This window comes from Rhinolophus ferrumequinum, chromosome X, assembly GCF_004115265.2.
Source record: "Rhinolophus ferrumequinum isolate MPI-CBG mRhiFer1 chromosome X, mRhiFer1_v1.p, whole genome shotgun sequence".
Lineage (NCBI taxonomy): Eukaryota > Metazoa > Chordata > Mammalia > Chiroptera > Rhinolophidae > Rhinolophus > Rhinolophus ferrumequinum.
This window is the reverse complement of record NC_046284.1, coordinates 40,617,042-40,761,220: the sequence shown is the minus strand read 5'-3', so window position 1 is coordinate 40,761,220 and position 144,179 is coordinate 40,617,042. Positions and strand designations below refer to the sequence as shown.

The following is a 144,179-nucleotide window of genomic DNA, read 5'->3' as shown; positions in this document are numbered from 1 at the left end:
TCTTTGTGTCCTCTTCAATTTTTTTAAATGTCTTATAGTTTTTAGTGTATAGGTCTTTCACGTCCTTGGTTAAGTTTATTCCTAGGCATTTTATTCTTTTCATTGCAATTGCAAAAATAATTGTTTTTTATTATTATTATTCCTTTTTCTGAGATTTCATTGTTAACATATAGTAAATTGTTGTACACTGATTTTATACCAGGCCACTTTACTGTAATCGTTTATTGTTTCTAATAGCTTTTTGATGGAGTCTTTCGAGTTTTCTATATATAGCATCATGACATCTGCAAAAAGTGATAATTTAACTTCTTCATTCCCAATTTGGATGCTTATTATTTCTTTCTCTTGCCTGATTGCTCGGGCTAACACTTCCAATACTATGTTGAAAAGCAGAGGTGATAGGGGACAGCCCGGTCGTGTTCCTAAACATAGAGCAAAGGGCTTCAGTTTTTCACTGATAATTATGATATTAGCTGAGGGTTTGTCATATGTGGCCTTGATTGCTTTGAGGTATTTTCCTTCCATACCTATTTTATTAAGTGTTTTAATCATAAATAGATGTTGCACCTTGTCAAATGCATCAATTGATAAAATCATGTGATTTTCGTCCTTTATTTTGTTTATGTGGTGTATCACGTTGATGGATTTTCATATGTTGAACCACCCTTGTGTCCCTGGCATGAACCCCACTTGGTCATGATGTTTAATCTTTTTAATGCATTGTTGCATTCGATTTGCTAGAATTCTGTTTAGAATTTTTGCATCTGTATTCATCAGAGATTTGGTCTGTAATTTGTTTGGTGTGTGTTATCCTTACCAGGTTTTGGTATCAGGATAATGTTTCCCTCATAAAATGAGTTAGGGAGTATCATCTCTTCTTCAATTTTTTGGAAGAGCTTGAGTATGACAGGTATTAGATCCTCTTTGAAGGTTTGGTAGAATTCACTAGTGAAGCCATCTGGTCCTGGACTTTTGCTTTTGGGAAGATTTCAAATGACTGACTCAATTTTCTTACTGGTGATCGGTCTATTTAGATTTTCCACTTGTTCGTGATTCATCCTAGGAAGGCTATATGTTTCTAAGAACATGTTCATTTCTTCTAGGTTATTGAATTTGGTGGCACATAGTCCTTCATAGTTTTCTTGGATAATTCTTTCTATTTCTGTGCACCCGTGGTAACTTCAACTCTTTCGTTTCTGATTTTGCTTATTTGTGCCTTCTTTCTTTTTATCTTAGTCTTGCCAAGGGTTTATCAATTTTATTAATCTTTTCAAAGAACCAGTTCTTCGTCACATTAGTTTTTCTATTGTCTTTTTGTTTTCTATCTCATTTAGTTTCTGCTCTGATTTTTATTATTTCCTTCCTTCTGCTAACTTTGCATTTCGTTTGTTCTTCTTTTTCTAGTTATTTAAGGTGTGACATGAAGTTGTTTATCTGATATTTTTCTTGTTTCTTGACATAGGCCTCTAATGATATAATTTTCCCTCTTAAAACTGCTTTCGCTATATCCCAAAAATTTTGCTGGGATGTATTTTCATTCTCATTGTTTCAATGTATCTTTTGATCTCTCATCTTATTTCTTCTTTGACCCAGATTTTCTTTAAAAGTATGTTGTTTAGTCACCACATATTTGTGGGTTTTCCTTTCTTTTTGCAGTTGATATCTTATTTCAAAGCCTTCTGATCAGAGAATATGCTTGGGATGATTTAAATCTTCTTAAATTTGCTGAGGCTAGTCTTTTTTTCCCAATATGTAGTCTATCCTTGAGAATGTTCCATGTACACTAAAATAAAAATGTATAGTCTGATGTTCTGGGATGAAACGCTGTATAAATGTCAATTATGTCCAATTCATCTAAAGTGTCATTTAGTGCTGATATTTCTTTAATTTCTGTTTGGATGATCTATCTATAGCTGTAATTGATGTATTTAGGTCCCCTACTATAATTGTGTTTTGGTCAATTTCTCCCTTTATTTCTGTTGGTAGTTGCTTGGTGTATTTCGGTGCTCCCTGATTGGGGGCATAAATATTGATGACTGTTATGTCCTCTTGTTGTATAGTCTCCTTTATCATTACGAAATGTCCATCTTTGTTTCTTTTTACATTTTTATCCTGAAGTCTGTCTCATCTGATATCATTATGGCTACACCTGATTTTATCTTGATACCATTTGCTTGGCGTGTCAATTGCCACCATTTCACTTTGAGTCTATATTTGTCCCTCGTACTGAGATGTGTCGGTTGAAGGTAATGTGGTTGGGATTAGTTTTTTCATCCAATGAGGCTGACCAGCAGCCACAAATCAACGAAAAGCCCGAAAGGGGGAGTGGGAATGAACAAAGACACTCACACAAATGTTGATGATGCGATCGATCGGTCTCCAGTGATGCTGAAGCACTGAGTTTACTCTCCTTCACCAATTTATACCATCAGAGTACATGCAGCTTAGCAGTTACAGAAATGCATTACATCATTGAACGTAAATTTTTAACTTTAACATAGACACTACAAATCACTAAAAGCTCCCCAAAGCAATTATCCCATAACAGAGCCTATCAATTATCCTGATAGCCATCAGTGATCTGTGTCCGAGAAACTGGCCATTCCCACCACATTCCTCAGCAACTTGTAAACACCCTTCAGTCGCAGGCAAAGATAACAACTGAGCCAGTCTGCAAGGCTTCAGAATAACAAGAAATTATGGCTCCCCACATCTCCCCCTTTTTTATTTTATTGAAGCAAAATCCATATTACAGGAGATATAAGGTGACGGTGCCTGTCTTAGGCACCCCGGGACCGTCTCATCAATTAACCCGTCTTTGGAACTTGTATTTTTTAATACAAGCCCTGTCTTAGGTGTTGAAGGACCTCCCAGGATTTACCCGTCATTGGCTAACCCGTCCCAATACATACAAGGGGGAGAGAGAGACTTAAGGCCTTGTCTTAAGTTTAAGCTGATGGATGTCAGCTCGCAAGTCTAACATCCTGCTGATGAAACATTTAATGAAGATGGGGAGTAGGCACAGAACCAAACAGACACAGATGTCCAATATAAGAAAAATCATAACAGAATGGGTAATATGAGGCATAGATGGCATAGCATTTCTAAGAGCATCAATAAACTCAGAAGCAGCCTGAGCTGCATCAAATTTTAAGGGTTCAGCTTCTCTCATATTTTGAATTTCATTATGAAGTCGAAACATATCTAAAGACACATTAGCATCATGCCAAATTTCTTTTAGTATACCAAGGTCCAGAGATATTAACAGGAAGCATAACAAAAGATGGTTGTTTAAGTATCATAACATTAGTTCCTAACGGCACCCAAGAAATATAATTTGTTAAAGAACAATTATTACAGGAAGCATTAAATTGATTTTCTACAAAGTGTACATTAATATTTCCAATCAAAAGTGTATATGGGGAAGGAACACAAGCAGATACATTAACAGATTTTTTAGACCAGTCTCTAGTCCCATCTTGTAAATCAGTCACCTGACTGCAGGGAGTGCCTGATTTACAAAACTTTCCAAATGTTGTTTTATGTGTCCATCAGAAGGCAATCCTAGGGCGTGAGTGTCATTGACATAGACTGGAATCTCAGGACCATCCCATACAGCAGGGTGGAGGATTGGTGGATCAGGTACATAGGCCCAATACGTCTGGTCTTCTTCTGTATTGCTGAGGGTCATCAATGTCATCAGCAGGTAGAGGGTCCACATGTCGCACCAATCGTTCTGGCAGCCACCGAGGGCCTTCTGTATTCTGTGGAAAAACACAAACATGCCCTCGGCCCCATATGAGGACTGGATCTGGGCCTTGCCAAGAGCCTGTAAGTGGGTCTTTCCATTTGACCAAAGCCTGAGTAGCAGCAGAAGGATGCCAAAAGCGCTCCGCAGCACTCTTACCATGGGCATCCAAGGTCAAAAAATTTTGAATAAAGAGAGAATGAGACAGGTAATTATGGGGCGTCAGGGGATATAACTCCCCCTTTTTTATTTTTTGTAAATTGACTTTTAATGTGTCATGAGTGCGTTAAACAATCCCTTGCCCCTGTGGATTGTAAGGAATGCCAGTAACATGATTGATAGAGAATTGCTGGCAAAATAAAGAGAATTTTTTGCTGAATGGCTTTCTCAACCTTAGAGAGAGCCTTTCGTGCAGGCTCAGTAAGAGATCTGGGGGAGGTCGGATCAGAATCTCCTTTTAAAATTTCAAACAGTGGTTTAAGATCTCCAGTAGTTAATCCCAAAGAAGGGCGCAGCCAATTAATATCTCTCAACAACTTTTGAAAATCATTAAGAGATTTAAGATGATCTTTTTTAAGCTCTATTTTTTGTGGAGTGAAATACTGAGCAAACAACTGAAATCCCAAGTAAGAATAAGGCTCACTTCTCTGTACTTTTTCGGGTGCAATAATAAGATCTGAGGCCAGAAGGTTCTCTTTCATATTCACAAAGCAAGCTAACAACACCCCTTCCTTTTTACAGGCCAACAAAATGTTATCCATATAATGAATGATGTAAACAGAAGGAAACTGTTTTCTGGTGTTATCAATTGCTTTACTAACAAACTTCTGACACAAGTTGGGGCTATTTGCCATGTCTTGGGGGCTCTTAGAAATTTGAACTAAGAACACTAAAAGCAATTTTTTTACAATCTTTTTGATTTTTTTTTTTTAATTACAAAAATGGGCGAATTTTAAGGTGAAGTAGATTTAATTATATGGCCTTTATCAAGCTGTTTCTGTATTAAAAGGTTAACAGGGAGGCTGGGAATTAAACCCGGGCCTCCTGTATGGCAGGCGAGAATTTTACCACTGAGCCACCAATGCTTTACTAGACAAAACATCTAAAATTGCCATTGTAAAAGGGGCGATAGGACCGTACTGTGTGCAAGCTTCTTTTAATTTTTTTTTTGTTTGTTTTTATTGAAAAGGCCTCCATTTTCTAAACACATTTTTTGTCTGGTCAAGCCTGTTAAAGACAGGATATACTCTAAATTGTTTTAAAGACTCTCCCTGCTTATGAGTCTCTTTGCAAGCCAATTGAAGAGGGGAGCGCACAACAGAATCTGATCCTGGTTTAACATATCCTGGCGGGGGGGGTCTTTACCCCGAGGATCCCACTGATCTCTTAAAGAAATCTGGGGACCCAGAGGACAATTTTCTTTACCCACAGCAACTTTGAGTTCTACTAATTGTCTCTGAATCATCTTTATCTGTTCTGTAAGTGTAACTATAGGATTTACAAGCCGTCTGTTTTCTTGAGCTGCAGCCACCACTAAATCTTTCTGATCTTGAGGGTCTAAATCTTCCCAGTGTTTATCTGGAGGTTTTTGGCTAACAGGCTCTTTATTATGTTTAGCAAGTCCCTCTGCATATCTGACTCCTTCCCCCTCCTCTTTCTCCTCCGGAGAGGCGGCAGATGGAAAAGTTTTCTCAGCATAATCAGCCCCCTCCCTTTCTCCCAGCTCTTCCAGTGAAGCGGCAAACGGAAGGGTTTCTTCATTCCCTGCCTGTTTTACTCTTTCTAACTTACAGCCTTCCCTTTTAAGATCTAAGCAATCTCTGATTAGAGTCCACAATCCAAAAGTCTCTACCGGGACCCGTTGAGGTCTGTGGACAGTGTAACAATCTTGTAGTCTTTCCCCAACCTTTTCCCAGGTTTCCAGGCTGACGGTACCTTCATCTGGAAACCACGGGCAAACTTCCTTTACAAATTCTAAAAATTTATCTAATTGCTCTTGCTCACCCTGCTGCCACGGGCAGCAAGAACTTTTTTGAGGCCTCTAACATACAGGTCCTTGCTGCTGGCATGACCCATTTTCTCTAACGGTCCTAGCTGATAGCGAGACCTACTTCTCCTTAAATGGTCCTTGCTGATAGCGTGACCTAATTCTCCTTTTCCCTAACTCGGCCCTTCTGTCATACAAATAAAACACACAGATGCTTGGCTGGCCGTGCCCCTCGCGGGACCAAGACTGTCGTGGCAGTAGGCGTGACGGAATAAACCCCCGACCAGGCAAAACCGAAGTTTTGATCCCCGTTTAGCCGTAAGACAGTGCCGGAAACGCAGTTACAAGCCCATTCAAGCTCCGTAACACGAAGTCGTGAAGCTATCACTCACTCACACACTCATTGACCGAGGGGATAGTGTCCTACTCACCGTACTGTCAGCACTCTTTAACCGAGCTGGGCCCAAGCTGTACGGTGTTCCTCACTGAATCCCCCGTTTTCGAGCCCCACGTTGGGCGCCAAATGAGGCTGACCAGCAGCCACAAATCAACGAAAAGCCCGAAAGGGGGAGTGGGAATGAACAAAGACACTCACACAAATGTTGATGATGCGATCGATCGGTCTCCAGTGATGCTGAAGCACTGAGTTTACTCTCCTTCACCAAATTATACCATCAGAGTACATGCAGCTTAGCAGTTACAGAAATGCATTACATCATTGAACGTAAATTTTTAACTTTAACATAGACACTACAAATCACTAAAAGCTCCCCAAAGCAATTATCCCATAACAGAGCCTATCAATTATCCTGATAGCCATCAGTGATCTGTGTCCGAGAAACTGGCCATTCCCACCACATTCCTCAGCAACTTGTAAACACCCTTCAGTCGCAGGCAAAGATAACAACTGAGCCAGTCTGCAAGGCTTCAGAATAACAAGAAATTATGGCTCCCCACAATCCAATCTGTTATTCTGTGCCTTTTTATTGGTGAATTCAGTCCATTTACATTTAGGGTGATTATTGATATCTGAGGATTCTTATCATACTATCTTTGGTTTTTTGGTAGGACTGTGTCAACATTTTTTCTATGCCCTTTTGTTCCTGTCTATTACTTCAGTGTGGTGGTATTTTATTATTTACCCCCTGTTTCTTCTTTTAGTATGTTATATAGTTCAGTGCTGGATTTTTTTTGCATGGTTACCATTAAGTTTATGTAAAAGAAAGTTTCATGTTTAGAGTACTCCATTTTCTTCACCATGCTTACTTTCTCCATTTCCTTATGCCAGTTCAGACCTTTACTCTTCCCACTTTTATGTTTTGTTTTCACAGATTGTCCCTATTTCTGCTGTGAGTTGATTTCTGTGCTGCAGTAGCAAGTGGTCCTTTTCCTCTTTTTCTTTAAGTGTTGTTTTTTTCTTTACCCTATATATTATGTTTAAGTGTAACGTGTCTTATTTGGCGTAGGCGTTGCCATTTCCTGCTCTTGTCAATGAACAATACTACTCATTGTTTCTATCCTTTTGCTTTTTTGTTTCAGGATGAATAGCATCCTTTAGTATTTCATTTTTTTTCTTTTGTTAATTTTTTTTTAACTAAAGTTTAGGTGTGACAATTGTTAGTAAAGTTACATAGCTTTCAGGTGTACAATTATGTATTACATAATCCATAAACCACAATGGGTGTTCACCACCCAGAGTCAGTTCTCCTTCCATCACCATATCTTTGATCTCCTTTACCCTCATCTACAACTCCCCATGCCCCTTACCCTCTGGCAACCACTAAACTATTGTTTGTGTCTATGAGTTTTTGTTTCTCATTTGTTTGTCTTATTCTTTTGTTGTTTTTGGTTTATATACCAATATCAGTGAAATCATATGGTTCTCTGCTTATTCTGTCTGACTTACTTCGCTTAGCATTATAATCTCAAGATCCATCCATGTTGTCACAAATGGTCCTATTTGACCTTTTCTTACCACAAAATAGTATTCGATTGCTTATATATACCACAACTGCTTTATCCATTCATCTATCGAAGGACATTTTGGTTGTTTCTATGTCTTGGCCACCGTAAATAAAGCTGCAATGAACATTGGAGCACACATGTCTTTACGTATAAATGTTTTCAGATATTTTGGGTAGATATCCAGGAGAGGGATTGCTGGGTCATATGGTAAGGCTATTCGTAATTTTTTGAGGAGCCTCCACACTGCCTTCCATAGCAGCTGCACCAATCTGCATTCCCACCAACAGTGTATAAGGGTTCCTTTGCCTCCACAGCCTCTCCAACACTTCTTACTATTTGTCTTTTTGATGATGACCTTTCTAACTGGGGTGAGGTGATATCTCATTGTGGTTTTTATTTGCATTTCTCTGATGATTAGTGATGTTGAGCATTTTTTCATATGTCTCTTTGCCATTTGTGTGTCCTCTTTGGAGAAATGTCTCTTCAGGTCTTCTGCCCATTTTTCAATTAGGTTGTTTGTTTTTTTGTTGTTGAGTTGCATGAGTTCCTTGTATATTTTGGATATTAGCCCCTTAGAAGACACACTGTTTGCAAAAATCTTCTCCCATTTATTTGGTTGCCTCTTTATTTTGTCGATGGTTTCTTTTGCTGTGCAGAAGCTTTTAAGATTGGTATAGTCCCATTCATTTATTTTAGCTTTTACTTCCCTTGCCTTTGAAGTCAAATTCATGAAATGCTCTTAGAGCCCAAGGTCCATAAGTTTATTACCTATGTTTTCTTCTATGCACTTTATTGTTTCAGGTTTTATGCTTAAGTCTTTGATCCATTTGAAATAATTTTGGTACATGGTGACAGAGAGAAGTCCAGTTTCATTCTTTTACACGTGGCTTTCCAATTCTCCTAACACCATTTATTGAAGAGGCTGTGTTTTCCCCATTGTATGTTTTTTAATTCTTTGAAAAAAATTACCTGTGCATATTTATGGGGTAATTTCTGGGTTCTCAATTCCATCCCATTGGTCTATGTGTCTGTTTTCGGCAATAGCATGCTAGTTTGATCATTGTTGCCCTGTAGTATAAGCTAAAGTCAAGGAGTGTGATACCTCCAGCATTGTTATTTTTTCTTAAGATTGCTTTGGCTATTCAGGGTCTTTGGTGGTTCCAAACAAATCAGATGATTTTTTGTTCTATTTCTTTAAAAAATGCCATTGGTAAGGGGGGTGGGAGGTGGGAGATGAGGGTTAGGGGGATCAAATATATGGTGATGGAAGGAGAACTGACTCTGGGTGGTGAACACACAATGTAATTTATAGATGATGTGATACAGAATTGTACACCTGAAATCTATGTAATTTTACTAACAATTGTCACCCCAATAAATTAAAAATAAATAAATAAATAAATACATACATACATACATACATACATACATAAATAAATACATAAATAAATTTTTTTTAAAAAAATGCCATTGGTAGAATTCATTAATGAAGCAATCTGATCCCGGACTTTTGCTTTTGGGAAGGTTTTGGATGACTGATTCAATTTCCTTACTGGTGATCGGTCTGTTTAGATTTTGCAGATCTTCATGGTTCAGAGTAGGAAGGCTGTATGTTTCTAAGAACTTGCCCATTTCTTCTAGGTTATTGAATTTGGTGGCATATCGTCCTTCATCATATTTTTGGATGATCCTTTGTATTTCTGTAGCATCCATGATAACTTCCCCTTTTTTATTTCTGATTTTGTTTACTAGTGTCTTCGCTCTTTTTATCTTAGTGAGCCTAGCCAAGGGTTTGTCAATTTTGTTAATCTTTTCAAAGAACCAGCTCTTTATCATTTTAATTTTTTCTATTGTCTTTTTGTTGTCTATTTCATTTAGTTCTGCTCTGATTTTTATTATTTCCTTTCTTCTGCTGACCTTAGTTTTCATTTGTTCTTCTTTTCCTACTTCTTTAAAGTGTAATGTGAGTTTATTTATTTGGGATTTTTCTTGTTTCTTGAGATAGGCTTGTAAAGAAATAAATTTCCCCCTTAAAACTGCTTTTGCTGCATCCCAAAAATTTTGGTAGGATGTACTTTCATTCTCATTTGTTTCTATGTACCTTTTGATCTCTCCTCTAATTTCTTCTTTGACCCGGTCATTCTTTAAAAGTATGTTGTTTAATCTCCATGTATTTGTGCTTTTTCCTGATTTCTTTTTGCCGTTGATATCCAATTTCAAAGCCTTGTGATCACAGAAAATGCTTGGTATGATTTCAATCTTCTTAAATTTGCTGAGGTTAATTTTCTGCCCCAATATTGGTTTATCGTTGAGAATCTTCCATGTCACTAGAGAAAAATATATAGTCTGATGTTTAGGACGAAGTGCTCTATAAATGTCAATGTTGTCCATTTCATCTAATGTGTCATTTAGGCCTGCTATTTCGCTATTTATGTACTTTTTGGATGATCTATCCATAACTGTCTATGATGTATTTAGGTCCCCTAATATAATTGTGTTTTGGTCAATTTCTCCCTTTAGTTCTGTTAGCAGTTGCTTGGTATATTTTCGTGCTCCGTGACTCGGGGCATATATATTGATGACTGTTATGTCTTCTTGGTGTTATGTCTTCTTGATGTTATGTCTTCTTTCTTTACCATTATGAAATGTCCATCTTTGTTTCTTGTTATCTTTTTCACCATGAAGTCTGTTTCATCTGATATCTTTATGGCTACATCTGATTTTCTTTGGATACCATTTGCTTGGAGTGTCAATTTCCACCCTTTCACTTTGAGTCTATGCTTGTCCTTGTAGCTGAAATGTGTCTCTTGGAGACAGCGTATGGTTGGGTTTAGTTTTTTGATCCAATCTGCTACTCTGTGCCTTTTTATTGGTGAGTTCAGTCCATTTACATTTAGGGTGATTATTAATATGTGAGGATTTCCTATCATTCTATGTTTAGTATTCTGTTAAGACAGTGTCTCCATTGTTTCTTTGCCTTTTTGTTGTTGTCTATTATTTCTGTGTGGTGGTATTCTATGATGTTTCCCTCTGTTTCTTCTTTTATTACAGTATATATTTCAGTTCTGGATTTTTTTTGAGTGGTAACCATTAAGTTTATGTAAAAGAAAGTTTGATATTTAGAGTATTCCATTTTCTTCAGCATGCTTACTTTCTCCATTCCCATATTCTGGTTCAGGCCTTTACTCTCCCCTTTTTTATGTTTTGTTTGCTACAAATTGTCCCTGTTGATGGTGGTCGAATAGCCTGCTTTAATATTTCTTGTAGTGCAGGTCGTGTATTAGAAAATTCCCTCAGCTTCTGTATATCTGGAAAGGTCTTTATTCCTCCTTAATATCTATGGGTATCTTTGTTGGGTATATTATTCTTGGCTCATAATTTCTCTCTTTCAATAGTTTGAATATTTGGTTCCACTCCCTCCTGGCTTGTAGCATTTATGCTAAGAAATCTGATGATAATCTAATGGGCTTTCCTTTGTAGGTTACCGTCTTCTTTTCCCTGGCTGCCTTGAGGATTCTTTTTTGTCATTGACTTTTTACAGCTTCAATACGATGTGCCTTGGAGAAGGCCTGTTGAGGTTTAGGTAATTAGGTGTTCTATTTGCTTCTTGGATCGGAGCATCCAGTTCTTTCCACAAGTTTGGAAAGTTTCCATCGTCTCTTTGTTTGAATATACTCTGTGTTCCCTTCTCTCTTTGTTCTCCTTCTGGTAAGCCCATTATTCTTATTTTGCTCTTTCTGATGGAGTCAGAAAGTTCTTGTAGAGTTCTTTCAGTTCTTTGAAGTCTCAAGTCTCTTTATTTTTCCATTGTGTCATTTCCAGGTTTCTGTCTTCGATGTCACTGATTCTTTCCTCTATCTGGTCAACTCTATTTCATAAACTCGCTATTTCATTCTTAATTTCTTCTATTGAGTTCTTAATCTCCAGAAATTTTACTTGGTTCTTTTTTAAAATTTCAGTCTCTTTGGTAAAATGCTCATGTTGTTCTTTGATTGTGTTTCTGAGTTCCTTAAACTGTCTTTCTGTATTTTCTTGCACCTGTTCAGTTTTTTCAGAACTGCAATCTTGAATTCTCTGTCATTTAAGTCACATATTTCCATATCTTTAAGTTCCTTTTCTGGATATTTTTCACTTTCTCTCTGTGCTGCCTTGTTGCCTTGGTTATTCATGGCAATTAATGATTTATTATTTCTCTTCCTAGACATCTGCAGGAGTGGGATCTGCAACAGGTTGATAGGAAGAGGTCTTTCTTTTGTTTTCCAGTACATGTTGGTAGAATATTTTATTTTCTCTCCGACTGCAGCACTTTATTCTCTCTCACACTGTAGTGCTATGTTTTCTCTGCACTATTCCAACTTCTCACACAATGGGGGAATTCCCTGGGAGATGGGCTTCTCCTCTGTTAATAGTTCGCTTGGGTCACAGGGTGCAGTGTCCCTGTGGATATGCAGAGAAGTTTTGAAGTTCAAAGCTCTTCCTGCACCAGATTCAGAGCCTGTATGTTTCAACAGTTCTGTTTACTCCTGCAGGGATCTGCTCAGATAGGTGGGGACAGGGGCAGGGTGAGTTGTGAGAAGTGGCCCAGAGCAATGGCAGCAACCACCACCACAGCCATTCCTGCTTCCAGAGCTCCCTTCCCTTTGCCGGAACTAGTTGGGCTGCGAACCTGTGTCTGTGGACCGCAATTCTGAGAACTGTAAATATTCTGTTCTTTTGATATGACACCCCTACTGTTCCACTTCTATCACTGGGCAGGAGAGGGTGGGTCGAGCTCTGGGAGGGTAAGTATGGGTAGTCTCAGTTCCTACAGCTTCCGTTCTCTGCGGCAGTGAGGGATTAAACCACCGTTTTCAGCCTTCTTCTCTCAGTCTTTGTTCTGAGGTCTCTGCTGTGAGCGTTGGGTTCAGCCGTGTTATATGCTGTCCCCTCAGCCCTGTGGGCCATAAATGGAATCCTAGCAGTCCGAGTTCTCACCTCTCCCACAGCTGCAGTAGTTCCAGGATGCAGCGAGCTTGGAACATTGAGCTAGGTCTGCATCCTGCCCCCATGAGGCTCCGTCTCCGCACTTCTCCCTTCCCTCCTCCCCTGCTTGCGCAATTTTCCCAACTTTAGGTGAATTCAGTAGTGATCTTCTTTGTCTTGCCTGTCTACATTGCAGGGAGTCCTTTGTGGAGTTGTAGCTGTTTAATTTGTTGTAAATTCCAGGGGAGATTTCCTGAGGCTCACCTAACGCTGCCATTTTGATGACGTCTCCTAATAGAGTTTATTTTTACACACATGAAAAATTACAAAAGAAAATAAAACTAAGCAATAAAATTCTGATATTAAATGCTGTTTAATCAGCAATGAAGCATTCACTGTAAATGAGTAAAAATGTATCTTGAAAGAGAAAAAGAATAATTATATCTGTTCATCAAAGACAAAATTAAGAGTTTAAAAAGACAAAGCCACAATTTGGGAGATAATAGCTGCAAAACATAACCAGCAGGGTAACCTAACAAAATATTCTCCCCTCCATAAAAGCAATAAGAAAAGTGGTATAAATGGTTAGAATCGATATTTTTAGAAATCTCCAAAGTAACCAAAGGACTGTAGCAATCCAGGGAGAATTTATTCATGAAATATACCTGAATCTTCATAAGAAGAGTGAGCTTTTAGGTGTGTTGCCTTCAACTACTCTTATCCCACTCTTTCAAGTTCTGTGATATACTTGAAAATTAACCTCTAGGTATCATGATGAAAGTCAGCACTGCAGCAGCCACCATAGGGGCAGAACAAGATTGGAGGTCCTTTATACCCTCATTCTCACAGGTGTTTTATCACTTCACATAACTTGTAGTTCCCCAGAATACACCAATTTCAGACTTTCTTCATTTGACCTGATTCAGAGCTCATGTAATACAAAAACAAACAAACAAACAAACAAACAAAAAATTCTCCAAGGAAATTTGGTGAAATTATTTAGAGGCAGTTGTTTGAATATGAGGCTATCTGAAGAGTTATAAGAGTTGGGGCAAACCAAAAACCTGAAAATGAAAAGCTGGGTAATGAGATATCCATAGAAAATTTGAAAAGCTCTGACATATTCCTGGGAATCCAGAATGCCAAAAGCATATGTAGTACTATGCACATGCCCAGAGATCTACATATGCCCAGGAAAGACCTGAGAAAGTTCCAAGCTGTCATGTCTGTCTGACCTTGAAGCTCCACAAAACAACAAGCAAAAGCTAAGGCAGAATTGTCAATTACATGGCTGAGTGTTGTAGGTATGCCCCAGCAAGCACACAAATCCCTTCAGCAATATTGAGAGACTGTATTATCTGTTTAAGGAAATTTCCATTGATTCATCAGCCTATGAGTTAGCTAAATAAACAGACTTCAATTACTACACATGAACAAAGAAGACAGACTTCACAGAATTCAGTAAATTAACTAAGAAATAATCAGCAATAATATTAAAACAAAACAAAACAAAAACACTGGGGAGCAGCAAGAATCTGATTTCCAGAGTTAACACATTATATTAAAGTATCTAGTTTTGGGGGAAAAATGAGATATTTAAAGAAACAAGTATGGCACATATACAGGAAGAAAAGAAATCATAGAAACTATCCCTGAGGAAGGCAAACATTGGACTTACTAGGCAAAAACTTTAAATCAGTTATTTTAAGTATGGTCAAAGAACTAAAGGAAACCATGTTTTAAAAATTAAAAGAGATTGGATTTCTTGTCAAGATGACAGAGTAGGTAAATGCTGTGCTTGCCTCCTCTCATGACCACATCAAAATTACAACTAAACTACAGAACAACCATCCTGAGAGTCACCTAAGGTCGATGTAAACCAAAACCTTACAATTAAGAACATACAGAAGAAGCCACCTCAAGACTAGTAGGAGGGACAGATATGTGGAAAGGGCTGGACCCACACCAATCGAGAGGGATATCTTGGCTGTGGAGGGACCCCCCTGAGGAATGAGGGGTCCCAGCCCCTCCCTAGCCCAGGGTTCCATTGCCAGGAGGAGAAGTCCCTATAAATTCTGGCTGTGAAAATCAGTGGAGATTTTGGCTAAGTGAGACAGAGGGCAGCTGTGCTCCGAGGTGCTCTCTTAAAGGGACCACACACTGATTTACTCACTGATAGACACTGGCTCTGAGCTCCAGCACTGGGACACCAGCTCAAAAGGCAGCAGCAACATAACCGGAGGAAGTGAATTGTTTAGCTCCAGGATGAGGACTGGAAAGGCAGCTTTCTCCCGGGCGCCCAAGTGGGGAGAAGCCATTGTTTTTTGTTGAGCCCTCCCCCTCCCTGTGTGCAGATGTAGGCAGACACCATATCTGAGTCTCCATCAAACTGGTTATCACCTTTCATGTGTGCTGCCTTAGTTATTCCCTCAGACCCTGCCCCACTTAATTTTCGGGCACACTTAAGCTGCTTCCAGTGGCGTTCTTGTATAAACAGCCTGCCTTTGCTCATGCTGCAGAATTTTCTAAAATCTCTCAAAGGTTCACAAAACCCAAACAAGCAGAATCTGGCTTTGGTGTGTCCTGTACATCTGTCTGAGCAGCCCTAAGCTCAGCACTAGCAACAGCCATCCTTTTTTCACAGCTTGACTTCTCAAGGCACTTCCAAGCACAGTGCAGGTGGCAGCCATCTCAGGATTGAAACACAGAGGGCAGACTGGGCAGGCACCAGAGCCCCACTAAAGCGAATCCGACTCTATAGGGTCAGCCCCTGTACAACAGCTTTTCCACTGTAGTCAGAGCCAGTCCTCACAACCAATCAGCCTAAGGGTCAATCGCTCTCACTGACATGCAAACAACAATCAAGTCTTAACTACCACAGGAGGGCACACACAACACACACAAGGGACACACCTGGAGTACCTGGCTCTGGTGACCAGGGAGAATGAATGGATAACTGGGTCCCACAGGATACCTACTACATAAGGTCACTCTACAAAGACCAAGAGGCATAGCAACCCTACATAGAAATAAACACAGGGAGGCAGCCAAAATGGGAAGACAAAGAAACATGTCCCAAATAAATGTACAGAACAAAGCTCCATAAAAAGAACTAAACAAAAGGGAGACGAGCAATCTACCAGATGAAGAGTTCCAGACACTGGTTATAAGGATACTCAATGATCTCAGGGAGAACTTCAAAAAAAGTGATAGGAGACATAAAAATGGAGCTAGAAAACATGAAAAAGAACCAGTCAGAAATAAAGGCTACAATAACTGAAATGAAGAATATATTACAGAGAATCAACAGTAGATGAGAAGAAGCAGAGGATAGAACCAGCAATGTAGAAGACAAGATAGCAGAAAACACCCAACCTGAACTGAAAATAGGAATAAGAATCCAAAGAAAAAGAGGAGAGTTTAGGAGGTCTCTGGGACAACATCAAGTGTACCAATATTTGCATCATAGGGGAACCAGAAGGAGAAGAGAGAGAACAAGGAATTGAAAACCTATTTGAAGAAATAATGACTGAAAACTTCCCTAACCTGGTAAAAGAAAGAGATATACAAGCCTGGAGAGTCCCAAACAAGATGAACCCAAATAGGCCCACACCAAGGCACAGCATAATTAAAATGCCAAGGTTTAAAGACAAAGAGAGAATCTTAAAAGCAGCAAGAGAAAAACAGTTAGTTACCTACAAAGGACCTCCCATAAGACTGTCAGCTGATTTCCCAACAGAAACTTTGCTAGCCAGAAGAGATTGGCACAAATATTCAAAGTGATGAAAATCAAGGACCTCCAACCAAGATTACTCTACCCAGCAAAGCTATCATTCAGAATCAAAGGACAGATAAAGAGCTTCCCGTACATGAAAAAGCTAAAGGACTCCCTTACCACCAAACCAGTATTACAAAGAATATTAGAGGAACCTTTTTAAGGCAAAAAAATCAAAATTATAAATAATAAAATGGTAATAACTACATACTTATCAACAATTACTTTCAATGTAAATTAATTAAATGCTCCAATCAAAAGAATTAAGTGCTCCAATCAAAAGATAGGGTGGCTCAATGGGTAAGAGAACAAGACCTTTACATATGCTGTGTACAAGAGACTTCAGATGAAAGACACACAGAGACTGAAAGTAAAGGGATGGGAAAAAGATATTTCATGAAAATAGAAAAAAAATAGCTGAGGTAGCAATATTTATACCAGACAAAATAGATTTTAAAAAAAGGGTATAACAAGTGACAAAGAAGGACCCATTAATCCCACTTCTGAGTAATTATCCGAAGAAACCCAAAACGCTACTTCGAGGGGACGTGTGCATCCGTATGCCCATTACAGCATTGTTTACAATGGCCAAGATGTGGAGATAGCCTGGGTGTCCATTGATGGATAAATAGATAAAGATTAGGTTGTATATATATATATGCAATGGAATATTGCTAAGCCATGGTAGGGAATGGGTTCTCATCATCTGCTGTGGCATGAATGGACCTGAAGGGCGTTGTGCTGAGTGGAGTATGTCAAACAGCGAAGGACAGCTTCAATGTGATTTCACTTGTATGCGGACTATAAATAACAAAATAAACAAACAGACAAAACAGAAACAAACTCATAAATATAGAAAACATTTTGATGTTTGCCAGACGGAAGGAGGATTGAGAATGGGTAAAAAGGGGGAAGGGATTAAGAAATACAAATTGGTTGTTACAAAGTAGTTATGGGAATGTGGAGTACAACATAAGGAATATACTCAATAATATTGTAATAATTACGAATAGTGTCAGCTCGGTACTAGATTTATCGGGGTGGTAGATGGGAGGGAGTTTGGGGGCAGATTGAAAAAGGTGAAGCGATTAAGAAGTACAAATTGGTAGTTACAAAATAGTCATGTGGATGTAAGTAAAGCATAGGAAATATAGTTAATGATATGGTAATAACTATACATAGTGCCAGGTGGGTATTAGACTAGTCAGAGGGATCACTTCTTAAAGTATATAAATGTCTAACCACTATGCTATACACCTATAATTAATATAAAATAATATTGAATGTCAAAAAAAGACATATTAACATTCCTTGTACATTAAAAAATGTAAACACTAGCCTTAGATGGCTTATGGGTATGCAATACCACATGTTCAAGAACACAATTATTCAAATATCATCAAAGCAGTCCAGAGACCAGAAGAAAAGGGAACACAGTATTTTTTTTAAAGATTGTATTGGGGAAAGGGAACCAGACTTTATTGGGGAACAGTGTATACTTCCAGGCGTTTTTTCCAAGTCAAGTTGTTGTCCTTTCAATCTTAGTTGTGGAGGGTGCCATTCAGCTTCACATTATTGTCCTTTCAGTCTTAGTTGTGGAGGGCGCAGCTCAGCTCCAGGTCCAGTTGCCATTTTCTAGTTGCAGGGGGCACAGCCCACCATCCCTTGCAGGAGTCAAACCGGCAACCTTGTGGTTGAGAGGATGCGCTCCAACCAACTAAGCCATCCGGGAGCTCAGCGGCAGCTCAGCTCAAGGTGCCATGTTCAATCTTAGTTGCAGGAGGCGGAGCCTACCATCCCTTAGGGACTTGAGTTGTTGAACCGGCAACATTGTGGTTGAGAGCCCACTGGCCCATGTGGGAATCGAACTGGCAGCCTTCTGAGTTACGAGCACGGAGCTCCAATCGCCTGAGCCACAGGGCCGGCCCCAGTATTACTTTATTTTAGATTTATGTAAAACTAATAGTACATTATTAAAGTTGACTCCCAGAACGCAAGGCTGGTTTAACGTTATCAAACCCATAAATGTAATTCAAACATTTAATAGATTAAAAGAGCAAATATGCATAACATCTCAATAGATACAAAAATTTTTGATAAAATTCAATACACATTCAAAATTTTTAAAAATTAAAAAATCCTACCAATGAGGTATAATATGGAAGTTTGCTCACCTGATAAATGGTATCAACTGAAATTACAGTAAATATCATTTTAATGGTTAAAATAAAAAGAAAACAATGACATCCATTATTACTGCTTCCATTCAAAAATGTACTGCATTAACTAACCAGAGCAGAAAGACAAGAGGAAAACAACAAAAGACATGAGGTTAAGAAAGAGAAAAATATAATACTTCTGGTACCCACTATGCAAAGCACCAAGAGGAAGGTTGTCTGTGTCTTTGAGTCATCAATTGAAAGGTTAACCTCCAAAATGCACATTGGAGAGATACCACCTCACCCCAGTCAGAATGGCTATCATCAATAAATCAACAAACAACAAGTGCTGGCGCGGATGTGGAGAAAAGGGAACGCTTGTGCACTGTTGGTGGGATTGCAGACTGGTGCAGCCGCTATGGAAAACAGTATGGAGGTATCTCAAAATTCTGAAAATGGAACTACCTTATGATCCAGTAATTCCACTCCTAGGTATCTATCCGGAGAAATCCAGAACTTCAATTCAAAAATCTCTATGCACTCCTATGTTTATTGCAGCACTATACACAATAGCTAAGACATGGAAACAACCAAAATGCCCATCGGTAGATGACTGGATTAAGAAACTGTGGTACATTTATACAATGGAGTATTATGCAGCCATAAAGAAGAAAGAAATCTTACCATTTGCAACAACATGGATGGATCTAGAGAACATTATGTTAAGTGAAATAAGTCAGACAGAGAAAGATAAGTACCATATGATCTCACTTATTTGCGGATTCTAAAGAAAAGAATAAGTGAATGAACTAATCAGAAAGAGTTTGGGAGACAATGAGGAAAAACTGAGGGTTGCTAGATGGGCGGGAGGGGTGGGGGGTGGGGGGGAGGGTGAGGGGATTGGAGGGCAGTCGGTGACCACAGGATGGCCACGGGGTTTGAAAATTAATCTGGGGAACGTAATTTGGTGGTTACCAGAGCGTAAGGGGGTTGGGGGGTGGGGGATGAGGGTGAGGGGGATCAAATGTATGGTGATGGAAGGGGAGCTGACTCTGGGTGGTGAACACACAGTGTGATTTATGGATGATGTGATACAGAATTGCACAACTGAAATCTATGTAATTCTACTAACAATTGTCACCCCAATAAATTAAAAAAATAAAAATAAAAATAAAAAAAAAAAAAAAAGAAGATATGGGAAAAAAAATGCACATTGGAATTTATGTGAATGACAAACAATTATACTATTTTTTAAGACACTGAGATTTATGGGTGTATTTTTCAGAAGGGAAACTCTTACCTTAACAAATACAATCATAGAAGATATGATATTTTATAGAGAATATGGAAATAATTTACAAGCTAATAGAAATGATAATAAAGTATGTGAATGGAAGCATTATATACAAAAATCAGTTTTATACAACAGCAACAAATAGAAAATATAAATTTTAAGACTCTTTTCAATAGCAACAAAATAAAGTAAACAGGAATAAAGCTAATAAAGTTGTATAAGATCTTTCAAAAATCATAAGCTTTGATTATTGTTGCCTTGTAGTACAAGTTTAAGTCAGGAAGTGTGGTACCTCCAGCATTGTTCTTTTTTCTTAAGATTGCTTTGGCTATTCAGGGTCTTTTGTGGTTCCACACAAATCTGATGATTTTCTGTTCTATTTCTTTAAAAAATGCCATTGGGATTTTGATGGGAATTGCATTAAATCTGTATATCGCTTTGGGTAATATGGCCATTTTAACTATGTTGATTCTTGCAATCCATGAACACGGAATGTCTTTCCATTTCTTTGTGTCTTTTGTAATTTCTTGTAAAAATGTCTTATAGTTTTCAGCGTATATGTCTTTCACATCCTTAGTTAAGTTTATTCCCAGGTATTTTATTCTTTTTGTTGCAATTGCAAAAAGAATTTTTTTTTAATTTCTTTTTCTGAGGTTTCATTTTTAGTATATAGGAATGCGATGGATTTTTGTACACTGATTTTGTAGCCAGCAGCTTTACTATATTCATTTATTGTTTCTAATAGCTTTGTGGTGGAGTCTTTAGGGTATCCAGTATGGTATTGGCAGAAAAACAGACACACAGACTAATGGAATAGAATTGAGAACGCAAAAATAAACTCACATAAATATGGACAGAACATTTTCAACAAAGAAAACAAAAACATACAATGGAGAAAAGACAGCCTCTTCAGTAAATGGTGCTGGGAGAATTGGAAAGCCACGTGCAAAACAATGAAACTAGACTGCTATCTGTCACCATGTACCAAAATTAATTCAAAATGGATTAAAGACCTAAACATAAGACCTGAAACAATAAACTGCATAGAAGAAAACATAGGTACTAAACTTATGGACCTTGGGTTCAAAGAGCATTTTATGAATTTGACTTCAAAGGCAAGGGAAGTAAAAGCTAAAATAAATGAATGGGACAATATCAAACGAAACAGCTTCTGCACAGCAAAAGAAACCATTGACAAAGTAAAAAGGCAACCAACAAAATGAGAGAAGATTTTTTTTTTTGAAGGGTATCATAAAAAGAAATGTTTATGGAAGGACACATATATAAGTGGTCAACATTCATTTGTCCAATAAAATTATATACAAACAAGAATATCCATCACTCCAGTTCCACTTCAGCAGTTGTGACCGTCCAGCAGCCACGGGTTCGCGAGGTACCTGAAAGGGGGAGTGGGAATGAATAAAGACACTCACAATTAATTAAGATGCGATATCGGTCTCCAGTGATCCTGAAGCACTGAGTTTACTTTCTTTCACCAATTTATACCATCTGTGTACATGCAGCTTAACAATCATAAGTATGCATTATCTCATTAAGAGTAAATTTATGACTTTTACATACAAACTACAAAATCCTTGAAACTTTTTTAAAGTCATTATCTCATGACAAAGCCCACCAATTATCCTGCTAGTCTTTAGTCCTCAGTGTCCGAGAACCGGTCACTCCCACCTACTTTCTCAGCAGCTTGCAAGCACCCTCCAGGTGCAGGCAGAGATAATGCCTTAGAAGCTGAAACAAGTTAATCATAAACTGAGCCAGTCTGCAAGGCTTTAAAATAACAAGAAATCATGGCTCCCCACATCTCCCCCTTTTTTATTTTATAGAAGCAAAATCCATATTACAGGAGATATAAGGTGACGGTGCCTGTCTTAGGCATCCCGGGACCGTCTCATCAATTAACCCGTCTTTGGAACTTGTATTTTTTAATACAAGCCCTGTCTTAGGTGTTGAAGGACCTCCCAGGATTTACCCGTCATTGGCTAACCCGTCCCAATACATACAAGGGGGAGAGAGAGACTTAAGGCCTTGTCTTAAGCTCAAGCTGATGGATGTCAGCTCGCAAGTCTAACATCCTGCTGATGAAACATTTAATGAAGATGGGGAGTAGGCACAGAACCAAACAGACACAGATGCCCAATATAAGAAAAATCATAACAGAATGGGTAATATGAGGCATAGATGGCATAGCATTTCTAAGAGCATCAATAAACTCAGAAGCAGCCTGAGCTGCATCAAATTTTAAGGGTTCAGCCTCTCTCATATTTTGAATTTCATCATGAAGCCGAAACATATCTAAAGACACATTAGCATCATGCCAAATTCCTTGAAGATGTGAATGAACCCGATTCCAATCATATTGACTATTATTATATCTTTTAGGAGTAACACATATCCAATGATATTCTGAATGACACTCTAAATAAGATTTAACCTTTATACTCTGAATCACATCTCCCATATACTGAACTCCTACAAAATGTACGTTAATATTTCCAATCAAAAGTGTATAAGGGGAAGAAACACAAGCAGATATATTAACAGTTTTAACAACAGTGGTCCAATCTCTAGTCCCATCTGGTAAATCAGCCACCTGACTGCAGGGAGTGCCTGATTTACAAAACTTTCCAAATGTTTCATGTGTCCATCAGAAGGCAATCCTAGGGCGTGAGTGTCATTGACATAGACTGGAATTTCAGGACCATCCCATACAGTAGGGTGGAGGATTGGTGGATCAGGTACATAGGCCCAATACGTCTGGTCTTCTTCTGCATTGTTGAGGGTCATCAATGTCATCAGCAGGTAGAGGGTCCACATGTCGCACCAATCGTTCTGGCAGCCACCGAGGGCCTTCTGTATCCTGTGGAAAAACACAAACATGCCCTCGGCCCCATATGAGGACTGGATCTGGGCCTTGCCAAAAGCCTGTAAGTGGGTCTTTCCATTTGACCAAAGCCTGAGTGGCAGTAGAAGGATGCCAAAAGCGCTCTGCAGCACTCTTACCATGGGCATCCAAGGTCAAAAAATTTTGAATAGAGAGAATGAGACAGGTAATTATGGGGCGTCAGGGGATATAACTCCCCCTTTTTTATTTTTTGTAAATTGACTTTTAATGTGCCATGAGTGCGTTTAACAATCCCTTGTCCCTGGGGATTGTAAGGAATGCCAGTAACATGATTGATAGAGAATTGCTGGCAAAATAAAGAGAATTTTTTGCTGAATGGCTTTTTTAACCTTAGAGAGAGCCTTCCGTGTAGGCTCAGTAAGAGACCTGGGGGAGGTCGGATTGGAATCTCCTTTTAAAATTGTAAACAGTGGTTTAAGATCTCCAGTAGTTAATCCCAAAGAAGGGTGCAGCCAATTAATATCTCCCAACAACTTTTGAAAATCATTAAGAGATTTAAGATGATTTTTTTTAAGTTTTATCTTTTGTGGAGCAAAATACTGAGCAAACAACTGAAATCTCAAGTAAGAATAAGGCTCACTTTTCTGTACTTTTTTGGGTGCAATAATAAGACCTGAGGCCAGAAGGTTGTTTTTTTTTAAACACATTTTTTGTCTGGTCAAGCCTTTTAAAAACAGGATATACTCCAAATTGTTTTAAAGACTCTCCCTGCTTATGAGTCTCTTTGTAAGCCAATAGAAGAGGGGAGCGCACAACAGAATCTGACCCTGGTTTAACATATCCTGGCGGGGGGGTCTTTACCTCGAGGATTTTACTGATCTCTTAAAGAAATCTGGGCACCCAGAGGACAATTTTTTTTACCCACAGCAACTTTGAGCTCGACTAATTGTCCTTGAATCATCTTTATATGTTTTGTAAGTGTAACTATAGGATTTACAAGCCGTCTGCTTTTTTGAGCTGCAGCCACTACTAAATCTTTCTGATCTTGAGGGCCTAAATCTTTTCAGTGTTTATCTGGAGGTTTTTGGCTAACAGGCTCTTTATTATGTTTAGCAAGTCCCTCTGCATATCTGACTCCTTCCCCCTCCTCTTTTTCCTCCGGAGAGGCGGCAGATGGAAAAGTTTTCTCAGCATAATCAGCCCCCTCCCTTTTTTCCAGCTCTTTCAGTGAAGCGGCAAACGGAAGGGTTTTTTTTATTTTCTGCCTGTTTTACTCTTTTTAACTTACAGCCTTTTCTTTTAAGGTCTAAGCAATCTCTGATTAAAGTCCACAATCCAAATGTTTCTACAGGGACCCGCAGAGGTCCTTGGACACTATAATAGCCTTGTAATTGTTTTCCAACCTTTTTCCAAGTCTCCAAGCTGACGGTACCTTTATCTGGAAACCATGGGCAAACTTCTCTCACAAAGTCTAGGAATTTATCTAATTGATCTCTGCTCACCCTGCTGCCACGGGCGGCGAGTAACTTTTTTAAACCTCTAACATACAGGTCCTTGCTGCTGGCGTGACCCATTTTTTCAAATCTTTTAACGGTCCTTGCTGATAGCGTGACCTATTTTTTTAAACCTTTTAACGGTCCTTGCTGATAGCGTGACCTATTTTTCTTTTTTCTAACTCGGCCCTTCTTTCACACAAATAGATCAATCAGATGCCCGTCTGGCCGTGCCCCTCTCGGGACCAAATCTGTCGTAGCTAGAGGCGTGTCGGTATAACCCCCCGACCAGGCAGAACAGAGTTCTGATCGCCGTTATGCCGTAAGGCAGAACCGGAAACGCAGTTTCGAGCCCAAACAAGCTCCGTAACACGAGGTCGTGGAGCTATCACTCACTCACACACTCATTCGACCGAGGGGACAGTGTCCTACTCACCGTACCTTTAACACTCTATAACCGAGCTGGGCCCAAGCTGTACGGTGTTTCTCACTGATTTCCCCGTGTTTAGGCCCCACGTTGGGCGCCAATTGTGACCGTCCAGCAGGCACGGGTTCGCGAGGTACCTGAAAGGGGGAGTGGGAATGAATAAAGACACTCACAATTAATTAAGATGCGATATCGGTCTCCAGTGATCCTGAAGCACTGAGTTTACTTTCTTTCACCAATTTATACCATCTGTGTACATGCAGCTTAACAATCATAAGTATACATTATCTCATTAAGAGTAAATTTATGACTTTTACATACAAACTACAAAATCCTTAAAACTTTTTTAAAGTCATTATCTCATGACAAAGCCCACCAATTATCCTGCTAGTCTTTAGTCCTCAGTGTCCGAGAACCGGTCACTCCCACCTACTTTCTCAGCAGCTTGCAAGCACCCTCCAGGTGCAGGCAGAGATAATGCCTTAGAAGCTGAAACAAGTTAATCATAAACTGAGCCAGTCTGCAAGGCTTTAAAATAACAAGAAATCATGGCTCCCCACAAGCAGTAGACCAGATATCCTAGCCAGCACCATGAGAAGTAGGTGTAAGTTTTATAAAGGAAGAAAAAATAACATATTGTTCAGAGTTGAAACAATTGCATTTTTAGAACCTCAAAAACTACATATGGGCAACCACAGACAAAAGGTTATTGACAGCTTTTCATGTAAAGTGTAAATTTCATTACCTTAAAACTTCATGGCCTTTCACATTAAAAAATTATATAGGGACGTGTGTTTTATCAGGAGCTTTCCGGTTCCAGGACTTGAACATGGCTCTTCTGAGAATCCCCACCCCACGAGCAGGTTGTCCTGGGTAACCCAAGAGTGACAGAAACAGGGACAAATCCTCACGAACTCCACATTTGGCAATGATTTCTTAAAAATGACACTAAAAGCACAAGCAATACAAGAAAGTATAGATAAATTGGACTTCATCAAAATTGAAATCTTTTGTGCATCAAAGGACACTATGGAGAGTGAAAAGACACCTCACAGAATGAACATATTTGTAAATCGTGTAGGTGATAAGGTTTTATTACCCAGAAAATCTAAAGAACCTTTCCGTCTTGATAACAAAAATGTAAAGAACCCAGTTAAAAAAAAATGGGCAAAGGACTTGAATAGATATTTCTCCAAAGATGAAATACAAATGGCAATAAACAGGAGAAGATTCTCAACATGACTAATCACCAGGGAAGTGCAAATCAAACCCAAAACATGATACCACTAATACCCATTAGGATGGCTAGAATGAAACAATTCAGAAAAGAGTGTTGATGTGGAGAAATTGGAATCTGTGTATGTTTCAGGGAATGTGAAACAGTGCTACCGCTGTGGAAAAGAACTTGGTTGTTCCTCAAAAAATTAACCTATTACAGTATGACCCTTCTATTTCCCTCCTACCTATGATGAATCATACTCAAATATGTTACGTGAACGTTCCCTGTAGCACTATTCAAAATAGCCAAAAGGTGGACATGTCCTAAATGTCCATCAATGGATCAATGTTACCAAACAGAATTTGTCCACCAGTGCTAGCAGAGCCAAACACTAAACACCGACAATCCCAGTGGAGAAAGATTGGCAGTTTTATTAGGAATGGTGCCACCAAGGAGGACTGGAGAAGCGAATGCTCAAAAGCCCAAACTGCTGGATGGTTTACAGACAAGGGTTTTTATAGAGCAATATCATGAGACATCATGAATAAGGGGGTTGGGGTTGTGGGTCTTGCTGATTGGTTAAGAGTGAGGTAAGGGCAGTAAATCATAATTTCAGGTCTTGAGGTCAGCTTTGGAGTCCCTCAGTCTGGTTTCATGAGGATGTGTTCAGGGGTTGTTCTGCTTTAGGGCTCAGGAGCTGAAACACATTTGGGCTGTGATGTTATCTTTAGCTTAACAGAAACCTGTACTCAAGACCCTTAGTCAAGACCCTTAGCCAAGACCCTGTTTCTGGCTGCCTCAGGGTTAATGACTAGTAAGGGAAAGGGCTAAGGCTTAAAGGGAATTATGTGAAGAAACTGAATAGAGGGCTGGGTCTACATATCAAATCAAAGTCATACATTAAATCAGGACCCTTGGTTTCCGTCGGTCGTTAGTTTTGTGGGCTGTAAAACAGCAATGCATGTCACTAGGTTATGTTGATGTACAGGGGTAGAAGCTGTACATCTTGTGACTCTTACTTATTATATACTATTATTTCTGCTCTCTTGGTTATTTTTTCTGTAGTTTACAGGTCCTAGACCAAGCAATTTCTATAATGGTTAATAGGGTGCTATGATAAAAGCGAACTGGCACTTTAAGTTGACCAGGGAGTGGGGAGGTCTATGGCAGGAGCTGGGCTTCCTGTTACTCTCTAGTCCTGATTTCCTGTTAAACTTTATGGTTCTAACTTCCTGTGGGGAGGGCTTATAGGGGAGCCATCTTGAGAGATTGCCCTCTTTTGCATGTGCTTGGCCAGCTGGAAGGTGCATGTTTCCACACTGCTGGGGTGGTTTTGTTTTCTTTTCCAAAATGGGAGAAGATTTTTGCAAATAGCACCTCTGATAAGGGCTGATATCCCAAATATATAAGGAACTCATACAACTCAACAACAAAAAACAAACAATCCAATTAAAAAATGGGCAAAGGACCTGAATAGACATTTCTCCGAAGAGGACATAAAAATGGCCAACAGACATATGAAGAAATGCTCAACATCGCTAATCATCAGAGAAATGCAAATGAAAACCACAATGAGATATCACCTCACACTAGTTAGAATGGCTATCATCAACAAGACAAATAGTAACAAGTGTTGGAGAGACTGTGGAGGAAAAGGAACCCTCATACACTGTTGGTGGGAATGCAGATTGGTGCAGCTGCTATGGAAGGCAATGTGGAGATTCCTCAAAAAATTAAAAATAGAATTACTATATGACTCAGCAATCCCTCTGTTGGGTACCTACCCAAAAAATCTGAAAACATTTATCCGTAAAAATATATGTGTTCTGATGTTCATTGCAGCGTTATTTAGGGTAACCAAAACATGGAAACAATCAAAGTGTCCTTCGATAGATGAATGGATAAAGAAGTTGTGGTATGTATACACAATGGAATACTATTCTGCCATAAGAAAAGATGAAATAGTACCATTTGTGACAACATGGATGGATCTTGAGATTATAATGCTAAGCAAAATAAATCAGACAGAAAAAGTCGAGAACCATATGATTTCACTGATATGTGGTATGTAAATCTGAAAACAACAAAAGAACAAGGCAAAGAAATGAAGAAACAAAACTCATACACAGACAATAGTTTATTGGTTACCAAAGGGTAAGGGGAGAGGGGGGTGGTAGATGAGGCTAAAAGGGATCAAATATATGGTGATGGAAGGAGAATATACTTGAAACCTATGTAACTTTGCTAACAATTATCACTCCAACGAACTTTAATTTTAAAAAATCATAAGCTTTATTGAAAAGTAATCAAGAAGATCCAAGTAAATGGAGAAATACATGCTTGTGGATCGAAGTCTTGACATAAATATATCAATTCTATCAAAATTCAAATATAAGTTTAATGATATTCAAATAAAGCCCTCCAACAGAGTTTTTCAAAGAGCTCGACAAGCTGATTCTAAAAATAAAATATATTGTAACAGCAAAGCGCTAAAAATATCTAAGATATCCCTAAATAAAAATAAAGAGGAAGTGAAGGAGGAGGAGGAGGGGGAGAAGGAGGAAAAAGAGGAGGGACAAGACAAGGGAGATATAGAGGAGTGTGGGGTATATGGTATGAAACCTTGCCCTAGCAGATCTCAAGACTGATTATAAAGCTATAGAAATGAAGGCAGTGTGGTTTTCCCAGAGAAATGGCCAAATTAATCAAAAGAACAGAAAAGGGAGTCCAGATATACTCATTCACGTGCAGAAACAATATGTGTCTGAGCACACTGTAAATCAGTGGGGACAGAAGGGATGGTTCAATAAGATTCACTGAAATAAATTGGTTACACACTTAGAAAAAATGAAGTTGATGTGAACACTATTCACAAAATTTAATCCAAGATGGATTAAATACTTAAATGTGAAAGAGAAAACTTCAAAACTTCTCAAAGGAAATACAAAAAGAATATGTATTGTGACCTTCGAATGGGAATGACTTCTTAAACAAGAAAACAAGGAGACATCCCCATAGCACCCGGTCCTTATTTCCAAAATTCTATTGTATCTAATTTTACATAAGATTGTAACTGCTTACTTGATTGTCTACTCAACTGAACTTAACAATTACTTGAGGATAGGGACTATATCCTATTAATTTTACCTTCCCCCTCACCCTGGCATGTGTTAGTTGTGTCCCTGACACAAGAGAAAAGAAAGTTTCAAGGAGAGTAGGCTTTACTTTTCTCTTGATTTGGTACTCCAGTGCTTTTCTTTTCTTTTTTTTTAATTAAAATTTATTGGGGTGACAATTGTTAGTAAAGTTACATAAATTTCAGGTATACAATCCAGTTCTTTTCTTTCCCTGACAATTACCCAAGTTTTTCTTTCCCTGTTAGACATACGAAGTGACACTCACACATCTATAACATCATCCTCCTCATCTAAACCATGTTTTTCATTGTCCACTCTGGATCATCTACCCCATTTGTAAATTTTTGGTCCAATATTCCATTTTTCATGGCCTGAATTTATGGACCTTCAAAGGGAACAATTAAGTGAAGAATAAAGTTCTATTAAAGATTAAAGGAAACAAATCCATAGGAGACCATTATGAGGTATAATTTGTTCAGTTCTAAATTGCATCTCTGGAGGCTAACCTGAAAAAAAGAGATTCTTAAGGTACAATTACAATTCAGAATGAGAGGGCTACAGCACTGCAGACCAGTCCTACATCTGGAAGAAACCTTCCCAAGGTAATCTGGTCTAATTCCGCTTCCAATGTGAGAATTTCTTCTTTCACATTTCTGACATTTCATGAACTTGCTCAGCTATAATCCTTCAAACAGAACACTTCTGGTGACAAGAAGCTCACTGTTTCAGAGGGAAATCTGTTCCATTTTGTTTTTTCCTAGCTTATCATTCTAAATCTAGAAAAAGGAACATACAGCTCTCAGGCAATAAGAGCTCATATGCGTTGTCACAATTTCCATATTTCAACAGGTGGTTTCCTGAGATATTTTCTCCAGAGAGTTTTTCAACATGACCCTCTAGATTGCATAACAAATAACAAACACAGAATGCCCCAAAGCCTCTTGTGTGTAGAAAAGCAACTAGTTGAAGCTAGTCACCATCCTCTAAATTCTGCATTCCAGAAATGTCAAGTCATTCAAAAATGCGCAAGACATTGAATCATGAAAACCATACACCAGCAGCTTCATAGGGTGTGTCAATAATCAGATTACCAACGAATCAGAGCTGAATGGTTAAAGCTTCTTTGGAAAAGAGTCTAAACAAGACAAAGAGGCCGAGTATCTATCAATTTTATTAAAAGAATCAAAATGTGCCAGAATAGGAAAGGCTCCAAGAGATCATTTAGTCCAGTTGTATTGTGAAAAATATAAGTTCTACAAAAGATTCTGAATCAGAAGGATTTCGTGGTTAACACTTTCTAAAACAACAACAACAAGCACTTCATATAAGCATTCTCTCAAGATTAGCATGTTACAGAATCTTGATGATTGAAAGAATCCTATTTAACATTGCTTAACATAGTGTATCTCAAATACATCTAGCTGTAACCAATCTATTTTTACTAACACCTGGCAAAGTATTAGTGCACCTCAAATACACTTCAGGAAACACTAACCTAGTTGAATTTTTTTCATTTTAAAACTGAGGGAAGAAAGTCCCAGAAAAGTTTTCTAAATGCATCAATCAATGAAACTACTTATTTGTATAGCCAGGGCTACAATTCAGGTATATGCCTGAATTTATAAATGTGGGGCATTCTTCTCTTTTGCCTTCTCTTCAAATCCCCAGGGAAGGATGACATTCCAAACAAAACCACAAACTGGTTTCTTGGTCCTCTCCTCAATCCATTTTTAAGGAAAATTTTATACCTATAGCAATGATTTGCAGTCATAAGAGTGGGGTGTTAAGGGAGATCAGAAAGGATTATTGACAGAATCTGTAGAGCAAGGAGAGGTATATTTTTAAAACATATTAAATGATAAAGTATACGTTTTTATTTAGAAAAAAGAACTCCTAATAATGTTTAATACTTTAAATTACAAAAAATATGACATTATTGATTACCTAAAGTGCATATGGATGTTAAAAGTCTACAAGACACTGACAGTAAGAACATAAATGAAGGGAACATAACCTCACCTTACATAAGGCTTTCTGGAAGAAATGACATTTAATCTCACAAAGAACAAGTAGTGGTCAGCCAGCCAAGCCAAATCAAGAGTGGGTGAAGGATGTCCCAGACAGAAAGGGTAATACATTTTAAGGACTAGAGGCAAAAGAGATGGTGCCATGACTAAGGAACTGCAAATAGTTCAGTGTGGCTGAAAGAGAGAGTAGGCAGCTGGGGGAGGGAGGAGGAACCAAGGGAGTGGGGGTGGTGAGAAAAGGTATGCACTCAGATATAAGCAACATAGTAAAGAACTAATGAGGGCCAGATCATCAAGAGCCTTGTAAGCCATGCCATGGAATTGATCTTTATCATGACAGCAATACCAAAACATTGAATAGCAAAACAAGAGAGTTATATAATCAGATATGAATTATAGAAAAGTCATTCTGAAAAAGTCCACACTTTCTCACAGAAGGAAGTTTTTATCGTGCTCAAAATTTTCTGTAGCTTAATTTCCATTTTCTTAACTAGGTTGGGCTTTGTTATGAGTGCTGAATAATTACTTTACATGCCCTAAGGAGAAATTTTGACAATCTAAAACACTCAGAGATTGAGGTGCAAGAGTCAGCTCATCAAAAGGGCACTGCTACTGGTGCAGCCATTATGGAAGGTAGTGTGGAGGTTCCTCAAAAAATTATAAATAGAATTACCATATGACCCAGCAATCCCTCTCCTGGGTATCTACCCAAAAAATCTGACAACATCTACACATAAAGACATGTGTGCTCCAATGTTCATTGCAGCTTTGTTTACAGTGGCCAAGACATGAAAACAAACAAAATGTCCTTCGATAGATGAATGGATAAAGAAGTTGTGGTATATATACAAAATGGAAGACTATTAGGCGATAAGAAAAGATGATATAGGAACATTTGTGACAACATGGATGGATCTTGAGATTATAATGCTAAGCGAAATAAGTCAGACAGAAAAAGCAGAGAACCATATGATTTCACTGATATGTGGTATATAAACCAAAAACAACAAAAGAACAAGACAAACAAATGAGAAACAAAAACTGATAGACACAGACAATAGTTTAGTGGTTACCAGAGGGAGGTGGAAGGTGGGAGATGAGGGTAAGGTGGATCAAATATATGCTGATGGAAGGAGAACTGACTCTGGGTGGTGAACACACAACGGGATTTATAGATTATGTAATACAGAATTTTACACTGAAATCTATGTAATTTCACTAACAATTGTCGCCCCAATAAATTTTTTAAAAAAGGGTACTGCTGATTCATAAGCAGTAACAAATTGCCAAAGTCGGTAAGTATTATACTTGGAGTCACCAAGAGTATAGTTAGTTCACAAGGAAACTCACACCTGTTATTTCCCTAAGATAGTAGATTCAATGGGAACACTTTGTTTTTTATGCTGTGTCAAAGTTTATAATATTCTAATGGAAGAAACGAGATTTTTGAATTTTCTTTCATAATTTACTCTAACTTATCATTGTCTTGGAATCGATTGTCCATTAAGAAATTGTTTCAGAAGCAAATGAGAAACAAAAACTCATAGACACAGACAATAGTTTAGTGGTTACCAGAGAGTAAGGGGGAAGGAGGGTGGTAGATGAGAGTAAAGGAGATCAAATATATGGTGATGGAAGGAGAACTGACTCTAGGTGGTGAACACACAATGTGATTTATAGAGGATGTAATACAGAATTATATACCTGAAATTTATGTAACTTTACTAACAATTATCACCCCAATAAACTTTAATTAAATTGTCTCAACTACCCTCATTCCAGGACTTACACTGAAGAAGCTCGTAACCACATTTTTGAAGTTCCTACAGTAGCTACAATGAAGTGATCCTCATGACCAATTTACGTGAACTACATTCATTTCACAAGGAATTACATCAAGGAAGGTGGCCAACTATATTAGAGCCCCATCCCACTTAATTGTCATAAGACCTACATAATTCCAATGCTATCCAACAACTCTTTGTGCTTTAAATTCTTTGTCATCTCCAAGACCCTATAGAAGCACAAATAATAATTATACTAGAAGCATAAATAATAATCAAAACAAAAAATACTGATAATGCAGTACTTTCTATACACTACTCATCGCGCTAGACACCACGTGCACTGTCTCACACATGTACAAAATCCTTTACAAAATTCCATGAGTTAGATACTGTTAATATCCCAATTTGACAGGTGAGGAAACATCCTTAGAGAGATTAACTAAACTGCCCATGGTCATGCAGCTTGATCAAAATCAATAATTTTTTTTAAAAAAGATTTTATTGGGGAAGGGGGAACAGGACTTTATTGGAGAACAGTGTGTACTTCCAGGTCTTTTTATTTCAAGTCAAGTTGCTGTCCTTTCAATCTTAGTTGTGGAGGGTACTGTTCAGCTTCAAATTGTCCGTTCAGTCTTAGTTGTGCACAGCTCAGCTCCAGGTCCAGTTGACGTTGCTAGTTGCAGGGGGCACAGCCCACCATCCCTTGCAAGAGTTGAACCAGCAATCTTGAGGTTGAGAGGACGTGCTCCAACCAACTGAGCCATCTGGGAGCTCAACTGCAGCTCAGCTCAAGGTGCCATGTTCAATCTTAGTTGCAGGGGGTGGAGCCCACCATCACTTGCGGGACTTGAGTAGTTGAACCGGCAACCTTGTGGTTGAGAGCCCACCGGCCCATGTGGGACTCAAACCGGCAGCCTTTGGAGTTAGGAGCACGGAGCTCCAACCGCCTGAGCCACCAGGCCAGCCCCCAAAATCAAGAATTTAAATCAAGTTCTATATGACTGCAAAACCTAACTCTTAACTCTATACTTTCTTTCTATTATAGTATTTCTAGTTACTTGTTATATAGCACTCACTATATCCTTAGAACTGTTCCAGTCAATTCATAAGCTAGTGCTTCGTTTAACTTTCAAACTAACCTACCAAAAGGTAACATTATCTATATTATACAGATTAAGAAACTGAAGCTCAGAAATTTTATTTAAATCACCAATGGTCATATCGGTAGAAAGAAGTAAAGGCAGGATTCATACTGAGATTTGTCTGATTCTAAATCTGTGTGTTTCACCACAATGTATGCCATTAGAGTATGATAACTTAAACCAGTAGTTTCCAGCTATTTCCCCATAGAACTCTATGGCTCTGAGGGGAGGAGTTGGAAGAGGGGGCAGAAGAGAGGCTGAGTGGATATGCCCCATTCCCAATTCTCTTATAATTCAACTGGTGCAACTTCACTTTTTTCTGTTTTATATTTTAGGTTTCAAAATTTCAAAAGAAGAAAGCATTTCACTATTTTTAAAAGGTAGAATTCCATTGCTTCAAGTTTTTACCCACTAATAATTAAACAGAGATTGGTTGATGGTCATCTGAGAACTGAGGATATAGAACTCCAGAATGACACTGGGATGAGAACAGCTTTGAAAACCAGGTATAGAATGCAGCAAGGAGATCTAGGGAATGGGAGTCTTATGTGAAGCACAGGATCCCTTTTCTCCCTTCTCTCCTCCTGGGGTGCTTCCAGCCTCTCATTCCAAGAATATAGAAAGAAAAATGAGGCAACCTAAAGCAAACAGCTGCAACATCAATTTTCCTGCCTCCTAAAGTCTCAGTGGGCTTCAGACTCCGAACTATGAAAGCCTGCCCTGGACCAATCTTGTGGATTATAAAGTCACATTTCTTCTGTTCTGCCCAGAAGCATGGGGATGGGCCTCTTGAAAATAAATGCCGTTTATTCTGCCTCAAGATTCTTACAGATATACAGATCAAATAGAATCACATATAATGTTTCCTAAATATATTCCATGGAGCTCATAAGATACTCCTTGAAAAACAAAGTTCCCATGGACAAGTAAATGTTGGAAATGCTGCATAAATTCTGTCTCAAAGATAAGGTGACCTATAATTAGTTGTCCAAACTAGGCCACTTCTGAATGCCAAAGGGGATCTTATTAATAATTACATTGAGATAAGCACATACTGGAAATGTCCTGTACAAATTGGCACCTATGGTTAGTCTGCATCTTTACTCAGAACTTTCCAAATTTACTTGGCCACAGAACATTTCTTTTTTTACTTATAACACTTGCTAACCTCATGAGAGACAATTATTCCACAAAACATACTTTGGAGAATATACTACAGTTAGAGGTTTTACAAAAATTTTCATGAAGTGCAATAGAACAATGCTTCCCAATCATTTCTTGTCAATGTGTACCTAGGAAGGAATTACTAACTGTTACAAAAAGGTAAATGGATGAGGCTCCCTGTAGCCAGAAAGGACTGGTCAGCGGAATGGGTTGTTTGAGGGGATTACTATCTCAGCACTCCTGTAGTCCTCTGATACATATGGAGATCAGGCATATAAGTCAGGAAGCTATAAATAGACCAAAACCACTCAAAAATGACCTCCATGCTTTTCTCTTCCTTGAAGACCAATTGCAGAAAAGATTTTTACACTTTTAGCCTTCTCCTGGCCTCTTTTGTTGCTTAGGATTTGGGTCAATGTCAAAAATCTTGAGTATTATTGGAAATGCAACAAATCTGACTCAATCTATTCATCAAGACACTGAAAATAAAATCCCACTTACATAGAAAGACAGAAACTGTATTAGGGATTTCAATATAGAGTCTAATACAAAGAGTTGGTTAAATAGGCAGTAGACAATTGAAAAAGCAAAAATGGAACACTGAAGCAACACAGAGGCTTAGCTCAGGCCTTAGACCTTTGAGGAGGAGACACTGCCTAAGTGATTCTGGCACATCAGAGGGGCTCAGTGAGGCTGATTTTGGAGAGTAAAAGAAGTTGAAGACTTGGTTTATTCACAGCCTCCTGACCAATCAAACAATTGCAAATGATTCCTGTCACTCAATTGTGAAAGCATTTGGAAGGCAGAAGATTCTGCCTTTTCAGGAACTGGATTTAATACAGATGCTCCCTACCAGAGACTCATGCCATTGAATTGGGAACTGAGGTCTCAGGTAACTCTTGATAAGTATGGGTTTACTTAGCTCAATAACCTTGCAGAAAGCATCTTGGAGAGGAGTTCCATTTAAATGGGAATTTGAAGCATTGAAAGTTTATAAATTTGCTTTGAAATTTTCATTGAAGAAGTGGGAGGCAAACAGGGGAAGGAGGGAAGAGAGGGACTTGACAGAAAAAAGTGGGAAGTGTTCCCACATTTTTAACTTAGAAGGGAAAATAAACCATTTAAAAAGTGTTTTAAGCAAGGAAACAGCATTTGAAAGTTAGTCTCCTGCCATATGCTTTAAATTGTATTATTTATTTCATGATGATCATTTTGCCCAGTTCAGCTCTTCCACTGAAAATCAGAAGCTATACACTTGACAAGCAGCCCTCCAAAATGTATTCCAGAGAAGGTCAGACTCTGCTTACCTTCCTCAAAGCTGCTGTGGAAGGACGAAAGGCTAGGGGATTCCCTACACCCTCGTCAAGGAGAATGCATTGTAGTCCTCCAATGAGCCAGAAAAATATGATGGATCATAGATTAAAGATTATGGTCTGAGATTATAAACTGATAAAAACATTTAAAACTAACATATTCAGAGACACAGTCTATTTTAAAGGCTAAGATTGTAGGTACTCGTGTATTATAGAACAGGGATTAAATCTTGGCTCCTTCATTACATAGCTATTGATGTTAAACAAGTATCTTAACCTCACTAAGCCTCAATTTTTTTTGTGTGTGGAATGATATAATACATATGTTGGTAGTATCTACGTACATCTCTTTTGCCCCTGCACCAACTGTAAAACAGGATTCAGAATTTCTTTGCATTCTTCATAAAGAAGCCCTTTACATCAAGTATATATCATACTGAAGATTTCAAAGGCAAGTTGGAATATATTTATGAACAAAATAATTTTTTCCAAAAATCCCTATTTAGTATCTCTTTCCAACTCTTACTTCCCAAAGCCAGTATGTCTCCTTTTCTACCCTCTCTTCTATTACGCTTAGCCCTCCAAATTTTGGCCTCTCCTTTTCAGCATCATTATCCTCCTTCTTTCTAACGCTTTCTTACTCAAAGTGAGTTGTCTGTCTGCGGACTTCCAAACTCACATACCCATACTCAAACCTACTCAGGAAACAAAGGGGTTTTAGTACACCTGCCCTTCTTAAACGACACCAAAAGATTATAAATAAGATGAGATATAGGAATGGCAGCAGCGAGGCGGACTTTTTGAGTTCTCCTCCGGATCTTATCACAAATGGGACATCTATAACTCATCAAAGGACTCTGTGCAAATCACGCAGAACCGCTAAGAGACTTGTGCAAGGATTCCTTGAAGGTGGGCAAATTGGGCAAGCAGGGGAAGAGGGAAGGGAGCAGAGTGGAGACGCAGCCGCAGCCGGATTCGCGGCTGCAGAGACGCAGGGGATCCCAGGACGGAACAGAGAACACAGAAGCTAGGAGGTGGGCTCTTTCCCTGCGTCCCACAGCTGATCTGTCCCACCAAGGGGGCAGCATATCCAGCATATGGGGCAGTAACCTCAGCTGAGATCTCCAGCTGGGCCCTAGGTCAGACAAAGGACAGAAACTACATACCTGAGCCCCTGACCCCACTCTCCCAATCCTACCCCCACCCTTCCAGAGACTTAAAATGGCCCCTGAACTGAGGAGTATTGTCAGATTACAGAGGAGTTGTAGTGCTCAGGTTCTGGGAAGAACGGCGTTGAGCTCTGACCCAGGAAAGAGGCTAGGAAGAGTGTAATTTTTGCTGGGCTGGGAGAGAAGACACTCTTCTACCCCCAGTCACCACCTTTTCTGGGCTGCGGGAAGAGTGTGACACAGCTGGGCTGGGAGAGAGAAGACCCGTCCATCCCGAACCCCCACCCTTTCTGGCGTGCGTAGAGCAGGGCAATTACAACTGCGGAGACACACCCAGGGATCAGCAGTAAGCGGCAGACACAGCTCTGGGCGTTTAGCAGCTCAGAAATCTTCCACCCACCACACACACACACACACACACACACACACACACCACGGAAGAAGTGCCCTAAGACTCAGGAGAACTGGGCATAGTGCTGGCAAGAGCAGAAACTGCACTGACTTTGTAGAAGCTGCCATCCAGACCCCTCAGCCTGATGCCATCCAGAACCCTCATCTAAATCTGCAGTCCCAAGGTCACTCTGGGCACCAGCTGACCGGCTCTGCCTGCACAACACACACAGGACTCTTTGGAACAGCGAGGACAACCTGGAGGTTACTTGGTGGGCTTAAGCCAAGACTGGCACTGCTTTTTTTTTGTTTTGTTTTGTGTTTATATCTTTGATATCTTTGCCTGTTCAGTGTGGGCTATCGGTTGTTTTACATGTGAATGTATTTGGTTTTCTCTTTGTTGTTGTTGTTGTTGTTGTTGTTGTGCTTGGTGATTTGCTTTGTTCTGAAATTGCCCTACACCAGGGCCCAGCGTAAGAGGCACAAGATTCAACACACCCAATGGCCAACTCCAGACCAAACCAAAGTACTACTAGGTTTGACCTACAACTGACCCACACAGAGGGAATTCTCTATAGGCACAAGAAAGAGCCCATAGAGGCCAAACCACATTTAAGTGGTCAACCCTCATGCAGCAGAATATCCTGCTGTGGGCAGAGCCAAGTCTCACAACTAGTCAGGCTAGGAGTCAACGCCACCTACTCACAAGCTAAAAGCAATTAAAGATCTTCTTTAACAGGACAATATACACAACACAAGAGTCACCTTTGGAGCACAAACAGAGGAGAGGAATGAAGTAGTGCAAGAGACAGAGTTCAGAACACTGATGATAAGAATGGTTAAGGAGCTTAGTGACGTCATAAAGAAGGATAGAAAAATCATAACGAACAACCAGTTAGAACTAAAGAATACAATTACTGAAATAAATAACTCACTTGAAGGAATTACCAGCAGGTTAGATGAAGCAAAGGATTGAATTAGCGACTTAAAAGACAACTTAGCAGAGATCACCCAAATAGAACAACAACAAAAAAAAAGAATAAAAAACAATGAAGATGGTTTAAGAGACCTCTGGGATAACATCAAGTGCAACAACACACACATCATAGGAATACCAGAAGGTGAAGAGAGGAAGCAAGGGATTGAGAACATATTTGAAGTAATAATGTCTGAAAACTTCCCCAACCTGGTGAAGGAAACCGACATACAAGACTAGGAAGTGCAGAGAGTTCCAACCAGAATAAACCCAAACAGGTCCACACCAAGACACATTATAGTTAAAATGGCAAAAGTTAATGACAAAGAGAGAATCCTAAAAGCAGCAAGAGAAAGACAGAGGGTTGCATACAAGGGAACTCCCATAAGACTATCAAATGACTTTTCTACAGAAACATTGCAGGCCCAGAGGGAGTGGCAGGAGATACTGAAAGTGATGGAAAACAAAGGCCTAAAACCTAGATTGTTTTATCTAGCAAGGCTATCATTTAAAATTGAAGGAGAGATAAAGAGCTTCCCAGAAAAGAAAAAGGTAAAGGAATTTATTACCACCAAGCCAGCATTGCAGGAAATATTAAAAGGACTTCTGTAAACAGAAGAAAGATGAAAACAATCTAACTACAAATTTAAAAAATGGCAATAACTATGTACTTATCAATAATCACTTTAAATGTAAACGGATTAAATGCTCCAATCAAGAGACAAAGGGTGGCTGAGTGGATAACAAAGCAAGACCCTTGTATATGCAGCTTACAAGAGACTCACCTCAGATCAAAAGACACACACGGGCTGAAAGTGAAGGGTTGGAGTAAGATATTTCATGCAAAGGGAAATGAGAAAAAAGCTGGAGTTGCAATACTTATATCTGACAAAATAGACTTTAAAATGAAGAACATATTAAAAGACAAAGATGGGCATTATATAGTAATAAAGGGATCGATCCAACCAGAGGACATTACCATAGTGAACATCTATGCACCCAACATAGGAGCACCTAAATATATAAAACAGGTACTGACTGACATAAAGACAGAGATCAACAGTAACACTATCACAGAAGGGGACTTCAACACACCTCTGACAACAAGGGACAGGTCTTCCAGACAGAAAATCAATATGGAAACACCGGCCTTAAATGACACATTGGACCACTTGGATTTAATCGATATTTTCAGAACATTTCACCCCAATGCTGCAGAATACACGTTCTTCTCAAGCACACATGGAACATTTTACAAGATAGACCACATGTTAGGCCGCAAAACAAGTCTTGATAAATTTAAGAAAATTGAAATCATACCAATTGTTATCTCTGACCACAATGCTATGAAATTAGAAATGAACTACAGGAAAAAAACTGGAAGACACACCAATTCATGGAGGCTGAATAACATGCTATTAAATAATGAATGGGTCAACCAGGAGATCAAGGAAGAAATCAAAAGATATCTCGAGACAAACGAAAATGAAAACACGACGATCCAAAATCTATGGGATGCCACGAAAGCTGTCATAAGAGGGAAATTCATAGCATTGCAGGCCTACCTATAGAAACAAGAAACATCACTAATCAACAATGTATCGTCACACTTAAGGGATCTGGAAAAAGAACAGCAAAATAAGCTCAAAGGGAGTACAAGGAAGGAGATAATAAATATCAGAGCAGAAATAAATGAAGTAGAAACCAGAAAAACAATACAAAAGATCAATGAATCCAAGAGTTGGTTCTTAGAGAAGATAAACAAAATCGACAAACCTTTAGCCAGACTCATTTAAAAAAAGAGAGAGAAGACCTAAATTAATAAAATCAGAAATGAAAGAGGAGAAGTGACAACGGACACCACAGAAATACAAAAAAATTTAAGAAATTGCTATGAGCAACTATATGCCAACAAATTTGACAATCTGGAAGAAATGGACTATTTTCCTGAAGCATAAAACCTTCCAAGGCTAACTCAAGGAGAAACAGAAAACCTGAATAGACTCACTAACACCAAGGAAATTGAATCATTAATCAACAATCTCCCATCAAACAAAAGTTCTGGACCAGATGGCTTTACAGGTGAATTTTACAAAACATTCAAAAAAGAATTATCACCTATTCTCCTCAAGCTCTTCCAAAAAATCCAGAAGGAAGGAAGGCTCCCACACACTTTTTACGAGGCCACTATCACCCTGATCCCACAATCAAACAAAGACACCACAAAAAAAGAAAACTACAGGCCGATATCTCTAATGAACATAGATGCAAAAATCCTCAACAAATATCAGTGAACAGAATTCAGCAATACATTACAAAGACCATACACCATGATCAAGCGGGTTTCATCCCTGGTATGCAAGGATGGTTCAACATCGGCACATCAATTAATGTGATACACCACATTAACAAAATGAAAAATAAAAATCACATGATCATATCAATAGATGCAGAAAAAGCATTTGATAAAATCCAGCAGCCATTTATGATAAAAACACTTAAGAAAGTGGGAATAGAGGGACCATGTCTCAACATAAAAAAGGCCTGATGTGATAAACCCACAGTTAACATCATACTCAATGGGGAAAAGCAAAAACCCTTAAGATCAGGAACAAGGCAAGGTTGCTCACTTTCTCCACTTCTATTCAACATAGTGCTTGAAGTTCTATCCACAGCAATCGGACAAGAAAAAGAAATAAAATGGCATCCAAATTGGTAAGAAGGAAGTTTAATTGTCATTATATGCAGATGACATGATACTATATATAGAGAACCCAAGGACTCCACCAAAAAACTATTAAAACTGATAAATGAGTTTAGTAAAGTAGCAGGATACAAAATCAATATTCAGAAATCAGTTGCATTTGTATATATCAATAATAAAATATCAGAAGGAGAAATTAAGAAAACAATCCCATTTACAATTGCTACAAAGACTATAAAATACCTGGGAATAAATTTAACCAAAGAAGTTGTGGGGAGCCATGATTTCTTGTTATTTTAAAGCCTTGCAGACTGGCTCAGTTTGTGATTAACTTGTTTCAGCTTCTAAGGCATTATCTCTGCCTGCACCTGGAGGGTGCTTGCAAGCTGCTGAGGAATGAGGTGGGAGTGACCGGTTCTCGGACACTGAGGACTGAAGACTAGCAGGATAATTGGTGGGCTTTGTCATGAGATAATGACTTTGGGAAAGTTTCAAGGATTTTGTAGTTTGTATGTAAAAGTCATAAATTTACTCTTAATGAGATAATGCATACTCATGATTGTTAAGCTGCATGTACACAGATGGTATAAATTGGTAAAAAATAGTAAACTCAGTGCTTCAGCATCACTGTAGACCGATCGATCGCATCACCATCATCATTTGTGAGTGTCTTTATTTAATTCCCACTCCCCCTTTCAGGTTCTTCGTTGATTCGTGGCTGCTGGTCGGCCACAATTGGCGCCCAACGTGGGGCCTGAACACGGGGGAATCAGTGAGGAACACCGTACAGGTTGGGCCCAGCTCGGTTATAGAGTGTTGAAGGTACGGTGAGTAGGACACTGTCCCCTCGGTCGAATGAGTGTGTGAGTGAGTGATAGCTCCACGACCTCGTGTTACGGAGCTTGTTTGGGCTCGAAACTGCGTTTCCGGTTCTGTCTTACGGCATAACGGCGATCAGAACTTTGTTCTGCCTGGTCGGGGGGTTATACCGACACGCCTCTAGCTACGACAGATTTGGTCCCATAAGGGGCACGGCCAGACGGGCATCTGATTGAATTATTTGTGTGAAAGAAAGGCCGAGTCAGGGAAAAGAGAAATAGGTCACGCTATCAGCAAGGACCTGTATGTTAGAGGACTTAAGAAAATGGGTCACGCCAGCAGCAAGGACCTGTATGTTAGAGGACTTAAGAGATTACTTGCCGCCCGTGGCAGCAGGGTGAGCAAAGAGCAATTAGATAAATTTATAGAATTTGTAAAGGAAGTTTGCCCATGGTTTTCAGATGAAGGTACCGTCAGCTTGGAGACTTGGGAAAAGGTTGGAGAACAATTACAAGGCTATTATAGTGTTCAAGGACCTCTGCGGGTCCCTGTAGAAACATTTGGATTGTGGACTTTAATCAGAGATTGCTTAGATCTTAAAAGGGAAGGCTGTAAGTTAGAAAGAGTAAAACAGGCAGGGAATGAAGAAACCCTTCCGTTTGCCGCTTCACTGGAAGAGCTGGGAGAAAGGGAGGGGGCTGATTATGCTGAGAAAACTTTTCCATCTGCAGCCTCTCCGGAGGAGAAAGAGGAGGGGAAAGGAGTCAGATATGTAGAGGGACTTGCTAAACATAATAAAGAGCCTGTTAGCCAGAAACCTCCAGATAAATACTGGGAAGATTTAGACCCTCAAGATCAGGAAGATTTAGTGGTGGCTGCAGCTCATAAAAGCAGACGGCTTGTAAATCCTATAGTTACACTTACAAAACAGATAAAGATGATTCAAGGACAATTAGTCGAACTCAAAGTTGCTGTGAGTAAAAAAAATTGTCCTCTGGGTCCCCAGATTTCTTTAAGAGATCAGTGGGATCCTCGGGGTAAAGACCCCCCCGCCAAGTTATGTTAAGCCAGGATCAGATTCTGTTGTGCGCTCCCCTCTTCAATTGGCTTGCAAAGAGACTCATAAGCAGGGAGAGTCTTTAAAACAATTTGGAGTATATCCTGTTTTTGAAAGGCTTGACCAGACAAAAAATGTGTTTAGAAAATGGAGGCCTTTTCAATAAAAACAAATAAAAAAAATTAGAAGAAGCTTGCACACAGTACGGTCCTATCGCCCCTTTTACAATGGCAATTTTAGATGTTTTGTCTAGTAAAGCATTGGTGGCTCAGTGGTAAAATTCTCGCCTGCCATACAGGAGGCCCGGGTTTAATTCCCAGCCTCCCCATTAACCTTATAGTACAGGAGCAGCTTGATAAAGGCCATATAATTAAATCTACTTCACCCTGAAATTCGCCCATTTTTGTAATTAAAAAAAAAAAATCGGAAAAAATAGAGATTGTTACAAGATTTTAAAAAAGTAAATAAAACTAGCCTATAAAAAGATATCAGTGGCGAGTCTTTCCCCTAGACATGGCAAATAACCCCACCTTGTGTCAAAAGTTTGTTAGTAAAGCAATTGATAACACCAGAAAACAGTTTCCTTCTGTTTACATCATTCATTATATGGATGACATTTTGTTGGCCTGTAAGAAGGAAGGGGTGTTGTTAGCTTGCTTTGTGAATATGAAAGAGAACCTTCTGGCCTCAGGTCTTATTATTGCACCCGAGAAAGTACAGAGAAGTGAGCCTTATTCTTACTTGGGATTTCAGTTGTTTGCTCAGTATTTCACTCCACAAAAAATAGAGCTTAGGAAAGATCATCTTAAATCTCTTAATGATTTTCAAAAGCTGTTGGGAGATATTAATTGGCTGCGCCCTTCTTTGGGATTAACTACTGGAGATCTTAAACCACTGTTTGAAATTTTAAAAGGAGATTCTGATCCAACCTCCCCCAGATCTCTTACTGAGCCTGCACGGAAGGCTCTCTCTAAGGTTGAGAAAGCCATTCAGCAACAGCATGTTTCCTTTTTGGATTATTCTAAACCTCTGTATGTGTACATTTTGGAGACCAGACACACGCCCACGGCGGTGTTATGGCAAGAAGGGCCACTTAGATGGATACACCTCCATGTGGCTGCTCAAAAAAATCTTACTCCTTATTATAAATTTGTGGCCAGTTTAATTCAGGAGAAGCCACATCTCATGTTATTAGACATTGTCTTGCTGCTTTTGCTATGATTGGGACACCTAAAAAACTTAAAACAGATAATGGCTCAGGTTATACCAGCAAAAAATTCTCTTTATTTTGCCAGCAATTCTCTATCAATCATGTTACTGGCATTCCTTACAATCCCCAGGGACAAGGGATTGTTAAACGCACTCATGGCACATTAAAAGTCAATTTACAAAAAATAAAAAAGGGGGAGTTATATCCCCTGACGCCCCATAATTACCTGTCTCATTCTCTCTTTATTCAAAATTTTTTGACCTTGGATGCCCATGGTAAGAGTGCTGCAGAGCGCTTTTGGCATCCTTCTACTGCCACTCAGGCTTTGGTCAAATGGAAAGACCCACTTACAGGCTTTTGGCAAGGCCCAGATCCAGTCCTCATATGGGGCCGAGGGCATGTTTGTGTTTTTCCACAGGATGCAGAAGGCCCTCGGTGGCTGCCAGAACGATTGGTGCGACATGTGGACCCTCTACCTGCTGATGACATTGATGACCCTCAGCAATGCAGAAGAAGACCAGACGTATTGGGCCTATGTACCTGATCCACCAATCCTCCACCCTGCTGTATGGGATGGTCCTGAGATTCCAGTCTATGTCAATGACACTCACGCCCTAGGATTGCCTTCTGATGGACACATAAAACAACATTTGGAAAGTTTTGTAAATCAGGCACTCCCTGCAGTCAGGTGACTGATTTACAAGATGGGACTAGAGACTGGTCTAAAAAATCTGTTAATGTATCTGCTTGTGTTCCTTCCCCATATACACTTTTGATTGGAAATATTAATGTACACTTTGTAGAAAATCAATTTAATGTTTCCTGTAATAATTGTTCTTTAACAAATTATATTTCTTGGGTGCCGTTAGAAACTAATGTTATGATACTTAAACAACCATCTTTTGTTATGCTTCCTGTTTTAAATCTCTGGACCTTGGTATACTAAAAAAAATTTTGGCATGATGCTAATGTGTCTTTAGATATGTTTCGGCTTCATGATAAAATTCAAAATATGAGAGAGGCTGAACCCTTAAAATTTGATGCAGCTCAGGCTGCTTCTGAGTTTATTGATGCTCTTAGAAATGCTATGCCATCTATGCCTCATATTACCCATTCTGTTATGATTTTTCTTATATTGGGCATCTGTGTCTGTTTGGTTCTGTGCCTACTCCCCATCCTCATTAAATGTTTCATCAGCAGGATGTTAGACTTGTGAGCTGACATCCATCAGCTTGAGCTTAAGACAAGGCCTTAAGTCTCTCTCTCCCCATTGTATGTATTGGGACGGGTTAGCCAATGACGGGTAAATCCTGGGAGGTCCTTCAACACCTAAGACAGGGCTTGTATTAAAAAATACAAGTTCCAAAGACGGGTTAATTGATGAGACGGTCCCGGGGTGCCTAAGACAGGCACCGTCACCTTATATCTCCCGTAATATGGATTTTGCTTCTATAAAATAAAAAAGGGAGAGATGTGGGGAGCCATGATTTCTTGTTATTTTAAAGCCTTGCAGACTGGCTCAGTTTGTGATTAACTTGTTTCAGCTTCTAAGGCATTATCTCTGCCTGCACCTGGAGGGTGCTTGCAAGCTGCTGAGGAATGAGGTGGGAGTGACCGGTTCTCGGACACTGAGGACTGAAGACTAGCAGGATAATTGGTGGGCTTTGTCATGAGATAATGACTTTGGGAAAGTTTCAAGGATTTTGTAGTTTGTATGTAAAAGTCATAAATTTACTCTTAATGAGATAATGCATACTCATGATTGTTAAGCTGCATGTACACAGATGGTATAAATTGGTAAAAAATAGTAAACTCAGTGCTTTAGCATCACTGTAGACCGATCGATCGCATCACCATCATCATTTGTGAGTGTCTTTATTTAATTCCCACTCCCCCTTTCAGGTTCTTCTTTGATTCGTGGCTGCTGGTCGGCCACAAGAAGTAAAAAATCTGTACTCAGAAAATTATAAGACACTGAAGAGAGAAATTAAAGAAGATAGAAATAGATGAAAACACATACCATGCTATTGGATAGGAAGAATCAATATTGTTAAAATGTCAATACTGCCTAAGGCAATGTACATATTCAATGCAATTCCTATCAAACTACCAAGGGCATTTTTCACAGAAGTAGAACACAGAATCCTAAAATTTATATGAAACCCTAAAAGACCACAGATAGCCTCTGCAATCTGGAGAAATAAGAACAAAGTGGGAGGTATAACAATACCTGACGTCAAATTATACTACAAGCCTACAGTAATCAAAACAGCATAGTACTGGCATAAAAACAGACACATACATCAATGGAACAGAATAGAGAACCCAGAAATAAATCCATACCTATATGGTCATTTAACCTACGACAATGGAAACAAGAATTTACAGTGGGGTAAAGACAGTCTATTCAATAAATGGTGCTGGGAAAACTGGACAGACACATGCAAAAAAATGAAGCTGGACCACCTCCTTACACCATATACAAGAATAAATTCGAAACGGCTTAAAAACTTAATAAGATCTGAAACCATAAAATTCCTGGAAGTAAATGTAGGAAGAAAGTTTACAGACATTACCCAGAGTCAGATTTTTACTGATATATCCCCTCACGCGAGGGAAGTAAGAGAAAAAATAAACATATGGGATTACATCAAACTAAAAAGTTTTTTTACAGCAAAGGAAACCATCAATAAAACAAAAAGGGATCCTACTGAATGGGAGAAGATATTTGCCAATGATATATCTGATAAGGGGCTAATATCACAAATTTATGAAAAAAACTAGCTCAACTGAACTCCAAAAAAAACAAACAACCCAATTAAAAAATGGGCAGATCACATAAAGAGACATTTTTGAAAGAGGACATACAGACGGCAGACATATGAAAAAAAAATGCTCAACCTCACTAATCATTAGAGAAATACAAATAATAACCCCAGTGAGATACCACCTCACACCAATCAAAATGGCCATCATTAATAAATCAACAAACAACCAATACTGGCGAGGATGTGGAGAAAAGGGAACCCTTGTGCACTGTTGGTGGGATTGTAGATTGGTGCAGTCACTATGGAAAAATGTGTGGAGGTATCTCAAAAATCTGAAAATGGAACTACCTTATGACCCAGCAATTCCACTCCTAGGTATCTATCCGGAGAAATCTAAAACTCTAATTCAAAAAAATTTATTCACCCCTAGGTTTATTGCAGCACTATACACAATAGCCAAGACATGGAAACAACCGAAATGCCCATCGTTAGATGACTGGATTAAGAAACTGTGGTACATTTATACAATGGAGTATTACACAGCCATAAAGAAGAATGAGATCTTACCATATGCAACAATATGGATGGACCTAGAGAACACTATGCTATGTGAAATAAGTCAGACAGCGAAAGACAAATACCATATGAACTCACTTATATGTGGAATCTAAAGAAAAGAATAAATGAATGAACTAATCAGAAACAATCTCAGAGACATAGAGGAAAAAATGAGGGTTGCTAGATGGGAGGTGAATGGGAATAAGGGCAAAAGTGAGGGGATTAGAAAGCACAGTTTGTAACCACAAGATTGCCACAGTTATACGAAAGTCAATTTGGAGAATGTAATCAATAATGTCGTAAAGATTTTGTAGAGTATCTGCTGGACACTTGTCTCATTAAGGGAGACCACCTCAGGGATGATATAGATGCCTGATCACTGCACTGTACACCTGAAGCTAAAACTGAACAATAATGAATGTCAAGTATAATTTTATATAAATGTATATTTATAAGAAGTGTAGCATTAGGAATAGAGACAGTGGAAATGTAATGGCTGTGTGCGATGTCAGAGGGGTAGTAGATGGGGGGAGGGAGGTTATCACTGTGTGAGGGATATAAATGATAAATGTCTAACTATTACATTGTTTTGTACACCTGAAACTAAAAAAAAAAAAAAAAAAAAAAAAAAAAAAAAAAAATACTAGCATTTCCCCATTCCAGGTACTTTGTATTTGCTAGTCCCTCTGCATAGTACCTTTTCCCTACCATTCCTTCCATGGCTCAGTCCTTTTCATTTTTCATATTTTGTCAAAGAGACCTTTTCTGAGCAGTCTATTCAAAATACTACTAAACACAAACAACCACATATACATTGTCATATCACGCTACTTCACTCAAAATACTTTTCTGTATAATCTGTATCTTGTTTCTTTCATTATTTAAGTTTCGCTGTCTCACTAAATTGCAAACTCTGTGGAACAGGTCCTGTTTATTTTTGGTCACACTGGAACTCATTACGTGTTGAAAAAGAGAATGAATAAATGGTATGGTCCAACTTTGTTCAGGGGAAGCACAAAGCCTAATTTAGTAATATTCAGTTCTCCTTTACACAGAGTATCTTTTCTGCTCTCTTGAGAGGTTGCCATAACACCGGTGAGGCTAATTGGGAATACAAGATCCCAGACAGGGGTGTAATTTTCTTTTGTATTTTTATCTCATTATGATTAATCCTACATACCATATAGGTTGTTGTGAGAAACAATTAGGGGCAAGGTTATAAACATACTGTGAAATGCATAAGCATACACAACAGTGCCCAGCAGTACCACCATCATTGTTATCACAGTGTTGTTTTGCCAATACACAGAATAAACAGCCTGATGTAGTCAGATTTATGAGGGCTTTAAATCTTTATGCAAGAAATACAAAAATTCCAGTCAACAGTTACATATTATAAGGATCCTTGGCATATGGGGGACAAGTGCTTAGTGAACAAATAGACCTGGAATCTTTATTATCTGAAGCAAAGGAGATTTTATAATTGAACACTAAAATCATGGAAAGAAACCACATTATCTCAAGGCCACAGCCCAGAAAGAATAATGGGTATCATTTTCTTTCATTAGGAGGATTTCAGAGTGCCAGCCAAGCACATTCTTGTAGCAAGCCTATGATAGATAAGGTTACCCCAAGGATTGAGGCTTGATTTGCAATTCATTTATTTTTATTTTTTAATTAAATTTATTGGAGTGACAATAGTTAATAAAATTACATAAGTTTCAAGCGTACATTTCTATAATACATCGTCTATATATCACATTGTGTGCTCACCAGATTTGGAATTTACATGACATTCTATTTCTCATTTTTATGTCACCCCCACCTCCATCTACAATTCTCAGACACTCAATGTCCTCATGCTGCTTCCTGGCTGCCTAGGATCTCAATAGTTTCTCAGACTTTATCTTCTGGAAGAAATAAAATGTGTGAAGTAGTATAAATAATGGAGTAGGTCATGTGCCATGGGAGCAAGACGTCAGTGCTTCGAAACTGCTTTACAGACTCTTTCAAAGCCCTGAAGTGTACGGCTTGCAAGGAGAATGGTCTTCAGCGCTATAAGAGCTGTGCTGGTTAGGGGAGCTGCTACCCAGGGAAAGCCTCATTTTATTAACTGAAGGCAATAATTTGATTTATACTTTTTAAAGAAATTGTCATGTTTGTGGATTAATCAATAAACTTTGTTTATTATAAAATAATAATAATAATAATAATAATAATAATAATAATAATGGAGTAGGAATCCAGAGATTTGGATCTAGTTCCAAGTACTTTTATGGACTAGGTGAACTTGGACTGATTTATTTTCAATTTCAGAGTTTAAGTTTTTCCATCCATAATATAAAGGAATTGGGCTGAAATAGAATCACTGAAGTGTCTTTGAACTCTGATATTGGTGATTGTATGTGATTCTAGGAAACATGTGCTGGCCTGCTTTATTCCTCTTTTATCCTTCTCTCTGCTATGTGACAATATCTGATACCAGGTTATTTATCAGATAAATCAGTATCTATCCACATACTGCTAGCTACTGCATTACTCCTGCCAGAGAACAGAGAACAAAATGCATGTCTCATTAATGAGGCCTTTCTTTTGAGGAAAAGAACTAAGGGTAAAGTTTTCAAAGGTTTTGACGTTCTGATGGGAGACTTCATATTAGATGGCCTTACTTTTCACAAAGTAAATATGCACTTATGGATTGACTAGAAGGGACAGTAATGGTCTAAATCTAATCTGCGTGTAATGTCACCTCAAAATATGAGCATATAAAAACCAATAGTCTCTATTACTCTCAGATAATATAAGTGATTTAATGCCCAGCTTGTATTGTTATTATTGTAAGAAAAAAACAAAGATAGTTCCCCATTTCTTGACTTTCTGGCTCTAGATTTCCATAAGGACAAGAAATCCCTGTGGCCTGTTATGTAGTAGGTGCCCTGCCTACAGATCTGGGAAGATTTATGGATTGGAACTATTAATTTGTACTTTTGTGTAATTGGATGGAGTTGTTAGCAAATTTATCCTTTAAGCTGCCATCAGTCACCTGTATCTTTATATGCATTTATTTGTTAAGAAGTAAAGTGTTTTGTTTAAAGTCATTTTGTCCAAAATGTATAGTGAAGGTATCCTAATTCTTCTAAACATCACTCCCTCTATAAGCATAGGACCCACACACCACCTCCTAAATATCCAGAAACACCCAATCTGGTTCTCCACTATAGCCTACACTTACTATATATTTTTTTCAATCTTTTCACTTAAAACCTGATATCACTGAATCTAAAGTATGTCTCCTATAGACAACATATAGTTGGGTCTTAGTTTTTTTATCCACTCTCAAATTGTCTGCTTTTTTATTAGATTGTTTAATTCAGTCATGTTTTATTTCATTATTCATATGATTGGATTTATGACTGCCATTTTACTTTTTTTTCTATGACTCATGTCCTTTTGTCCTTCTTTTCCTCTTTACTCCCTTCATTTGTAAGTGAATATTTTTAGTGTCCCATTTGAATTACTTTAATAATGGTTCACTAACACACAATGTGATACATAATGTATTACAGAATTGCACACCTGAAATCTATGTAATTTTACTAACAATTGTCACCCAAATAAACTTTAAAAAAATTTATTTTCATAGTAGTTACACCAGACCTTTCAGCATACATATCTACTTCAGATTTATACTAACTAAAATGACAGTGAAATATAGAAATGTTACTCCTATATAGCTCTATTTTCTACCTTTTTGTATGATGTTTGCTCACTAGCAAAATATACATCTTTTTCACAGCATCCTTAGAATTGAACTTCCTCAGACTCTATTCCAAATAAAATCAGTCCGTTTAGGGAGAGCTACAGAGCTCTCTGTTCTTATGGCCTCTTTCCCAATGCAGAACCACTGTACTACTGCTTTAAAGATGGGGGTAAGAACTCTTATTCTTACAGTGCCACCCCTTACAAGTAAAACTCTAGCCTGGGGGGAACTAAAGGGGAAAAGCATCACTGGTCTGCTTGGTTTGTCCCTCCCAGCATGGAACCTCTGCCCTACAAAGAACCTGGGGTAGAGATTATTGTAGGCCAGTATTCTCAGCTTCCTGTTCCTGGGGTAGACTTTCTGTCCTATGAATGGGAACTAGGTGGAGGAAGGGAGCCTCAGATCTCTGTTTCTGGAATCACTGAACTGCGAAGGATGAGGAATGCTAGTGGCCAACCCCTCCTGGAGAGAAATCAGTCTTATTGCGATGTGGAAAAAGAGGACTCTTATGTTATTAGCTACACCCACGTGGAATAATTTCCATTGCACTAAACTGGGAAAGGTGGAAGAACATTTCATGGCTCAAATCCCACAGACTAGCTGATCTTACAAGATTTACTATATTTTCTAGGATAAATGTTACTTTATTTGCTGTAGGCTTTTAGGGCAATTTCCACATAGTTTAGATATTTATTTTTTAAAATAAATTTCACCAGTTATACTTGTTTTGCTGACCATGAGGGACAATGAAGCTCCTCATACCACCATACTTTTTTTTTTTTTAAATTTATTTTTAATTTATTGGGGTGACAATTGTTAGTAGAGTTACATAGATTTCAGTTGTGCAATTCTGTATCACATCATCCATAAATCACACTGTGTGTTCACCACCCAGAGTCAGCTCCCCTTCCATCACCATACATTTGATCCCCCTCACCCTCATCCCCCACCCCCCAACCCCCTTACGCTCTGGTAACCACCAAATTACGTTCCCCAGATTAATTTTCAAACCCCGTGGCCATCCTGTGGTCACCGACTGCCCTCCAATCCCCTCACCCTCCCCCCCACCCCCCACCCCTCCCGCCCATCTAGCAACCCTCAGTTTTTCCTCATTGTCTCCCAAACTCTTTCTGATTAGTTCATTCACTTATTCTTTTCTTTAGAATCCGCAAATAAGTGAGATCATATGGTACTTATCTTTCTCTGTCTGACTTATTTCACTTAACATAATGTTCTCTAGATCCATCCATGTTGTTGCAAATGGTAAGATTTCTTTCTTCTTTATGGCTGCATAATACTCCATTGTATAAATGTACCACAGTTTCTTAATCCAGTCATCTACCGATGGGCATTTTGGTTGTTTCCATGTCTTAGCTATTGTGTATAGTGCTGCAATAAACATAGGAGTGCATAAAGATTTTTGAATTGAAGTTCTGGATTTCTCCGGATAGATACCTAGGAGTGGAATTACTGGATCATAAGGTAGTTCCATTTTCAGAATTTTGAGATACCTCCATACTGTTTTCCATAGCGGCTGCACCAGTCTGCAATCCCACCAACAGTGCACAAGGGTTCCCTTTACTCCACATCCACGCCAGTATTTGTTGTTTGTTGATTTATTGATGATAGCCATTTTGAGTGGGGTGAGGTGGTATCTCATTGTGGTTTTTATTTGCATTTCTCTGATGGTTAGTGAGGTTGAGCATTTCTTCATATGTCTGTTTGCCATCTGTACGTCCTTTTCAGAAAAATGTCTCTTCAAGTCCTCTGCCCATTTTTTAATTGGATCGTTTGTTTTTTTGGAGTTGGGTTGAGTAAGTTTTCCATAGATTTGTGATATTAATCCCTTATCAGATATATCATTGGCAAATATCTTTTCCCATTCAGTAGGATCCCTTCTTGTTTTATTGATGGTTTCCTTTGCTGTGAAAAAACTTTTTAGTTTGATATAATCCCACATGTTTATTTTTTCTCTTAGTTCCCTCGAGCGAGGGTGTATATCAGTAAAAATCTTACTCCGGGTAATGTCTGAGAAGTTTCTTCCTATATTTTCTTCTAGGTATTTTATGGTTTCAGACCTTACATTTAAGCCTTTAAGTCATTTTGAATTTATTTTTGTATATGGTGTAAGGAGGTGGTCCAACTTCATTTTTTTGCATGTGTCTGTCCAGGTTTCCCAGCACCATTTATTGAATAGACTGTCATTACTCCATCGTACATTCTTGCTTCCATTGTCGTAGATTAAATGGCCATATAGGCGTGGATTTATTTCTGGACTCTCTATTCTGTTCCATTGATCTATGTGTCTGTTTTTATGCCAGTACCATGCTGTTTTGATTACTGTAGCCTTGTAGTATAATTTGAAGTCAGGTATTGTTATACCTGTCACTTTGTTCTTATTTCTCAAGATTGCCTTTGCTATTCGGGGTCTTTTATGGTCCCATATAAATTTTAGGATTATATGTTCTATTTCTCTGAAAAACGACTTTGGCAGTTTGATAGGAATTGCATTGAATATGTATATTGCCTTAGGCAGTATGGACATTTTAACTATATTAATTCTTCCTATCCATGAACATGATATGTGTTTCCATCTATTTATATCTTCCTTCATTCCTTTCTTCAGTGTCTTATAATTTTCTGAGTATAGATCTTTTACTTCTTTGGTTAAATTTATTCCCAGGTATTTTATAGTCTTTGGAGCGATTGTAAATGGGATTGTTTTTTTAATTTCTCCTTCTGATGTTTTATTATTGGTATATACAAATGCAACTGATTTCTGAATATTAATTTTGTATCCTGCCACTTTACTAAATTCATCTATCAGCTCTAGTAGCTTCTTGGTGGAGTCTTTAGGGTTCTCTATATATAGTATCATATCATCTGCATACAATGATAACTTTACTTCCTCCTTACCAATCTGGATGCCTTTTATTTCTTTTTCTTGTCTGATTGCTGTGGCAAGAACTTCCAGAACTATGTTTTATAGAAGCGGAGATAGTGGGCATCCTTGCCTTGTTCCTGATCTTAGGGGGAATGGTTTTAGCTTTTCCCCATTGAGTATGATGTTAGCTGTGGGTTTGTCATATATGGCCTTTATTATGTTGAGATAAGATCCCTCTATTCCCACTTTCTTAAGGGTTTTTATCATAAATGGCTGTTGGATTTTATCAAATGCTTTTTCTGTATCTATTGATATGATCATGTGATTTTTATTTTTCATTTTGTTAATGTGGTGCATCACATTAATAGATTTGCGGATGTTGAACCACCCCTGCATACCAGGGATGAATCCCACTTGATCGTGGTGAATGATCTTTTTAATGTAGTGCTGAAATCTGTTTGCTAATATTTTGTTGAGGATTTTTGCATCTATGTTCATTAAAGATATCGGCCTGTAGTTTTCTTTTTTTGTGGTGTCTTTGTCTGATTTTCCAATCAGGGTGATAGTGGCTTCGTAAAAAGTGTTTGGGAGTCTTCCCTCCTTCTGGATTTTTTGGAAGAGCTTGAGGAGAATTGGTGATAATTGTTTTTTGAACGCTTTGTAAAATTCACCTGTAAAGCCATCTAGTCCAGGGCTTTTGTTTGTTGGGAGACTGTTGATTACTGATTTAATTTCCGTGGTGGTAATCAGTCTATTCAGGTTTTCTGTTTCTTCTTGAGTTAGCCTTGGAAGGTTGTACGCCTCTAGAAAATTGTCCATTTCTTCCAAATTGTCAAATTTGTTGGCATATAGTTGCTCATAGTAACTTCTTAAAACTCTTTGTATTTCTGCAGTGTCCGTTGTCACTTCTCCTCTTTCGTTTCTGATTTTATTAATTTGGGTCCTCTCTCTCTTTTTTTTAATGAGTCTGGCTAAAGGTTTGTCGATTTTGTTTATCTTCTCTAAGAACCAACTCTTGGATTCACTGATCTTTTGTATTGTTTTTCTGGTTTCTATTTCATTTATTTCTGCTCTGATCTTTATTATCTCCTTCCTTGTGTTCCCTTTGGGCTTATTTTGCTGTTCTTTTACCAAATCCCTTAAATGTGAAGATAAACTGTTGATTAGTGATGTTTCTTGTTTCTTTAAGTAGGCCTGCAAAGCTATGAATTTCCCTCTTAGGACTGCTTTCGCGGCATCCCATAGATTTTGGGTCGTCGTGTTTTCATTTTCGTTTATCTCGAGATATCTTTTGATTTCTTCCTTGATCTCCTGCTTGACCCATTCATTATTTAGTAATAAGTTATTCAGCCTCCATGAATTGGTGTGTCTTCCAGTTTTTTTCCTGTAGTTCATTTCTAATTTCATAGCATTGTGATCAGAGAAAACAATTGGTATGATTTCAATTTTCTTAAATTTATCAAGACTTGTTTTGTGGCCTAACATATGATCTATCTTGGAAAATGTTCCATGTGCGCTTGAGAAAAAGGTGTATTTTGCAGCATTGGGGTGAAATGTTCTGAAAATATTGATTAAATCCAAGTGGTCCAATGTATCATTTAAGGCTGTTGTTTCCATATTGATTTTCTGTCTGGAAGACCTGTCCCTTGTGGTCAGAGGTGTGTTGAAGTCCCCGACTATAATAGTGTTACTGTTGATCTCTGCCTTTATGTCAGTCAGTACCTGTTTTATATATTTAGGTGCTCCTATGTTGGGTGCATAGATGTTTACTAGGGTTATGTCCTCTTGTCGGATCGATCCCTTTATTATTATATAGTGCCCATCTTTATCTTTTAGTATGTTCTTCATTTTAAAGTCTATTTTGTCAGAAATAAGTATTGCAACTCCAGCTTTTTTCTCGTTTCCATTTGCATGAAATATCTTACTCCAACCCTTCACTTTCAGCCTGTGTGTGTCTTTTGTTCTGAGGTGAGTCTCTTGTATACAGCATATACAAGGGTCTTGCTGTCTTATCCAGTCAGCCACCCTATGTCTTTTGATTGGAGCATTTAATCCATTTACATTTAAAGTGATTATTGATAGGTACATAGATATTGCCATTTTTAAATTTGTAGTTAGGTTGTTTTGATCTTTCTTCTATTTACAGAAGTCCTTTTAGTATTTCTTGCAATGCTGGCTTGGTGGTAATAAATTCCTTTAGCTTATTTTTTTCTGGAAAGCTCTTTATCTCTCCATCAACTTTAAATGATAGCCTTGCTGGATAAAGCAATCTAGGTTGTAGGCCTTTGTTTTCCATCACTTTAAGTATCTCCTGCCACTCCCTCCTGGCCTTCAATGTTTCTGTAGAAAAATCATTTGATAGTCTTATGGGAGTTCCCTTGTATGTAACCCTCTGTCTTTCTCTTGCTGCTTTTAGGATTCTCTCTTTGTCTTTAAGCTTTGCCATTTTAACTATAATGTGTCTTGGTGTGGACCTGTTTGGGTTAATCCTGGTTGGAACTCTCTGCACTTCCTGGACTTGTATGTTGGTTTCCTTCATCAGGTTGGGGAAGTTTTCAGACATTATTACTTCAAATATGTTCTCAATCCCTTGCTTGCTCTCTTCACCTTCTGGTATTCCTATGATGCGCATGTTGTTGTGCTTGATGTTATCCCAGAGGTCTCTTAGGCCATCCTCATTGTTTTTTATTCTTTTTTCTTTCTGTTGTTCCGTTTGGGTGATCTCTGCTACCTTGTCTTCTAAGTCGCTGATTCGATCCTCTGCTTCATCTAGCCTGCTGGTAATTCCTTCAAGTGAGTTCTTAATTTCGGTAATTGTGTTCTTTAGTTCCAACTGGTTTTTCGTTATGATTTCTACATCCTTCTTTATGTTTTCTCTAAGCTCGTTTGTTATGATTTCTACATCCTTCTTTATGTCTTCTCTAAGCTCCTTAAACATTCTTATCACCAGTGTTCTGAACTCTGTCTCTGAGAGGTTGGTTACGTCTGCTTCATTTGGTTCCAGTTGTGGAAGCTTCTTCTGTTCTTTTATTTGGGACGTGTATCTTTGTTTCCCCATTCTGGCTGACTGTGTTTATTTTGATATATTAGGTAGATCCCCTAGAGTTCTTAGTTCTTGCTAGGTTATCTTATGTAGTATGTGTCCTTTATATTTGACTCGCACCACGTCGTCCTCCTCTGCGTGTGCTCCAAATGTGAGTCTTGTGTTGTGTACACTGTCCCGTTCAAGAAGATCTTTAATTGCTTCCCGCTAATGAGCAGGTGGGTCAACTCCTGGGCTGACCTGCCGTGAGACTTGGCTCTGCCCCCCGCAGGGCACTCTGCTGCGTGAGGGTTGACCACCCCAATGTGATTTGGCCTCTATGGGCTCCAGAGCCTGCCGAGAACGCCCTCTAGGTGTGTGACCTGCAGGTCAAACCCGGCTGCACTCCGATTTGGTCTGGAGTTGGCCCCCGGATATGCCGAGTCCCGTGCCATCCAAGCTGGGCCCCGGCAGGGAAGTCCCAGAACAAGGCAAATCACCAAGCACAGCAGCAACGACAACAGCAAAGAAGAAGAAATAAAAAAAAAAGAAAAAAACAGCCGATAACCCCCGCTCGACACAGGCAAAGATATCCAAGATACAAGACAAAGCAAAACAAAACCAAGCAAAGCAAAACAAAGCAAAACAAAAAGCAGCGACCATCTCGGCCTGAGCCCACCAAGCAATGACCAGGTTGTCCTCTGCTGTACCAAAGAGCCCCCTGCTTATTGCGCAGGCAGAGCCGGTCACCTGGTGCTCAGAGTGACTTTGGGACTGCAGACTTAAAAGCGTGGGCCTGAGGGGTCTGGATGATAGTCTCCACAAAGTCAGTGCAGCTTCTGCCCTTGTCCGCACGTATGCACACCAGTCCTTTGTCCAGAGCTCCAGAGTCCTAGGGCACTCCTTCAGTGTGTGTGTATGGGTGCGGGCGGGAGATTTCTGATCTGCTGACCGTGCCTCACAAGCTGGGCCCCGGCAGGGCAGTTTCAGAACAAAGCAAATCACCAAGCACAACAGCAACAACAACAACAAAGAAAAATATCAAATACGTTCACATGCAAAACCACCTGATAACCCCACTCGACAGAGGCAAAGATATCAAAGATATAAAGACAAAGCAAAACAAGACAAAACAAAGCAATACAAAAAGCAGCGACAGTCTCAGCCTAAGCCCACCAAGCAATGTCCAGGTTGTTGTCTGCTGTACCAAGGAGCCCCCTGCTTATTGCGCAGGCAGAGCCGGTCACCTGGTGCCCAGAGAGACTTTGGGACTGCAGACTTAAAAGCGTGGGCCTGAGGGGTCTGGATGATAGTTTTTACAATGTCAGTGCAGTTTCTGCCCTTGCCTGCACAAATGCACACTGAGAGTGGCACCACCAGATACGTGACCAAAATTCTTGAGTCTTAAGGCACCTCTTCAGTGTGTGTGTGTGAGTGCGGGCGGGAGATTTCTGATCTGCTGAAAGCCCAGAGCTGCGCCTGCCTCACTGCTGATCTCCGGGTGTGTCTGGGCAGCTGCACCCACCCCACCCTAGGCAAGCCAGGAAGGGTAGGGGCTGGAGATGGAGGGGTCTTCACTCTCCCAGCCCAGCCGTGCGTCGCCCTCTTCCCGCAGGCCAGAAAAGGTGGTGGCTGAGGGTGGAGGCGTCTCTTCTCTCCTAGCGCAGCCAAAATCACGCACACTACCCAGTCTGCCTGGGTCAGAGCTGCCCGTCAGGCATCCCAAAGCCTGAGCCTCAGATACCAGTCCTCGGTTCAGGAGCGGGTTTAAGTCTCTGGAAGGGCGGAGTAAGATTGGAAGAGCTGGGCGGGGGAGGGGCCTAGGTATGGAGACTGTGCCCCCCGTCCGCCTTCCCGGCTGGAGAAATCAGCCGTGGGACGCAGGGAAAGAGCCCACCCCCGGTCTCTGCGCTCTCCGCTCCCGTGCGTGCCTGGCACAGCGGGGCTCCACCGCGGTTTCCAGTCCCAGTCTCTGGAAGGGCGGGGTAGGATTGGAAGAGCAGGGCGGGGGGGGGGCCCCAGGTATGGAGACTGCGCCCCCCGTCCGCCGCAGGGCGCGCCGCCTTCCCGGCGGGAGAAATCAGCCGTGGGACGCAGGGAAAGAGCCTACCCCTGGTCTCTGCGCTCTCCGCTCCGCCTGGGATCCCGTGTGTGCCCGGCTCAGCGGTTTTCGGTTTTCACCCCCGCCAGCTGAGGCTCCGTTGGGGGCTGGGCTCTCCCGCCGCTGCCGGCCAGGCGCTCTCACGCCGCTCCTCTTTTTCCTTTCCTTGCTCCGTCCAGTTAGCGTACCTTCAAGAATTTCTTAGCTTCAAGTAATCCACGAATCTCCCCACTATATTGTGTGGTGAGCGAAAATTTCTTTGATGGGTTATAGGTCCGGTTTGCAACAAGATCCGGAGGAGAACTCAGAAAGTGCGCCCTGCTGCCGCCATTCCTATGACGTCACTCCCACCATTCTTAAAGTGCATTTTCAAATAACTTTATTTTGGAGTGAATGAACCTGGAACTGTTGAGCATGGAAATAATAACGAATTCCTATTCTAGCTCTGACACTTTAGCTGTATTATTTAACCTAAGTTTTTCCCTTTTTTCATTTATAATATAGGCACTTTATATGTCTCTCAGATTGTGATGAGGATTGAAAGATTATTGAAATAGTGTTATATAAAGCACCTAGCATTGAAGTTGACTCATAGTAGACACTCAATAAACATTACCCTTCTCCTCTTCAAGACTGTCTCCCTTCAAGGCTGGATAGCTGTATCTTTAGTGATTATCACAGTGTCTGGAATATGGTATGTGTGCAATAAATATTGAACTGGATTGAAGGATGGATGAATGGATAGATGGGTGGATGGTGAATGATTTCTAAGGTTCTAATAATTGATTTACCAATGTAAAAAACCAAAGGGTAATGTTCAAAATGTTTTAATGGTACAGACTGAGCATATTAATCAGAACTGATGCTGGCTATCAGGAGTAACTACATAATTAACAGAGCACAGTGAGGAATGAAATATAAGGCTCCTTCCTCAAAAATTAAGAATTTCAAGATAGTTACAGGAGATGACTAAATGATGTTTGAGGCCCTTCCTCTTATCCAAAGATAAGGCACTGTGTAATTGCACAGGAAATACCCATGAAGGAATCTTCACTGTTTTTCTAGAGTAGAATCTTGGGGGATACCTGCTGTGAAAAGTATTATTCCTTAGTTGCTGGGAGGTCCTAGAGGAGTGGGTTCAAAGTGAAGGCCTAGAGCATCCCTAGGTAACAGAAGACAGATGGATAAGAGAGGCACTGTGACTTAGGGCACTGCCTGTGTACCAAGTATCTGAGAAATATTCAATACTTTAAAACTCTATCATAAGGCAAAAATAAAAAACGAGAGTTCAGAAAATTTAATTTCAGAAAATTTGAGGCCACATTATTGAAAGGTTAATAGACCTAAACAGCTAGCAAGCCAGTTCTATAGGTCCTTTTGCAAAGTTCAAATCTGTCCAGATTTGATACCACTTGGTTGTCATATCCTCTTATTGGGACAATTTTGTCAATGCAGAACCAGCTGAAACTGGTCCTATCCTGCTTCTAACAAGACCGGGAACCAAAGTTTAAACCTTGGGTATACCACTTACAAGTAGCACTTGCAAACACCACTCACAGATAACACTTATGAACCCTCAACTGTTTCCCCCACTTGAAACCAAAGGACCAGGAACATGACCAGAACCTGAATGCCGGAACCCTTTCAAAAGCAAAGGGTCCATTGTCTAGGACAGGGGTGTCAAAACTGCAGCCCACAGGCCAACTGCGGTCTGCAATTCATTGTTAATTGGCCCGCAGCAAATTCCAAAAATATATTTAGTTTACTTAAATAAACCAGGTGAGGCAATACGTACTTCACCTCGAGTGAGTAGCCTGGCTGTTTGTGTATTTTACCGCATATGGCCCTTGGTAAAAAACTTTGAATAAAGTTTGGACACCCCTGGTCTAGGAAGATATGGTGCTTAAGCTCCTTAAATATTGCCCCAAACCCTGGATCAGAGAGACAGATTTGAGCCTTACATCCTGCCTCCTCGCTGGTCAACTTCACAATAAAAACTTTTTGTTATTCTCAAAAGCCAATGCCATAACATTGGCTTCTATGCGCATCGGGCAATGAGTCCTTACTAGGTAACACTTCTGGTAGGGACTTCTAGGTTTATTGCAGTGATTCCAGAAGTCCATTAGTTAGTAGAGATTGTTATGCATGTTCTAAACAAGGGAATTGGAATACAAGGTCTCCAAGACCCATTCAGCCTCCGAGGATAGGGTTGCCTGTCATTTCCCTGCCTAGCCTTGACCTCTCCCTTCCACGTTACTCCTTCTTCCCCAACACCCTTCAATATACTAAGAACAACTTTAGCAAGCTCTGGCTTGAAAGCAATTGCCAATCTTTTGTATTTCAATTCATATTAATGTAGGAAATTTAATGTTTAACAAGGATAGATCTACTTAGGGAAATGATGGTGCATCCTAAGATTGATTACAAGTGATAGTAAAGGATTGTGGACCCCAAGAACGATTCATTTGATATTAACCACAAGAATGAATTTATCTGCTGAGTGTTAGGCACAGCCGGAGGAATGAGTCGCGAGAGACCAAAACTGGTCTATTAGAGTTTATTTGGCATATTTGAGCTGTGGGAGGTCAGGCTAGAAAAGACCATAACCTTTCTGAGCAAAAAGGGGTATAGTAGAGTTTTATAGGAGGGGATAAATGAGGTTGTTCCCCCTTCAATGCTTCAGGGGGTTTTAGTTGCATTGTCTCTAGCAACAAAGGGTTTTGGGGCATGACCAAGCCCTCCGGCTTCACACCCTGGCTCCCAGGCCTCCAGCTGGCCTACCCAGGCCCACCCAGGCCCACTGATCACAAGCCCCTAGGAGACAAAAAAAGGTCCAAAGCAAGATAGGATAAAATGGTTTCTACATTCCAGGCGGCTTCTCCAGGCCTAAGGCAAACACAAGCCAGTAGGTACAAGGTACAAAGCAAGACAAGATGGCTTTTAAGATAAGAAGGTTCCTGTTCCTGGCCTAAATATGGCCTAACACTGAGATGGTATTAGACAGAAAGAATAAGGCTGCGGGCAGAGAGGGAAACAAAGAGAAGGAGGAAGTGTGGAGAGACAAGGGAGGGAGGAGATAAAATAATCCTCAAGAAAAAGTGCAGCTATCAGACTGGTTAGAACTAGATTTTGGTGGCCAAGAGCAGATCCAGGGCACCATCTTGCCCTTCAACGTGAATTTTAGCTAATTATAATGGATTATAATATTATTAGCATTGTGATTAGAGAAAATGTCCACCCTGTGTTGCTACGACAGTTGCGACAGAGCCAAATAAGGACAAAAATCCCTCCTCCTGATGGGAAGGAGTGGTCAGCAAGGACCAACCTAGGAACGCCTATAACACCACCCCTAAGTCTTGAATATTTCATGCTTTCAATTTTAGTGAAATAAATTCCCAAGTCTCATTGTTCTTCGGAGCAGCTGCTCTTCTCTGGGCCTGCCTGCTTTCACCATTTTCAGAGTGTACTATCCTTTTAATAAATCTGCTGCTTGCTTGGTTTATTCGGTGTGTCTTTGAATTATTTTCTGTGGCAGACACAAAGAACCTATTTTCTGGCAATAATGGTATTCCCCATAGTCATCCAAGGGCCCAAATTTTATGAATAATCAGAGTCTAGAAGCCATTTGCTGACAGGGGCTCCTCACTTACTCTGTATATCAGGAAGAACCTCAGATTGAACCCAGCTTCCCACACTGTGCCCTCATTTATTATCACTGCAAGGAAGTCCTGTTTCCTCTTTCTACTAAGAGACTGAGACCTGCTCTATCCAATCAGAATTACACAAATTGTATCCTCATTTGCATCTATACCGACCAATCAGAACTACACAATTTGGAAACCCTATTTGCATAAAAATGGGAACTTGCTCTATAAAAATGGCTTCCCCCTTTGTCTCAGGGGAGCACAATTTAGGTTGCTACCTGAATCTGTGTCTCTCAGGCTACAGCTTTTTTTGCTCAAATGAATGTTTTATTCTTTATTACAATCTAAAATTAATTTTGGTTTACAATATTCTAGTTTGCACTGGAAGAGGAGCAGAATTTGCCACTTCAAAAGATGCTTCTTTAGCATAAGGCTGATTATTTTAAAGAATTAGCAGACATAGGAAAAGCTCTGAAATCTGAGTAGACAGTTGTCCTTTTGCAAGAGAAATTTACACTTATAAGGGAAACTTCCACTTGTAAGAGTGTCTCCCTCTCTGCACCATGAAGAGGAAGATGACTAAATCTCTAGACATTCTTATCAATGGAAAAGACACTGACTAAACTCTGAATAACAACCATACCCTTGTTTACTGTGCTTTTCCTGGTAACTTCCCATAATTGTCCTGCCACTATGCCCAACATCTCCTTTTGTCTTTAGCTGGAGATGGTATTTAAGCTGGTGGCTTGGGCCATTTTGGAGACTCACTCAGTTTTTCTGAGTCTCTCCCATGTATACAGGAGGTATACATATTATTCAACTTCTGTTTGCTTTTGTCCTGTTAATATGTCTTTTACTACAGGGAGGGTTTCTTGTCTCAGCCAAGAACCTAGAATAGTAGAGGAAAAATGATTTTTCCTCCCCTGCACACCAAAAGTTTTAGCTGTTTTTTCCCCTCTTAGTGACAATGACAGTCAAAGCTGAAGTTACCCACCCATGGACTTGCTTCTCCATTATATTATTATAGTCCTTTCCATTCTAAAATAGTGCTATACAGTAAGTTCTCACTTAATGTCATTAATAGGTTCTTTGAAAGTGTGATTTAAGTAAAATGACATAAGGAAACCAGTTTTACCATAGATTAATTGATATGAACAAGAGTTAAGTTCCACGGCATATTGCTGGTAACAAAAACATCACCAAATTTCTAAAGACCCACAACAGTTCTAATATTAAAAATTGAAATAAATGAGAACTATACATACTTTCATGAAAGATTAATTTAAAAAGCATTATTTTCCAACCTGGTTTTTCCAGTTCAAAGTTGTGGATGATCAGAGCCTGTACCAGCAGCTCAGAGCATAAGGAGGGAACCTGGTCTGGACAGGACACCCTTCCATTGCAGGGCCATTCACACACACACTTGCACTCGCTCAGACTGAGACAATTTAGACACATCAGTCAATTCACCTAACGTGCACATCTGTGGAATATGGAAGGAAACTAGAAAACATGGAGAAAACCCACACAGACATGGAGAGAACATGCAGACTCCACACAGACAGTAGCAAGAAGTGGAAAACAATTTTGTCATTAAGGTTATAATGAAAACACATTATTCTAGGACCTGCTGTATATCTGCTTCTAATTTAATTTGCAAATGAATCACCTGGGGACATTATTAAAATGCAGATTGTTAATTGAGTAGGTCTGGGTTGGGGGTCTGAGCTTCTCCATTTCTAATAGGCCCCAAATTAATGCCCACTCTATAGATGTGTAAACCAGAATAGAACCAGTCTGAATAATATTAAACAGAAATTGGTCCAAATTAAAACTTGGCTCTTGGTTTTAATCTGTATGTCATTCATTAGGTCCTAAATTTTAAAGCAACTGTTTACCCCTAGGTTGCCACAATGTCTCCTAGAAGTCAATTGTCAATTAGTCTGAAGGTTGGATATGCTTTAAAAAATCTTCTTACTGATTTCAGAGGCTTGTGTGTTTTGGTCTCTGAACTGAAAAAAACAAAATCACATCATCAAAATATAGGAAATGTTGCCTGCCAACTAGTATAGGAAACTCCCAAATTTTTATTGTGTGGTTTGTGACATCTGCAATTTTCAAATATGATTTCTAGTCATTTCATTATTTTCAGCCTTTTAGGCACTGCAGTCCTCCCATTTCTTTCATTAAATGTAAAGCACACTTTTTGACTATGAATGTATCTAAAACTTCCTATTAATCCTCTCTACAGGTTATTTTAAAAGTCAAACAACCTTATTCATGGTGAATACTTTCATCACAAATACATTTTTTTTTAGATTCTCACCTTCCAAGATTCAACAATATCTCTATGGTTTAGCGCAGTTGAGCAATCACATTGTTTTATTAATACATCACTGAATTAGAATCTGACCCATCCCTTGACTTCTGTATGTGCAGCATGCTCACCATAAATTAATGAGGAAGAAACCTGTTAATAGAATCCAGAAAATTTACTGCTAGTTGAGGGTTTGAGTACTCTAAAGCCTACTAAAATACAGCAATGTATTTTTTAAATAGGTTTTATTCAATATTTGGAGGGGGAAAAATCAGTTTAATAAGACCCATATTTAACATTTGGCCATAAGACAGAATTATTGAGTCAAAAGAGTGTCTCTTGATGAGAAAAGACTTCTTTTTTGGTATGAAAAACCTGAAATTAAGAAAAAGCTCCATTATCAACAAATAGTCATTAATAGCACAAACTACTTCACTTAGATAACTAACTCAGAGGAATAGAAAAAAAGCGTTCAAGAGAGAAATGAAGTGAAATGTTTCATACACTTTCATATTTCTCTTTATCTTTGAAAGACTTGGTATTAAGATATGTTCCTCCAAGTCACAATTCCTCCTTAAAGCCCACCAACCTGTAATAATCATACATCTTCTGAAATTCTATAACATTACTGTGTTTCCCCGAAAGTAAGACCTAGCTGGACAATCAGCTCTAATGTGTCTTTTGGAGTAAACTTTAATATAAGACCCGGTATTGTATTGTATTATATTATATTATGTTATATTATATTATATTATATTATATTATATTATATTATATTATATTATATTATATTATACCCAGTCTTAAATAAGACTGGGTCTTATATTAATGTTTGCTCCAAAAGACTCATTAGAGCTGATTGTCTGGCTTGGTCTTATTTTCAGGGAAACACGGTTTCTGTACAACTCAAATAACGATTATCTAAAATCAACTCATAATGTAGATTTTATTTTCTGTATGAATTTTATCTCCCCCAACTAGAGTGTGAGCTCTTGGAGAGTAGGGACCATGGTTTTTAATTTTTGTGATCTTTTGTCTGTGGCACACTAGTAATATATTTCAGTTTATATCCATTCTAAGTCACTCTATCCTTTTCCCCAATCCTGCTTTCTCCTGTAACTCTTTCCTTATATTTTTCCCTAATCTAAAGGTAGTGTTTCATGTCTAAAGCTTTATTCTTTTACTTCAACATAAGTAAATCCACCCCAAAATGTAGATTTTTAGGGTTAATTTTTAAACTGCTATATTTTTTTAAGACATCACTATCCATACAACATCAATTATATACCCACAGTGTGCAGGCAAAATTATAAAATGTAGGTCCATCAGTCCTAAATGCAGAACTTTTTTGTTATCTACTATCTTAAATTAAACATTATAATATTATACAGCTTACCATTTTCAGTAAAGCCTTTTGATTATACAAAAGCAGACAAGTTATTAACAAAACAAACAATGACACAAAAGCAAATGGTATCAAGAAAAATAACAAGGTTTCCTTCCGAATGTCACCTAGGTGAAAAAAAATATGAAAAGGGGAAGGATTAGATGTTTACAATTATTTTTTAAACTGAATTATTTTATAAATAATCTAGTAAATGGTGACGAACTGAGTTTAACTCAGAAACATCTGCCATTTTTTTGCCAATGCATAGATACCACAGTTATATTTGAGTATAGCATTTCTATCATTTGTGCACTGTTTATATAGAACTACCTTACTGAACTGTGACATCTCTTCATTTCACTGAGAAAAATAATGCCCCAAAGCCCAATTCTTATTTTCTGCTTTGATTAAAATTTGACCTTGTGAATTTCTCATAGGAACAAATGACAAAACATTAACCAAGTGATTAGATAAACATATCTTGTATATTTCTTAACTGTCAATAAGTCAAATGTTTATATTACATAATGCTGTAGTGAGCAAGAGATGGTCTTCAATAAAAGTCCCTGTGTAAATAATGGAATTAGTCTTTAAAGGTCATGTTTTTAAAGTTGTCTCATCTCACATTTTAGTGACTAAAGAGATGAGGTTTTTCTCTTCTTTTAGGGATTAAGTTTTAATAGCTCTGCATAGCAAGAAATAAGCAATCACTAGACAAACTTAAAAAATAGACAAAGCCTTTCCTTCCAAAATTAGTATCTCTCACTTGTTTTGAAGTAGTACTACAGAGCATCTTGAATCCTAGGCCCATACCTACACTTAAACCTATCCCCAACCCCACGTTTTGCTTTGTGTTAATCCCTTAGGGTCTTATTTTCTACTAGGTCAAAATTTTGTGGTCAATTCAGTAAAGATTTGCAAGAATATAATCCAGAGAAATGACTAATAATTTAAATCTTTGGCATGCAAAATTAACAGTAAGAAAGCAGACTTCTTCCCTGATGTTCCAGTTGCTTTCCCTATACATAAAGTCAATTATGAAGAAGACATATTTTTATTTCCAAAAGGAAAAATATTGTCCTATTTTTAAACCTTGAAACATCCAATAATAAATATCCTAAAGAACTAAGACCACACGCATCTCAGGAAATTCTTTGTTCCTAATCTCAAAGTTATTAAAATTTTATCAAGGGGTACCCATCAGGGAAAAAGAAATCTCAATCATCAATATCATGTTAACACTATATGTAAACTACATAAAAAGATGTACAAGGTGTGATCAAACAATACAGTGAATGTTTCAATTTAAAAGTATTAGAGTAAAAGACACATTGCCATTAATCCCCCTCAAAATACTCCCCTTCACTTTGAACACACTTATCCCACCATTCTTGCCACTTTCTGAAGCAGTTTTGGAAGTCCTCTTTCATGAGTGTCTTTAGTTATGCTGTCACTGCTGCCTCAATGTCCTGAATCAATTAAAAACATTTAACTATCATGGTTATTTTGACTTTGGGGAAGAGCCAGAAGTCACACGGTGCCAGATCCGGTAAATAAGGTGGATGAGGACACACCATAATATTTTTATTTGACAGAAATTGCCGTACCAGAAGTGATGTGTGATATGGAGCCTTTCCATTGTGATCACAAAATATGGTGAATGCTGCTGCCGAGTGCCATCCCACGGAAAGGCAGGGATCTTCAATAGGGAAGCAGTGCGTCGAACCTTAGAAACAGTGTGTGACAAGTTTCAAGTTGTTGGGTACAGTCAGTTTGGTGTGAGCTAAGTTTGACAGAAAGTGCGTTTTAAAGTGTGCCATAAATCATGGACCATGAACAGTGCATTAATATGAAATGGGCAAACGGTTTCATCCTCCATCATGACAATGCTCCATGTCACACATCACTTCTGGTATAAGGCAATTTTTGTCAAATAAAAACATTACGGAGTGTCCTCATCCACCTTATTCACCAAATCTGGCACATGTGACTTCTGCTTCTTCCCCAAAGTCAAAATGATTCAGGACATCGAGGTAGCCATGACAGCACAACTAAAGACACTCACGAAAGAGGACTTCCAGAACTGCTTCAGTAAGTGGCAAGAACCATGGGATAAGAGTGTTCAAAATGAGGGGGAGTATTTTGAGTGGGATTAATGTGCCTTTTACTGTAATAAATTTTTATTTATTTAAACATTCACCGTATGTTTTGGTCATATCTCGTATATCTTGAGGATGTGGCTAACAACTCACCATATTCACTTTAAACTATGCATTGACTAATGACAAGATATAATTCAGGACACGACTTTCTCAATGTCACTTCTACAGAGTTGCCAGATTTCTTACAGCAGTGGTAAAATGAAAAACGTAGAACCAATAAGTGTTCATTCTGATTCCATATATCTCTTGGTTAATTGAGTTCTCCCTCTCTCTGCCTTTTTTTCTGCATAGCCTTTACTGAGTACATGATATATTTGGCTTCTTTGTTTATTATCTATCTTTACTCAACTTGGGAATAGAATATCAATTTTGTGAAGATATGGGTTGTTTTACTGCTGTATCTCCCATGCCTTAAAAAGTGTGATATATAGTAAGTGCTTAATAAATACTTGATGAGTGAAAGAAAACAATGATACTACTATATTTATAGAGAGATAATAGTAAAACAGTAACTCTATTACAATGGAACAACATGAAAGAAGATGAATGAATGATAGAAATGCCATTATCTGCCTGTATCTGTATCTGTATATGTATATACATATCTATATACCTAAAAGAGAAATGTTGAGTTAATTGACTTCAATTTCAAACAATTATTCATCATTTCTATTGATAAAGCTAGTATATTGTGAAGCATAATAATATTTTGCCTCACTGTCAAGGCTTCTTAGTAATTTATGTTTCTATTTAAATATGTCTTTTATCATAAGTTATTTTAAATCAGTGTTGGAAGTGAATGGACTGAAAAATGCATCATAAAATATACATTTTACTAATGATGACATATTAATTAGAAACATATTCATTAGGAACAGTACTAGACACTTGAAAACAAGTTTATGCTGGCTGATCCTTGCTTTAAGATTTCTGCTCGACTGGTGCAGCCACTATGGAAGGCAGTGTGGAGGTTCCTCAAAAAATTACGAGTAGAATTACCATATGACCCAGCAATCCCTCTCCTGTGTATCTACCCAAAAAATCTGAAAACACTTATTCATAAAGACACGTGTGCTCCAATGTTCATTGCAGCTTTATTTACGGTGGCCAAGACATGGAAACAATCAAAATGTCCTTCGATAGATGAATGGGTAAAGAAGTTGTGGTATATATACAGAATGGAATACTATTCAGCGGTTAGAAAAGATGAAATAGGACCATTTGTGACAAATGGATGGATCTTGAGATTATAATGCTAAGTGAAATAAGTCAGACAGAAAAAGCAGAGAACCATATGATTTCACTGATATGTGGTGTATGAACCAAAAACAACAAAAGAACAAGACAAAAAAATGAGAAACAAAAACTCATAGACACAGACAATAGTTTAAGGGTTACCAGAGGGTAAGGGGGGAGAGGGGTGGTAGATGAAGGTAGATGGTGATGGAAGGAGAATTGACTGGGTGGTGAACACACAATGGGATTTATAGATGATGTAATACAGAATTGTACACCTGAAATCTATGTAACTTTACTAACTATTGTCACCCCAATAAACTTTAATTAAAAAAAAGATTTCTTCTCACTTAAAAATTAAAAGCATAGGAAAATATTGTTAAAATGGGCTCCCCCAAAAAAGAACTAGCATGTGCTCTTCACTGAAAGAAAAACAAGAATATTGATAATAGAACTATAACACGACTTTTAGTTAATCTAGTTTAACTATGCCTAGATAAAACTGAATGTTAGTTTCTCCATAAATCTGTGTTCGACTGAGGTGCTTACTAATTTATCTTCTCTGATTTTAGACTATATGAAAGAGCACTGTGATTTCCATAATTATTATACAAAATACACTGGAAGAAAATTAATTTTGCTAACAAATAGTTCCAGTTATTTAGTTACTGTTCTTTTACCTCATACCTTTCCAGCATTGTTTATCACTCCATTCACTCCAAATTCCATCATCTGAGCAATAAATATTCACTTTGTTTCTCACTAAAAAGCACAATTGTTGGCTTTTATTTGATGTTCTTGTGATGTACATTTCATTTTCAAAAGTGGTAGTCTGAAAGCCAAGGAAAAAATAAGATGGTATTATTTGATCTAATTGCAGCTAGACCAATCCCATTTCATTAGTCTCTTTCAAAGTGGGTTTTGTTACATAAAATGTATGCATCAAATGACTAAAAAGATATATACCAAAACCCTAATAATGATTATCTCTCTGTATGGTGAGTTACTTTTCTCTTTTCATTTTTTCTTCCCTTATCTATATTTTTAAATTTTTCTATATAATAATGGATCATTTGTAATAAAGTGCATGTGTGACAGGACAAAATTCCTAGGTAGATTTAGTGCTTATGACAGCCAGTATTTGGATTAGTGTCAAATTTCCCAGATTCCATGCACTGTAAAGTGTTACATACACTGAGTTAGCAGAAAGAGCCATCATGTGAATGTTGCTTCTAGAGAAACTAGAAATCATACTCATATACATAAATCTTTGTTTTTCCCTTATTCTTATTTTGATTAATTGCCCTAAGATCTGTGTAGCAGTGCTCAGGGGTTGGCATGAAACTACCCTTTCAAATATGAAAATACAACAAGGCTGAATGATCTCAAAGGAAAAAAAAATCACTGAAGCGATTACTTCAATTCTACATTTCAAGGAGCTGAAAAGTGTTTCTCATCCAAAACAACAGTTTTTCTTTTGCTGTAACTTTTCTTGGAAATCAGCATAGTGTAATATAGATTAAAGTGGATTGGAATAAGATCTGGATTCTAGTTCTAGCTGTGTAATTTGACTGTAAGTCAATTTACTTCCCTGGGACTTGTCAATCAATTCAACTTTGACAATTCAAAGTTGAATTGTCAATCAATTCAACTTTCTCATCTGTTTATGAAATGAATTGATTAGAGCTAATGCCTTACCTACTTATCTCCATCACTCTCTCTGAGTTGGAAACCAATGAATAAAATTAACATATAAAAATGTGGGGCTAAAGGCACCACACATTGTTGGTACTGGGGAATAATTAGTCTTGCAACCATCGCTTACTTTCCCAATTAGCCCCTTTTCCTGATACAAGCCATTTTTGGGTAACCCTGCCACATTCTTACTTTGACCTGATGGTTGTTCCTCAAAAAGTTGTATGTTTGTTTATGTTTTTTATTGTGTTCTCTTTTCACCTGAGGCCTCTTCGTAATCCATGTTATGCATGCCCGTGGCAACTTTAATTTATTGACACAATATTAGAAACAAGTTCCTAGATTATCTCCAAGGTCCTACGTAGCTTTAAAATTGGTATAATTATGCTTTCCAATGGCAAAAATCTTTCTTTTGTCCACTAGATTATTTGATTTTCTGGAAATTAAACTGAGATAAACATGTCACGTTCTATTTCTCATGTGGATAGCAATTGATTGATTTTCATGTTTGCTATTTTATTTAAAAAGCTATGTTTATGATTTTGCCAAATAAATGTAATGTTCATACCACCCAGGTACTATCATCTTCTGTGAACGCAATTTCATAAATGAAACACTTCACTGGAATGGGTCCTATAGGCATGCTCCATTTCAGGTTAATTTCCTCTGACTTCACAGAAATACTAAGATAGTCTGGTGGCGAAGGTTTAACTGAAAAGCAAAAGGAAATCATTCAACATGAAGGTTACTGAAGTTGAGTAGTAGCCCTTATCAAAAGCTAGGGAAACCTAGTAACACAAGCCTCCAGGATACATCAGGTGGCTCCTCTGTAATGTGAATTAAAATTTGCTTATCAATCAAGTTCAGTTTATTAAGAAACTTGGTTATTTTGGAAACTAATTTTTGTAAGTCACATATTGACAAATATTTAAGCTCAAAAGAAAAGTTAGAAGGTCCAAATCATTACAGTTATTTCTTCATTTTTCAGTGAAGAGAAGCAGAATAGATCACCCCAAAATGTGCCACTTTGGCATGTGGTTTATTTTAAGCTGAAGACAACCAAGACTCAGGAAGAGTTTTCTTTCTTTCTTTTTTCCTTTTCTTTTTACCCCCCCCCCCCCAACTGACTAAAAGAATTTAAATGGAAGGTCTGGTCCAGGAAGAAAGCTATCACCAGAGAAAACTACAAAGAGTATGGGCCAGGTGTGGTAGGCTGGAAGGAGTTGGCAGGGTTTGTTTAAATTTCTTCATGTCCCATTGCCTCTGCATGGCATGGCAATTGTTTGTTTACCAAGCATTTGCTCTTCTCATCTTCCTTCCCTTTGAAGTCCCAGACTCCTACTCCCTTGGTCCTTAGCTCAGGATGGCATATAAGCCTCAATTGCTTGATTGTCTTTAGTCCTCTCATGTCTATGGGGGCTCCCATACAGACATAATTAAATTTTCTTCTGTTAATCTGCCTTACGTCAATTTAATTATTAGACCAGCCAAAAGAACCCAGAAGGGTAGAGGAAATGTTTTCATCCCCTACAGTAGCATTAGAGACAACTACCACAATCATACCTACTACTATTTTTATTAATAGTTAACTCTTATTTAGAGCTTATGATGTGTCAGGCACTGAACCAGGGATGTTACACCACAAATTCATTCACATCTCACAATAACTCTATAAGGTGGTCCTTTATTATCTTCATTTTACTGATGAGGAAATTGAAACAGATGTTAAAAGTAACTTGCCCAAAGTTATGCAGCTAGAAAATAGTAAATCCAAGATTCAATCGACCCAGGTATGACTGACGCTAGAATCTGTTAGTGTTGTAATTGTTAAAACAGAGAACCCAGACTCAGAAAATATCCAACCATTTGCCTGTTGAGGCCTGGAAGTAAGTGATTCCATAATTACTCTATCACTAACGCTAGACAATAATACTGTATAGCAGACCAATTCTTTGAAGCTGGGAAATAGGTTGTAAGTTCTAAATGAAAATAACACTTTACCCTTCATTCAATCCCTCATCTTCCATACTTTTATATTTAATAAGAGCTTCCTCATATGCTCTATTGGCCCTCATTTTCCTGGCTTTGCACTTCAGTAGGTATCTCTATATCTCATCTCTGTATCTATCTCTACTCTTTCATATGGTTGTAAATAGCTTAAACTAGAAACATTTTGAAGTTGTTTCTTTACCTCACCTATATTTTGAAGCTGAAAAATGAAATAGCTAGGTCTGATAAGCTGGGATTTTGACGATCCATTAACACAGATGTAGAAATCTTTATAGTCTGGTGACTCCAAATAGGGAAACCTGCATCCAATATTTTTTCCATTACCCTTGATATAATCAACACACTGTAATGCATGGTCCAAGTCCTCATACCTGTAAAAAGAAGTTTTGTAAAAATTGTTTTACCAATATCTTCTAGTATCATGGTGTCCAAATTTCAATTATCTTAAGATACCAAGTGAATTAAAAATCATTTAATAACATGCAAATTTATCAAGTACCAATTATGTGCTAGAGCCTATGACAAGTGTTAGAGATATCACAGTAAGGAAGCTTACAATCTGATGGGAGCCTTTACAAATCTGGAATTTACAATCTGATAGGAGCTGTTACGAACTCTCAAAGATAAGGTAAGGTTATGCTGACTCACCAACAGGATTTGTGAATCAAAGAATAAGATTCCTATTATGAAAACCAGGGATTTATATACATAATTCTTAATAACACTGCCTTTTTTTCCTGTTTTGTTATTATTAAAGTATAGTTGGCTCACAATATTATATTACAACAAATGTACAACACAGATGTACAACACAGATGTACACAGATGTACAGATGAACAGTTTCAACACAGATTGTACACAGATATACAACAGAGATTCAACATTTGTATATCTTACAAAATGATCATCACGATAAGTATAGTAATCATCTGTCACAGTGAAAAGTTATTACAATATTATTGACTATATTCCCTGTGCTATACACTACATTTCCATGGCTTATTTATTTTATAACTGGAAGTTTGCACCTATTCCCCTTCACCCATTCCCCCAGGACCCTCTCCTCTGGCAACCCTCATGCACTGTTGGTGAGATTATAAATTGGTGCTGCCACTATGGAAAACAGCATGGAGGTTCCTCAAAAAATTAAATATAGAACTACCATATGACCCATCAATTCTACTTCTGGGTATTTATACAAAGAAAATGAAAACATTAATTCAAAAAGATATGTGCACCCCTATATTCATTGCAGCATTATTTACAATAGCCAAGATATGGAAGTCACTTAGGTATCGACAGATAAACAAATAAATAAAGAAGATATCAGATAGATAGATAGATAGATAGATAGATAGATAGATAGATAGATAGATAGATAGATGATAGATAGATAGATAGAGATATATACAGAGGGTGCCAAAAAATGTATACACATTTTAAGAAATGAAAAAACTGTATTAAAATTACACTGATGGTAACCATTTTGAGCACCTCTTGTAATTGCAGAAGTCAAACATGACTTGTCTTCAACTTTTGTTATCAGTATATATTGAGTATTACAATTTTAATACAGTTTTTTCCTTACTTAAAATATGTATACATTTTTGGCATCCTTTGTATGTGTGTACACACACACACAATGGAATATTACTGAGCAACATAAAAGAATGAAATCTTGTCATTTGCAACAAGTATTACTTATACTAAGTGATATTTCCTTTTTTATATTATATTGGAGAACTTATATAAAAAACATATTTAAAAGCAGACACACAAAATATTGTTATGTTTATTCCTTTGTCTTGTTACTTTGTTGCTTTCAGTAGTTAAAAAAATGTTATGTTTCATAAAATAAAATAATCTGAGGACACAATTTATATCAAGAGATAAACCTCAGAAAAACCAATGGGGGGTCAAAAAGAAAAGGAGGAACTATTTGGCAAGTAAATATCTAATTTCTCATTCTCCTAGACAAGAAATGTTGCCATATCATTGAAAGTTAACCTTTTTCCAGTAATAAAGCTAATGGGAATTACTGGGAATTTCCCTATTGATTTCCAAAGCAACAAATGCTTGGTTTATTTTCCTTAAAGAAAAGCATGCAAATGCAAAATATAACATTATCTGTAAAAGCAACCAAAATCCTTTCTGAAATAAGGCCAATCTAGCATCTGGTAAGATGCTAGTACACGTATCTGGATTCTACAGAATCCACTTTATGCCAAGTATTTACTTTAGGCAGAGTTTGCAAAATTGTAGTCTCTTGGTTAGTTCAACTGATTAGAGTTTGAGAGACTTGAGTTCTAGGCTTGACTTTATATAGATTTACTTTGTGCCTATGGGAAGCTTTGTGGTACCCTTATTTTCCATTCTCTATAATGTCAATATTTATTCCTCACTACTCTACTAAGATGAGGATAAAGTTATGTTAAACATCAAATGCAGTGCTCAAGAGGGCAGGGTCTTTGTCTGATTCACACTTTTGTCCTTTTTATCTAGAACAGTGCTTGGCATTTAATGATTGCTTAATATTTGTTGACTTAATGAACAAAAAGTCAGACCTTAGAAATTGACACATCCAGTTTCAGATGAGGGAACTGAGACCCCAAAAAGGGAAATCACTTGCCCAACACCACCAAGTGAAATGGGCATAGCACAGCAGAGATAGTCAAGAGAAATATAAGGAACAGTTCATGCCTAACAATCTCTTAAAAATTTAAGAGACTATATATGTATATAAATTTAAATGTCATCTGGAAAATAAGTAATAGTTCAGAGAAAAACTAAACAGAAGTTGATGTGATCAGTAAAGGGTTAAGGAAATTTAATGCTAGATGGGCCTTACAGGATGGATAAGAGTTGGTGAAAGAGAGAGCCAGAGGGCATTCCAGATAGCAGTGCACACAAAGGCATAAAAGAGCATAACATTGATGAGAAAAAAAACTAGAGATGAGTCTAAATGGAATGGAACATTCACAGTGGTGATAATAGAAAGTAATATTGGAAAGGCAGTAACACAGTGAGGCAGAGACTTGAATGGCAGCCTAGATTTTATCATGGAGGAAATGAGTAGCCACTGGAAGTTTTTGAGCAAAAGAATGACATGTGAATATAGCAGTAAGGAAGGTAAATCTGACTACAGTGTGTAGAACGAATGGGAAGGGGAGAGACTGCAAGCAGAGAACATCTTTCGGGAGGCTAGGGCAATCATCCAGATGTGGTATGAGGTGAGCCTAAAGTAGAGTTCAATGTTATCACGGAACAATTAAAGAATGAAGAAGACAGGAGATTCAAGACGACTGAAGTTTAAAAGCCTCATTGAGAGTTACCAAAGGAAGGAAAGTCAGAAATAAAAGGATCCAGTTTTAATAGGTACCTGCTTTTAAAAGACAAGAATATAAAATATGCCAAATTTTTCAGGTTATAATTCAACTCCATCTACCTAAGGATACAAATTTAATCTTGTATAGAAACAGTGGTTGCATTCCTTATATCACCCATAGAGTGCCTTCTAGTAGCTACAACCCTAAACCTACTTACTCCCATTGAAAACCCCAAATAATTGTAAACAACCTTTATCATAAATGAAACTTTGAAAAATATAATGAATTTAATTAAGTGAAAATACAGTTACTCATACTATGGATTAATTTTGATAGGTAGTTTCCTAATGCGAATTCTTATTATAAAATACTTACCAGTAAAACAAGTTGTAATCAGTATCAAAATGGACACCTATGCCAAGTTTCCAAGAGCAGAATAAATATTGCCAATTGTAATATGTACAATCCATATCCCGAATTTTAGTTTCCAGATTTCCTAAGGAAGGAATGAACTGTGAATGCTTGAAAGGCATGGTGATGAATCATTTGGGAAATCACTATGTAACTTTATTTCATTTCGTTTGACCTCTCCATTTCATTTAGGAATCAACACAATCGGGAATATTCCAAAAGGAAATTGTTGGAAATCACTTCACTGTAAGTGGGGTATGCAAAATCAAAAACCTTTGAGGGTTCATTTACTAGAGTAAGTACTAGTGTAAGCATATGCAAAAGTACTAAATTAATAATTCCAGGATGCTCTAAACAGTTGAGCAAATGCTCACATATATATTTATTAATATGACCTCAAAACTGGGAACTGTATTACATGCCTAATAAGATACAGATTTTGCCAAATGTCTCTGCTGATTTAAAGGATTCAAAAAGGCCAGTCACCCACTCCTAAGAAGGGTTCTATTTTGTGCCACACTCTCAAGTGTATCTATAATCCCATGTATAAGAGTTGTAGAATTTATTCCAATATGGATTTTTCTGACAGTATTAAATACGAAATGAGAACTTTGTTTTAACCTTGTGGTGATATTGAATAAGTAGCTTCTGACCATGAACTTTGAACTGTAGATCCGTTTGTGCACTGGCCTTGCAAAAGTGTGTGTATCTTTGCTTCAACGCCTTTGTTAAGATCAAACCCGTCTTTGTAACATAGATTCTTAGTAATGATGGTCTGTTTGATAAAAAAGATGAGACAAAATCAAGTTTAGAAACAGTGATGACATCGTGCACCACATTAATAAAGTAAGAAGTCATAATACCCCAATATCTAAGAAATTCCTCGGGCCGGCCCAGTGACTCAATGTTCCTAACGCTGAAGGCTGCTGGTTCGATTCCCACATGGGCCAGTGGGCTCTCAACCACAAGGTTCCCAGTTCGACTCCTCGACTCCCATAAGGGATGGTGGGCTGTGCCCCCTGCAACTAACAATGGCAACTGGAACTGTTGCTGAACTGCGCCCTCCACAACAAGGATTGGAGAGACAACAGCTTGATTTGGAGAAGGTCCTAGAAGTGCACATTGTTCCCCAATAGAGTCCTGTTTCTCTTCCCCAATAAAATCTTATTAAGAAAATAAACAAATAAATGTAGTGAAGTTAAAAAAAAAGAAATTCCTCATGATACAATGTCCCAGATATATTTCTGATAGAAGTCACTTCTGTATATTGTATCATTTGATGAGGTCATTTGAAACTTAACACCTCATTCAAAAAAACCCAAAACATTCTGGAACAGAAAAAAGGCTCTATGGCAGGACTTGAACCATAACCAACTTGAAATCAAGAGATAATTTTCACATACCATGTGCAAATTACATGATGTGGGGACAGAGCCCCAAAAAGCAGTTTCCAGGCTCTCGGCCTCACATAGAAAGGTGCTGGCTCAGGTAGTAAATGGCCATCGACTGTGATCAAATGGCCAGCAGCTGTGGCTAGTTGGCCGTCAGCTGTAACCAGTGAGCCATTGGCCATGAATATAACTGGCTAGGCTAGCAGAAAAAGGGGGGGGAGCTAGCAAGAAGATGGTGGCTGAGCCTGCCAGCGGCGTAGTGAGGGTTGAGAATTGTGTTGCTCCTGTTTCCTTTCTCCAACCCAGCCGCCAGCGAGAGTATAGAGATATGACTCCCCTACTTATGGCTCCGTGGTTTTGGCCTCACCATGTCCTGCGTTCTTATGTGGGGAGTGGGACCAGAGACCCCGCCGGACACCCCGCATGACACATGACAAATGATTTGTCACGGTTCAGATGCCATATGAATTCCTCAGGAATCATATAAAGTAAAATCTTGGGGGTAACTGGAGAAAGCCAGACAAATTATGAGCTCCTAGAAGACTAAAATCATATATCATTTATCCTTGTACTCCTGATACCTAGCAGAGTGCCTAGCACAAAGGTTGCTCAATAAATGTTTGATTTGAATTGTCCCTTGAAACTACCTAGCTGAATTAGGAAGGTAACTGAATTCTTGTACAACAGAAATCTTTGAATGAACATGCTTGTTGCCTATGTAAATAGTTAATAATTCAATAAACTTTCATTGAGCATTTACTACAATATATGCAAGAAAACATGTTGTGTTCTGTGGGGAAAATACAGAGATAAATAAGGCTTGATTCGATTCCTACAGAGAAACAACTCACAGTCCAGCAACATAGATAAGACTCATATACAGGTATATAAGTAACTATAAAATATGGTAAAATTTATAAGTACTCTTCAAGTCCATTATCCATGGTACCAAGTAATTTTTTCCTGTACTTCCAATGGTAGTCTGGGTGGGGTGAAAATAGATGTGGCAGAAAGTACAGAGAAGAGAACAGCAGTCATGGCAGCTTGTTATATCTTAATTAATAGCTATTGAAATATGGAAATTAGAGTGGATGCTGACATCAGTAATCATAAGAAAATACTAATAATCACTCTGATATCACACATGCATGCTTTACTTACCTTCCAGTTTTCACTATCAATATTTCGGTATTTTAATTCATATTCTACAGTGCATTCCTTGAAATTTTCCAGAGACAATGAAGGTTGCCATTGCAAATAGAGATAGCCTAAATATCCAGGATCCAATATCTCAAAATCCTGAGGAGGATTAACTGGAATAAAATCAAAATATTTTTACTTTTTTCCCGTATCTTATGACAAAGATTGCTAAATCCAGATTGCTACCATATGTTCATCAACTGATGAATGGATGGATAAACTCTAGTATATCCATACAATGGAATATTATTCAGCCATAAGAAAGAATTAAGTACTGATACATGCTACAACATGAAGAACCTTGAAAACACTAATCTAGGTGAAAGAAACCAGTCACAAAGGACCACATATTGCATGATTCCATTTATATAAGATGTCCAGAATAGGCAAATCCATTGAGACAGAAAGTAAATAGTAATTGCCAGGGGCTGGAAGAAGGGGAGAATGAGACATGACTCCTGAATGGATATGGTTTTTTTTTGGGGGGGTAGATGTAAATATTCCAAAATTTTTGATAGTCGTGGCTCCTATACAACTTTGTGAACATACTAAAAAAATCACTGAACAGTATACTTTAAAAGGGTGAGTTTTATGTTGTATTAATTGTATCCAATAAAGCCATTTAAAAAGATGGATTCCTACTGTATAGTTACCCCCTCTTTAAGAAATCACATATGCAACATGTGATTTTGCCTAGCTAGGTACTAAGTTTTCACAGAAACAAGAAATTCAACATGGAGTTATCTCTGTGGTCCTACAGACCGTAATTTGGTTTAGGATGGGAACATTTTATTACATAAATCTCTCTAAAAGCAAGAGCTAAACAGTTATTAATTCAGTGTTTACTATATTCATATACCATCACGGCACACACACACACACACACACACACACACACACACAAAGGGATAGAAAATGTAAAATATAACTACTATGGATAAGAGCCTTAAGAATTAGGGGAACAAGCAGATCTTGTTGGTCTATCCTGGTTAATTAAATCCTCTCGTAAACTCAAATTCAGAGATAACCCTAGAGTATGGCAAACCAAGGCCATTCTTTGGAATGATTCAAGAAGTGGCAAGCAGCTAAGTAAAGTGACATGAGAAAACAGCCCCTCTTATTTTGGAGTTGGAGGCAGTGAGAGGCAATGGCTTCTCCATCTGGTAAATTAAAAAGCAACAAAAACCAACAAAGAAACAATTTTATAAACTTTCCTAAAAGCAAATCTAGTAGTACTATGCTATTACCCTCATGTTGCCATTCTGCTAATAATTTCCTCTCATTTTTGCCCTGTTGTTTATTTTGCTGCTTTATAACATTTATAGAGGTGAGGAAAAGAATCCACAGGAATAAATTATGGCACAAATTATAATTTTTTTTTAATTTAATGGGGTGACAATTGTTAGTAAAATTACATAGATCTCAGGTGTACAATTCTGTATTACATCATCTATAAATCCTATTGTGTATTGACCACCCAGAGTCAGTTCTCCTTCCATCACCATATATTTGATCCCCCTTACCCTCATCTCCCACCCCCACTCCCCTTACCCATACCCTCTGGTAACCACTAAACTATTGTCTGTGTCTATGAGTTTTTGTTTCTCATTTGTATGTCTTGTTCTCTTGTTGTTTTTGGTTTATATACCACATATCAGTGAAATCATATGGTTCTCTGCTTTTTCTGTCTGACTTATTTCGCTTAGCATCATACTCCCAAGATCCATCCATGTTGTCACAATGTTCCCATATCATCTTTTCTTACTGCCAAATAGTATTCCATTGTGTATATATATCACAACTTCTTTATCCATTCATCTATCGAAGGACATTTTGTTTGTTTCCATGTCTTGGCCTCCGTAAACAAAGCTGCAATGAACATTGGACCACACGTCTTTATGTATAAATGTTTTCAGATTTTTTGGGTAGATAACTAGGAGAGGGATTGCTGGGTCATATGGTAATTCTATTCGTAATTGTTTGAGGAACATCCACACTGCCTTCCATAACAGCTGCACCAGCTTGCAATCCCACCAAAAGTATATGAGGGTTCCTTTTTCTCCACTGCCTATCCAACACTTATTACTATTTGTCTTGATCATGATAGTCATTCTGACTGGGAGAGGTGATATCTCATTGTGGTTTTTATTTGCATTTCTCTGATGATTAGTGATGTTGAGCATTTTTTCATGTCTATTTGCCATTTGTATGTCCTCTTTGGAGAAATGTCTCTTCAGGTCCTCTGCCCATTTTTCAATTGGGTTGTTTGTTTTTTTGTTGTTGAGTTGCATGTGTTCCTTGTATATTTTGATATTAGCCCCTTATCGGAGGCACTGTTTGCAAAAATCTTCTCCCATTCAGTTGGTTTCCTCTTTGTCGATGGTTTCTTTTGCTGTGTAGAAGCTTTTAAGTTTCATATAGTCCCATTCGTTTATTTTAGCTTTTACTTCCATTGCCTTTGGAGTCAAATTCATAAAATGCTCTTTGAACCCAAGGTCCATAAGGTTAGCACCTATGTTTTCTTCTATGCAGTTTATTGTGTCAGGTCTCATGCTTAAGTCTTTGATCCATTTTGAATTAATTTTGGTACATGGTGACAGAAAGCAGTCCAGTTTCACTCTTTTGCATGGGGCTATTCAATTCTCCCAGCACCATTTATTGAAGAGGCTATCTTTCCTCCATTGTATGTTTTTTGCTTCTTTGTCAAAAATTATCTGTCCATATTTATGTGGTTTTATTTCTGGGTTCTCAACTGTATTCCATTGGTCTATGTGTCTGTTTTTCTGCCAATACCATGCTGTTTTGATTATTGTAGCCCTGTAGTACAAGCTAAAGTCAGGGAGTGTGATACCTCCAGTATTGTTCTTTTTTCTTAAGATTGCTTTGGCTATTCGGGGTCTTTTGTGGTTCCAAACAAATCTGATGATTTTTTGTTCTATTTCTTTAAAAAATGCAACTGAGATTTTGATGACGATTGCATTAAATCTGTATATTGATTTGGGTAATATGGCCATTTTAACTATGTTGATTCTTCCAATCCATGAGCACGGAATGTCTTTCCATTTCTTTGTGTCTTCTTCAATTTCTTTCAAAAATGTCTTATAGTTTTCAGCATATAGGTCCTTCACATCCTTGATTAAGTTTATTCCTAGGTATTTTACTCTTTTTGCTGCAATTGCAAAAGGAATTGTTTTTTGTATTTCTTTTTCCGAGATTTCATTGTTAGTACATAGGAATGCAATAGCCTTTTGTACGTTGATTTTGTCGTCGGCAACTTTACTGTATTTGTTGATTGTTTCTAATAGCTTTTTGGTGGAGTCTTTAGGGTTTCTATATCTAGCATCATGTCATCTGCAAAGAGTGATAATTTAACTTCTTCATTCCCAATTTGGATGCCATTTATTTCTTTCTCTTGCCTCATTGCTGTGGCAAGGACTTCCAACACTATGTTGAAAAGCAGAGGTTATAGGGGACAGCCCTGTCGTGTTCCTGAACGTAGAGCAAAGGGCTTCAGTTTTTCACCATTAATTATGACATTAGCTGAGGGCTTGTCATATATGGCCTTTATTATGTTAAGGTATTTTCCTTCTATACCTATTTTATTAAGTGTTTTAATCATAAATAGATGTTGTATCTTGTCAAACGCATTTTCTGCATCAATTGATATAATCATATGATTTTTGTCCTTTATTTTGTTTATGTAATGTATCACATTAATGGATTTGCGGATGTTGAACCATCTTTGTGCCCCAGGAATGAACCCCACTTGGCCGGGATGAATAATCTTTTTAATGCATTGTTGTATTCAATTTGCTAGAATTTTGTTTAGGATTTTTGCATCTGTATTCATCAGAGATATTGGTCTGTAGTTTTCTTTTTTTGTGTTGTCCTTACCAGGTTTTGGTATCAGGGTAATGTTGGCCTCATAAAATGAGTTAGGGAGTACTGTCTCTTCTTCAATGTTTTGGAAGAGTTTGAGCAGGATTGGTATTAGATCCTCTTTGAAGGTTTGGTAGAATTCACTAGTGAAGCCATCTGGTCCCGGACTTTTGCTTTTGGGAAGGTCTTGGATGACTGATTCCATTTCATTACTGGTGATCGGTCTGTTTCGATTTTCCAGTTCTTCATGGTTCAGCCTTGGAAGGCTATATGTTCTAAGAACTTGTCCATTTCTTCTAGGTTATTGAATTTGGTGGCATGTAGTCCTTCATAGTATTCTTGGATGATCCTTTGTATTTCTGTGGTGTCCGAGATAACTTCCCCTTTTTCATTTCTGATTTTGTTAATTAGTGTCTTCTCTCTTTTTATCTTAGTGAGTCTAGCCAATGGTTTGTCAATTTTGTTGATCTTTTCAAAGAACCAGCTCTTTGTCACGTTACTTTTTTCTATTGTTTTTTTGTTCTCTATTTCATTTAGTTCTGCTCTGATTTTTGTTATTTCCTTTCTTCTGCTGACTTTGGGTTACGCTTGTTCTTCTTTTTCTAGTTCTTTAAGGTGTAACGTGAGGTTATTTATTTGGGATTTTTCTTGTTTCTTGAGATAGGCATGTAATAATATAAATTTTACTCTTAAAACTGTTTTCGCTGCATCCCAAAAATTTTGGTAGGATGTATTTTCATTGTCAGTTGTTTCTCTGTATCTTTTGATCTCTCCTCTAATTTCTTCTTTGATCCAGTCGTTCTTTAAAAGTATGTTGTTTAATCTCCATATAGTTGTGTTTTTTCCTGCTTTCTTTTTGCAGTTGATATCGAATTTCAAAGCCTTATGATCAGAGAATATGCTTGGTATGATTTCAATCTTCTTAAATTTGCTGAGGGTGATTTTATGTCCCAATATATGGTCTATCCTAGAGAATGTTCCATGTACACTAGAAAAGAATGTATAGTCTGATGTTTTATGATGAAGTGCTCTATATATGTCAATTATGTCCATTTCATCTAATGTGTCATTTAGGGCTGCTATTTCGTTGTTTATTTTCTGTTTGGATGATCTATCCATAGCTGTCAGTGATGTATTTAGGTCCCCTAGTATAATTGTGTTTTGGTCAATTTGTCCCTTTAGGTATGTTAGTAGTTGCTTGGTGTATTTCGGTGCTCCCTGATTGGGGGCATAAATATTGATGACTGTTATGTCTTCTTGCTGTTATGTCTTCTTGCTGTTATGTCTTCTTTCTTTACCATTATGAAATGTCCATCTTTGCCTCTTGTTATCTGTTTCACCCTGAAGTCTGTTTCATCTGATATCATTAGGGCTACACCTGATTTTCTCTGGGTACCATTTGCTTGGAGTGTCAATTTCCACCCTTTCACTTTGAGTCTATGATTGTCTTTGTAGCCGAGACGTTTCTCTTGGAGGCAGCATATGGTTGTGTTTAGTTTTTTGATCCAATCTGCTACTCTGTGCCTTTTTATTGGTGAGTTCAGTCCATTTACATTTAAGGTGATTATTGATATGTGAGGATTTCCTATCATTCTATCTTTAGTATTCTGGTCAGGCTGTGTCTCCATTTTTTCAAATGGGCTTTCCTTTGTAGTTTACTGTCTTCTTTTCCCTGGCTGCCTTGAGCATTCTCTCTTTGTCGGTGATTTTAGAGAGTTTCAATACAATGTGTCTTGGAGAAGGCCTTTTGGGATTGAGGTAATTAGGCGTTCTATTTCCTTCTTGGCTTCAAGGATCCATATCTGTCCACAAATTTGGGAAGTTCTCATCAACAATTTGTTTGAATATATTCTCTGTTCCTTTCTCTCTTTCTTCTCCTTCTGGTATGCCCATTCCTCTTACTTTGCTCTTTCTGATGGAGTCAGACACTTCTTGTAGAGTTCTTTCATTTCTTTTAAGTCTCAAGTCTCTTTCTTCTTCCATCTGTGTCATTTGCAGGTTTCTATCTTCGATGTCACTGATTCTTTCCTCCATCTGTTCAACTCTACTACCTAAGCTGGTTATTTCATTCTTCATTTCTTCTATTGAGTTCTTAATCTCCAGAAATTCTGTTTGGTTCTTTTCTAAAATTTCAATCTCTTTCGTAAAATGCTCATGTTTTTCTTTGACTGTTTTTCTGAGTTCATTAAACTTCCTTTCTGTGTTTTCTTGCATCTCATTGAGTTTTTTCAGAACTGCAATCTTGAATTCTCTGGCACTTAAGTCACATATTTTCAAATCTTTAAGTTCCTTTTCTGGAGACTTTTCACTTTCTTTCTGAGCTGTTTCGTTGCCTTGGTTATTCATGGCAATTACTGATTTATTGTTTCCTTTCCTAGACATCTACAGGAGTGGCTTCTGCAACAGGTTGATAGGAAGAGGTCTTTCTTTTGTTTTCCAGTACTTGTTGGTAGAATGTTTTATTTTCTCTCCGACTGCAGCCTTTGTTTTTCTCTCTCACACGGTAGTGCTATGTTTTCTCTGCACTATTCTAGCTTATCACACAATGGGGGGATTCCCTGGGAGATGGGCTTCTCCTCTGTTAATTGTTCGCCTGGGTCACAGGGCACAGTGTCCGTGTGGGTATGCAGAGAGCTTTTGAAGTTTCAAAGGTCTTCCTGCACCAGATTCAGAGCCCGTATGTTTCAGCAGTTCTGTTTACTGCTGCAGGGATCTGCCCAGATAGGTGGGGCCAAGGGAGAGGTGAGTTGTGAGAGGTGGCCCAGAGCAATGGCGACGACCACCACCACAACCGGTCCTGCTTCCACAGCTCCCTCTCCTTTCCCAGAACTAGTTGGGCTTTGAATCAGTGTCTGTGGTCCACAGTTCTCAGAACAGCAAATATTCTCTTCTTTTGATCTGACACTGCTACTTTTCCACTTCTAGTACCTGGCACGTGGGAGCGGGGCGAGCTCTGGAGGGGTAGGAAGGGAGCGGCTAGTCTCAGTGCCTAAGGCTTCTGTTCTCTGCTCTGCAGTGAGGGCTTAAACCACCATTTTCAGCCTTCTTCCATCAGTTTTTTCTCCGAGGTCTCTGCCGTGAGCGTTGGGTTCAGCCGTGTTATATGCTGTCCCTTCAGTCCTGTGGGCCATAAGCGTAGCCCTAGCAGTCCGAGTTCTTCCCTCTCCCGCAGCTGTGGTAGTTTCGGGATGCAGCGAGCTCGGAGCACTGAGCGAGGTCTGTGTCCTGCGCCCGCAGGGCAGCTCCGTCTCCGCACTTCTCCCTTCCCTCTTCCCCCACTCGCGCGATTCACCCACCTTTAGGTGAATTCAGTAGTGGGCCTCTTCGTCTTGCCTGTCTGCTGGGCAGAGAGTCCTTTGTGGACTTATTGCTGTTCGATTATTTGTAAATTCCAGGGGAGCTTTTCAGAGGCTCACTTCATGCTGCCATTTTGATGACATCACTCACAAATTATAATTTGATGTGAGACCTCCACGTACCAATAAAGAAGGTCTCCATTGAGGAAGAAATAGCAATTCTGTTGTTTCAAATTTTATGGTTATAAATATTTTTCAAATGCATTGCTTTGATTTCCTGTGGTAATAATACTAGTTCAGTAGACATGATTTAATGATTTTGTAATTATTTTTTCCTTTAAATTTTACTTGAAGTCTTTGTTTATTTTTTCTTATTTATCTAATTGTCTTAAAAGTTAAGGATAGCAATTAAGGAAATATCTAGTTAGTTAGATTTCAGGCAGTGAGATTTCAGATAATTAACCTATTTGTAGATAAGACTATACAAAACATATGGAAAGTGTCTTTTAGTTTGGCTTTTGTCCCACAAAATATTTATTATCATCAGTTATATTATACATGAGTTTGACTAAGAATGTATCTTTTGTGCATGGACTTCCTGAATTACTTCCAATAACAATGCATCTACTTGTCATTTTCTTACGGTAGGTTGAAAAGAGAGTAAATATCCATAATTTGAAAACTACTCCATCGTTGGTTTACCTTTTATTTCAGCGTTTGAAGACAAAGTAGAGCCAAATGCTGTGCAAATAAGAATGGCATATAAACATCTGATATCCAAATGAATGAAAGCCATTTCTCTAAGATTTAATATTTTGAAATTTCCACTCTAAGGAAACAAAAAAACACAACATTTTAACTTTGTCTTTTTCAAATAACCAAATGACTAAATGTGATTGAAAATACATTGGGGAATTATCTGCATACTTTTTGGGAAAAACATGCCCCTCTGAACCATGAACACAGATAAAAATCAAGTTTGTAACCAATATAATTGGAAAGGGAGGATTCTAGTCTCATCCTTCTTAGAAGAGAAAGAATAAAGTGAAACAAATGAAAACCTGTGTTGCTTCACCACCCCCCCCCCATCCTCCCACTTTCACACTTTTCTATACATCACATTCTGTGGCCAGGATGGGATGACTTCAAATAGCCTTCAGCCTGAACACTGAGCCAGACCCACCAGAGTGTTCTTATTGGTTCACAAGGCCTGGCAACAAAGAAAACACGCTGATATATACTCTTTTCTGAAATAAAAAGTATTTGAAAGTTATCTGACTACTGAGAATGCTCAGAACCTACACCAAAGCCTTGATATCTCAGAACTTTGCTCCATTTCTTCATAAATACCAAATCATCATCTACTTTCATATCTGTTCCACTCCTCCCTGTGTTTCCTTTATCAGTAAATGTCATCATTTTCCCAGTTGCCAAAACCAGAAACCTGGAAGTCTTCAACTCCTTCTCTCATCCAATCTTTCACTTACCACTATAGCAAGGATCATGTTTCTAAATGGCAAACCTGAACTAATTTATTAACCCTTTCTTAAAACAGCACTTCGCCACCACAAAATACAATTTAATCATCTTTTTATCTTTGAAGAATATTGGTTTTATGATCAAAACTTAAAGGATTCATATCTCCACACACCTACTCAGTCAAACAACACTCTTCTGTCAAAGAAATATCACTACTCCGAGTTCTACACTTCTCTTTGAGTCTATATCTCTGGAATCAACAATTTCACAGGAAGTTAAGGATTAAAGGTCACTTATCACACCATTCAGGGACAACCTTTTTTTCTCCTACATAAATTAATTAAGCAGGATAGACCCTCTTTCCCTGTCCACCCCCTTCATCCTACCTGGTCCATCTGTAATGTTCTAATGTTGGTAGGCTTCAACTATTACATAATAGAATTTTGGGATCAAACTGTTGGAGCCAGTAGGTATATTGGAGACAATGCTAGTCAAATCCTCCTTTACATATTGGAAAACAAAACTCAAACTTGCCCAAAGTTGCACAGCAAGTTAGTAATAGAACTGGGAATATATATATATATATATATATATATATATATAATTCCCAGTCCAGTATACTTCCATCCTACTGTGCTGGATCCCACACGTTTGACTCAGGATTATGAAAGCTTTTCCTCTGGGACTCCACTATTTAAATTTTCCTTCAATTAGCTATCCAGGCTGAATCAACACTATGCTATTATTTTTCTATGTCTCATAAAATCGTAAGAGGATGCCATTTCTCTTACTGAGGTCCAATAAATCTCTCCTCAATTCCTCCCTCCTCATTCGCCAGCCCATTGCTGCCCTCTAAAGCATCTGTAAGGTAGGTTTGGTCAACATAAAGCCACAAATATTTCACAGAGCTGCTATCATAGATTGAGATGAACACACTGATTACTTTTGGATCCAAAGCAATAGATTTGACAAAGAGGAATCCTTCTATATTACTTGTTAAGACTGTGACAATTAGGCTTCCCTTCTAATGCTCTCAGAGAGACATTAAAGTTCTCTTTCCCCTATCAATCTGTCCTCAAATATTTCATAGCCCTATGTCATGTATAGCATGAATGCTAAGTAAAAAGTTAAAAATCGCTTGCTTCTCTTCTGTTTATTAGCTACTGAAATTTGACTCAGGCTATCAAATAGCATTTCCTGGATCAGCCCAATACATTTAAGCAAAGGTAGGAAAATGGATAGCTGGCTTCCTGACTCACTTATCTATAAACCCATGAAAGGAGCTCCTGAAGTACACCTAGGGTCCCACCTAGACTTTCTTACCCAAAGGAACACAAAGACAATTATTCCATGGTTTCTGGTTTATAGAATGATCATTAGTGCAATGAGGTGCTTTATATATTAGTTGGTTACCAGGAAGGACAGAGGTTTCACAAGGAGGTAGATAGAGGACCTGAAGACAAAGGGAAGATGGGGGATGGAAATGCAGACATACAAGATTTAAAACAGTTTCTGATACACTCCCCACCCCAACCCACAGTTAACAACCACTTGTCTGATCTTAACTCCTTATTTTTAAAAATGAAATACCCAGAGAGGAAGGTGAGTTGTCCAAGCTCACATAACTTATTGGTGGCAGAGATAGAACTGAGAAACACTCTCCTGTGCCTTTTCCACTGACTAGCAAATAAATGTTCTTGTTATAAGGAGTCTGTCCTGCACATATTTTATCAGAAGCCTCACCTCAAACCTTCCTCAACCTACTGTCACCACCCAAACCATCAAGCCCACCAGTTTTATCATCATGACATTTTTGGAAGAGTAATAATTCAATAAACCTTCATTGAGCACCTATTTTTTGCCAGATACTATTCCAGGTAAATCTTGTCTAATATGCAAGGTGCAAGTGACAACAGTCATAATGTCTGTAATAATATGTCCTACTATTTACTCAATATTCACAGGCACTGCCCTGCGCTAAGCACTTTATATACATTATCTCATGTAATACTCACAGTCAACTTTGGATGTATGTACTATTTTAATTCCCATCTTAAAGTCCAGAAGCTGAGACATAGAGAGATTAAACTACTTCTGCCAGTCACACAGACCATACATGGTGAAACTTAGATTTGAATCCAGTCTCATACCAGAGCCCTTGACAATAACCACTACACTTAGGCATTTTCCATACCTAAGATCAATGTGGAAGGCAATTTTCTGTTTCTACACACTCAGTTTCGTACAACACTATTGCTTAGACAGTTTCCCACTGAGAATCTCCTCGGGAATGGCAAGCCTAAAGCTATTTCCTGTTTTCAGCTTCACTCCCCCACCTCTTCAAAGCTATGCTAAACAATCTTCTAGTTCTAAGAGTTGGCTGGGATAGTCCTTGCATTATTGGAGAAACTCCAGGTACTTACCAGTAATATGGTTTCTCAAGAAATAAATTATCATAGGCAATTATCACAGGCCCTCTTTTTTTCTCCTTTCCACTTTAGAAACATTAATTAGAATCTCTAACATTTCCCTTCCTGTCTGATAATCAAGCACACTGAAAAAAATTAGACAGGTGTTCCTGAAACAGCCAGTGGCCAGGATACAGATTCCACAAGTCACAGTATAGGGGAGGTTATAGGTGAGGCTAAAAGCCATCTACAGCAAATTTAGAATCACAGCAAGGTGGTGTAAAAGCTGACAAGGCTAATTAATCTTTGAGTAAACTAATAGATATAACTGAGTAGCTTGTTATAATAAAAGGCACAATGGTATAAATAGCGACCTGGATTTCAGCCATGCCTCAACCATTAATGTGCTTAGAGGCAAACTGTCATTCAATTTCCATCTATAAAATGGAGGTAATGACGCCAGCTTGGAAGATTTGTGCTGAAGATTAAATGAGATAATGCATGTGAAAGTGCTATGAGAATAGTAAATTGCTTTATATACTTGAGAGGGATTTGCTTCTGAGCACCTTGCCACTAAGCCAAAACCTCAAAATAACTTGCTCCAACCTACACATTTGCCCCTATTAATTCAGCAAAACTGATCTGACAGTTGATAACTAGGCACTTAATATTAAACTCCAACTTCTAACACCCTTGTTGATCCATTATCTGCCTTTACTGATCTTTGTCTTAATAATAATAATTTCTTACATTTGTTTAGATTTTATAGTTTACAAAAATTTATTGAATTATTTTAACAGATCTTCAGGTGTATAACATTGGTATTGCATATTTACAATCATTAAAACTGGGGCTGAGAGGAGTGATGTGATTTGTACAAGATCCCACAGCTAGTATAATCCATACTAAAAGTTAAAAGATGGAAGGGACAAAAAAATGTTGCAAGGTGAATAATCCAGTCACCGACATAATATGGTTTTGTAGTAAAGTTCCTTCTCTGTCTTGACAAAGGGAAAAAAAAAGATTCTTCCACAGTACCTGAAATGACCACAAGTTCTTGTTTCATTTATAAAAGCAGTGACCAAGTTGCAAAGACAGATAATTATGTATTAGAAAATGAGTAATGGGTTTTTTCAATGTCACTAAAGTGTCTACTGAAACAACCACCTAAAAGTATGGGCATGTTATTTCTATTGCCACTGGGTTAGAAAAAAAATCAAGGTTATAAAGTTTGACACTTTTCATTCACATTACTAAAAATATCACCCAAAGCAATTAGAATAGGGCTTAGAGAAAAGGAAAATGGGGAAATAAAGAAGTAGAGCTTGAGGAGAGAAAAATGAACTAGCGTGATTACAAAGGCTTAAATGTCATCTATGAGAGAAATGATAAATTTATACGGCATTACATGAGAAAGCAATGACTAGGAGATCTGGGCTCTAGCACCAACTTTGTCAGGCATTTATATAATAATAATAATAATAATAATAATAATAATAATAATAATGACTATAGTTTGTTAAGCTTTTACCAGGTGTCAAGCTCTGTGCCAGATGTTTGATATTCATTAGCTCATTTAAGTCTCACCAACATTGCTAGTTACTATTAAGATTTATCCCAATATTACAGATGAGTCGTTTGAGGTTCAAAAATTTTAAGTAACTTACTCAAGCTCATAAAACTTAAGCAAGAAAAGATGTGTATACCTGATTGTAAAGATTGTGCTCATTTTAACATATAATACTATCTTTCAACGAATTTCACTTTAGTGAAGCTCAATTTCCTCTCATATAATTGTCCCTTGGATATCATTTTGTTTCATCAGTTAATCTGCTGTGTATCTATCCACAGTTTCAGGATGTGACTCAAAAGCACTGGCTTCCTGAATAACTAATCTTGTTTCAAGGAGACCATCCAACATGTACAAATGTCTATGCAGTTTCTGTAGTATGATCATGACTCAGCATCATAACCAGCACCTCTGGAACCTGCCAGGCCTTAAGACCTGACAACATGTTGAGCTCAATATATGGCTCAGTAATATTACAATCAGCTTACGACCTGGTGGTGAGTCAAACTATTTTAGATAATAACTAGCAAATATTATGTCCTGCAGTAGAGAGGTTTGGAAAAAAAAATGAAGATGACTTTGCATACTTTCAAACACAAAAAGACTTAGAATCAGACAGATGCATCACGCTCACCACTAGTCAAGTGGTATAAGTCATTTCCCACAAAAATACACAAAGAAGTTAAGCACATATTGAATCACGAAAATCACTGTAGACAAGTGAAATACAGGTAGGATCTCTTTTTAACAAATATCACTGTAACCTCCAGATAAGTATAACACGATTATATTTGTGTCCCTGCCAACATTACATACTATTGTTTATTGATATTTATAAAATATGTTCAATACATCTTGTAAAACATAGTCATCTTATTCCTTAATTCATTTTTAGATGATTGCCTGTATGACATCCTGAGTTCATTCAGGTAATGAATTTCCTAAAGCACTGTCAAAGCTAGAGAATTCTGTTTTGAGCCACTACAGCAATTGCCAGATTAACAGTGTTAATTCATGAAGCAGTTTACACACCTCAGAATCTGTCCGTAATCTGAGCAGATCGGAGCTTTATTTTTAATAATCCATCCAACATACCACCAACAGGCTTTTACAGCCTATTAAAAAAAATCCCCCTAGGTCATCAATTTCTTAACACAGGTCAAATTATGATTAAATATGCCTTATGTTCTATTCAAATACAGTCACAGATGAAGAGCAATGCAGTATCTTGAAAGACTCCACTACTCTGAAACTAACAAAACAATCTTTTCTGTTCAACACCCTTCTCCCCATTCCCAGATGCTCTTAAATACTTTTTAGCAAGCAAACACTGTGTACCCAAAATATTCACTTCACATAGCAACTTCATAAGTAAATAATAGAGTGCCCCACCCCCTCCATACTAAAAACAGAATACAAAATATACAACAGCACGTTTTACATTACTTCAGGATTATACTACCAACATGTTCTTTCATGACCATATTTTATAGGTTGGAAATACATGGAAATATGGTATTATATCACATACAGTACCATCAGTTATGGAAAAGAATGCTAACAGAAACATATTAATATTTCTATCATGTATTCATTATTCAGCATTTTTTTTGGAAGCCCGGTACTGGAGATACATCAGTGAACAAGACAAAGAACTCACCCTCTTGAAATTAACTTTCTGGTGTGGGAGACAGACAATAACCATATCAGATAATTATAAATTCTAAAGAAAAATAAAGCAGGATAATATGAAAGAAACTAATGGGGGTTTATTTTAGATTGGGTGGTCAGGGAATGCCTCTCCAAGAAAGTGACATTAAGGACCTCAATGAAGTGAGGGAATAAGCCAGGTGAAGATAGAGGAAGAATTTTCCATACAGAAGGAACAGCACATTCAAAAGCACTGAGGTGGGAATCAGCTTAGTAGTTCTAGAAATAGCAAGACCAATACAATAGGAAACAGAAAAGGTTACATGATCTCACAGATAACCACAGGGTAGAGCATGTGGCTCTTTATTTTAATATTTATTTTTAGTAAAAACAAGCAGTTGGAAATTTGTAAGCTTAGTGACATGATGTAACTTCCATTTTAAAAGGCTACTCTGTATGGAAGGAAAGGGTAGATGCAATAATCCAGGCTAGATTTGATGGTGACTTGGACCACCATCAAAGCTGATAGCAGTGGAAATGCTGATAGGATTTACTGACTGTGGAGTATCAGAGGATGATGCCTTTACTTTTGTCATGAGCAACCATATAATTGTGTAAGGGGCCGGAGGACAAGGGACAAGAGTTCAGTTTTGGATGGTTCAGTTTGAGCTGCCTGACTAAACATCCAAGGGGAGAAAATGAGTAGTCAGTTGCCTATTTGATCCTGGAGATTAGAGGCAAGACTAGAGCCATAGATATGTATTTGAGAGTCATCAGCATATACATAGTATTTAAAGCCATGGGATCAATTGAATTCACCTAGAGTATAATGGAGATAAAATTTAAAAAGAAAAAAGGGACGAAGGACTGAGATCTGGAACCTTCCAATATATAATAGAGGTCAAAGAGATGAGGAGGTACCAACAAAGGAGACTAAGGAGAGGCTAGGAAGGTAAGAGGAAAACCCAGAGTCTGTGGTGTCCCAGAAACCAAGTGGACAAAATGTTTCAAGGACAGACTGATAATGTCAAAAGCTGTTGATAGGCCCAGTAAAATGAGGCCTGGTGGAAACGTGGCCTGCAAAAGCAGCTGCAGAGATGCAGGGGATCCCAGGACGGAACAGAGAACACAAAAGCCAGGAGGTGGGCTCTTTCCCTGTCCCACAGCTGATCTCTCCCACCGAGGGGGCAGCATATCCAGCATTTGAGGCAATAACCCAGCTGAGACCTCCAGCTAGGCCCTAGGTCAGACAAAGGACACAAACTCCATACCTGGGCTCCTTCCCCCACTCTTCCAATCCTACCCCCGCCCTTCCAGAGACTTAAACTGGCCTCTGAACTGAGGAGTAGGGTCAGATTACAGAAGAGCCTTAGTGCTCAGGCTCTGGGAAGACCAGCATGCAGCTCTGACCCAGGGAAGAGGCTGGGAAGAGTGTGATTTTTGCTGGGCTAAGAGAGAAGAGACTACCCCACCCCCAGCCACCACCTTTCCTGGTCTGCGGAAAGAGTGTGAAAAGGCTGGGCTGGGAGAGAGAAGACCCCTCCATCCCCAGACCCCACCCTTTCTGGCCTGCCTAGGGCAGGGCAATTACAACTGCAGAGGCACAACCAGGGATCAGGAGCAGGCCACAGACACATCTTGGGCTTTCAGCAGCTCAGAAATCTCCCGCCCACCACACACACACACACACACACACACACACGGAAGAAGTACCCTAAGACACAGGAGAACTGGGCACAGGGCTGGTGGTGCTATTGTCAGTGCGCATATATGCAGGCAAGGGCAGAAACTGCACTGACTTTGTAGAAACTACCATCCAAACCCCTCAGCCCCACGCATCTAAATCTGCAGTTCCAACGTCACTCTGGGCACCAGGTGACCAGCTCTGCCTGCACAATACACAGAGGATTCTTTGGTACAGCAGAGGACAACCTAGAGATTACTTGGTGGGCTTAAACGAAGACTGGCACTGCTTTTTTTTTGTTTTGTTTTGTTTTATCTTTATATCTTTGATATCTTTGCCTGTGTTGAGTGTGGGTTGTCGGTTGTTTTTACATGTGAATGTATTTGATTTTTTCTTTACTGTTGTAGATGTTGTTGTGCTTGGTGATTTGCTTTGTTCTGAAATTGCCCTACCAGGGGACAGCTTAAGAGACACAAGATTCAACACACCCAGAGGCCAACTCCAGACCAAACCAGAGTACTACCAGGTTTGACCTACAAGTGACACACACAGAGGAAATTCTTTTCAGGCACAAGAGCCCATAGAAGCCAAACCACATTTAAGTGGTCAACCATCACGCAGCGGAACACCCTGCGGTGGGCAGAGCCAAGTCTCAAAACGAGTCAGTCTAGGAGTTAACCCCACCTACTCAAAAGCGAAAAGCAATTAAAGATCTTCTTTATCAGGACAATATACACAACAAAAGAGTCATATTTGGAGCACAGGCAGAGGAGAAGAAGGAAGTAGAACTAGTCAATATAAAGGACACATACTACATAAGATAACCCAGCAAGAACTAAGAACCCTAGGGATCTACCTAATACATCAAAGCAAACACAGACAGTCAGCCAGAATGGGGAAACAAAGAAACATGTCCCAAATAAAAGAACAGAAGAAACCTCCAGAAATGGAACCAAATGAAACAGAGGTAACCAACCTATCAGAGACAGAGTTCAGAACACTAATGATAAGAAAGTTTCAGGAGCTTAGAGACGACCTAAAGAAGGATATAAAAATCATAATGAACAACAAGTTAGAACTAAAGAACACAACTACTGAAATAAAGAACTCACTTGAAGAAATTAACAGCAGATTAGATGAAGCACAGGATCGAATCAGCAACTTAGAAGACAAGTTAGCAGAGATCACCCAAACAGCACAACAGAAAGAAAAAAGAATAAAAAACAATGAAGATGGTTTAAGAGACCTCTGGGGTAACATCAAGCAAAACAACATGTGCATCATAGGAACACCAGAAGGTGAAGAGAGGAAGCAAGGGATTGAGAATATATTTGAAGGAATAATGTCCGAAAACTTCCATATCCTGATAAAGGAAACCGACCTACAAGCCCAGGAAGTGCAGAGAGTTCCAACTACGATAAACCCAAACAGGTCCACACCACGACACATTATAGTTAAAATGGCAAAGCGTAAAGACAAAGAGAGAATCCTAAGAGGTGCAAGAGAAAGACAGAGGGTTACATACAAGGAAACTCCCATAACACTATCAAATCACTTTTCTACAGAATCATTTCAGGCCAGGAAGGAGTGGCAGGAGATACTCAAAGTGATGAAAAACAAAGGCCTACAACCTAGATTGCTTTATCTAGCAAGGCTATCATTTAAAATTGAAGGTCCAGAAAAGAATAAGCTAAAGGAATTTATTACCACCAAGCCCGCATTCGAAGAAATACTAAAAGGACTTCTGTAAATAGAAGAAAGATGAAAACAATCTAACTACAAATTTAAAAATGGCAATACCTATGTTCCTATCAATAATCATTTTAAATGTAAATAGATTAAATGCTCCAATCAAGAGACATAGGGTGGCTGAGTGGATAAGAAAGCAAGACCCTTGTATATGCTGTATGCAAGAGACTCACCTCAGATCAAAAGACACACAAAGGCGGAAAGTGAAGGGTTGGAGTAAGATATTTCATGTAAATGGAAATAAGAAAAAGCTGGAGTTGCAATACTTATATCTGACAAAATAGAATTTAAAATGAAGAACATATTAAAAAACAAAGATGGGCACTATATAATAATAAAGGGATCGATCCAACACGAGGACATAACCCTAGAAAACATCTATGCACCCAACATAGGAGCACTTAAATATATAAAACAGATATTGACTGACATAAAGACAGAAAACAACAGTAACTCTATCACAGTAGGGGACTTCAACACACCTCTGACAACAAGTGACAGGTCTTCCTGACAGAAAATCAATATGGAAACAACGGCCTTAAATGATACATTGGACCACTTGGATTTAATTGATATTTTCAGAGCGAAATGCTAAACCCTAAAGCTGCAGAATACACGTTCTTCTCAAGCACACATGGAACATTTTCCAAGATAGATCATATGTTAGGCCACAAAACAACTCTTGATAAATTTAAGAAAATTGAAATCATACCAATTGTTTTCTCTGACCACAGTGCTATGAAATAAGAAATGAACTACAGGAAAAAAAAAACTAGAAGACACACCAATTCATGGAGGCTGAATAACATGCTACTAAATAATGAATGGGTCAACCAGGATATCAAGGAAGAAATCAAAAGATATCTTGAGACAAACGAAAATGAAAACACGATGACCCAAAATCTATGGGATGAAGCGAAAGCAGTCCTAAGAGGGAAATTCATAGCATTGCAAGCCTACCTAAAGAAATAAGAAAAATCACTAATCAACAGTTTATCTTCACACTTAAGGGATTTGGGAAAAGAACAGCAAAATAAGCCCAAAGGGAGCACAAGGAAGGAGATAATAAAGATCAGAGCAGAAATAAATGAAATAGAAACCAGAAAAACAATACAAAAGATCAATGAATCCAAGAGTTGGTTCTTAGAGAAGATAAACAAAATCGACAAACCTTTAGCCAGACTCATTAAAAAAAAGAGAGAGAGGACCCAAATTAATAAAATCAGAAATGAAAGAGGAGAAGTGACAACGGACACCGCAGAAATACAAAAAGCTTTAAGAAGTTACTATGAGCAACTATATGCCAACAAATGTGACAATCTGGAAGAAATGGACAATTTTCTAGAGGCGTACAACCTTCCAAGGCTAACTCAAGAAGAAACAGAAAACCTGAATAGACTGATTACCAGCAGGGAAATTGATTCAGTAATCAACAATCTCCCAACAAACAAAAGCCCTGGACCAGATGGCTTTAGAGGTGAATTTTACAAAACGTTCAAAAAAGAATTATCACCTATTCTCCTCAAGCTCTTCCAAAAAATCCAGAAGGAGGGAAGGCTCCAAACATTTTTTAAGAAACCACTATCACCCTGATCCCAAAATCAGACAAAGACACCACAAAAAAAGAAAACTACAGGCCAATATCTCTAATGAACATAGATGCAGAAATCCTCAACAATATATTAGCGAGCAGAACTCAGCAATACATTAAAAAGATCATACACCATGATCAAGCGGGATCCCTGGTATGCAAGGATGGTTCTACATCTGCAAACCAATTAATGTGATACTTCACATTAACAAAATGAAAAATAAAAATCACATGATCATATCAATAGATGCAGAAAAAGCATTTGACAAAATCCAGCAGCCATTTACGATAAAAAACCCTTAACAAAGTGTGAATAGAGGGATCATATCTCAACACAATAAAGACCATGTATGATAAACCCACAGCTAACATCATACTCAATGGGGAAAAGCTAAAACCATGCCCATTAAGATCAGGAGCAACACAAGGTTGCCCACTTTCTCCACTTCTATTAAACATAGTGCTGGTAGTTCTAGCCTCAGTAATCAGACAAGAAAAAGAAATAAAAGTCATCCAAATCGGTAAGGAGGAAGTAAAATTGTCATTATATGCAGATGACATGATACTATATACATAGAACCTTAAAGACTCCACCAAGAAACTATTAGAGCTGATAGATGAATTTAGTAAAGTAGCAGGATACAAAATTAATATTCAGAAATCATTTGCATTTGTATATACCAATAATAAAACATCAGAAGAAGAAATTAAAAAACAATCTCATTTACAACTGCTTCAAAGACTATAAAATACCTGGGAATAAATTTAACCAAACAAGTAAAAGATCTGTACTCAGAAAATTATAAGACACTGAAGAAAGAAATGAAAGAAGATACAAATAGATGGAAACACATACCATGTTCAAGGATAGGAAGAATTAATGTAGTTTAAATGTCCATACTGCCTTAGGCAATATACATATTCAACGCAATTCCTATCAAACTACCAACAACGTTTTTCACAGAAATAGAACATATAATCCTAAAATTTATATGGGGCCATAAAAGACCCCGGATAGCCTCAGCAATGTAGGGAAATAAGAACAAAGTGGAAGGTATAATGATACCTGACATCAAATTATACTACAAGGCTACAGTAATCAAAACAGCATGGTACTGGCATAAAAAACAGACACATAGATCAATGGAAAAGAATAGAGAGTCCAGAAATAAATCCATGCCTATATGGCCATTTAATCTATGACAATGGAAGCAAGAATGTACGGTGGGGTAAAGACAGTCTATTCAATAAATGGTGCTGGGAAACCTGGACAGACACATGCAAAAAAATGAAGCTGGACCACCTCCTTACATCATATACAAAAATAAATTCAAAATGGCTTAAAGACTTAAATGTAAGATCTGAAACCATAAAATTCCTAGAAGAAAATATAGGAAGAAACTTCACAGATATTACCCAGAGTAAGATTTTTACTGATATATCCCCTCGCGCAAGGGAAGTAAGAGAAAAAATAAACATGTGGGATTACATCAAATTAAAAAGTTTTTCACAGCAAAGGAAATTATCAATAAAACAAAAAGGAATCCTACTGAATGGGAAAAGATATTTGCCAATGATATATCTGATAAGGGATTAATATCACAAATTTATAAAAAACTCACTCAACTCAACTCCAAAAAAACAAACGACCCAATTAAAAAATGGGCAGAGGACATGAAGAGACAATTTTCTAAAAAGGACATACAGATGGCAAACAGACATATGAAGAAATGCTCGACCTCACTAACCATCAGAGAAATGCAAATAAAAACCACAATGAGATACCACCTCACCCCAGTCAAAATGGCTATCATCAATAAATCAACAAACAACAAGTGCCGGCGTGGATGTGGAGAAAAGAGAACCCTTGTGTATTGTTGGTGGGATTACATATTGTTGCAGCCAATATGAAAAACAGTATGGAGGTATCTCAAAAATCTGAAAATGGAACTACCTTATGATCCAGCAATTCCACTCCTAGGTATCTATCCAGAGAAATGTTTATTGCAGCACTATACACAATAGCCAAGACATGGAAACAACCGAAATGCCCATCGGTAGATGACTGGATTAAGAAACTGTGGTACATTTATACAATGGAGTATTACGCAGCCATAAAGAAGAAAGAAATCTTACCATTTGCAACAACATGGATAGACCTAGAGGACATTATGTTAAGTGAAATAAGTCAGACAGAGAAAGACAAATATCATACGATCTCACTTATATGTGGAATCTAAAGAAAAGAATAAGTGAATGAACGAATCAGAAACAGTTTTGGAGACATAGAGGAAAAACTGAGGGTTGCTAGATGGGAGGCGTGGGGATAAGCGTGAAAGTGAGGGGATTAGAAAACATTCAGTAACTACAAGATGGCCACGGGATTTTGAAAATTAATTTGGGGAATGTAATCTATAATGTTGTAGAGATTTTGTAGGGTATCCAATGGACACTTGTCTCATTAGGGAGAACACCTCAGGGATGATGTAGACGCTTGATCACTGCACTGTACACCTAACGCTGAAGCTGATTAATAATGAAGGTCAACTACAAGTTTATATATATATATATATGTGTATATATATATATATATACATATATGTGTATATATATATGTATATGTATATACTTACAAGAAGCGGAGTACAACATTGGAAATAGAGACAGTGGAAATGTAATGGCTCTGTGCGATGTCAGAGGGATAGGGGATTGGGGGAGGGGGGTTCACACAGTGTGATGGATATAAATGATAAACCTAAGTATTACTTTGTCTTGTGCACCTGAAACTAATAGAAAAATAAATGAGGCCTGACAATGACCTAATGGAATTAGCAAACTGGAGATAATTGGTGATATTGATAAGGTAACATGTAGAATTAAAGTGGGTTCAGGAAAGACTGGAAGGGTAAAAATTGGAGATAATGAGTATAGATAACTCTCTTGACAAGTTTACTATGAAGGGCCATAAGGTGCTCTAAACAAAAATAAATTACGCATTTCTTCCTTCTTGAAAAAAAAATCACTTATTTCTTCTTTCTTGAAAACATGAATAGAAAACATCTCAAATAAAGGCTTGCTCCTGCTCTTTCTTAGATTTTTGCCAAACATGTTTAGTAACGGTGGGTGTTCTTATTTGAGGGACACAGGTCAGAGTACTTTAGGATTGTACTTATCAAAGCGTACCATACCAAAGCAGAACACTTTTCTGAGACAATTAAAAACTACCAAAGTGTGCCAGCCTGGTGGCCCAGGCGGTTAGAGTTCCATGCTCCTAACTCCAAAGTCTGCCAGTTTGATTCCCATATGGGCCAGTGGGCTCTCAACCAAAAGGTTGCCAGTTCAATTCCTCGAGTCCCGCAAGGAACGGTGGGCTCTGCCCCCTGCAACTAAAATTGAACATGGCACCTTGAGCTGAGCTTCCGCTGAGATCCTGGATGGCTCAGTTGGTTGAAGCACGCCCTCTCAACCGCAAGGTTGCCGGTTGGACTCCCGCATGGACTGTGCCCCCTGCAACTAACAACGGCAACTGGACCTGGAGCTGAGCTGCGCCCTCCACAACTAAGACTGAAAGGACAACAACGTGAAGCTGAACTGCACCCTCCACAACTTAGATTGAAAGGACAACATCTTGACTTGGAAAAAAGTCCTGGAAGTACACACTATTCCCCCAATAAAGTCCTGTTAAAAAAAAATTTTAAACTGAATTTATAAAAAAAGAAAAAAAAATACCAAAGTTTAGTTTCAGCAGTGATAACTTTAACAAATACTTTGTATCTGCTCAAAGCTGTCTCTAACTTCTTGCATTTCTAATGAAATATTATTGTTAAAGCCTGCCAACTTTTCCAGACTGTAGCACGTTTACTATCTATGTGCAATCTGAGATTTCTTTTACTTTTCCTTCTAAATTTGTTTTCTGCATCAAAAGCTTTCAGAAACAACTTTAACTATATTTTTATAAGGCACTTTGTATTCTGGCTAAATTAAGCAGCCTATTTGAAACTCAGACTATGGGGGGAGAAATTTCATCATTTCAGGCTCTTACTATTGGGTTTTTCTCCCTTATGACCCCTCTTTCTGGCACCTTCCTCTTCTTCTCTCTACTTTTCATTTTCCATTTTGTCTTTCTTACTGACGTTTCTCTTAACCAGTAAGTGGAAATTAATATATTTTTGGATCATTGGCTATACTTATTTTAAAATACTGCAGCATTCTCCCTTCTCAATACACTTTCATTAATTCTTTGGCTTCAGAATATTTTCCATATATCACTTAAGGATTAAACCAGTTTTGTAAACTTCTAAGCTTATTTTCAAACGTGCTTATGACAAAGTTATTTTTTATTTGTATGTGAGCAGAGCTTTATTGTTTTTCAATGGACTGATTGCCCTTCATAAAAATGAATTTCCTGCTTTAAGAAGACTGGTTCTCTATAATCATCTGCTTAAAACCTCTAAATCCACTATATAATCTTAAGTGATAGGTCTGCCTATTCATCTACTTTCTCACTGTTTTGATAACTGCTTTTGAGCCTGGATTAGACAATATTTCCTAAGTGACATTAGAGTCTTCTCATCAAAATAGAACCACAGAGTCTCTATTTTTTTTAACCTGTGTCTTTGATTGCTGTATTGGTGCTGACATGGTCATAGGCATCCATCCAGATCTTCATTTCACAGACATTTCCTGAGCATCAATTTTGCACTCAAGCCTGCAGATATGAAAACAAGCAAGCAACATTGTTCCTGCCCTCAAGTCTATTGAAGGAGCAGACAAAAAAAGTTACTCACTACACACCTATTAAAGTGGCCAAAATCCAACACACTGACAACAACAAATATTGGTGACAATGTGTAGCAACAGGAACTCTCATACTTTGCTGGTGGGAATGCAAAATGCTACAGAAACTTTGGAAGACAGTTTGCCGGTTTCTTACAAAACTATACTCTTACCATATTGATATGGGCCAAGTGAGTAAACCCCGCCCCCACTAAAAACTTTAAGTTTTCTTTCCTATAGAGATTTTAAATTTCCTTTTTCTTAAGTTTTCTTTTCCCCAGTTTCTTAGCTCCTATCCCCCTGCTTCTTAATTATTTCATAAATCAGATTCTTAATTATAATAACTACCCTAAAACTTGTTATTTATACTTGTTGATTGTAATCACTGAAGCCTAATGTTCTTTCCAACACATTCAGGCTGGGCCCAGCTCCTGGATAATTGACGCCACCTGAGTGACCAGCTGAATGGCCACAGGCTCCATAAGAGCTGATGGATTTTCCATCATGTAGCCACCCCACATTAATAGCTTTGAGCTCTGCTCTTTGAAAAATTTGTTAAATAAATTCTATTTTTTCCTCATTCAGGGACCTTGGTGATACAGAGGATACCCCAGCAAGATTGCCAGTCCCAACCAAAGAAGCCAACTCAGTCTTCCATGCAGATCTCAAGACCCCTTCCTCTCACCTAAGATTAGATAGGGCAAGAGTTCCATGAATCCCCCAGTAGGCAGGGAGACCTCTACGCCCCTGGCCAGCCTCTCAAGGCGAAAACAAGGCAGACAGTCAGAGATAGTCATTGGGTCTCTGTATTCCCACCCATTCAACACAACCTATAGAGTGCGACCACACAAAAGACCTCCCCTCTCTGCCCAAAACTTCCCCTTTTCATTGTAATTATCTACCCCTATGAGGAAACAAATGGGTACAAAATACCCAATTACATTAAACCAGTCACTCACATCTGCGCAGTAAGGCCACAACGACCTTCCTTTCACCTGGGCCTCATTATACCGTTATTATAATATCATGCATATGCCTGGAAGTTCATTAATATCGTTATAACAGACTGAATTCTGGGAAGGAACATGAGCAGTCTAAAAAATGAGGTAATAGTCCCTTGTCAATCATAGGTGTCAATCAAGTGGCCCCATGCCTGGAAAGGAACAGCCCATTCTAGGGAAAAAAAGGATAAAAACTCCAAGTCCTCACCGGTCAGCGCCTTTGAGCCTTTTGAGCCCATTCTTTTGCACAGCCTGCTCCAAACTCTTTGGAGTGTACTTTCTCTTCTAATAATAGTCCTTGAGTCACTGCTTTCTGCTAGGGCCAACTTCTACCTCTTTGAAGTGTACTTCTTCTTCTAATAAACTATTCTTTCAGTACTTTACCTCGGTATCTCATTCAATTCTTTGCTCAAGATGCCAAGAACCTGGATACCACACCGAGGAGAGCCCATCCTGTGGCAACCAAGTGGCTAAGAATCCCAGTTTTGTACAAGGGCAGGGTTCAAACCCCAGTCTGGGAATCTAGCCCAGGCTCCGCGAGGTTTGACCCCTGGTGTGAGAGCCAAGCCTGGACATCACTCCGAGAAGGGTCAGCTCTCTGGTAACAATATGACCCAGCAATCATGGTCCTTGATATTTACCTCAAGGAGTTGAAAACTTATTTTTACAGAAAAACCTGCACATGGATGTTTACAGCAGCTTTATTCATAATTGCCAAAAGTTGAAAGCAATGAAGATGCCCTTTGGTAGGTGACTGGATAAGTAAGCTGTGGTCCATCCAGACAATAAAATATTATTCAGTGCTAAAAAGAAATGGGCTACCAAGCCACAAAAATATATGGAGGAACTTAAAATGCACATTACTAAGTGAAAGAAGCTAATCTGAAAAGGTTACATACTATATGATTCCAACTATATGACATTCTGGGAAAGGCAAAATTATGGAGACAGTGAAAAAAAAATCAGGGGTGGCCAGGGGTTTGAGTGAGTGGGAGAGATGAATAGGTGGAGCACGGAAGATTTTGTGGACAATGAAAATACTCTGCATGATACTATAATGATGGATACATGTCATTATATATTTGCCCAAATCTATAGAATGTATAACACCAACACTAAGGTAAACTATGTGTCATCATTTGTAACAAATATACCCTCTGGTGGGGATGTTGATAATGGGGAAGGCTGTGCATGTGTGGGGAAAGGAGTATATAGAAAATCTCCCCTGCCAATTTTGCTATGAACCTAAAAGTGCTCTAAAAAATAGTTTTTTAAAACTAACATATATAAACTTACAGTTAAATAAATTATAATACAAGCAAAATTAATAAAATGTGAGCCTTCTCTTAGTCTACTGGTAGAGACGTGAACTGTTACAATCCTTTTTGGAGGTGGTGCAGCTGAGATTACTAGCTGTCCCCTAATATTCATTCTTTTCTCCTTCAGTGGTAATGGAATCCCCAAGTTTAAGCTGGGCACCTGGCCACATAAAATGAAGACTTCATTTCTGGATTGCCTTTCAACTACAGTATATGTTACATCCAATTAAGTTCTGGCCTGAAAAATGTAAACGGAACTGTTATGCCCAATCTTTCTGGGTCATGCCTTTAAAGAGAATGGACCTTTCGACATCATCAAAATGGTGGCATGATGTGAGCCTCTGTAAAGCTGCCCTGGAATTTACAACTAATCGAACAACAATAATTCCACAAAGGACTCCCTGCACAGCAGACGGGCAAGACGAAGAGGCCCACAACTGAATTCACCTAAGGTGGGTGAATCACACAAGCGGGGGGGGGGGGTGGAGGGAACGAAGAAATGTGGAGACGGGGCCACGCAGGCCCAGGACAGAGAACTAGCTCAGTGCTACGAGTTCGCGGCATCCTGGACTACCACAGCTGTGGGAGACTGAAGGAATTGGACTGCTAGGGCTCCACTTATGGTCCACAGGGCTGAGGGGGCAGCATATAAAACGGCTGAGCCCAAAGCTCATGGCAGAGACCTCAGAGAAAAGACTGAGGGAAGAAGGCTGAAAACAGTGGTTTAAATCCTCACTGCCGAGCAGAAAATGGAAGCCTTAGGCACTAAGACTAGCCGCCCCCTCCCTACTCTCCCAGAGCTCGCCCCGCCCACACCTGCCCAGTGATAGAAGCAGAACAGTAGCAGTGTCAGATCAAAAGAACAGAATATTTGCTATTCAGAGAACTGTATAACACACACACAGATTCCCAGCGAACTAGTTCCAGCAAAGGAGACGGAGCTGTGGAAGCACAACTGGCTGTGGTGGTGGTTGCCACCATTGCTCTGGGCCACCTCTTACAACTCACCTTGCCCCTGGCCCCATTATCTGGGCGGAAACCTACAGGAGTAAACAGAACTACTGAAACATACGCTCTGAATCTGGTGCAGGAAGAGATTTGGAACTTCAAAAGCTCTTCGCATTCCCACACGGGCACTGCGCCCTGTGACCCAGGCAAACTATAAACACAGGAGAAGCCCATGTCCCAGGGAATCTCCCCCATTGTGTGAGAAGCTGGAATAGTGCAGAGAAAACATAGCACTACCATGTGAGAGAGAAAAAAAGGCTGCACTCGGAGAAAAAATAAAACATTCTACCAACAAGTACTGGAAAACAAAAGAAAGACCTCTTCCTATCAACCTGTTGCAGAAGCCACTCCTGTAGATGTTTAGGAAGAGAAATAATAAATCAGTAATTTCCATGAATAACCAAGGCAACAAGACAGCTCACAAAGAAAGTGAAAAGTCTCCAGAAAACGAAATTAAAGATATATAAATATGTGATTTAAATGACACAGAACTCAAGATTGCAGTTCTGAAAAAATTCAACGAGATGCAAGAAAACACAGAAAGGCAGTTTAATGAACTCAGAAACACAATCAAAGAACAACATGAGCATTTTATGAAAGAGATTAAAATTTTAGAAAAGAACCAAATAGAATTTCTGGAGATTAAGTACTCAATAGAAGAAATAAAGAATGAAATAGTCAGATTAGGTAGTAGAGTTGACCAGATGGAGGACAGAATCAGTGACAACGTAGAAACCTGGAAATTACACAGATGGAAGAATAAAGAGACTTGAGACATAAAAGAAATTAAAGAATTCTACAATAACTTTCTCACTCCATCAGAAAGAGCAATATAACAATAATGGGCATACCAGAAGGAGAAGAAAGACAGAAGGGGACAGATAATATATTCAAACAAATTGTCGATGAGAACTTCCGAAACTTGTGGACAGAACCGGACCCTCAAATCCAAGAAGCAAATAGAACACCTAATTACCTCAATCCCAACAGGCCTTCTCCAAGGCATATTGTATTGAAGCTGTCTAAAATCAACAACAAAGAAAGAATCCTCAAGGCAGCCAGGGAAAAGAAGACGGCAATAGACAAAGGAAAGCTCATTAGATTATCATCAGATTTCTCAGCAAAAACTCTACAAGCCAAGAGGGAGTGGAACCAAATATTCAATCTATTGAAAGAGAGAAATTATGAGCCAAGAATAATATATCCAGGAAAGATATCCTTTAGATATGAAGGAGGAATAAAGGCCTTCCCAGACATACAGAAACTGAGGGAATTTTCTAATACACAACCTACAATACAGGAAATACAAAAGGAGGCTATTTGACCAACATCAACAGGGACAATTTGTGGCAACCAAAACATAAAAAGGGGGAGAGTAAAGGCCTGAACCGGAATATAGGAATGGAGAAAGGAAGCGTGCTGAAGAAAATGGAATACTCTAAATATCAAACTTTCTTTTACATAAACATAAGGTAACTACTCAAAAAAAATCCAGAACTGAAATATGTACTGTAATAAAAGAAGAAACAGAGGGAAACATCATAGAATACCACCACACAGAAATAGCAGACAACAACAAAAAGGCAAAGAAACAATGGAGACACAGCCTTACCAGAAAACTAAAGATAGAATAACAGAAATCCTCACATATCAACAATCACCCCAAATGTGAATGAATTGAACTCACCAATAAAAAGGCACAGAGTAGCAAATTGGATCAAAAAACTAAACCCAACCATATGCTGTCTCCAAGAGACACCTCTCAGATACAAGGACAAGAATAGACTCAAAGTGAAAGAGTGGAAATTGACACTCCAAGCAAATGGTACCCAGAAAAAATCAAGTGTGACCATTATGATATCAGATGAAACAGACTTCAGGGTGAAAAAGGTAACAAAGGCAAAGATTTCATAATGGTAAAGGAGACTATACAACAAGAAGAGATAACAGTCATCAATATTTATGCTCCCAATCAGGGAGCACAGAAATATACCAAGCAATTATTAAGAGAACTAAAGGGAGAAATTCACCAAAACACAATTATACTAGGGGACGAAATATATCACTGACAGCTATGGATAGATCATCCAAACAGAAAATAAATAATGAAATAGCAGCCATAAATGACACATTAGATGAAATGGACATAATTGACATATATAGAGCACTTCATCCTAAAACATCAGACTATACATTTTTTCTAGTCTACATGGAACATTCTCAAGGATAGACCATATATTGGGACATAAAATCACCCTCAGCAAATTTAAGAAGATTGAAATCATACCAAGCATATTCTCTTATCATAAGGCTTTGAAATTGGATATCAATTGCAAGAAGAAAGCAGGAAGAAACACAAATACATGGAGATTAAACAACATACTTTTAAAGAATGAGTGGGTCAAAGAAGAAATTAGAGGAGAGATCAAAAGATACATAGAAACAAATGACAGTGAAAATACATCCTACCAAAATTTTTGGGATGCAGCAAAGCAGTTTTAAGAGGGAAATTTGTATCATTACAGGCCTATCTCAAGAAACAAGAAAAATCTCAAATAAATAACCTCATGGTGCACCTTAAAGAACTAGAAAAAGAAGAACAAATGAAACCCAAGGTCAGCAGAATAAAGGAAATTACAAAATTCAGAGCAGAACTAAATGAAATAGAGAACAAAAAGACAATAGAAAAAATTAATGTGACAAAGAGCTGGTTCAGTGAAAAATTAACAGCATTGAGAAATGCTTACCTACACTCACTAAGATAAAAAGAGAGAAGACACTAATTAACAAAATGAGAAATGAAAAAGAGGAAGTTATCACGGACACCACAGAAATACAAACGATCTTCCAAGAATAATATGAAGGACTATATGCCACCAAATTCAATAACCTAGAAGAAATAGACAAGTTCTTAGAAACATACAGCCTACCAAGGCTGAACCATGAAGAAGTGGAAAATCTAAACAGACCGATCACCAGTAATGAAATTGAATCAGTCATTCAAAACCTTCCCAAAAGCAAAAGTCCGGGACCAGATGGCTTCACTAGTGAATTCTACAAAATTTTCAAGAGGATCTAATGCCAATCCTGCTCAAACTCTTCCAAAACATTGAAGAAGAGACAGTACTCCCTAACTCATTTGATGAGGCCAACATTACCCTGATACCAAAACCTGGTAAGGACAACACAAAAAAAGAAAACTACAGACCAATATCTCTGATGAATACAGATGCAAAAAGCATAAACAAAATTCTAGCAAATCGAATACAACAATGTGTTAAAAAGATTATTCATCACGACCAAGTGGGGTTCATCCCCTGGGAACAAACATGGCTCAACATCCGCAAATCCATCAATGTGATACATCACATAAAATAAAGGACAAAAATCATATGATTATATCAATTGATGCAGAAAAAGCATTTGACAAGATACAACATCCATTTATGATTAAAACACTTAATAAAATAGGTATAGAAGAAAAATACCTTAACATTATAAGGGCCATATATGACAAGCCCTCAGCTGATCTCATAATTAATGGTGAAAAACTGAAACCCTTTGCTCTACATTCAGGAACACGACAGTGCTCTCCCCTATCACCTCTGCTTTTCAACACAGTGTTGGGAAGTCCTTGACAGAGCAATCAAGCAAGAGAAAGAAATAAAAGGCATCCAAATTGGGAATGAAGAAGTTAAATTGTCACTCTTTGCAGATGACACAATGCTATATATAGAAAACCCTAAAGACTTCACCAGAAAGCTATTAGAAACAAGCAACGAATACAGTAAAGTTGCTGGCTACAAAATCAACATACAAAAGTCCATTGCATTCCTATATACTAACAATGAAATCTCAGAAAAAGACATACAAAAAACAATTCCTTTTGCAATTGCAGCAAAAAGAATAAAATACCTAGGAATAAACTTAACCAAGGATGTGAAGGACCTATATGCTGAAAACTATAAGACATTTTTGGAAGAAATTGAAGAAGACACTAAAAATGGAAAGACATTCTGTGCTCATGGATTGGAGGAATCAACATAGTTAAAATGGCCATATTACCCAAAGCAATATACAGATTTAATGCAATCCCCATCAAAACCCAATGGCATTTTTTAAAGAAATAGAACAAAAAATCATCACATTTTTTTGGAACCACAAAAGAACCCGAATAGCCAAAGCAATCTTAAAAATAAAGAACAATACTGGAGGTATCACACTCCCTGACTTTAGCTTGTACTACAGGGCTACAATAAACAAAACAGCATGGTATTGCAGAAAAACAGACACATAGACCAATGGAATAGAATTGAGAACCCAGAAATAAAACTACATAAATATGGACAGATAATTTTTGACAAAGAAGCAAAAAACATACAATGGCGAAAAGACAGCCTCTTCAATAAATGGTGCTGGGAGAATTGGATAGCCACATGCAAAAGAATGAAACTGGACTGCTATCTGTCACCATGTACCAAAATTAATTCAAAATGGATCAAAGAATCAAGCATAAGACCTGGCACAATAAACTGCACAGAAGTAAACATAGGTACTAAACTTATGGACCTTGGGTTCAAAGAGCATTTTATGAATTTTACTTCAAAGGCAAGAGAAGTAAAAGCTAAAATAAACGAATGGGACTATATGAAACTTAAAAGCTTCTGCACAGCAAAGAAACCATCGACAAAATCAAGAGGCAACCAACTGAATGAGAGAATATTTCTGCAAACAGTGCCTCCGATAAGGGGCTAGTATACAAAATATACAAGGAACTCATGAAACTCAACAACAAAAAAACAAACAACCCAATTGAAAAATGGGCAGAGGACGTGAAGAGACATTTCTCCAAAGAGGACGTACAAATGGCAAATAGACATATGAAAAAATGCTCAACGTCACTAATCATCAGAGAAATGCAAATAAAAACCCCAATGAGATATCACCTCACCCCAGTCAGAATGGCTATTATCAACAAGACAAATAGTAGTAAGTGTTGGAGAGGCTGTGGAGAAAAAGGAACCCTCATACACTTTTGGTGGGAATGCAGACTGGTGCAGCCGTTATGGAAGGCAGTGTGGAGGTTCCTCAAAAAATTACGAATAGAATTACCATATGACCCAGCAATCCCTCTCCTGTGTATCTACCCAAAATATCTGAAAACATCTATACATAAAGACACGTGTGCTCCAATATTCATTGCAGCTTTGTTTACGGTGGCCAAGACATGGAAACAACCAAAATGTACTTTAGTAAATGAATGGATAAAGAAGTTATGGTATACATACACAATGGAATAGTATTCGGCCGTAAGAAAAGATGACATAGGAACATTTGTGACAACATGGATGGATCTTGAGAGTAAAATGCTAAGTGAAATAAGTCAGACAGAAAAAGCAGAGAACCATATGATTTCACTGATATAAATGAAAAACAACAAAAGAACGAGACAAACAAATTAGAAACAAAAACTCATAGACATAGACAATAGTTTAGTGGTTTCCAGAGGTAAGATGGGTGCGGGGTGGGAGATGAGGGTAAGAGGGATCAAATATATGGTGATGGAAGGAGAACTGACTCTGGGTGGTGAACACACAATCGGATTTATAGATGATGTAATACAGAATTGTGCACCTGAAATTTATGTAATTTTAGTAACAACTGTCACCCCAATAAATTTAAATAAAAAAAGAAAAGTAAAAATGAAAGAAAGAAACCAAAACATCATAAAAAAAAAAAGAGAGAGAGAAAATGGACCTTTTCTCCCCTTCCCGTTTCCCCCTTTCTCCATCGTGCTGCTTAGAATGTGGTCTTGATAGAGAGCCACCTTTGATGAGTCAGATGAGGGAAACACCTTAGGTAGGGGAGAACAAGTTCAGAAGCCCAGGGCCCTTGACCTCATTCAATAAAAATGCATACTCTTCATACAGCCCTGGATTAGCTACCTCCATTTATCTGAGAGCAAAATAAGTCATTTTCTTATTTAAGCAAACCCTCTAACCTAATTAGAGGAATATTTAGCATTGCATATCAAAATCCTTTAAAAGTTCATAACATTTTAAGTCCAAATTTCCAAGTAATCAAAGAAGTATGCACTTACATAGTCCAACCCTTCTTTTTCTACATGGCCTTTGAGGCAGAAGCTCATTCCTGGGAGGGGCAGTATTTAAGCTATGTAGCACTTCAGGCTAAAGTCTCCAATCAAACATCTGGGGGTAAAAACACACTGAAGAACTTCTCTCGCAAATATTATAACCACAAAATGCTGAAGTAGAGACTTCACAGTCACAAAATACAATGTGACAACACTTCAATGTCCCCCTTTAAGGCCTTCGAAGTCCTTACTGCTGTGAAAAAGAGTATATACGTGCTGGAGGATCCTCTCTGGCTGTCTGGAGGTTCTGCTAATAGGAGCTGCTCTCAGGTACAACAGCACTTCTTCCACCGTCACGAGCAGCCACCACAGTTTTCTGAGCGATGCTTTGAAGCATTCTTTAATCCTATGCTACTTCACCTTTATGATTATTATCAGAATGCCGTGGAGTTCAAGTTTCCTTTCAATTAATCAGTACTAACTCCATCAACAATATTCACTGTTTTTCCTGCAAAAGTGCCAGACAAATCAGATGGCTGATTCCATAATTAGAGTCTAATTGCTGCTGCATGAGCAAAGTTAAACTTGCCTGGGGGAAACAGAATGACTTGTAGTACAGTCACACCGATTGATCATAGCTCTGTCTTCCTTTCATTGAGCATCCATGGGAGGGTTAGAATGAGTAATGCCTCCTACCCTCCTACCCTGCTTCATTCCTTAGAAGTGGGTGGAATGCTCTTCAGGAACTGCTAGGCCCTCCTGATCTCCTTTATACTTACTACCAAAAGACAATGAGATATATGTATAAATTTACACACACAAACACATAATTGGCTTTCACCATCTATTGCCATGGTTCATATACAGGTGAGAAAGCAGGGCAGAGAAGTTAAATGATTTTCCCATAATCTCCTTTCATTCTAGTTTACATTTTTAAGTACTGCCACTGTGATCATTTTTCAGCTTTGCAAAGACTTGACTGTTTTATCCAAATTCATCAGCCAGACTTTGTCTTCTTGCTTTCATTATTCAATCCAGATTAACTTCCATACCACAAACTAAACCTGCCCCTCTGTCTTTCTGTCATAATTTCCTAACAAAATCCCAATCCTCAGGTTTCTCTGTGCCTGTACCTGAGCAGGTAAGTGTTGATGGAAGAAATCCCACAATAGATTAGTTCCGTGATAAATTCATAACGTTCATTTTAAATAAACCCACAGTATTACTCAGAAACACTACTACATGTCTCTGTTCAACTTTATTCCATTCCTGGCAACAATTACAAACTTTTTCTAATACCTAATCTTCTCATCCCCTCCATCTCCCTCAGTGCATGACTTTGCCACTTTAAAAACAAAATTAAAGCTATCTGATGGAAATTCCCTCATCTTCCTGATTCCATTTTTTTCTCCTTTCCCTCCTACTGTAATTAAAGTGGTATATTTCCTACTTTCTAATGTAAGACTACTCATGTGTGATTTGAATTCCAGCCCTGCTCACATTACAGAAATCTTACTACTTAAATTTTATTTTTTTCATATATCTTCAATATACATAACATATATGTATGAATACATGTCTCAGCTGCATACATCACACTAACATTTAAATATGCTCATTTCTCCCCAAACTTAAAAAAAATAAACTACCTTGCCCATATTTTTGCCTCCTGCTACTGCTCCAATACTTCCATCTTCTTCACAAATTTCTAGAAAGAGTTATCTATACTTGCTATTTTCTTCAGATCTTCCACTCAATCATCACTCCATTTCCTTCTGGCTTTGTCCTTCATCCCACAACTAATTCATGACTCTCCTGAAATAGGTCCCGCTAGAATAACTAATGATCTCCATGTTATGGAATCCAATAGATATTGTTTATTCCAATCTTGTTTCTCTCTTATCAGCAGTCACCATCCTTCTTGAAATTTTCTTCCCATGGCTTTTCTGACACCATCTTCCCAGTTTTCCTCTATTTCTCTGGTGACACTTTTCATTTCATTTTTCGCTTATCCTTTGCTTATTCTAATATTAAATGTCAGAATTCTTTGAGGCCCGCATCTCTTCTGATACTGTGTTCTTCCTAGGTAATTTTATCTATTCTCACTACTTCCATTATCATTGATATACCAATGACTTTCAAACAAATATCTCTCACTGAACTACTGTTTTAAGCTCTAAAGTTGTTATTTAATTGCTTTCTCAAGATCTTCACTTGGAGGTCTCCAACACATCTCAAATACAAAATGTCAAACACCAACATCTGAAAATCTTCCATCTGAAAATGGGACGTCTTGCCAGATGTGCAGTAGTTTCACCAGTCCTGTCTCACTGGTTGTCAGTGGTGTCCATTCAACAGTACAAGAAACCAAAGAGTCACATAAACCCCTGACACCTACATCTACCATGTCCAATTCATAACCAAATTTGATCCTTTTTTCCAAACATCCTTTGAAACTACTTATTTTTATCTCCCCTCTTGTGCTAGTTCCAAATTACCATCATAATTGCTTCACTATTACAATAGTTTCTTTTTTTAATTAAAATTAGGTTTCAAGTATAGAATTCTGTAATATATCATCTATACATCACATTGTTTGTTCACTACCCAGAGTCAGTTCTCCTTCCATTGCTAGTATATATATTTGACTGCATTCTTCTTCTCCTCCTCCTCCTCCTTCTGAAATTGGGCAACAGTATGTTTCTCCAGGGCCCATCAGCTCCAAGTCATTGTTCTTCAATCTAGTTGTGGAGGGCACAGCTCAGCTCCAAGTCCAGTCGCCGTTTTCAATCTTTAGTTGCAGGGGGCGCAGCCCACTATACCATGCAAGAATTGAACCGGCAACCTTGTTCTTGAGAGCCTGTGCTCTAACCAACTGAGCCATCCGGCCACCCCCAATAGCTTCTTAATACATCTCCTTGAATTTACTCTAGCTCCACTCTTTTTCCATACTATAGGTGCAGTGCCATTTTTCTGTTTTCCAAATGCCAATCTGCTTACACAACTTCCCTGCTAAAAATTATCATGACTTCCCTTTTTTTGTTTTTTTTTTTGTTTTTTTTTTAAATTTATTGGGGTGACAGTTGTTAGTAAAATTACATAGATTTCAGGTGTACAATTCTGTATCACATCATCTATAAATTACATTGTGTGTTCACCATCCAGACTCAGTTCTCTTTCCATCACCAGAGATTTGATCCCCCTTACACTCATCTCCCACCCCCCAACCCCCTTACCCTCTGGTAACCACTAAATTACGTTCCCCAGATTAATTTTCAAACCCCGTGGCCATCTTGTGGTTACTGATTGTTTTATAATCCCCTCACCTTCCCCCTTACCCTCACCGCCCCTGCCCCCGCCCATCTAGCAACCCTCAGTTTTTCCTCTTTGTCTCTGAGACTGTTTCTGATTAGTTCATTCACTTATTCTTTTCTTTAGAATCCGCAAATAAGTGAGATCATATGGTACTTATCTTTCTCTGTCTGACTTATTTCGCTTAACATAATGTTCTCTAGGTCCATCCATGTTGTTGCAAATGGTAAGATTTCTTTCTTCTTTATGGCTGCGTAATACTCCATTGTATAAGTGTACCACAGTTTCTTAATCCAGTCATCTACCAATGGGCATTTCGGTTGTTTCCATGTCTTAGCTATTGTGTATAGTGCTGCAATAAACATAGGAGTACATAAAGATTTTTGAATTGGAGTTTTGGATTTCTCCGGATAGATACCTAGGAGTGGAATTACTGGATCATAGGGTAGTTCCATTTTCAGATTTTTGAGACACCTCCATACTGTTTTCCATAGTGGCTGCACCAATCTGCAATCCCACCAACAGTGCACAAGCGTTCCCTTTTCTCCACATCCATGCCAGCACTTGTTGTTTGTTGATTTATTGATGATAGCCATTTTGACTGGGGTGAGGTGGTATCTCATTGTGGTTTTTGTTTGCATTTCTCTGATGGTTAGTGAGGTTGAGCATTTCTTCATATGTCTGTTTGCCATCTGTATGTCCTTTTTAGAAAAATGTCTCTTCAAGTCCTCTGCCCATTTTTTAATTGGGTCGTTTGTTTTTTTGGAGTTGAGTGAGTTTTTTATAGATTTGTGATATTAATCCCTTATCAGATATATCATTGGCAAATATCTTTTCCCATTCAGTAGGATCCCTTTTTGTTTTATTGATGGTTTCCTTTGCTGTGAAAATCTTTTTAGTTTGATATAATCCCACATGTTTATTTTTTCTCTTACTTCCCTCACACGAGGGGATATATCAGTAAAAATCTTACTCCGGGTAATGTCTGTGATGTTTCTTCCTATATGTTCTTCTAGGTATTTTATGGTTTCAGATCTTACATTTAAGTCTTTAAGCCATTTTGAATTTATTTTTGTATATGGTGTAAGGAGGTGGTCCAGCTTCATTTTTTTGCATGTGTCTGTCCAGGTTTCCCAGCACCATTTATTGAATAGACTGTCTTTACCCCATCGTACATTCTTGCTTCCATTGTTGTAGATTAAATGGCCATATAGGCATGGATTTATTTCTGGACTCTCTATTCTGTTCCATTGATCTATGTGTCTGTTTTTATGCCAGTACCATGCTGTTTTGATTACTGTAGCCTTGTAGTATAATTTGAAGTCAGGTATTGTTATACCCCCCACTTTGTTCTTATTTCTCAAGATTGCTGAGGCTATACGGGGTCTTTTATGGTTGGTTTTTAAACTTCTATTTATTTTAAACATGTTTTTCCAGGACCCATCAGCTCCAAGTCAAGTAGTTGTTTCAATTTAATTGTGGAGGGCACAGCTCACAGTGGCCCATGTGGGGATCAAACCAGCAACCTCGTTGTTAAGAGCACTGCACTCTAACCAACTGAGCTAACTGGCTACCCCTCATGGCTTCCTTTTCATCTTGGGATAAAGATGAACAAATTTTTACTTGGTTCTCAAGGTCCTAAATATTGTGGCACCTGACAAGTTCTACAGACACTTTTTGTGCATTCTCCCATTTTGTGCTCCACACTCTCACCACAGGGTATGTGTACATGCTGCTGCATTTGCCTGGAATATTATCATATTTCTCTCTAATCCACTTGGACTAGTTAACTTCTATTCATATTATTATCTCCATTTTAGACAAGAAACTGAGACACACAGAGGTTAAATAACTGGCCAAGATTACACAGATAGTAAGCAGGAGGAAGCAGAATTCTAGCCCAGTCAGTCTGATTCTATTTGAGGTTATATTTTCACTCAACACAGATTTTTTTTTTTTTTAAGGAGGGCACAGCTCACAGTGGGCCATGTGGGGATCGAACCGGCAACCTTGGTGTTATCAGCACCATGTTCTAACCAACTGAGCTAACCGGCCACCCCGCCAGTCTGATTCTAGAACCTATGCTTTTAACTCATAACATAGTGCCACTGGAAACATTCTTTCATATTAGTTAGAATTTAAAATTATACATTTACCATTGTGATTATTTGAATGTCTACCACTTCTGGTTAATTATAAGGTCCGTGAGATCAGGAACTGCTTCTGCTTTTGTGTTAGCATACCTGTCACCTAGTAGGCAACAAATGTTTGGTGAATAAATGAATGAACTGATATGACTTTAAGAGTATAAAGTAGTTATTTCCAGAGATCCTCTCATTTTGGAAAGCTGACAGACGTCTGGTCCAAAACAAATTTACCAGTGCTCTATCATATTACCTTGATAGTTCCACAACATCATTCACTGAAGGATTCTTCTCAATAATATTTTTAAGCTATGTAAATAACAAACCTGAACCTATCTAAGAAAGTCATGGAGTTTAAAGTTTATCCTCCCTGGAACAGTGATAAATTCCACTTATGCAGATTACCTTAAAATATCCAGGTAATTCTTCAACACATGATTTCAAACACTGATGGATGATGTAATTCAGTTTTCTGTTTCAAAGAACATGGATACACATAGGGATTATGAATAGTCAAAACATTAAGGCAACTTATCATCATCTTCCTTTCCTCTATTTCCAGTATCAAATCGTAATATGACTTCCCAAACAGTGTCCTAAAACAGACACAGGAGTCATCCTAGAGTCTTTTCTCTCATTTATCTTCAGTCACCATTTCATACACACCACACACACAACATCAGAAAGATTCCATTCTCTAAATACCTTATGAATCCATCCATATCACTCCATCTTCACTTCCATGACCCTAATCCTAGCCATCACCATCTCTTGACTGATCAACTGCAATGACCTCCTGATGCATTTCCACCTTGCTATTGCATATTCAACTATTTTCTCTTTTTTTAATTTTTAATTTAATTTTACTTATTTATTTATTTACTTATTTTAAATTTTATTGGGGTGACAATTGTTAGTAAAGTTACATAGCTTTCAGGTGTACAATTCTGTAATACATCATCTATCACATCGTGTGTTGACCACCCAGAGTCAGTTCTCTTTCCATCACCATTTATTTGATCCCCTTTACCCTCATCTACCACCCCCTACCCCCTTACCCTCTGGTAACCACTAAACTATTGTCTGTGAGGTTCTTTGTCTTATTCCTTGCTATAGTCAGTTTGACCTTTTCAAAACACGTATATATCCATTCAAGCTCCTTCACTAGCTTCCCACTGCTCTACAGAATAATTTAATAACAGCTCACAAATCAATGTGCTTATGGTATGCCAGTGCTTTTATAAGTACTTCACTGTATTAATTCACTTGATCCTCACCACAGCATTATTAGATACTGATGTCATCCCATTTTACCAATAAGGAAACTAACAAACAGAGAAGCTAAATGATTATCCCAAGACCTTGTAACTAATAAGTGATGGAGTGGGATTCAAAAGCCAGGCAAGTGTCGTTCCAGAGTCTGTTCCCTAACCTCTATGATGTAACTGCCTCTCATAAAACACAGTGCAAACTCTTTAGCATGACAGTCAACAATTTTCATTATCTGGACCTTACCAACACTTTCAGTCTCATCTCCTTCCTATAGATTTTGAAAAGTAGGGTCTTTTTTTGTCTCTAAGCTTTTGCCTATTCAGATAACCTCATACTAATCTTGCTTTACCTAGCCTAGTCCTTATTATCCTTAGTCATTGAGGTTTAGCTCAGGTAGCACTTCCTTCTAAGCTTTCTGTACTCCCTTTCCCAGACTGGATTGTGTGAGTCTCCTCTGTATTCTCTACTGAAATTTTAGAGAACGAAATTTGGCAGTATCAAAAGGCACTCACAATTTAGTGAAAGGGAGAGTCTCATAAACAGACAACTATGTGGCAACATAATTTGAGATAATTATTTGTGTTTTGCTCTAATTTTTTCTTTTTGCTTATCCTTCCCATTTCAAGAAAATAACCAGGCTTTTTTATTCTTCCTTACCTCACCCAAGGGGATTTCCTCCTCCCCTGTTGCTAGAATCAAAAGCAGAAGTTGTCCACAGAGACTTATTTCCTTGGCTATTGTATTCTCAGAACCCAATCTCATGGGAGAGATTATGCTTGGGAATGTCAATGAGGGTCTCAAGAGGACTGAAGAAATTCCTTTTAGGGTATTGAGGAGAGAAAGGGACATATACTTCAGGCAAAAAGAAGTCAAGAGTCTGGTAGAGGTTAGAGGTGGCAGGAAAAATAGCTCATTTGATGGCAGCAGCTTAGGAAGGGAGCAAAAGTGCAGAGGAGTGTTAGTGAGTATGCTGGGACCTAGACACAGGAAACCCAATCTCAGCAGTGATCCAGCACCCCAAACATGTCATAGAAGCAGCATTAGCAAACCTAAAAGGACTACTTCATGTTGAGACAAAATGGTATATCAGACACTCTATTAGAGAGCTGACAAAAAAATTAATGATGAATGACCAAAAAGGTCTGCATAGTATTTTGCTGTTGCCTAAGGTCTCAGAATATTTGCATAACTCAGTAGGAGACACAAGAATTGACAGAAATTGCATATCTTACTTACCTGGAAGAATGTTGACTACAAGATAAGATAAAGAATCTTATTTTAAATACTTAATAGAATGGGTACAGAAAGAAAATACCTTAACCTTATAAAGGCTATATATGACAAACCCTCAGCTAATATTATAATTAACGGTGAAAAACTGAAGCCCTTTGCTCTATGTTCTATCACCTCTGCTTTTGAACATAGTATTGGAAGTCCTAGCCAGAGTAATCAGGCAAGAGAAAGAAATAAAAGAGTCCATTGCATTCCTATACACTAACAATGAAATCTCAAAAAAAAAAATTAAAAAACCAATTCCTTTTGCAATTTCAACAAAAAGAATAAAATACCTAGGAATAAACTTAACCATGGATGTGAAACACTTATATACTGAAAACTATAAGCTATTTTTTAAAGAAATTGAAGAAGACACAAAGAAATCGAAAGACAGTTTGTGTTCATGGTTTGGAAGAATCAATGGTTAAAATGGCCATATTACCCAAAGCAATATACAGATTTAACACAATTCCCATCAAAATCCCAATAGCATTTTTTTCAAGAAATAGAACAAAAACTCATCAGATTTGTTTGGAACCACAAAAGACCCCGAATTGCCAAAGGAATCCTAAGTAAAAGAACAGTGCTGGAGGTATCACACTCCCTGACTTCAGCTTATACTGCAGGACAACAATAATCAAAATAGCATGGTATTGGCAGAAAAGCAGACAAACAGACCAATGGAATAGAATTGTGAACGCAGAAATAAACCCACATAAATATGGACAGATAAATTTCGACAAAGAAGCCAAAAACATACAATGGAGAAAAGACAGCCTCTTCAACAAGTGGTGCTGGGAGAATTGGAAAGCCATGTGCAAAAGAATGAAACTGGACTGCTATCTGTCACCGTGTACCAAAATCAACTCAAAATGGATCAAAGACCTAAACATAAGGCCTGAAATAAAAAACTGCATAGAAGAAAACAGAGGTACTAAACTTATGGACCTTGGGTTCAAAGAGCATTTTATGAAATTGACCTCAAAGGCAAGGGAAGTAAAAGCTAAAATAAATCAGTGGGACTATATCAACCTACAAAGCTTCTGCACAGCACAAGAAACCATCGACAAAATAAAGAGGCAACCAACTGAATGGGAGAAGATTTTTACAAATAGTGCTTCCGATAAGGGGCTAATATCCAAAATATACAAGGAACTCATGCAACTCAACAACAAAAAAACAAACAACCCAATTAAAAAATGGGCAGAGGACCTAAATTGAGATTTCTCCAAAGAGGACATACAAATGGCAAACAGACATCTGAAAGAATGCTCAACATTACTAATCATCAGAGAAATGCAAATAAAAACCACAAAGAGATATCACTTCACCCCAGTTAGAATGGCTATCATCAACAAGACAAATAGTAACAAGTGTTGGATTGGCTGTGGAGAAAAAGGAACCCTCATCCACTGTTGGTGGGAATGCAGACTGGTGTAGCTGCTATGGAAGGCAGTGTGGAGGTTCCTCAAAAAATTAAGAATAGAATTACCCTATGACCCAGCAATCCCTCTCCTGGGTATCTACCCCAAAAATCTGAAAACAGTTATCTCTAAAGATATATGTGCTCCCAATGTGCTTTATAGAGGATGTAGTACAGAATTGTATACCTGAAATTTATGTAACTTTACTAATAATTGTCACCCCAATAAACTTTAACTATATATATATATATATATATATATATATATATATATATATATATATATATATATTCTCCAATGTTCATTGTAGCTTTATTTACAGTGGCCAAGGCATGGAAATAACCAAAGTGTCTTTGATAGATGATTGGATAAAGGAGTTGTAGTATATATACACAATGGAATACTATTCTGCCGTAAGAAAAGATGAAATAGTACCATTGCGACAACATGGATGGATCTTGAGATTATTATGCTGAGTGAACTAAGTCAGAAAAAGTCGAGCACCATATGATTTCACTGACATGTGTTATATAAAACTGAAAACAATGAAAGAACAAGACAAACAAATGAAGAAACAAAACTCATAGACACAGACAATAGTTTAGTGGTTACCCGAGGGTAAGGGGGGGCAGGGGTTGGTAGATAAGGGTAAAGGTGATCAAATATATGGTGATGGAAAGAGAACTGACACTGTGTGGAGAACACTAAATGTGACATATAGATGACGTATTACAGAATTGTACACCTGAAATCTATGTAACTTAACTAACAATTGTCACCCAATAAACTTTTTTAAAAAAAGAATCTTATTTTAAATGTGAAATTTCTTGCATACCCAACTCTGTGGGTTAATTTCATACCAATTTCAATTATAATAAAATGTGTTAAGTTCCGAGAGAGAGGCAAGTGCTTAGAAGCACCCAGGATAGGGACCTAATCTGATCTTGGGAGTAGTGGTGGTCAAGTAAGATTCGTTAGCAGACGTAGTACCTAAACTATCTCCTAAATAAAGAGTAGGTGTTTGCCAACGGGCAAGGGGAAATTGGGAGGGGGGTAGGATTTCTCCTGAGTGGTAATTGATTAAGCAGAAGCAGGGAAGTGAGAATGCTTAATTAATTCAGGGATCGACCAGTGTTTACTTTGGCTGCAGAGTAAGATGTACATAGACATGGTTTCTGAGCTATGTGAAAAAGTCTTTGTACTTAACCCTGAGGGTAATAAGTGGTACTGATAGGAGGAAGTAGTATCATGGAAACTGATAAAGCAGAAGAATTCAAGGAAAAAGTATTCAAAAGCTAAGTGCCTCACATGACTAAAAAGGGAAGATGTGGGGAAAAGTAAGACAAGAACTGAAATGTGCCTGTTGTACTTGGAAATAAGAAGTAATTGGTGACTTTGGTAAAGGCAGTTATATGTGTGGACCACTTTTTATTGAAGTTGGGTTGTATAGGTTATATAGGTCTTGGTTGTACAGGGCAGGGTCAAGAAAATATGTCTTTTCCTTTGCTGACAAAAGAACTCATAGAGGGGAAGAGGTTAAAAATACCTCTTTTAACCTCTGAAAGGTTAACAGGGATAATTTTAGAAAAGACAAGGGATAATTATACAAAGAGATCCCTGAAAAAGCAAGAGGATGGCATGGAATCTAAAACAAAGTTAAAGAGATTGAATTTGTACTGATGGAGGGCTAGTTTTTCCTCTGAAACAAAACAAAAGCATGAATGAAGATGCAAATCAATGTGTGTATAAAAGATGGTGAGGTGGGTGGATCAGAGGCATACGTGATGGCTTTTATTTTCAATGTGAAATAGAAAGCAAAGTCACCTTCTGAGAATAAATATGTAATAGCTGAGTAGGAGGCTTAAAAACAGAGGAGAAAGTCTGCAACAGCCGCCAAAGAGCATGTAAAAGAGCAAAGGGAAATCCAGAGGAATCTGAATAAGGACATGCAGAAGGATGAGCTGGTTAGCGCCTATTCATTACTCAAATATTAGCTCAAATGTCACTTGCTCAGAGAAGCTGAAGCGAAGCCTCTGTTACCTGCTTTTAGAGCATTGACGATCTTTCCTGTAGAGTCACAATTGTTTTAATCCTATATTAATTTGTAGGATTACCTGATGAATTTCTACTCCATTAGACAATAAACTCAGTGAGGCCAGAGATAATATTTACTTTGCTCACCATTGCATCATTTAAACCTTAGTTTCCCATCTTTAAAATGTGAAGAATATTAAACATTCTCTACATGACTAGGATGTGGATATAGTTAGGCTAGCATCAAACTAGAATTTGAAATATAAGAAAGCAGGAACTTCAAATTATTCACTGTTGTATCCCTAGTGCCTAGCACAGCACATGATACATAGTAGATGCTCAATAAATACTTACCTGGATGAATGAAACCAATACAGCAGGGCACCAATTCTCTTGACTTCCATCCAGTGTTCTTCCCAATCTACCATAACTACCCATACCAGATGTTCAACATGTTATAGTTATTATAATAAAGGCCTATGCATATGCATTATTATCTCTGCTTTACTCAAAAAAAGTAAAGCTTGGCAAGGTGAAGTATCTCATGCAATTTAAATAGCTGGGATGTGATGGAATCAGAATTAAATTCCAGGTCTTCCTGTTTCAACAATCTGAGTGCTTTCTCCAACTCCATGATGCCTGTTAGGGTATTAAGTCATACAATATTTAATGCATAAACCCTCTTAGGTGTATGTGCATTTGAAAGTCCTCTCAACCTCCCTGCTGGCAAAGACAAACAAAACAAACAAAGTAATGATTTTAGTGGTAAAAGCTCAGGCAAAGTGACAAGCCCAATGACTATAATATTTGTAGGCAGCCACCTGTCAGCTGCCTCCCAAATCATACCACGTAGTTACCTGCCAACTTATTCTATGACCATGTACATTATCTGTCTCCAGCAAAAGTCTTGATCCCACAGGGAATGGAAGACATAATTCCAAAGAGCTTATCTTCTCAGTATGGCCTGAGCATGACAGTAGAAGCAGCATGGAATAATGGAAAAAGCATGACCATTGCAGCCACACAGATCTGGGCAAGACACTTTAGCTCTCTGTACCTCGATTTTCTTATCTAAAAAATTAAGGCAATGATACTTGGGGTTTAGGAAATGATTAAATGGGACAGTACATATAAAATGTCTGCAGCATAGTGAGCACATAACTCAATTGTTATTAGTTGCCTTCTGCTTCTCCCATATCCAGAATCCACCACCTATGGATTCTTTGAAGACTCTCTGAAAAATGCATCAAAAGGAGCAAGCAATGCACCATACCCCCCATTCCAGTCAAGATGGCAAAGTAAATAAACACTGTGCTCACCTTCTTTCAGGACCACATCCACTACAACTACACTGCAGAGCAACCATCACTGGAAATCACTTGAAGTCTAGCTGAACCAAAGCCCTACAACTACATACACAAGAAGCCACCTAGAGATTGGTAGGAGGAGCAGAGACACAGAATGGGCTGGTTGCACAACTGCGTGTGACCATTAAAAATCAGGAGGGATATCTTGGCTACAAAGTTTCCCCCCTTCCTCGAGCAAGGGGTCCCAGCCCTACAGCAGGCTCCCCAGCCCAGGGTATCAGTGCTGGGAGAGAAGTCCCCATTACATCTGGTTGTGAAAACCAGTGGAGATTACGGCTCCAGTCCCAGGTGCTCCTCTTAAAAGGACCATGCATGGACTTACTCGCTGATGGACTCATTCACTCTGATCTCCAGTTTTGGGGCAATGGCTCAAAACGTGACAGGGACATAAGGGGAGAAACTAAATTGTCTGGCTTCAGGATGAGGGCTGGCAGGGCAGCGTTCTCCCATAGAGCTGGCAGAAGCCATTGTTTCTTTGTTAAGCCCTCCCCTCTCCCTGGGTTCAGACACAGGCAGATACCACATCTGAGTCTCCATCAACCTAGCTGTCACCTTTCATCTGCCCCACCCTAGTGATTCCCGGAGACCCCAACACACCAAACTTTTGGGCACACCCAAGCCACTTTCAGTGGCTTTTCCACACAAATAACTTGTCTTAGCCCACACTCCAGAAATTCACAAAATCCTTCAAAGGTTCACAAAACCCAAACAAGCAATATCTGGCTTCAGCATGTCCCATACATCTGGTTGAGCAGCCTTAAGCCTGGCACTAGTGACAGCCAGGCTCAGTTTGCAGATTGGACTCATGAGACACCTGTAAACCCAGTGAGGGTGCCAAACATCTGCAAATTGCTTTGTGGCTCATTCAAGGTGGTCCCAGGCAGAGCACAGGCTACAGCTAAACTTGGCCTGCAGTGAGTTCTCTCCCAGGAGGCCACAGGGCTGGCACACCTGGTGGCCAGCTTCCAACCAAGCCAGAGCATCATGCTGTCACGTCCAAGGATGACACAACAAAAGGGCAGACTAAGCAGGCACCAGAGCACCACTAAGTGAGTTCTGCTCCTTAAGGTCAGCCACTGAACGACAGCTCCTCCAATGTAGTCACAGCCAGTTCTCACAACCAATCGGCCAGAGGATGAATCCCTCCCACTGAGATACCGGCAGCAATCAAGTTTCAACTACAACAAGAGGGCAAACACAACCCACACAAAAAACACAACTGGAGCACCAAGCTCAGGTGACCAGGGAGACTGAACCAAGGCACCACAGGACAGGACACCTACTACAAAAGGCCACAGGAGACATAGCATCCCTACCTAGTACATAGAAACAAAGACAGGGAGGCAGCCAAAATGTGGAGGTAAAGAAACATGTCCCAAATGAAAAATAAGAACTAAGATCCAGAAAATAAAGTAAAACAAAACTAAACAAAATGGAGACAAGCAATCTACCAGATGCAGAGTTCCAAACACTGGTTATACGGATGATCAATGATCTCAAGGAGAACTTCAACACAGAGAAAGGAAACATAAAAACCGAGATAGAAAACATTGAAAAGAACCAGTCAAAAATAAAGAATACAATAATGGAAATGAAAAATACATTAGGGGCCGGCCAGGTGGCTCAGGCGGTTAGAGCTCCATGCTCCTAACTTCGAAGGCTGCCAGTTCGATTCGCACATGGGCCAGTGGGCTCTCAACCACAAGGTGGTCAGTTCAATTCCTCGAGTCCCACTAGGGATGGTGGGCAGCGCCCCCTGCAACTAAGATTGAACACGGCACCTTGAGCTGAGCTGACGCTGAGCTCCCAGATGGCTCAGTTGGTTGGAGCGCATCCTCTCAACCACAAGGTTGCCGGTTCGACTCCTGCAAGGGATGGTGGGCTGCGCCCCCTGCAACTAGCAACGGCAACTGGACCTGGAGCTAAGCTGCGCCTTCCACAACTAAGACTGAAAGGACAACAACTTGAAGCTGATCGAAACCCTCCGCAACTAAGACTGAAAGGACAACAACTTGACTTGAAAAAAAGTTCTGGAAGTACACACTGTTCCCCAATAAAGGCCTGTTCACCTTCCCCAATAAAAAAAAATCTTTAAAAAAAAAAAGAATACATTAGAGGGAATCAACAGTACATTAGATGAAGCAAACCAGCGATTTAGAAGACAATGTAGTAGAAAACACCCAAGCAGAACAGCAAAAAGAAAAAAAAAATCCAAAAACTAAAAAAATAAAAAAGGACAGTTAAAGAGGTGTCTGGGACAACATCAAGCATACCAATGTTTGCATAATAGGAGTACCAGAAGGAGGAGACAGAGAGAAAGGAATTGAAAACCTATTTGGAGCAACAATGATGAAAAACTTCCCTAACCTGGAGAAGGAAACACACATACACTCTCAGAAAGTGCAGAGTCCCAAACTTATCTTGTTTGGGAGGCCCACACCAAGACACATCATAATTAAAATACCAAAGGTTAAACACAAAAAGAGAATCTTTTTTTTTAAAGAGATTGTTTCTTTTTCTTTTTCTTTTTTTTATAAATTGCATTAGGGAATACAGGGGAAGAGTGTGTCTCTCCAGGGCCCATCAGCTCCAAGTCATTGTCCCTCAATATAGTTGTGGAGGGTGCAGCTCAGGGGCCCATGTGGGAATCGAACCGGCAACCCTGTCATTCAGAGCTCACGCTCTAACCAACTGAACTACCCGGCCGCCTCAAAAAGAGAATCTTAAAAGCAGCAACAGAAAAGCAGTTATTTACCTACAAAGGACCTCCCATTAGAGTATCAGCTGATTTCTCAAGAGAAACTCTTTGCAGGTGAGAAGGGATTGGCAGGAAATATTCAAAGTGATGGAAAGTGAGGACCTACAAGACCTACAACCAAGATGACTCCACCCAGCAAAGCTATCATTTAGAATTGAAGGACAGATAATGAGCTTCCTAGACAAGAAAAAGCTAAAGGAGTTCATCATTACCAAACCAGTATTACAAGAAATGTTACAGGGAAAATATTAGCGAATAGAATTCAACAATACATTAAAAAGATCATACACCATGATCAAGTGGGATTCATTCCTGGTATGCAAGGGTGGTTCAACAACCGCAAATCAATTAATGTGATACACCACATTAACAAAATAAAAAATGAAAATCATATGATCATATCAACAGATGCAGTAAAAGCATTTGACAAAATCCAGCAGGCATTTATGATAAAAACTCTTAAGAAAGTGGGAATAGAGGGACCATATCTCAACATGATAAAGGCCAGATAGGACAAACCCACAGCTAACATCATACTCAACGGGGAAAAGCTAAAATCATTCCCCTTAAGATCAGGAACAAGGCAAGGTTGCCCACTTTCTCCACTTCCATTAAATATAGTGCTGGAAGTTCTAGCCACAGCAATAGGACAAGAAAAAGAAATAGAAGGCATCCAAATCGGTGAGGAGGAAGTAAAATTGTCATTATACGCAGATGACATGATAGTATATATAGAGAACCCTAAGGACTCCACAAAAAAACTATTATAACTGATAAATGAATTAAATAATGTAGCAGGATACAAAATTAATATTCAGAAATTAGTTGCATTTGTATACACCAATAATAAAATATCAGAAAAAGAAATTAAGAAAACAATCCAATTTGCAATTGCTTCAAAGACTATAACCTGGGAATACATTTAACCAAAGAAGTAGAAGATCTGTACTCAGAAAATTAAAAGACACTGAAGAGAGAAATTAAAGAAGATACAAATAGATGGAAACATATACCATGCTCATGAAAAGGAAGAATTAATATCGTTAAAATGTCCATACCTCCTAAGGCAATATACAGATTCAATATAATTCCTATCAAACTACCAAGGACATTTTTCACAGAAATAGAACACAGAATCCTAAAATTTATATGGAATCATAAAAGACCCCGGATAGCTCGGCAATCTTGAGAAATAAGAACAAAGTGGGAGGTATAACTATACCTGACATCAAATTATACCACAAAGCTACAGTAACCAAAACAGCATGGTACTGGCATAAAAACAGACACATACATCAATGGAAGACAATAGAGAGCCCAGAAATAAATCCATGCATATATGGTCATTTAAACTACGACAATGGAAGCAAGAATTTACGGTGGGGTAAAGACAGCTTATTCAATAAATGGTGCTGGGAAACCAGGACAGACACATGCAAAAAAATGAAGCTGGACCACCTCCTTACATCATAAACAAAAATAAATTCAAAATGGCTTAAAGACTTAAATGTAAGATCTGAAACCATAAAATTCCTAGAAGAAATTATAGGAAGAAACTTTACAGACATTACCTGCAGTAAGATTTTTACTGATATATCCCCTCAAGCAAGGGAAGTAAGAGAAAAAATAAACATATGGGATTACATCAAACTAAAAAGGTTCTTCACAGAAAAGGAAACATCAATAAAACAAAAAGGGACCCCACTGAATGGGAGAAGATATTTGCCAATGATATATCCGATAAGGGGTTAATATTCAAAATTTATTATAAACTCACTCAACTCAATTAAAACAAAAACCCAAACAACCCAATTAAAAAATAGGCAGAGGACATGAAAAGACATTTTTCTAAAAAGGACATACAGATGGCAAACAGACATATGAAGAAATGCTCAACCTCACTAACCATCAGAGAAATGCAAATAAAAACCACAATGAGATACCACCTCACCCCAGTCAAAATGGCTATCATCAATAAATCAACAAACTACAAGTGCTGGTGAGGATGTGGAGAAAAGGGAACCCTTGTGTACTGTTGGTGGGACTGCAGATTGGTGCAGCCACTGTGGAAAACAGTATGGAGGTATCTCAAAAATCTGAAAATGGAACTACCTTATGACCCAGTAATTCCACTCCTAAGCATCTGTCCGGAGAAATCCAAAACTCTAATAGAAAAAAAATTATGCATCCCTATGTTTATTGCAGCACTATCCACAATAGCCAAGACATGAAAACAACCTAAATGCCCATCGGTAGATGACTGGATTAAGAAACTGGTACATTTATACAACGGAGTATTACGCAGCCATAAAGAAGAAGGAAATCTTACCATTTGCAACAATATGGATGGACCTAGAGAACATTATGTTAAGTGAAATAAGTCGGACAGAGAAAGACAAATACCATATGATCTCACTTATATGTGGAATCTAAAGAAAAAAATAAATGTATGAGCTAATCAGAAACAGTCTCAGAGACATAGAGGAAAAACTGAGGGTTGCTAGATGGGAGGGGGGTTGGGGATAAGGGGAAAAGTGAGGGGATTAGAAAGCACAGTTGGTAACCACAAGATTGCCACAGGGAAACAAAAGTCAATTTGGGGAATATAATCAATAATGTAAAGAGTTTGTAGGGTATCCAATGGACACTTGTCTCATTAGGGAGACCACCTCAGGGATGATGTAGATGCCTGATCACTGTACTGTACACCTGAAGCTGAAGTTGAATTATAATGAATGTCAGCTATAATTTTATATATGTATATATATAGTTACAACTATATACATATATTTACAAGAAGCGGAGTACAGCATTAGGAATAGAGAGTGGAAATGTAATGGCTGTGTGTGATGTCACAGGGGTAGTGGATGGGGGAAGGGGGTTGTGAGGGATATAAATGATAAATGTCTAACTATTACATTGTTTTGTGCACCTGAAACAAATTTTAAAAAACTGGAAACAAAAAAAAAGAAGAAAACAAAGATAAAAAATATGAATGATAAAATGGCAATAACTATGTATCTATCAATAAGTACTGGCTTTTTTTTTTACTTTGATACTTTTCATTTTCTTTTTTTAACTTACTTTTTAATTAAAATTTATTGGGGTGACAATGGTTAGTAAAATTACATAGGTTTCAAGTGTACAATTGTGCAATACACCATCTACACAGCACATTATGGTGTTCACCACCCAGAGTCAGTTCCCCTTCCATCACCAAATATTTGACCCTATTAACCCTCTTCTATAACACCCATCCCCCTTTACTTTCTGGTCACCACTAAGCTATTGTCTATGTCTATGAGTTTTTGCTTCATTTGTTTGTCTTGTTCCTTTGTTGCTTTCAATTTTATATCCCATATATCAGTGAAGTCATATGGTCCTCGACTTTTTCTGTCTGACTTATTTCGCTTAGCATAATAATCTCATGATCCATCCATGTTGCCACCAATGGCACTATTTCATCTTTTCTTATGCTAAAGTAGTATTCTATTGTGTATATATACCACATCTTCTTTATCTAACCATCTATCAACAAGTACTTTCAATGTAAATGGATTAAATGCTCCATTCAAAACATAGAGTGGCTGAATGGATAAGAGAACAAGTCCCATACATATGCTGCCTACAAGAGACTCACTTCAGATCAAAAGGCACATACAGACTGAAAGTAATGGGATGGGAAAAAGATGTTTCATGAAAATGGAAACAAAAAACAGATGAGGTAGCAATACTTATATGAGATAAAAAAGACTTTAAAACAAAAGCTGTAACAAGAGACAAAGAAGGACCCAGTAATCCTACTTCTGTCTTCCGAAGAAACCCAAAATGCTACTTCAAGGGGATGTGTGCAACATTGTTTACAAGGACAATGATGTGGAGGTAGCAGTAGATGGATAAAGGGTAGGTAGTATACACATACAGTGGAATATTGCTCAGCCATGGGAGGGAATGGGTTTTTGCCATCTGCGGCAGCATGGATGGACCTGGAGGATATTGTGCTGACTGGAGTATGTCTACAGATGCAATGTGATTTCCCCTATATGTGGAATCTAAAGAACAAAATAAACAAACAAATAAACAGAAACAAACTCATAGATACAGAGAACATTTTGATAGTTGCCAGATAGGAGGGTTTTTGGGGGTGAGTGAAAAAGGGGAAGGGATTAAGAAGTACAAATTGATTGTTACCCTGACTAGGGGAATATAGGGTATAGCTTAAGAAATATAGTCAATAATATTGTAATGACTATGTATGGTGTCAGATGGGTACTGGATTTATTGGGGTGATAGATGGGAGTGTGTTTGGGGGGCAGGGTGAAAAATGTGAAGGGATTAAGAAGTACAAATTGGTAATTACAAAGTAGTCATGGGGATGTAAAGTAAAGCATAGGAAATATAGTAAACAATATGGTAATAACTACGTATAGTGCCAGTTACGGACTAGACTAGTCAGGGGGATCACTTCTCAAATTATGTAAATGTCTAACCACTATGCTGTATACCTGAAATTAATATAACATAATACTGAATGTCAAAATAAAGAGAAAAAAAATACCCTGAAAGCAGCTTTTCATTTACAGGTAAGATCTTAACACTAAAACAAAAAATAAAAATAATCTAATAGTTGTTCTGCCTCTCTTTTGTTTAATACTGCTGTTTAAATAATCACTTCTAACATTTATATTGCATTTCATAACATTAGGCAGAGTCAGGACATCTGGCTTGTTTCACAGATGAAGAAATTAAGATGGAGAGGAGGTGGGATGTCCATCCCAATGTCACAGCGCTCTATGGGGGAGAGCTAGAACCGAAAACCAGGTTTCATAGTCCTTAGTTCATTCTTCTATAGGAATAATAATAACAGATTTATCAATTTACTTAAGCCTTGAACTCTCTAAAACGTTCTATATTTTAATAACATTTTGATAAAAAAAAACAGCTGATAAATCCTCTATTCATATCCTGTTTTCATATACCCTTTTACATATTGAAAAAAGAAAGCTACTCTGGAAGCATCCAAAGTGAGTGCAATGTGTAAAAGTGATATGTTTTTAAGTGCTAGATTTAAGTGTTAACTATGTATTCTTTCAGGGAAAAACAAGCATCCAATGTATAAGATGCTAGTTCATTTCACAGCAAAGGCAGTGAAAATTGGAATTACTATTTTAATAACCTTACTGTATCTGTAACCACAATATACAAATAAATGAAATCATCACATATAGAAAATATACATGTTCTATAAAGTCAATCAAAACATCATATAAAGATAAATTAAATCATTAATTTTAGAGGAGCTCTATGGTTATTTCTGAGCTTAAGAGAGAAAAGTTACCGCAATGTGGAAGATTCTGATTCATAGAAAAAAAAAATCACATAGAGAATCTCAGAAAATCTCTTAACTCTAAAATGGAACTTACCACTTCCAAAGGACCAGGTTTGCTTGTAAGAGGTATGATTTTTATAGAAAATAAAGGTTAGTAAGAAAACAATAAGAAACAAAAGCAATAGTGTTATTTATGCTGATTATCCAGCACCTGTGATTAGCTTCATACAAAAAATGCAGTATTTTCCCAAATTAATATATCAAATCAAAATAACTATTTTTTCCACAGAAAAATTTATGAGCCCATTTTTAAAAGGTGAAAAAAGTGGAACAATAATTATTCAAAACAAGTTACCCATACTACCTCCCCCACATTTAAGTTCCAGACTTACTATATAAGTGAATAATGTGTCCAATTATAATCAAATCTTCTGTAATACCACTGAAATCTGTCTCAGTGAACAGCTTCTTAGCTTAATGGATTTTAAATGACCTTAGAACTGAAGTCTTTATGTAGGAGGAGCTCTGCTTTATCCACCAAATTTGCATTCAAAGCAGTTCAGCATTCAAAGCTGCATTTGTCAAAAGATTCAGAGGAAATCACAAAGTTCATCTTAGTGATTTTCTTTCCCTTTTAATTAGTTCTTGATAAGCATTTCAGTATGCCAATGTTATTTTACTACATGACTCACCACACTGGGAATTAACAGATAATCCAAAGGTAAGTATGCAATTGCCAGGTCTATGTTGTTTCCTCAGAGTACACTATACATAGTACTTCACTGTTTTAAGTTTCAAATACCTTTAAGTATGAAAAGAGTCATAAATGGACAAAGAATTTGGAAACCTGGATTCTACTCTAGGCTCTCCCTCCCACAATCAGCTAGGTGACCTTGGGCAATTTCCTTAACATCTTTGGGCTTCAGTTTAAAATAATTTATTGAAAACACCCCAGAAGTCATCTAGTACAACCTTCAATTCCAAACAAAAACTGCCTTTTCATTTACCTTAAGGTTTCTCTGATTTCTAAAATCCGTGGTGCTGTAATTAAAATTCAGTGTCATGCATCTTTTTCTCCCATTGAAAGTTTATCAAATATTTTTTACATAACCAAACAAGATTTTATTTCAGCCCAGATGTAATTAAATAAAGTAACTCAGATCACCATCAAATTGTCCCTCATCCTTCAAGTCTCCACAGAGTTTTTATCCACCCCTCATTTAATCTCCATGCCCATGAGCTATGCAAAGTCATAAGAAGCCAGAATACTTTGAGGCTTTTCTAAAGTAGATGAAATGATGTCAGTGATTTATTCCAAAACTGGAATGAATTTAGATCTGATTCAGTCTACACACCACCTAATAATATAAAGGATAAAAAGTATCTTCCTTGTTTTGGAACACAGGTTCAAACTTGGTAACTTCTCTCAGATACCAAAGATATATTTTACACAACATATGTGAATAAACAAATAAAAAGCATGGAGTGTGAATGAAGAGGGGATTGTGGATACAGTCTTCTCTCCATTACTAACGTTATGTTTTATCTTAAGAGCTTTTTTGTTTTTTATTCATTTGCATAGTTAATGCTTCACCCTAAATTGAAGTTGGAAGGTGGGAAGAAACTGAGAATTGTTTAGGAGTTTAGTATCTGCTTTTCAGATGTCAGCTAGTTTGGTTCTTTCACAATCATTTTTGTCAGAAATCAATTATCAGGCCTATGTGAGGTATTTTATAATCAGAATTTGTTGACATGATGGTAAAAAAGGAGACCTAGATTTAAACCTTTCCTTTTCCTGTGATTGCAATTCCAATTAACTAATTTATCTTCTTCTATTAAAAGAAAAAAAAAAACTCTCCAAGAAGTTTTCTTCAAGCTTCCTGTTCCCTCCAAAATTTCTGGCCCTTGCAAATATTTCATTATTTTATACATTATAGTAAAATAGAAAGGTATAATTCAAAGAAATAGAATTATAATATCTTGAAATGGTAATTTGTAAACATGCAAACCATAAGTAAATATAGTTAATAAAATGCAGTTAGAAACAATAATGTATCATACCTCAGATATTAAAGTTGATTAGGTATGAACTTCCACCCTGATTTGATAGCTTAACCAGTGAAAGGATAGGCTGAACTTTGCTTCTTGGTGTGAAGAGAAAGACACTAAAAAGATAACTCATTTTAATATACTAAAAGTCCTATTTGATAATTTTCCAGTGACATCAATAGAAGTTGCCAATAATACTTGTGTGTTTGTACCTTACACTTATTACTCTGCCCCAGATACAAGGCATGTTGCAACTCCTAAGAAAAAGAAAATTGGGGAATAAACCTGATTGGTGCAGAGAAAGAAGGCTGGATAAGACTAATTGGAGCAGTCCCTCCCTAGCTGGAAGCTGGTCTACACCAAAATCAAGAAAAGGTATAAACCCACATATGAAGCAGGCCAGGATCAGTGTCACCCAAGGGGTGTAGAATAAAGAGGTATACCCAAGCCTCCGGGTGGGAAAGTTCTTCAGGACAGTTGGAATACATGGTGCTGAGAGCAGTCTACCGTCAGTTCCCTGGAAGGTGGCCAGCAGAAACTAGGCAAAAAGATTTAAGCCTGGGCCCCAATTTCAACAGAGACACGGAGGAAGAATTGAACTTCCAGATCAGAGCCAAAGTCCAATTAAACAACCAAAAGCAGATGGCAGGATAAGAGATAAAAGCGAAAGCCCGTGGATGGAAAAGGAGCCACATATTAAACCTGACAAGCTCAGGAGACTGAAAATAACCACATGAGATGGCGTGACCATAAAAAATTTATAACTCAGTGAGCCATGGTGGGAAGTCATGTCTTCAGCTTCCTTCCTAAAGTTAATCTGTGTCTTTAAGTGGGCCTGTCTGTGGTCTTTTTGCACCTAAAATGACATCCTTGGAATGTCAGTAATCCCTTTTTCCGGACCAGAGCAGGAAAGTACAGAATCCCTCATTATTATTCTTGTCCCTTGATTAACATCTCTATGAGAACTATTAACTATCCTGTACCCACCTATGTGAAAGAAGTACCTGTCACTCCAATCCCAGAGATTTCCCCCGCTTTGCTTTCTCCCACCCCCTTAATCTATCACCAGTGGATTTCATGTAACCTTCCTCCTTTGATTTTATGTATAAAATAAGGGGCACACCACCATTTCGGGGAGCATTTTCTCAGTCCGTTGAGATTTTGCTTCCCAGCAATTGTCGTCAGTTTGGCTCAGATAAACTTTTATAAACTTTCTCTTAAGCTGGATGTTTTTCATCGATAAACCTGATGCTTAGGAAGTCTCTCAGGATCCCAAATCAATTCCAGAGGCAAAACACACACTAGACTATTCCCAGACTTCTATCTGCTAAAATACAATGGTTCTCATTGAGCCAGGGCTGTCAAAACTGACTGCCCTGTCAAAACAGGGCTGTCAAAGACTTCCTAGGCTGACACCATGAAGTGAAGCTAGGATGGGCCTAGGATAGACAAGTATTATCCCTGGCCTCTCTAGCAGGAATATATATATATATATATATATATATATATATATATATATATATATATATATATATATATATATAGAGAGAGAGAGAGAGAGAGAGAGAGAGAGAGAGAGAGAGAGAGAGATTTACTTTATTTTATCCATTATCCCCCTGAGATAGCTAAGGAGATACTATTTCAGTTTTACAAATGGATATCACTCAATTTTCAATAGGTTAAGTTACTTTCCAAAAGTCAAAAATTCAAGAGAAATAAAATCTAAATGGACCTGACACCTAGTCTAGTATTTTTCCTGCAGACTCACGTTACTGTTGGGATTCTTCCTGATACCTCAGTAGTTGAAACAGTTGACTAGCAGGGATCATGATATTTATTTCATTGTGTAAAGCTCTATAACTCTGAAGGGAACCAAAGTTTTGCCACCCTGAAACTGCCTTTTTGGGATATTGATTTTTAAGCTGTTTCTTAAGAAACAAAAGACTCAGAAGCAACCTTCGATCCTCCCCCCTTTCCTGCCCAAGAGATTCAGACAGAAAGAACTGCTTCAAGAAGCAAATCTTAGGTAGTTGCCTCAGCCTGATTTGAATTAAGTATGGTAAATAGGAGGGCTTCAGGCAGGGGCCTGTCACCTAGATACTCCCTATGTCCCATTGTTTCTGAGTTGCTCAGCAAGAATTTTCCTGCCACGTATGTTCCACTCTTCCTCAACTACTTGTAATTCACCCATTCTCACTGAAATCTAAGACATCATTCCCCACTTTTTTCCTTTTTCCAAAATGTCATATATTTACCCTATGTTGCCTCACTGTATTTGGAATTTTCATGCATATGTGAATTCCCCATGAACATGTATTAAACTTTTATTTTCTCCTGTTAATCTGTCTTTATTCATTTGATTATCAGCCCAGTTAGAAGAACTTAGAAGGTGGGATGGAAAGTATTATTTTTTTTAGCCCCACGATGTCCCACTCTGTTGACCATCAAAACAGGAAATGGGTATTCCTGAACTGCTGTTCAAATGAGGCAGTCAGCAAAGGCAGTGTTTAATGTCCCAAAGTGTAATTTCCTTTGTAAGGTTAAAGGACATCAAAGAAGCTAAAACAAGAAAAATAAATATAAAAAATAAAGAAAAGACAATTGGCTATATACGTAGTTTATATGTATACACACATGGTTCTTAACAAAATTCTCTGGATTTAAGAACAACTTTAAAAATTCAGGCATATGTCAAACTTCTAAAGTTCTTAAGTTTCTTGTTCTGTTTTGTTTTCTATCATAACACCCCCAGAAAACTGACTTGAAAAGCTATTTGGTAGAGGTGGCACATTATACAGAAAAGCAGTGTCCTATAAGGATGACACTCTGTGAGACAGAGGACATCTAGACTGCCTGCTTTCCCTGAAATCCAATTTTCATTATTCTGAAACCAATTAATTTATGAACTCTGAATTCCCCTCCAGACAACCACAGATTCAACCCCAGGACACCAGAGCTGGGAGTCTCAGGAAACCTACATGAACTGGAAAATACAGTTAGCCACATTATGATCCAGTACCCAGAATTAACACCAAACAGGCTTAAACACAGACCCACCAATGGCAGAGGTCAGCAGTGCCAGACTCTGGTTTTTATTCGCTCACATTCATTCAACAGTTTACAGAGCAACAATGTGCCAAGCACTGCTCTAGATGCTGGGGGTACAAAGGTGAGTTAGATATGTGAATGGAAAAGGTTAAACCTGACAAACTCAGGAAACTGAAAATAACCACATAAGATGATGTGAATATAAAAAACAAAATCATAACTAAGGTGGGCCATGGCGGGAAGTCACATCTTCAGCCTGAAGCTTCCTTCATAGTCAATCTTCACCTTAAGTGAGCCTGTCTATTAGTCTTTTTGCGCATAAGATGACATCCTTGGAATGTCAGTAATCCCTCCCCCACACACACACCAGAGCAGGAAACTATAGAATCCCTCATTATTATTCTTGTCCCCTGATTACCATCTCTAGTGCTGTAAAAAGTGAACTATTAACTATCCTGTACCCACCTATGTGAAAGAAGTACCTGTCTCTCCAATTAATTTTTATCCAATCTCAGAGATTTCCCCGCTTTGCTTTCTCCCACTCCCTTAATCACCACCAGTGGATTTCATGTAACCCTCCTCCTTTGATTGTAATGTATAAAATAAGTTGCAAAATGGCCATTTTCCAGAGCATTTGCTCAATCTGTTGAGACTTTGCTTCCCAGCAACTGTCGTCAGTTGGGCTCAGATAAACTCTTATATGCTTTCTCTTAGGCTGGATGTTTTTTCGTCGACAGATACTACCTCATGTAGCTCCCCTTCTAGTTAGAGGGATAGAAACTAGAAACTATTGAATAATTACAGTACAGCATGACAAAAACAGTATACTATGATAAAATCATTGGCAGCTAAGGGAACTTAAAGGAGAGAACAACTCATTCTACCTGACTTGTGGTGAAAAGTTCAGGCAGAGATGGTTTGGGGGTGGCCACTCATGCTCCTAATAATAAGTTGTGGTATAGTAAAAAAATATATATATTTGGTCTTTGTTTCCAGTTCTGGGCACAGAGGTCCTAAAACCCTTGGAATTTCTTGAGCTATAGGAGTGTCTTTTGTTATTTGTAATGAGTCGCTTTTAACCATAGCTGAGTTTATATAAATGACGTGATTTACTGGTGAGCCCCTAGATAGCTTCAGGATGAGGGCTGGTTGCCAGAGGAACCAACCAGCTGACCTCCAGGAAGGAGAAAGGGGCTGGAAGTTGAGTTCAATCAGCAATAACCAATGATTTAATCAATCATGCCTATGTAATGAGACTTCCATAAAAACCCCTAAACTATGTGCAGAGAGCTTTCATACTGGTGAACACATCAAAGTACTGGGAAGACGACATACCTGGGAAGAGAATGGAAGCTCTCTGTACTGCAATACACCCCCACCCCGACACCCAATACCTTGCCCTATGTATCTTTCCCATTTGGTTGTTCCTGAGTTGTGCCTTTATTATAAACCAGTAATAGTGATATAGGAATCCGGTGTCTGGTGTGTTCCCAGGATTTGCGGTCTCACGTACTTGAAGAATGAGAATGCAAACTGGAGAGGCAAGGGTTAAGCAGTACAGTTTTACTGTAAAGTGCAAGAGAAAAAGCACTCAGGTGAGAGGGGGGATTTGAAAATGGAATGTTCCTGGAAGAGGGCTATGCTAGGAACTATAATGTCTCTGAGTCAGAGCTGATTGGTCTCCTGTACTTGGGCAGTTAACTCTGGCAGGCTATGAAAGCTGATTGGTTCCTTGCCCTCCCCACCCCCCTTACACCTGAGCAGATAGTTTTGGCTGGCTCTGCAGCTTGAATGGCTTTGTTAGCTATTAAAGTTATTTCCTCTGGCTTTGTTATGGTCTCCGCCTTAATCCCCTCCACCTTGGCCATGTCCCTGACTGCCTACGATTTTTCTATCTCAATAGTAAGTAAAATGTTCACCTAAGTTCTTTGAGTTGGTCTAGCAAATTATCAAGCCTGAATTGGATAATGGAAACTCCTGAATTTATAGCTGGTTGGTCAGAAATACTGAAATCTTCAACTGGCATCTGAAGTCAGGACAGTCTTGTGGGACCGAGCCCTGAATCTGTGGGGTCTTTGCTAACTAAAGATACTTAGTGTCAGAATTTAACTGAATGGTAGGATAACCAGTTGGTGTCAGAGATTCTGAGACCAAATAATTGGTTGATGTCAGCAAATACCTTGGATGACCTTGTGCAGCTCTGCTGCCTGCCCATCTTTAGTTTGTTGCTTGAGCCATAATATTTTGAGATCTCTTAATTATAGCAAATTACCTTGTTGCTATATATCCTAAATAATAGAGAAATAAATCTTCATTAAAGTGCAGTTCATATTACTTAATATATTACTCTTCCCAAAGGCATTTGCACATGGATTCCAAATCAAAGAATGTATAAAGTTCAAAGGAAAAATATGCTAACGGTGTTTCAGACCTAGTGACAGGACAGAGGTTTTTGTTTTGTTTATACCTCCTTTAAATTTCAGCATACCAGCAATTGGCTACTCTGTCACTCCTTTAAGTTCCGCCCTGACTCTAAGCTCTCACATGTCTGTTTCTCCCCTTAGTACAGTAGTCCTCCCTTATCCACGGGGAATATATTCCAAGACCCCACAGTGGATGCCTAGAATCTTAGATCGTATCAAACCCTATATATACTATGTTCTTTCCTATACATACATACATACATACATACCTATGATACAGTTTAATTTATAAATTAGGTACAGTCAGAGATTAACCAATAATAAAAATTAACCAATAATAAAATAGAATAATTATAACAATATACTGTAATAAAAGTTATGTGAATGTGGTTTCTCTCTCTCTCTCCACTACATTTTATATTTTTCAGTCTAAACATATTCCTGAATCTGTGTAACTATCCCTTACTTGTAGCAAATGGCTTGGTGTCACACACTTCAGGGGATCACTTGCTGAAGCCTCAATGCTTTCTGGTGCAACATGTTGCCATCATCAGAACACATTTTCTGTTCATGTCTTTCATCTACAAATGTAATGTCTTTTCCAACTTAATTGAGCACTTCTCCTGCACTGTGGCCATAACTTTTGCAGCTTGAGCTGGGACAAAAAACTAGCATAAATTTATTTGTCCTTCTTCACAGTTTCATGGATAGAAGAGTCATTCTTGTCATAGATCTTAGCAACCTCAGCATACAGATTTTTTTTTCTTTCCTTATCAGGTTGAGAACTTTCACCTATTCACTTAAAGGAAGTCCTTTTGGGCTTCTTTTTGGCATATCCAAACTGCAGGCATCATTACTCTTGTGTTTTGGGACCATTATTAAGTAAAATAAGAGTGACTTGAACACAAGCACTGTGGATACCATGACAGTTGATCTGATAACGTAGGTGGCTGTTAAGTGACTAAGAGCATATACAGCATGGATACGTTAGACAAAGGGATGATTCACATCCTGGGCAGGACAATGCAAGATTGCATCAAACTACTCAGAAGGGCACACAATTTAAAACTTATGAATTGTTCATTTCTGGAATTTTCCATTTCATATCTTTGGATTGCCATTGGCCACAGGTGACTGAAACCAGGGAAAGCAAAGTCGCGGAAGAGCTACTTTATGTAATTTCCTTAAGAGCAGGAAATGTGCCTTACTTGCCTCTATAAATACAGTTCCTAGAATATAGCAGATGTTCAATAAATATGTTTTGAATGCTTCTAGTGAAGGTAACCAAAACAGCCATATTTCCTCCCTTGTTTTTTTTTTTATTCTTCCACACATAACTTTTATTCTAATAATGCAATAACTAAATAACAAAGAATAATAATGACAAAAATAGGTTGATATTGTTATTTTAAACAGCTTGTCAGACAGTATGTTTAATGATTACCCATGTTCTTTAGCCCTCACAATTACCCCATGATATCGATACTACTATTGATATTCCCGTTTTAAATAAAAGATAACTGAGGCTCAGAGAAGTTAAAAAAAGCTTTCCTAAGATCTCACATTTAGGAAAACTATTG

At 38.2% G+C, this 144,179-nt stretch overlaps 1 protein-coding gene across 1 annotated transcript; it reads right to left on the bottom strand.

Moving 5' to 3' along the window:
- Positions 1-66,126: 66,126 nt before the first annotated feature.
- On the bottom strand, positions 66,127-135,543 carry IL13RA2 (interleukin 13 receptor subunit alpha 2). Its single transcript, XM_033114514.1, has 13 exons — positions 135,472-135,543; positions 120,026-120,092; positions 119,633-119,726; positions 88,941-89,045; positions 88,538-88,664; positions 80,622-80,773; positions 78,691-78,844; positions 78,034-78,154; positions 74,518-74,702; positions 72,890-73,032; positions 71,314-71,458; positions 67,238-67,353; positions 66,127-66,216 (listed from the first exon to the last, which is right to left on the bottom strand). The coding sequence occupies exons 4-13, from the start codon at positions 88,950-88,952 to the stop codon at positions 66,166-66,168; spliced, it is 1,206 nt and encodes a 401-aa protein (XP_032970405.1). The 5' UTR covers positions 88,953-89,045; positions 119,633-119,726; positions 120,026-120,092; positions 135,472-135,543; the 3' UTR covers positions 66,127-66,165.
- Between the last annotated feature and the right edge of the window lie 8,636 nt (positions 135,544-144,179).

What these genes read in the sequence shown, in the direction of transcription:
- IL13RA2 (XM_033114514.1), bottom strand. An exon ending in TGATAAACAATGCTGGAAAG is followed by an intron (nt 67,354 to 71,313) that starts GTATGAGGTAAA and finishes TTTTTCACCTAG; the next exon opens with GTGACATTCGGAAGGAAACC. An exon ending in AAAAGGCTTTACTGAAAATG is followed by an intron (nt 66,217 to 67,237) that starts GTAAGCTGTATA and finishes TCTTAATTTCAG; the next exon opens with GTTTTTCATACCAAAAAAGA.